Consider the following 108,453-nt stretch of genomic DNA (forward strand, 5'->3'; position numbering starts at 1 on the left):
AACTTACCCCAACAGCATTCAACTTGCTGTTGACTGTTGTTGAGTCAACAAAAGTTGAATGATATTGGATAGTATGGGCAGGGTTTTAGAATGCTATAATATCCACAATTTCTGTCCGGAGATTCGAACCCGAAATTCCCTATAGTTTTGTCAAAAAATGACGGCGATATTAACAGGAAGGGCACGAGGAAATCACAGGTACACGTTATTGCCACAGCCCCATTTCCGCTTATTTGGTGGTATTTGCTCTTCAGAACAACAGCAATATACCTGTTGATGGCAATAGCACCTGTACTCAGCACTGACGACCCCAGAAGCCAGTTCGTGATGAAGCCAATGGCCCAGCAGGCATCTGAGGCTGGCGGATGTCCGGTGAAGTATGTATAGATGTGAACAGGAACGGGTATACTGAGAAACAAGAAGTAGCAAACACTCAGACTTAAGACGAGGAAATTGGGAGCGCTTCTTAGCTCTTTCTTCATGATGACTGAAGCAATGACTAGAAGATTTCCAGGAATCCCGACAAGCATTATAACACAACTCAAACCAACCATAACTGCGAACACCATGTCTCCTTCAGTCAGAACTTCTGTTAAATTAAAACCAGTATTGTTGTTTTCAGGACCACTGAGGACTTCAAAAGCCAGGTTTTCCATGTTTGTTGTGATCGAGTGCTACACTGTACATCCCTTAATCACCATTATGCATCTCTCTTTTATAGACTGGCAGTGGAAATCACTGGTTGTCGCTGGTGCATCTCGCTAGCATGCATTGTCTCGGATCGTCTAATGGATTAATGCTATACATGGCGTGCTTTCCACGTGTGACAACGTAACCGTATGGCCTTTCCACATTATATTTAAAAAAAATCATATGTAAGTACAGTTTGATTCAGATGACGATCGAGGACATTGTCATAAATTTAATATATCCTCAGTTATTATAATTATTCCTCTCAAATATTACTTAATCATTCCGAAATGAATTTACAGTTGGATTATCCATAATAGCACATTCTAAGTTTACAATATTATAAGGTAGTGAATATGTGTCCCCCTACTGAGGCTCTATCTTTTTGATATTTCAGTAACGTCAGAGTTAATGTTTCAAGGGGATAACTCGTATCTACAGTCTATGAGCAGGTATGTACTATGACGCATACTTTCTGCATGTTGGATGCTGTAATAGTTACAGTCCTTGGCTGAGGCGCTATTTTTTTTCTGTATTTCTGTAACGTCAGAGTTAATATTTCAGTGGGGATGCTGTAATAGTTACAGTCCTTGCCGAGGTGCTATTTTTTCTGTTTTTCTGTAACGTCAGAGTTAATATTTCAATGGGGATGCTGTAATAGTTAGAATATTGTAATACTATCAACCCTCTACACCAAAACAACGTGGCATTGTACCGGGCATTTTTAAACGCTAGGTCAGAAATGCGGATAAATGCCCAGTGGGTAGTCCAGCCTGAAAGAAACATACATAAAAATAGCCATATATACATCAATTAATTTCCAGTGATGCATGACAGTTAAAACAGTCAATATTCCAAGCATGGTCTCTAAACCAAATTACGAAATTGTAGTGCGTGAATAATTTCCAGGTTGGTTACAGATATCACAGTCGCGCTTTGTTCCAGGTTGGTTACAGATATCACAGTCGCGCTTTGTTCCAGGTTGGTTACAGATATCACAGTCGCGCTTTGTTTGCAATTTTCATAAAGGCAACATGTTGATGTAATAAACACGAATGGCTATACAGCCCTGAGCCACGGTTTGGTCGAAATTAGATATAACTATGACGACTATGAAACAAATGACCGGAGACCCTATAATACACCCAGTCCATATTCGCCAACAATAGTGCCAGGTCCCTGGACTTTGTTTTCATTTTATCGTTTTTTTTTGCATGTTACGACAACAAAGTATAATAAGTAATTCTAGACCAGTGACTTTAATAAATTGCTTTTTACATCACTGCATCTATTGACATATTTCTGCTTAAGATATGGGGTTTGAGGCGTCCAAGTGGCTAATATTTAAGAATTTACATGAACAAATGGAATATTAAAGTCCTAACCCAGGTAAATTGAATAGAGGCTGGATTTCACCCGTGCGGTTACGTGTAACCATTTACTATTGCTTTGGGACCTGTTCTACACTCCAAGCATCGTGTCCGACATTCGTATGCCACTCGTAAACCGTAAAGGGGCGTCGGAAATCAATATTCGGACCTAACATTATGCTAAGTACATTTACCATTGTGAAATATCTATTCACTGCATGTTGCCACGAAAATATTTTGCGACTGCAACGGGCCGTTGTTTTACTCTCCATATATGTGCTCTTCCATTGTATGCCTACATCAACTGAGATTCTGGTGGGATCTGGCCTCTAAATATTGTTTTGGTGGTATTGTCCGTTATATATGACGACAACACAACATTCTGCATAATTCTATACCAATGACGTCTGATCACTGGTGACGTATGAGCTGCTGCTATGTAAGTATTAAGTTCAACAGTTAGAAGAAAACTCTGAACCGAGATAAATTGACAAGAGGTCCAAATATCACCGGTTAAGTGTGACCATTTGCCAACTATCAAAGTGTCGTCTCTGCTCTAGTTTTACCCCCTGTGCTGGAATCATTTTAAATATGTGTTTAGGGCTATATCCTTGACACAGTAGTTTTGAATAAATAACTTGTGACGTAGATTTATACAAACAAATCTTACAATGCGAGATATGTACACGCCATTGGCAGGATAACAATAATTAAGGATAAGCTTTCTTGAAGAGAGTAGATAAAAGTTTGGTGGTACAACTTTTAACCCAACAACAAATGGAGCTTTGATTGCAGCTGTTTATATATCCAACGTGGCGATCCAACTCTACATGATGAATATATAGTCTCTAAACCCGGGTTAAAAGGAAATAAACACAACCACAAAGCAGAGTGCCACAGATTGTGGACGCTCTGTCAGTTTTTTCTTACAAGAGAATTATATTCACTGTAAAACTTAGCAAACTTAGTGTGAAGACGTTTGATGGAATAAACTTGACCAACCAGTTTTTGCAGTAATAACTTGTGACGTTGGCACAATTCGTACCCATCGGACTGCCTATACACTGTTAATATGTGGGTTCCCCAACTTTCCCGTAGATGTTATTAATGAGAAATTCAAGCAACTCAATGAAAAACGAAACATCTCATGAACTGAAGATGTCTTTGTTGCCTGAAATAATTAGTGATGAAATTCTATGAATTAAATCCTTGTGAACTAAATCCTTGTGAGGAATAGTAGTATAAACAGTAGTAAGAGTACCTCGCAGTACGTGGCGCTGGGGTGGGCTCTGGAGAAGGATGCGTGGAAGAGCACTTAGGACAAAGATGTAGTGTCCTGGACAATGGAAGCAACATTTGGGACAGGAATTTGGTCTGTGGGAAAATGGAATCAGCTTGTGGGTCAGAGATGTCTCTGGTCTGTAGGACAATGGAAGCAACATTTGGGACAGGGATTTGGTCTATGGGAAAATGGAATCAGCTTGTGGGTCAGAGAATTCTCTGGTCTGTAGGACAATGGAAGCAACATTTGGGACAGGAATTTGGTCTATGGGAAAATGGAATCAGCTTGTGGGTCAGAGATTTCTCTGGTCTGTAGGACAATGGAAGCAACATTTGGGACAGGGATTTGGTCTGTGGGAAAATGGAATCAGCTTGTGGGTCAGAGATTTCTCTGGTCTGTAGGACAATGGAAGCAACATTTGGGACAGGAATTTGGTCTATGGGAAAATGGAATCAGCTTGTGGGTCAGAGATTTCTCTGGTCTGTAGGACAATGGAAGCAACATTTGGGACAGGGATTTGGTCTATGGGAAAATGGAATCAGCTTGTGGGTCAGAGAATTCTCTGGTCTGTAGGACAATGGAAGCAACATTTGGGACAGGGATTTGGTCTGTGGGAAAATAGAATCAGCTTGTGGGTCAGAGATTTCTCTGGTCTGTAGGACAATGGAAGCAACATTTGGGACAGGGATTTGGTCTGTGGGATAATAGAAGCAGCATTTGGGACAGGGATTTATCTGGTATGTGGAACAATAGAAGTAACATTTGGAATAGAGATTTCTCTGGTCTGTAGGATAACAGAAACAACATTTTTTTATAAGGATTTGGTACGTGAGACAGTAAAAGCAGCGTTTTGGACAGGGATTTATCTGGTTTGGGACAACAGAAGTAGCATTTGGGACAGACATTTGGTGCGTAGGACAATATAAGCAGCATTTGGGAAAGGGTTTTGGTCTGTGGGACAATACAAGCAGCATTTGGTACACGGGTGGGGTCTCTAGGACAACGGAAGCAACACGTGATAGGACATGGATTTGGTCTATAGGAGAAAAACGGAACCAACACTGAACTAATTTGTTTTTTTTATTTATAAACCTGAATTCAGAAGGATGTGGTGTAAATTCTTTTATGTTTAAAATGAGTAAATAAAATTAATCTCGAGGTCTTGTATGAAAATAAGCAAAATTAAACTCAACACGATATGCTGTCACACAACATGGAATTTTATGACTCACAGTAAGAACTTATGTCCATCCCGCCTCTTCTTTGTGATAAATGCCTTCCATGGCGTAGGAAATACGCTTCTGTGACGAATCTTGATCAATCTGTATGGTCTGTCATCGATAATGTTGGGGTTCCTTTAAATCTAGTTCTGAACTCCATTAGTATCTTTGTGCAATCCATTTCTTTGTGCATATTTATAATTTGTCACAATTATGATTAATTCACGTTATCATCTCAGTGCTGTGAGTGGACCATTAGCCTGTGTGCATCTGTACAAGAGGCCGATTACATACTGACGTCGGCTTGTCCCCGAGCAATGCATCACGGGATTGTTTACTGTGGTGTAAGAGTTACGTGAGAAGTTTACAATTACAACCGTCAGACCCAGTGACATAGCGAGGAAAAGGAAATGTGGGAGGTGGGGGGTGGTGGGTGGTGGTGGTATTGAAACACTTTGAATAGTAGATGAATAGCATTAAAGTTAGCAACTTTGTCCAGGACTTTGTTCGAGTCGAACTTGAACTCACAGAAACCGCATTTGCGAGAGGCTCATTGCACCTCACTGGCACACTAACTATAGAGAAGTAGAATATAGGACTATAGAAAGTATATTTATTTATTCATCAACAAATTTATATTTGTTGTTTATCGCCATATTCAAGAATTTTTCACATACGGTGACGGTCGAACATTCTTTTGGCTCCATTGGGTAAACCATGGACCTTTGGGAAGTTACTGACAAACTTTTCTACGTGACGAACAGATAAGCCGCCATATGTTGGTGGAGGACAAGTCGTCTTCAACTAACGTTAGATTGTGCGAGCGGCGACGCGAGCGGACCCACGAGCTTCGCCGATTGATAAGGCGCTACAGGCAGTGCGCTACAGGCAGTGAAAGCCAGGAGAATCCATAAATGCCATGTCCAACGCTGGGTTTGATCCCGCACTTCGTGTCCTAACGATTGAAAGGCAGGTACCTCTAACCACCAGACCATGACTCCCCCCCCCCCCCCCCCCCATTTAGTTTAGGCAACACAAGATGCCAAATTCCAGGCAAGTGATGCGCATGTATGTGCACCCTCGGATTGTACTGTGGTTAGGGGGGTCAGTTTCATTAAGCATCCTTAGTGTTTAGTAGCCCTTAGCTGAGTTCAGTTTATATATCTACATCATAGGTTGCCATGGTAATTAAAGGTTTACTTATATTTGTTCAACAACCAAAACGGTTTATTCTCTCACAGAATTTACGATAACAGGGATAATTTTCATTTTGACATTGTAAATTATCCTTGCTTGGACAGCAATATACCGAAGGGTTCTGCATATAGTGTGTACATATCTCGCCTTGTAGCATTTGTGAGATCCTGTGTGTCGTGTGACGATTTCAATGAAAGTGTCACGGTTATTCCATCAAACACCCTCAATGAACGTTTCTCAAGATTTGCAATGAGTACAATTCTCTTGTAAGTAAATATGGACAGTGTCCAGAATCTCAGGCGCTCTGCTTCATGATTTTGTCTAATTGCGCTTAACTCGGCTCTAGGGGCTTTGTATTCTTCGTGATCAATGAGATCGCCAGGCTGGATATACTGATTTGAATACTGATTTCACTCAGTCGCCTAAAACGTACTTTGCGTCTTTCCAACATCATTGAAAACGGATGACTGCTTCTCTTTGCGTGATTCCGTTCTATTTTCGTACTTTATATACTTTCCCAATTCTTTGATGGTTTGTGTTATACGTCGTTTTGGGAAGTGACCTCGCATTTATTGACATGGGGCCTGCTTATTGGTTGACGGCTGGTATACGAATGTCTGTTTCGACGGATATAGTATGCAGAAGTGATTTATCCATGGTGGACCCCGTTCAGACTTGTCCACAACTGGTACGAAATTCGTGTTTGTACATAAGCATTCTTTTGCCAAATTGAATTAACATTATTTTGAAGCTTGTATAAGGTTTCCTGTTTGTTATAATCTAAATGTGTATACAACCTGCCTGTTTGTGCCGGATATTAACATAAATATAAGTGACAGATACAAAAACAACCAAGCATACACAAAAATAAGGGACCCCCCCACCCTTGGTCCGATCTTTGTTTGTTTTCAAGATCGGCAACCAAGATACTGCTTTCAAAAACTGTGGTCGATGATGAAAGAACACGGGCCTTTGTCGATGCTAAGACAATATGTATTCAGAATGCACCAAACAATATCGTGCTTGTAAGGCACCACTGACTGTAAATATAATATAAACTGAAAAATTCGATGACTGTCTCCTTTGCTGGATCACTGGTTTGGGCACTTATTCTTCCAAACGGCCGGGAACGTTTTGTGTGGGCCTTAAGAGTGGATTGCTGTTGGTTACTAATTGGTAACTAAAGTGCACTTAATAGCTCGGGATGTACAAGAAACCATCCAATATGTTTTATGAGGAACCATTCCCGTGTTCGTAATTGTTCGTTGTTCAAGATTCATTAGCAGAGTGGCTTTTGGTTCTGATAGGAGATATTTAACTAGCAGTAGAGTATACCATAGTTTCAATGACTGAATGAAAACATGCACTCTACTGTTAGGGATCGGAATAGTATCAGTCTAACAGGATTGTCTTACCGGCAAATCCTGCCTAAATAGGATGTAAATCTCTACTACGGCGTCGAATGGGACACTTATGCGATGTTTCAATTAGGAGGTTGGTCCATGTTGAAGACAAAGCGATATTCTGAATAATACTGATCTATATGTGGACTAGACATTATAATGTAATAGCACCACGATTCTATACAAAGATCATTCTCCTGAACTACAATGGTGAAAAGAACAAATCTTAATAATTGATGACGCTTTCATATTACTTCAGCTATCCTAAAGTGCAAAAAGGATATGAAGCAAATAAGCTAATTTGAGAGTTTGTATAAAGTGGTTTTATGCTGATCCTGTTGCAGTCTAGTATGCACTGAGCTGATATGGTTCCAACTTCGACATGTTGTTATAGAGCATGTTGGACTGATTGTTCTTAAGTGTGGTTAGCAGTTTGCAACCCCAGGTCTGTCTTTTTTCTTGTTTATTGGGGTTTTTTGCAATTGTTTTGCTTATTTTGAGTACAAAATAGACCAAGTTATATAAAATTGCCAACACTTTTCAAACGAAGCCTACTTTTTACGAAAATACCTATTCAGGGTGGGCGGCCTATGTGGCTCAGTTGGTTAACGCTCTAGCGCAGCGTAAAGACCCAGGAGCCTCTCACCAACGCGGTTGCTGTGAGTTCAAATCCAGCTCATGTTGGCTTCCTCTTCGGCCGTACGTGGGAAGGCCTGCCAACAGATTCCCCGGGCTCTGCGCTCTTTCCTCCCACCATAATGCTAGCTGCCGTCGTATAAGTGAAATATTCTTGAGTACGGCGTAAAACACTTATCAAATAAATAAGATAAGTAAATAAACCTTTCAGGTTTGGGGGGTTGATTTTTTTCTCAGCTCAGCAAACTAAAACTGAATGTCTATAAGATTTAACATCCGACGTTCAAACCCAGATATTAGAACGACATTTGCTTCAGGAAAATAACATGTCTTCAAAGGCTCGCATAAACCATATATTTTGCCAACTATTCTTTTATGCTATACTCATTTTTGTAACAGTATTGTACAATACTCGGACGAGTTCATGAAAGCTGAGACTGGTTTATATATATATATATATATATATATATATATATATATATATATATATATATATATATATATATATATATATATATATATTTTGTTTGATAAGTATGACGTAAGACACGTAATAAATTGAATTAGAATAATGATTCATTTTGTATCCATGGGATTTTTAGTCGGATAAATTGCTCCTTTCATCGACTGCCGGGTTTCAAAAGAGGCGAGTTGGTAGACAACAGATTGGATTTGCTGAAACTGAAAGTCACTTCACATTGCTGTTTGAAAGTCTAAAATATGGGACAATATATAATTGTGAAGTTTCGTGCAGTTTTGCAGATAAATTGCCTGGATCAGGTTTCTTGTGCACAGGGACTACAAAATAAATTCAGATGAAGTCATGCTTGAGAATGAGCTGGCTTTGATGAAAGATTCCATACCTTGGAATGGGTATTCCAGACCTCCTGCTGATCACCTGCGATTGGCGACAAGACCACGACCCCTGGATCAAGCTACCAACGCAACTAAGCAACGTAACATCAGGATTAGCCTCCACTGCCTTGGAAAACAAGGACAAATTATTGATATAAAATCTACTGAGAGACTGAAAAGACTGACAGAGAAATTAATAATTTATTTCTACAATGGCAAACCACTAAAGATAGTTTTCTTAACCAAAAGCAAGGAATCCGTCCATCAAAAACACCACAGCTATATATACTCGTTTACAAGTCCAGAGTGTAATCATGCAAGGATATGTTATCAAAACACAATGCAATATCGAAACAAGAACATACAACTAATATTAACCACAATGAAATATTTACTTATGTAATTGCAGTGGATTTAAACACATACATGATCTATCAAACCTATACCAGATAATGTGATTAGAAACCTCCCCATTACAACGTTGAATGTGTTCCTGCCAACGCATCAGTTTATGACACAGTATGCTATATGCAGATGTAAACCATGGCTTTAAAGCAAGCGGAGGATTAATATTGTTTGGGTAATATCTGACTGTTAAAACAGTTTGCTATTTTACTCTTCAATACTAATATCTATATCGTAGTCTGCATTGTGAAGTTTTGTCTCTATCCCTGAATACATACTTGTAATTATGAAAATTGAAATTTAATTGATACGATGTGCCTAAATATCGAGTAATATTCCTTTTCGGAATTACACTTCTGGGGCATTACAGCAAATATGTATACAGCCTGAAAACCCAAAAGGCAGAGTTGGATTTGATTTTCGAAAGAATACATAGTAAACAAAATGTTAGTGAAATTCCAATTTGTTCATACTCTCGATAAATGCGAGACCCCCCTCCCCTTCCTCCATCCCCCCTTCCCCCGGGCTCTGCATCTTTCCCTCTTTTCCTAACGTTCATCTACTTTTCTATCACGGAAGGTTATTCTCCCCAAGTACCAGCTCTCTGCCCATGAGACTGTATTAACGTGTGGGTTATTTGCTGATCTATGTGCTCTATAATGCCTGGATGAGTTATGCCCCTTGGAACCCTTACGTTATCTGATTCATTAAGTACAATTGGGCTTTAAGTATGTTTGGGGTTTAACCTCGTATATAACAATTTTTCATTGAAACCTAATTTTGTCATTATGTATGTGTACATAGAATGTGTCTTCTTGTGGCAGGCCGTCAAAGTGCGGCCGCCACTGAAGTATCATGCCGAAAACACCAAACAAGACACCCCACCCACTCACATTACACTGACACCGGGCCAAAGAGTGATGTTTCCGTGCTCTAACCTCTCAGGGTTGAGCGCCAAGCGAGGCAGCAGCAAGTCTGAAGGAAGGATGGATCATACTAGGTCGTTTGTTTTCGGTTGTTGGCTCTCATGTGTGATTGCTAACCTTTTCCGGAGATATTACACCATTTTTACCTTCCATGCTTTCATTTTGCCATCCAGAGTAACAAACGTTAAATAGTTTAATGAGTTTGTCTGACGCTTCGTAGTGTTTTTGACTCTGCATAAAACAAAAAGCAAGGTGCATGCTTTTCTAGTACATGGAAAATTTCTGGTAACATCTCGGAAATTCGGACGATTTTTTTTTGCGTTTTTGCGACCAACTTAATTTGAATTAGGGCTTTTTTCTTCTTAGCGCAGTTGTGGAGCACATCAAGCTCGCTTGGAGCTGCAAAACAACAAAAATCAAACCTACACTACCTATACTTTTTCTACTAACATGGAAAAAATTACTTCCCTCCAGCGTAATGAAGCAATAGACATGTATACTGCATTTCAATGCATTTCGGGTAGGGCCATTAAAGTGAGGAAATAAGCCAATCAGTCATTAAATGGAACATACCTTTTCTGGCACTGGGAATGATTCCCATCTGAATACAAGAATTTTCAAATTCTTAACAAAACGTCTAGTTACTATCGGTAAAATTACTGTCGTTGTATTGCAAACAGATTCCAAGACCCTATAAGACTTATACATGGTGTGTGTAAGCTATAATGAGCTCAATTAAAGTTCTGGCCCTTTTTAAAAACAGTTTGTAAACACAGATGGCGGGTGATGAGTTCACAGCGATCAAAACCCAGAACTTCATACATTAATGGTTTTCCCTTGAGGCCAAAATCGAAATGCGGATGTTTAAAAACGCCCATATTTTCGTTCATATTACTAAAAAAACGCTCACCAATTTCTTTACAAATATTTGTACTGACAATGTTTTCATTAATGGTGGTGGAAAATCCTTCTCCGGACTCGTTAGGCGCCCTAAATACCATAAATATAAAAACAGTTACGACAAAAACAGATGATTACGGCGCCATACAAAACATTTTGCTTCAACAAAAATAAGGTTAAACATAAAAGGTAATGTTTTTCGAGATAATTAAAAAAAAAATGTTTCCTGAACCTTAACATAAAAGGTGCCAAAGAGTTGAAAATAGACGTTAGGCGTTAACATCAATAATAAAGCATGCGGAAACAACATCAATGTTCGTTCAAACACAAATAAAATTTACTTCACAACTTTGTAAAAGATTAAAGAGACAATACTGAAAGATATTCGCCATATTTGGCAATTGTGAAATCAAACAAGATTGACCTTAGGCAACCATATACTTCACGAGAGTCGTTTCGCCATTTTTGAAAAACACATTTTAGAATCATGTGAATCACTGTTCCCAGCCAAAAAATGAGAAACTCCCAGCAAATGTGACAGAGTTTGTGAACAAAATGTAAAACAAGCGCCTAGTCATATGTGTACAGTACTGCACACCTAGTCATATGTGTACAGTGCTAAATATCCAGTCATATGTGTACAATGTTACATAACTAGTCATATGTGTACAGTGCTACATAGCCAGTCATATGTGAGCAATGCTACACACCTAGTCATATGTGTAGAGTGCTACATAACCAATCACATGTGTACAGTGCTACATACTCAATCATATAGGTACAATACAACATGCTCAATCATATGTGTACAGTGCCACATAACCAATCATATGTGTACAGTGCTACATAGCCAATTATATGAGCACAGTGATACATAACCAGTCATATATGTACAGTGCTACACAATCGGTGTTACGTATACAGTGCTACATAACCTGCAATGTATACAGTCATATATACAGTCAGTGTCGCTATCATATGTGTACAGTGCTACATAACCAGCTATCTGCTGACCAGTGTACCTATCATATGTGTACAATGCTGCAAAACCAGCTATCTACTGAGCAGTGTACCTGTTATATGTGTACAATGCTGCAAAACCAGCTAGCTGCTGCAGCACTGTACCGCTGCATAACCAGCTAGCTGCTGAGCACTGTACCTATCACATGTGTACAATGCTGCCTAAACAACTATCTGCTGAGCAGTGTACCTATCACATGGGTACAATGCTGCATAACCAGTTATTTGCTGAGCAGTGTAACTATCACATCTGTACAATGCTACATAACCAGCTATTTGCTGAGCAGTGTACCTATCACATGGGTACAATGCTACATAACCAGCTAGCTGCTGAGCAGTGTACCTATCACATGGGTACAATGCTGCATAACCAGTTATCTGCTGAGCAGTGTACCTATCACATTTGTACAATGCTACATAACCAGCTATTTGCTGAGCAGTGTACCCATCACATCTGTACAATGCTACATAACCAGCTAGCTGCTGAGCAGTGTACCTATCACGAGGGTACAATGCTACATAACCAGTTAGCTACTGATACATTATACCTATCACACTTCCATTATTTGGCAAAATAAGATTAAATAATAATTCCTACACCAACACGTGGCATAATGAAAGACATAAAGTCCAGTTAATTTCCGTTCTATGTATGCCATGATATGGTGTCGGTGGTATTCATCTCACCAAACAGCGCGTCACTAAGGATATGGTCGGGCTTTGCCAATAAAACCTAACATAGCAATGGTTCCGTCGGTTTTGCGGTCAATATATTCGTTACATCTCCGCTGATATCAGAGGATACCACTAACGCATTAAAATTACACATTATCTATGTGTTTGTATCCAAACTTGCACTTTCCGTTCGTCTTATGGTGAAGCTGTTGATTTTCCTTGCCACATTCTTGTAGGCGTCCCTGTATTTCTTGTTGACGAGCCCGTATACAACAGGGTTAGCTGCGGACGACATCCAGACAAAGGTAAAAGATATTACGTGAACCCAGTCCGGCATGAACATTCCGGCCTGTCCAATGCCGTTGACCAGAAGTGCCGGTAAAGTCGTGACAAGATACACGATATACACCATGGCCAACATCAAGGTCATTCGGGTCTCTGTGTTCCGAGCCGCCCTGGAGGTGGTCGCTTGTCCTATGACGCCCACTCTCTTCCTGCTTGCGATCACATACAGAACAATCCGAATGTAACACAGAGTCATGAAAACCAAAGGGAATATGGACACAACACCTATGATAACGGGTCTCAGTATACCATTTCCGGTCCATCCGCAGTTCCTGTCCCAAGATTCGAACCCGAAATTTCCCAAAGAATCGTCAAACAATGTCGGTGATAAAATCAGAAAGGGGACTAGGAAAACACATGTACATATTACAGCCACTGCTCGTTGGCCACTTATCTGATGGTATTTGCTCTTCAGAACAATAGCTATATACCTGTTGATGGCTATAGCACCTGTACTTAGCACTGACGACCCCAGAAGCCAGTTGGTGACGAAGCCAATGGCCCAGCAGGCCTCTGAGGCTGGTGGATGTCCGGTAAAGTATGTATAGGTGTGAACAGGAACAGGCATGCTTAGAAATAGAAAGTCACAAACACTCAGACTTAAGACTAGGAAGTTTGGGGCGCTTCTCAGCTCTTTGTTGATGATGACTGCTGCAATTACTAAAAGGTTACCTGGAATCCCGATCAGCATTATAACGCCACTTAACCCAGCCAAAACTATGAACATCGAGTCTCCTTCCGCTGGAATGTCTCCTGTTGAATTCAAATTAGTATCGTTGCCTCCAGAACCGTTGAGGGCTTCAAGAAGCAGACTTTCCATGTCTGTTGTGATCGGTGCCTAGGCCGTACATCCTTTAATCAGCGTCGCGCATCCCGCTTTTATCGACTTGCAACTAACTAGACATAAGCGGTCGTTAGCGGTTGTCATGTGTGCAGCTCAACAGCTTCCTTTGTCTCACAGCGTCAGTGTGCATGTCCGCCATGCCCGTGGTCTTTTTCACAAATATTTTAAAGCCAGTCTGAAGGCAATTTGATACAAATGTCTATGACGACCTTATTTAGTATCACAAGGTTTCATATTTCTTCACTGACAACACTACAAAAGACCATGAAGGGCGTTCCAAGTCTATAATTACAATACTCACTTTACTTATTGTTTAGGCTTCTTATCAAGGAAGTCCGTTATTCTAGGCATGACATGCAAGTCATTACATGCACTTTGAATGCAACTGTTCACGAAAGCACCGTGTTGGAGTAAAAAACATGGACGTCTATACAGCCCCAGCGACGGGTTAAGTTTAATTAGATACAGCTATGACACAGGTCTCCAGAGATCCTAAGCAGACGAGGTCAGAGGAGATCTTGGCCATTACTGTATAGATGCAGGTCCAAATAAGATGTGCCATCTCTTGTCTTCTTCAAATGAAACAAAGATGGATAAATCTCTGTCACTGCCTTGGCAATATGGGCATTATGTATTGCTAAAAGGCATTCAGTATACTGTCTGCTGAATGAAAAGAATCGAACTTTACATTTAGATTACTTTCAATTTATACATCAAGTATTCATAATTAAACGGGTACAGGTATGCCAGTAGAGGGGCGCAACTGGTATCCACCGGAATACCTGTGCACCGTTGGAAACTTGGATCACCGAATTTCACATAGATATTATTCTTGAAAAATTCCAGCAATTCAATGAACTAATATTCAATAAATGATAACAGCTAAACTTTTTGCAATGGCACAACAGTGTCTATTCCAAACTGAATCTACTTTCTGCAAAGCTCATGTCAATAGGATCGACAAAAGCTTGCTAGTACGATCACTTGAACCCGTAATAAACCGAGCTTTGAACGGGGACTTGTGCGTTTCAGGAATCCACAATAGTTGTGCTATATACCCGTGTGACAAAGGCATATTTATGTGTCTCTGTAGGAATAAAATAATGTTTATTAAACCGTTCCTCCGGATTGCATGAAGTGGCGGGAATCGTAGATGTTGCGGTAGACGTATTGCACTCCTGTGCAATTTGACAATAACAGTTCTTGCGAATAAGGATGACATTATAATGCACTTCCCTAAAGTTCAATAAGAACCTTTTGCACATTTTGATCTTTTGGACATCTACCATCTATCGGACATTCGGGCACAGCATTAATGTTTGTGACAAGCTTGAGCCAATCGTACTAAAGGATCTACATTCTCTTGTGTAAACAATTTTTAAACAAAATCTCAAGGGCTGAAAAAACGATTCTTTTTGTTTGATTTCATTTTTTATTCTTTGGGTCATGATTGTAAATAATGTCTATATCATAATTCAGAGCATGATTGCATTTGTTATATCAGGGAGGCAAGAAGCAAATAAAAAGGGGCGGAGTGGGTGGGGGGTGGAGGTGGTGGGGTTGCCATTGTCCCAAACAATAAAGCTCTTGGACTTTATATAGCCGTACCCGCGTTTGAACGTGTTTTAAGAGAAGAAAATATCCATCGTCAAGGTTGTGATGAAGAAGGCCTATACTGCACATTTTGACACAAACTTAGTTTTCGGATCGCTTCCTTACTTTACATTGTATACTTACTTTCCGTTGAAGTACCAATACGATCTATGTAAGTTGTGAAATATTTACTGTAATAGCGCATGGGGATAAACTGAACAATGTTAATTATACATACACCAGAGTAATCAGGCCTGTAACCAATAAGGTGGTGGGGTCATACATAGGCAAGCGGAACGACTATCCCAGCCATTTATAGTCCGAGATTCCAGCTGTCCGGAGACATGTTCTAAATGCCTTTTCGACCAATTAAGGTAAATACAAAAGATGTACGGAGCCTTTTAGTTGAAACTGTTTAAAATTTGTGTGCTAGGATGGAGATCATCTGAAAGGGGAGCTAGAAACTTGCACAAAATCGCAAAAAGGAAATCCTATCGCTCGTTATGATAAAAACCTAGGGAAACTCCATGTTTATGTTCTTACTTTCTTTGTGATAGGAAACATGCAGACATGGCTTAATAAAACATTAGTATCGTTGTGTAAATATTATCACCTTGGTACAAATATGCCATAAAATAGGGCAAATACTGAGCTGAGTTTTCCTGGGTGCTGGAGGATAAGAGACCTTCCGGACGAATTAATAGATATAATTTTTCACGTCGTTTGAGTGCTGAGTTACCATACCGTGACAACATGACGACATTGACGTTTTTTCCCCGAGGTTAAAAAATCTGACCAATGAAACTGAACAAAATAGTTTTATTTATTTATCTGATTGGTGTTTTACGCCGTAATCAAAAATATTTCACTTATACGACGGCGGCCAGCATTATAGTGGGAGGAAACCGGGCAGAGCCCGGGGGTAACCCAGGAACATTAACAGTATTACCTTTCTAAATCGGAAAACTCACTGAAAAGATTTTTAAAATTCATTTGCTAAAAAAGGGAAAAGCTATAGTTAGTGTAGGTAGCAGCAAAAGGGCGCAGCAACTTGTAAGAGACACACTAGCGTTTACTTGCAAACTAACACTGACCGGTGTACAAAGTACAATTAAATCCACGTCACTAACATAACCACAAAGACAATTAGTGGATCCCATGCAGATAAGAGGATTTTATCCAGAGAAAACGTCCACAAAGCTCTCTCAGTTACCATGTTCATTATCAATCTCCAAAAGCTCACAGTTCCGTCCTCTGCTGACTCAGACATCAACCTGCTTCATTTCTTATCTTTGATCATTTATTCGCTTATTAATTCTCTAATTCTTTAACTCTATTCACTCTTCTCTTTTCTCTCTAAATAACTTGATTCACATCGTTCGACCGTTATATATATGCTCAACATGTACACCGAATCCTTGACTATATGAAACAAATGAAGCGTCTACACCGAAACGTTGGCCATATGGAACTAACAAAGCTGATATCAATTAAACTTCCTTTTTGCCAGCATCACAACCTCTAAATGCCTCTCAAACAAGTGAACTCTATTAGCTTATTTGCAAAATTTATTTCTTCACTGCTCTTTGTTGTGTATTTGTGATATTGTTGCAATTATTCTCCCCTGGAACCACACCAGTGATGTGAGTGCGCCATTGGCCTGTGGGAATCTGGAATAAAACACTGTTATTCAGTGTGGCATTTTAACTCAAATGTTGAAACCATCTCTAGACAATGTTTTAGATTGCATGACAAAGAAATTATATCTGTGTTCAATGTTTTTTTTAAATATCTCACCTACTGGTTTTACATAAACCCTGATTACCCGCGGCCAGGAGCAGGACATGGAACACGCTAAACTAAGGCTATCAGCGAAACGCCACTCTGAGTATTATAACATCCCTCGCAACTTCTTATAACTAGTTCTTACATTCAAACGCTTTTCTTGGTAACCATTTTCTTCTATAAAATATGACCTCTAAATTGAATTTGTGATTAATTTTTCATTTATATCGTCCTGAAAATTGATTTTCGTCTTGTTATCGCTTAACCTTAATGCATCGCAATTATCATATCTGTATAAGTTGTTTATTATAAAGCCAAAATACTAATATCATGCATGACAACCTATAAGTGACACAAGGTATAGCCTTGACTCCTGGTACAGAGAGGGATTGACCTCCTCTGCCTGAAGTAGACACAATCTCTGTCCCCAAATGTCGCGAAACAATCCGATGGCAAGTCTTCCTGATATACTACAGTTACACGTACAGTATAACATGCATAAGGTTCTTTGCGTGATTTGTAAAATACATTTCTTGATTAGCTTTGTTGTATATTTGTCATTGTCGCAATCCCATGTTACTGTACATCAGTGGTCTCAGTGGGCCATTAGTCTATGTGGATCTGAAGTAAAACTTCAGCGCGTCATTGCAGCACCAATTCCAAAAACAGTTATTCACAACACTCTGTATTGCCATGCGGGATTTTAGTTGAAGATTGACGATGAATTTACAGTACGGCCCTGATGACTTCTATTGCTTGTATTTGCACGCAGGAAAATATCACATGGCAACGTGTCACCCATCACCCAGCTTGGGTCCGATCTGCCACTTTGTGTTTAAGGTTATTCTGGCCAGTCTGGCTTGTACTCTATACATGTCTGCGCAAGAAATATCAACCTACCATTTGTGCTCAGTCAGAATGTGAAAATCAAGCGACCATATCGGCGGGATGAATATGTTCAATCAATTAAACCATCACTATACCATGTCAAAAAATAACGACCTTATACTTTTCTCAGGAACACAGGACTTTACAAAATTCAACTTCTCAATTTTCTCCGTCGTTCGTTTACGCTGGGATTAACATCCCAAATCTGCCCAAAATAGCTTTTCTTACGAATATTTTTTCAGAGCCCAGTGTTATTGCAAATGTGGCCAAAAGTAGCTATGGAGAAAAACATACGTGTGAAATGTTGCACATGATCTAATTAACAATAATCACCAGCTTAAGACAAGATTAGGTGGTAGACAGGTCTTTTGAGAAAAGGTCAAATGTCAATTTACACCGAATAACCTTTGATTAAAACAGGGGTAATTACAGATTTATGTTATATAAAAGTTACAATACTGAAACAACATGTAAAATGTTGAACAAGGGCTAAATAACAAGAATCACTTTGCACGAAATGTCCTTCGTTCCTATTTTAATTAACAAACCCCCTGCAAAAGTGAAATTGGTGGAGAATGAAAAGTTTGATCTCTTCATCAGTAATCACCAGCTTAAAACCAGCTTGTCGGATGGAAAGGCCACATAAGGCGAACACTATCTGGTAATAAGATATTTATTTCATATAAAACCTACAACAATGAATACCAACTAAAGATAACATTATGTGACATAAAGGTCACTTCAGGCAAGGTCAGATTTCAATTTGCACAAAAAACTTTGATTCTACTTTAATTAGCATAGACCCTGCAGAACTAAGAATTGACTAGAGGTGTGAAATGTATAGAGTTTGGTCACTTTATAAATAACCGTCAACATAAGATCAGCTTTTGTGGTAAAAAGATCAACTGAGGCAATGTCAAAGGTCGGTTTTCTCTGAACGACTTACTAATCTAGTAGACATAGAACTTACCTACAGCCAGGCTGTCCAATGTAAATACAGAATGTAACACAAATCCAATTCTGATCCGCCACATGTGGATAAGAAAGTTGTCCAAAGCCCCGACTGGGATTGGAGTTAAAATGTTGATTCATAATGACAATAATACAGAGATTAACCGCACGGGTAAGGGAAAAATGGATTCACTTCTTCAGTGGCATTTAAAGGTTGCGTTGATGGGCTGGAGGTGCTGTTAGAGAAACACAATAGATAAAAACATATTCTACGTAGATATGAAAATGTACATATACCCTTGTTAGGCATAACGACCATACAGCATGGGGAAAGGAGGGGAAGCTGAGTTACTGGTATCAGTAGAATTAAAACAATGAATAAAGCATTAGAGAATCACAAGGATAAGAAATAAGAAATAAAGCAGCTTGAGCTAGTTGTGTGTCCTGAGAAAGAAGTACCAAATCTTCATAGGCCCCACGATGAGATTGAGGTGATCGCAATCCGCTCATTTGGTAAGCCCTTGGCTTCCCTTTTTTTATCTGTACAGCTTCAATTAGCTTTCTGGCTATTGTTGCGGTGATGCTGACTTACTTGGGGTTTAGCTTATGATCCGTGTTAATGACCTTTAGGTAAATGTTGGGGTGTCTCTTCCATCCACACTGGAGCGTATTTCCGCCAGTGCGTACACTGCAAGTCGGACATATACGCAGCAGATGATCTCCATTCATGCTACGGCTGGCATAAGAAATGTTCCAGTTGTCCAGAAGAGTTGCTTTTCACTCACGATGCCAGTTCACATTCTCTACAATTCTGACATGATCGGGAACTGTTACACACGAAACAACTGCAGCTCTCACTTGGGCGTTAAGACGTACTCACGAAGCAGTTGCCTACACTGAGGTTGCCAAGTCTATCTTGCCTACAATTCTCAATATGGCGGGAAGAATTACCAGAAGTGTTGATAAAGTCGTGACAAGATACACGATGCACACCAGGGCACACATCAGAATGAGTCTAATCTCCGTGCGCCGACCACTTCCAAAGGCGGCCGATTGGCCCATGACACCAACCCTCTTCCTGCTTGCCAACACATACAGAACAATCCCAATGTAACAAAGAGTCATGAAAAACAAAGGAAACACCCACGGAATGCCTTTGAGGACGAGATTTAGTATACCCTCTCGGGTTCATCCGCAGATTATTTGTCAAGATTCAAACCCGAAATTTCCGAAAGAATCGTCAAAATATGTCATTTTAAAAAAGTCAGAAAAGGGAATAGGAAAACAAGGCACATAATTTATTACAGCCACTGCCCGCTTGTCACTTATCTGGTGGTATTTGCTCTTCAGAACAATAGCAATGTTGATGGCAATAGCACAAGCGCTCAGCACTGACGGCCCCAGAAGCCAGCTAGTGACGGAGGCTTTCGCTCAGCAGGCCTTTGGGTGGATGACCGGTAAAGTATGTATAGGTGTGAGCAGGAACAAGTATATTTAGCAGCAACAGGTCGCAAACACTCGGAATTAAAACAAGGAAATTTGGGGCGCTTTCAGTTCTTTGTTGGTGATTACTGAAGCAATTACTAAAAAAAAGTTAACCGGAATCCCGATCAGTATCACAACGCTACGCAATCCAGCCAAAATATCAACACCGAGTCTCCTTCATCCGGAGCGTCTGTTGTTGAAACCAACATAGCTGCTTTCAGAACCGTTGAAAGGTTCTGAAAGCAGCTATGTCACATTGTTGTGACTGGTGCCTACAACGTACGTCATTTGATTGACCTCTTCCACTTCTCTTTTATCATATCTGGCACTAAAGTGTCAGCCTAGATCGTTACCGGTTGTCATGTGCTCATCTCACCAGCTTCCTTTGACTTCCTTTGATCGTTAGGATGATTATGTACCATAAATGACATGCCTTCGATATGTGTTCCCCACACGCTTTCAAAACAGACTGGGAAAAGAATTTGTGAGAGCAATTTGCTGGAAATGCCCATGACATTATCATTATTCTGACTTTATTTATTGCGGTTTCATTTTATAATTTTGTACTTATCCTCATCATTCCTGATAAATTCATTCTACTGAAATCAGTCTTTGCTACTCATAAATATAAAACGACCTTGGTTAGTGCAGAAGATCAAAGCTATTTGAGGATGCTTTGTATGGAAAGTTACAATGTTCAGTAAAAGATAACTACTATGACAATTCGATTACTCCCATCACATGTTTATAACCAAAGGCGTGCAGTTCCTTTTTTATGAGATGTAGAGAAAACCATGTATGTCACACTAACGTTAAAACATCGAGACACGGGAACAACCTCGTGCGTTATTAAAACTGATGATTTTTGCTTAGTAAGATCAAAGAACGATTATTCGTTCTTTGATTCACTTTCTGATGAGAATTTTCAGTAAAAGAGAAAACATGCTCGTTAAAAAGGAAACGGTAGGAAAGCCCTACAGATTGTACTATACAAGTAGTTCAACTTTGGACATGAACCAGCATGATGATTCAAAATTCTGAACGTAATCCATATATGAACGACATGGATGATGGCGACAAAGGCTTTGTATTCAGTCAGTTAATTTCATTCATTCCAGTAGATAAGCTACACATCAGCAAAATGTGTTTGGCTAAAACTCGATATCTGAAGGCCGAACACTCTCACTTTTTTCACCGTGTTTGCATGGAGGCTTCCAGTCTGCATTCGCCATAGCATTTGATCGCCACTCCCTTGTAGGCGTCCCTGTATTTTTGTTGACGAGCCCACAGACAATAGGATCAGCTACAGAGGACATCCATACAAAGGTAAAGCACGCCACAAGAAGACACTCCGGCACAAACACTCCGGTGTGTTGAATGCGTTGACAAAAGGTGCCTGCAAAGTCATGAAAAGATACACGATGTATGCCATGGTTAATATCAGAGAGAGTCTGGCCTCGGGGGTTCGAGTTGTTACGATAGCGGTCTTGCCTCCGGAGACGGTGGCTTGTCCAGAGACACCTACTCTCTTCCTACTTGCAATAACATACAGAACAATCAGAACGTAACAAAGAGTCATGAAACCAAAGCGAAAATGGATACCACACCAATGAATACCATCTCCGATCCATACACATCCTCGGTCCCATGATTCGAGCCCGAAATTTCCTAGAGAATTGTCCAAAAATTTGGGGAGTAACATTAGACAAGGCACTAGTAAAACACATGTACATATTACAGCCACTGCCATATCACTGGCCAGTTATCTGATGGTACAGAACAACAGCTATGTATCTGTTAATGGCAATAGCACCTGTACTCAGCACTAATGACCAAGGAGCCAGTTCGTGATGAAGCCATTGGTAGGTAGGCCTTTGGGACTGGCAGGTGCACGGTAAAGTATGTATAGGTGTGAGCAGGAAGAGGTATACTTAGAAACAGAAAGTCACAAATGCTCTTAAAACGAAGAAATTTAGGGCCCTTCTCAGATTTTGTCAATGATTACTGACGCAATGACTAGAAGATTTCAAGGAATCCCGATCAGCATTATAACACAACACACGACAGTCCACATAAGATATCGAAACTTCAGCTGCTGAACTGAAATTAGTATCGTTGCCTTCAGAACCGTTACGAACTTTATGGGAAGAGCCTTACGTGTCTGTCTGTTCCCATCCTTAGTCAGGAAATGTGCACTCTTTAACCAGTGTTGTACATGCGCCTGTCGGCTGTATGCATCTCGCCTCCTTCATCCGCATGCTGCCCCCATATCTTGATATGGATTTCCGTTAGGTTGGTAAAGGGCTGACCAGATCCCATACTAACACTGAGCTATAATTCCTATTATTTTGTAATTAATCAACTTGGATATACATGACCCACCCCCACCCAACACCCCCACCCCCACACCACCCTCCACCAAGACTATCTGTGATTAAAAAAGGTCTTTAACCAACATATTTCCATCAAAGGCAATACGTTCAGAAGGTTCCGAATTCCAAATGTTCCAGTGGGAAAAATCAGTGAAAATTAAAAGAAATTTAACCCTTTTGTTTAACCATGTGGGTCAAGGCATACATGATATAAGATATAATGACATTCATTTCCTTTTGCAGAACCCATTACTAATATATCTTCTTTATATATGTTTTTCACGACAAAAAAACAGTATAATGATGTCACCGGAACATTTGTCCATTGTATTCAATGTGAGACGAAGCAAAGAAAAAAAACATCAGGATGTAACATACAGTGCAAGTATCTCGTGCTCTATTGGGCGCTACATATCAGCTTTGCTGAGTAAGCCATTAATATTCAGAGAAGACTTTCACCGGTTGCCATAGTTAATCATGGTTAATATCCAAACCTGGCCGAGGGCAAAGCGGGATCATGTGCAATCAGTGAGAGAGTATAGAAGAAGGTAATATTGCTGCATGTGGTTGTAAACGTAGTTCAAGGCCGCGTTTGAAATTGGAGCTAAAATTCTACATTAAATGACGTTTTTTTTTTAATTCCAGTTTTACCACAGGCCTCACAACACATGCATGAACGGGTTTTATGGGCAATAATACATGCAATTACTACAATATCACAAGTATACAGATAATGGACAAATAGAGTTCACTTGTTTGAGTTACATTTAGAACTTGAGTTGATGGGCATGAAGTACTGTCAGAAAATTCAGTGGATAACAGCTTCTTTTGTTCTAAATTGATATGTGGATGACATTTTTACGTAGACATTAACACTGTTGCATAGACAAATATTGATCATATAAAAATGAACATGGTAATTTATATATGCATAAAGACAAAGAAAGAAAAGGGAGTAACTGGTGTACACTAAAAAAATAATCCGTTACATTTAACAGAAAATCTGTTGTCTCAGTGATGCCAGAATGCATTCTACTATTGCAGCAGATTATAACAGACATATTCTGTTAATTCAACATAAAGATTCTATTAGACTAACATAATATATTCTGTTGAATATCACAGATTATTGCGTTATAATAGCAGAATACATCTTAGCATCACTCAGACAACAGACTTTAATACATTAATTTTTGGATTGTCTGCAATAAATGCTAAATAAACAATTAAACAATCAACAAGGATAAGAAAGGAAGCTGCTCGAGGTCTACAGTTTGAGCTTCTGAGTTTGAGGGTCGTATTCTTTACACTGGGTATATTATACTTGTTTGAATAACATTTTATATATGACAGGATTTTTACATGCTATTAAAGAGAGGTGGTGAGATTGTTTCCATATAAAATCAGCCTAAGTATATAGGCTGATGCAAAACTGCTTTTGTGGCCAGCACCCCAGTTGTATTCCTTGTGGTCAAGATCATGTCATGCATAGGACCATGTATCTGGTGGGCATAAAAACATAAAAAATTGGCCGCACTTTGATGCTGCATTGCTCCATTATCCTTTGCTCAAACACTTTTAAAGTTTAGACATTCAAATGATTTTGTTAATATACTGACCAATATTCAAGGCCATAGTTTGAGTAGTCTGTACACAGGGTTAAAATGAAAACATAGCCACAAAAACGCACGTTCCGGTGACCCACACTGCATCACCTGTCAGGTGTCATGAGTAGAGCGCGCGTTGCATCTGTGTGACACGCGTCAATCAAGTGTCGTCTGGAAAAATTGTCTCGCTCATTTTGAAAAGTCCGGAACATGCATTTTTGACTCTATTTTGATTTTGGTCCCATGAACAGAAATCTTAAAGGATGAAATTGAAATTTGGTCTGTATACTTAGGACATAATGGCTTTTGAGTGCAGAAATTTTTAGAAGCTGACGTTAGAGGGTTTCAGAAATATTGAGTGTCAAAGTACGGCCCATTTTTTTATGCCCACCCGAGATATACATTAGCCGAAATAATCGACTGTTGACAAATTTCAGTGTGTACCTAGCTGTCCTTCCCCCTTGATAAATATTGCTCGATCCCCAATGTTGATATTTATTTAACTGGTTTTTTTACTCCGTACTAAAGAGCATTTCACTTATACGACGGCGGCCAGCATTATATGGTTGGATTATACCGGAAAAAAAAGCCAGGGGGAAACGCATATATATATATACATGTCAACATATACTTGCATGAATGCGTTTCATGTAAGTTCCACCTTGCATGTTTGTATGTGTAAGAAAAAAATTCCTCTTAGCAGGCATGGACATACGTTGTCCAAGCTAAATGAGACAAAAAATGACATCATAATGTGTCGAATCAGTATCAACAAACATACCTCTCCTCAACATACACTCAAAAAAAAAGGTAAAAAAAAAATTATTAACTCAGGTATGAAATCCTGCAGCCGGATGTCTTTCTATTTTTATCTAGTTTATATATATATATATATATTGATATATTTTTCTATATTTATACATATACTTTAGCCATTCTCAGGAGCCGCCAACAGGTGTACGTCTAGGCCTACATGTGAGCTTACTAGGTGTTGTTACTTTATGAACTGAAAATACATAAGTAATTGTATTATACAGGTAATTCGTCCTGCCCAGTTGAGCTTTGTATATGCAAAGTGAGCTGGCACCAGCCATGGGTGAAAGGTCACTCTGCGCTGAAACATTTGCGCAACCTGCAGGCCTATTTACTGAAGAAAAAAAACAACAAGTTCATGTCCAAACATAAAAGTGTGATGTTAGTGGATAGATCTGGTTTATGATTTTGTTATTTTTTTTAATTAATGCATTGTTTTAGCCACTAAAACAATACAGCTAGGGCAAGCATGCATAGATTAAGGATACAGTACTAGAGCCTTTCATTAATGAAATTTTGGCATAATTTTTTAATTCACATTTTGAGTCTACGTTTTCTTGTCTTTTCTCTCATTTAAAGATGACAAATTCGAGTTGTGAATGTACCTTCAATTTGATAGAATGTATAACTTAATTGTGAACCAAACGAGTCGTATAATCTTATAGTTATTTCCCGCTTATTTTTAAACAATTTGGCACACATCAGGTAGCTCAGTATTTAAACTTAAAACGGTCCAGTTTTAAAAGTGTTAATAATAAACCAATATCTAAGCGTCCAAAACTTCTGAATGTTTTTAAAGATTTAACTTTAGATGATCATTCAGAAAAATGTAAGATGAAAGTTAAAAAGTATGTGCGTTGTTTAGTTTAAATAGTAGGTCTACCAGTAGCCTAAACGATTGTACATCGCATCATCCTACACACCATAGCAATAAAATTTTGAAAATGTTGAAAATTGGCAAACAGCTTTCATTTTGATGAATCAACAATTTTCTCTTTATTTTCGCTTATAGGGGCCTATGTAAGTTTGATAAATTTAAAAAAAACTGAAGTTGGCTTAAGAGGGTTCCATTAGGCCTAAAACTAAACGACCAATATCCTGGAGAAAAATATCATTCACCATGCAACACAACATGTTTCAAGTTTACATCCATAGTGTTCAATCCACGACAAATTTTTGCTGTACAAACTTCGATCATTTTACCACAGGCTACGAAGTTGCGCATTGTTTTGGAAATAAATATCCGAAGAAGGGAGGCTACTCCATGCCTTAATGGCCGTACTTCGCCGGAAACTATCGATCTTCGGAGAGTTTATAAAAAGCGGACATCGATTGGTGGGCTGTCACTTCGGGTTAGTGTCGGCTGGTATGCGGGAGTGTGTGGCGGGTCGCAGAAACGTCAGAGAACGCAAAAAGCTCTCGCACTCAGTGATAAAACTAGAATCACAGGTTGACAGATGGAGGGTAAGTTTGAGACATCTGATTAGTGGAACCGGTTTCTGTTCTTCGTGTTTTCAAAGTTAGCTGTTTGACAGAAATTATTCCAAGAAGGCTTGATTCTAGTTTCATCAGTGAAATTCCATTTCACAGCTGGGTCGTTGTTGTTGCATCTTGGCATGTCATTGACAGCATGTACAACACAACGACTCCATCTCCAAACTTTTTGTCAGCTGGATTGAACATTTTAGACAAAACCAGTTGATTTCGTTGTGGGAATTTGGCATGTGTTTTAACGTGAGGTTTTGTTTTACACACGTGCAAATATATTGATGAAAGGTCTAGGTTTTGACATGGTGAAATAAACTGATAGACAAAACGTCAGAAGTAGGTTAGCCTCAAGTGGCTACTTCATCTCCTCTCTTTATACTGGGCTGGCGGCGGGAACCAATGGTAAACCATACACCAATTCACACCATGTCCGAAAAGTCCTTTTTACACAATGGCTACATTCCAAAAGTGGTGTCAACTTTGGCTCTTACCTCTCAGCCGTCTCGCAAAGAGTGGAGTTGAAGTAGCTAACTGGGGCTAGAAGTAAGTGAGACAAACTGTTATTTTTTTCACTGTAAATATGTGAAAAGTAGTTGAATAAATTAATGTTGAGTTGGAAATGCTGTCATATATTATGGTTTGTATCCTTAAATACTGGTATTGTACAGCCACATGGTATGGCAGTAAAATTTTTAGCATGACTTTCACATCGAAAAAGCAACCAACTGTTTCATTTGGTAAATTTAAAATTATGACATTGAGCACGCTATGGTCACTGATTGGTTCAGTTTGACCACTCTTACTGAACAGTGGTAGTTAGTGGTTGACATCACTGGTTTGGCTGCGTATGCAGTTTAACTTTCATTTAAGACAACATACATGTACTTGTATAAATTTGAACCCTGTTCAAGGATAAATTCCAAAGTGTAGCACCCAGTGCTGTTTGTTTTCATTGTCTTTGACAGTGCAAAATGTACCCCAGTCATTAAATCTGGCCTAAATATCATACTGCGTCATCTGCGTTTATTCGTGCTACTGATGCAAGGGACTTACAGTGACCATGATTGGCAAGAACTGACGATCTATATAATAGCCTCTGACATTGTTATTCGTCACTCATATTCCAGTTCTGAGTGTTCTGCTATATATTGTTTTCTTTTCATTGGTATTTTATTTCATTTACATAAATAAAATCACATACAGATAATCTCTTGATGATGAATTTTGTAGCTCCCACCTTGTAACACTGCAGACGAACTGATTTGAGCTTAATTCAAGAATTGTGTAGAATTTCACTTCTTAGGGAAGGCACTTTTCATACATGTGTTTATGTTATGAAATTGTTTCTTGAAATACCTAGTAGAAATAACACATGTACATACTTGGAAGTGTTTAAGGATGTTCTGCATACAGGTATTATCATGACTCTTCCATGTACACATGCAAAGCAGTGAGCGTTTTTTTAACTCAGTGAACTTTAATTTTTTTTAAACATTAATGTTTATTTTATATTTGATAATATATATTTAAGGTTAAATAATGAATTATGGACAAAAGTTTAACATTGGGAGTAACCACACTCTAAATGTTGAACTGCTTTATTGTGTCACAATAATATGAATTGAATATTGTGTTAGTTATTAGATATTCAGAGTGTTTTGTTTTTTAAGACATAATTTAAATGACCTCAAATTCCATCCATTTTTCCCGATTTCCCGAGGAATGTGCTTTTATAGGTGCTTTGAAGGTTGGATGACATCCAACTGGGAACATGTACATTTTAGCAACAGAAGTAATGTCTGATGACATTTATTTGCCTCCAATAATGCTCTTTTGTGGTCAGTTTTCTTGGTTTTAGTGTACTTTTGTATCTCTTTGTCAAGATTTCTTATTCTTTTCTAATGCATCCAGAGGAATTAGGGCTTGATGTACTTTTGTTTGAACTCCCTGTGAATGGTGCCTTCTGGTAGTTCACTCTCATTATTTTCTGTCTATTGTAGGTAATTTGCCTCGTCCTCCTCCCCCAGTTGTGGGCAAAGTGACCCACCATAACATAGAGCTGTACTGGGAAGAAGCCCTGTCCAAACTCAACCAGAACATCAAGAAGGGGGACAGACGTGTGCGTGTCTGTATACAGGAACAAGACACTCACAACCAATGGGGAAATGTGTACACGTAAGTAGATAGCAAACAGTGATGATGGCGCTCCATTTTTCACAGGCCCCTTTGCCCACAAATCGGATGACTTTTCTCTGTACAGCTATGAGTTCTCTAGATAGAGAGCATACATGTAATGGGGGCAAATTTAGTGAAGTCAAGTAGATCTTCTTATTTATTAACTTGTGGGCTAAATTCTGAACTCACTTTGTGATATTAATATCTTTATTTAATCCTAACGGGCAGTTATGTAAGGCGTTGTTCCCAGCTAGAGTAGATTTTGTATTTTTGTACAGTGACATTCGGCAAAATGTACATACTAATCAGTCGATCCTGCATAAAAGCATTATCAAGTACCGGTACCAAAACTGACCTTCAGTACTAACTGCTCTGAGCGAGCACATGTAGGGACAAGCCGGTGTTATAATCTGTTATCAGGATATAATTCGTTTTACATGCATAAGCAAAACAGCACCATCATTTTAATATTGCTTTTTGGTCACAATATTTAATAATATATGTACATGTATATATCAGTATGCATGTATTATTGATATTCTTCATGTTTCACAAATGCAGTTTTAGATGGTGTCTACTTGTTGTATGTTGCTATTATTTTATAGAGCTTTTCTGAGAAGAAAAAATTGAGCCTTTTCACAGAGCTGCATTCTTGAAATCATTTAACATACGTGTAAGTCAGATTTTCATTAACAATGACAAAATTTCTGGACATTGCATTGCCTGATCTGCACTGATCTGTAAATTTGGATAATCCTTCTTAGGATGTTTGTCTCCAATCACCTGAAACATGAGAGTATGGACTGGGTAGGGGTGGGGGACAGGGCTGGAAACAAAACCACATTTGCTTTGTGCAGCCAACAGCTTTCGGAGTGGCTATTGATATGTATGGCAGTGTTAGTTACCCCATTGATATGGCTATTGAACTGCTTACCTGTGTGCATAGAGTTGTCTTAAGTAAGTTAGTGAGTATAATCTTGTTTTCTGAGGTTTGACAGTTCAGACTGTAGGGGTAATTCCTCTACTTTATTAAGGACTGTTTGTTATGCTTGAGTTCTTATTGTTAAGACCCATGCGTAACACTACACTGCTAACTGAACAAACTTACATCAGATGTGAACAGTATTACACCTACTTGTAGTCCAAACAATAACTGTATTATAGGCAGAATATCGGCGCAGCCTGGCCAAGCCATTTAACAGATTCTACCTAGTAATTGTAGAGTTTCAGTGATAAGGTCATTTATTCACATGCAGCTCTCGCTTGTTTACACAGGTACAGCTTTGTTTTGTGTGCAGGTGACCAGTTGCTGGTTATTATAAAGTTAATACTATGAGGTATGGTATAAAACACATGGCAATTAGTATATATAGAATATTCTATTACCCTTCGATTCCTTTTATTACATACATCGCACTGCTTGGCATTGTGCCAAGTGGACATCGTATGAGTCGTTAGATACCCCGATCACGTGACAGAAGCGTTTGACTTCTGGACAGGTTTGTTGTAGTTCTATGGGTGGATAGAGGTTGTTGTTTACACTGAATGAAGCAGACAAATATGAACAAAGAAACAAAATGGCTATTTTTTCTGTCAGAGCGAACGTTTATTTTAAAGGAGAAAATTATCAGGCTGCAGATAATTTAAAGCCTATAGGGACGTTTGAATACTACACAATAAAGGATAGTAATGGTTTCACGAAAAATTTTTTTTTTTTTTACATACGCACCTGATAATTCTTCCTGCAAGTCTTTCCTTGAGCGGCCTCTCCTAAGCGTCCCCAGTTGACCACAAACCGTGGTATGGCAATCAGCATGAATCCAGTGTACGGAGTTATGTCACCAAACTGTGTGTTTCAAAACGACGTGAAATCAGCAATATCCTACATGCTTTGTGTGTTATCAGAAAATGCTGAAAGTGAAAATACCGTTTAGTGAAAATACTCCCATGTCAGTCACGCCACTCCCAGTGCAAATGCCCGGTGCTGTCGACTGTAATGTTACACGTAACAGTAGCAGTACCATCCAAATGGCAAAATTCCAGTTTTCAGTCACACCTCAAAGTTTTGGAGGGCTGTTCAACAATGCAACAATAAATAACAGCACAGCTCACATCAACTTCACATCCTCAGGATAGCGGACTGGCTGCAGATAGTCATTTTCAACTCCCAATCCTTGTTTGATGTATATCCGTGTTAAACTGTTGTTTTTTTTTTTTCACAATTTTCAGTCCGTTTACTCATGCTTTCTCTCCGCCAACGCTGTTGTCTGACTGCTGTCAGTATATTGCCCTTGACCCAGATCTTCAAATTCGGTACATCTTGTGCCCTTTATGAATGAGAGTGACGCATATATTTTACGAAACAATCTGGTACGGCGCACTGAGTGAAACATGTGCATAGCTTGAACATATAAATTATAAAATATTTATTTGCTTACTTATAATAAGCATAAACACATATCTATGATGCTGTTATTGTTTCATTATTTATCAACATATGTTTAGAAATTAACATTGAATTAAAAATGTGAATTGAAGTGTTCCATTATTTCAACATTCGTTACCCAGTGTTTATGAATTTGATACAGAATACAACATGACCACAAAGCATTTACACAAGCAAACCAAATAAAATTCAGTATCAAACTATTGTTAACCTAATTTTGTGTGTTTCAATTATTTTTTTTTTCATACGTAAGTCAAACTTTAATTACATATTTTTTTTATTATTCTGTTCTATTCGTGAAGCACGTCCGTAATATTTAGCATCGCATTTTAACACCCCCTGTAAAACACATCATGGTTTGGTCCAGAATTAGGTCACGCCCCTTTAGAACGTTCAGTTGGGCTAAAACAACATCAGGGAAAGTGGGGGCATTTTTTGCTGTTAATCTATACCGCAATGGCAGTTTTGTTATAATTACGAAAACATTTTGCTGCTACCAAGGTAATAGAATAGAAATAATGTCTGCGTCAGGATAGTCTAATGGTAGTTTTAAATCAAATCGATGTGGAAGAGTTTACAAATTTTAGGTCGAAGGCTTCTTCTACATCGATTTGATGTAAAACTACCGTTAGACTACCCAGACGCGAACATTATTTCTGAAATAGGCCTGTTTCCTTGTAATGTATGTATGTATGCTTGGGGTTTAAGGTTGTACTTGACAATTTTTCAGTCATATAACAATGAGGAGTCATTATGGGAGTGTGAACATATATTGTCTTCTTGTGGCAGGGTGAATCAATGCTGTCAAAGTGCTGCCGCCACTCAAGTATCATGCAAAAGATACGACATGCCATAACACTTAGTCACAATATACTGACACTGGGCCAACCAGTCCTGTTTCCTTTGCTCAAGCTTGGCAATGCAGCAACAAGTACTATTTTTACAATCTTTGATGTGATCCGACCAAGGTTTGATCTCAGGCCTCTGACTTCGAGATGGATGCTTGTAGTGATTTAGCACTCTGAAAACATTCAGGAAAATTTTAATACATACATTCTGCACAACGTGTACTTTCCATTTTTTTTTTGAGCATTCAGTGATTAAGCATGTGCATCTTTTAAGTGTAGATAATATTCTTCAAATACATGACTTTACAACATGTTACAAAACTGTGTTTAAGGTATCAGACAGAATATAGTCAGGTATTTTCATTGCCTTTTAACACAACTACTTATAAATTATGCCATCTATGAAATGAATAAGCATAATGTAGTAAAATGTCACGTGATATTTGCAATGCTTTTGGAGATGGGATTATTTAAGAGCTTTAATAACCATCATGCTTTAATATCCCAATTGAATTTTCTGTAAGTGTTATATCTGCTATAGTATAAATGTAATATTTCAAATTTTTATTTAATGTAGAAACGGAGATTTTAATACTGCAACTCTCAGAACATAATGTGTTATTCACTTGAAAAAAAAAAAAATGGAAGGAAAAGGCAAAGCACCTTCTGTGTTCTTAAGAAGTTAATAGAAGTTAATTTAAAGCTCAAACTGTATTTTCTGGCATTTTAAGTCTGTTGTAGGGTATTTATTTTGGTGAACATGATAGGATTTGTTTGTGCAGGTATAAACATGATGCAAATGTATGTGCTTTGAAAAGCTGCCCATGTCAGCTAAGTCTTGTCAGGTCAGCTACATGCAGATAATGACCCAGTGTCCAGAGTGGCAATTGAAAAGTGATATACCCTTTCAGTGACCTGACCCGCTCACCACATTATATCCCCTGTATCTCATTTTTCTCTCAATGGGTCAGCCTTTTCAGAGATCAAATTCTAGACCCTTCTTTCATCTTTGAATGCACATGTATGGCATTTAGTGACACATGACCCCAGTATGTTGTCATTCGCTGTGTTTGCAGAAAAGTGACCTTAGCTCAAAAGCTTTTTATGGAAGTAATATTTTTTTTTTGGCTATATTAATTCTTTGTATCTCTTAAATTATGTAACTTGCACATGTGTGGACATGTGTCACGGTTTTCAGATACATGTATAGGCACATATGCAGGTGTAACCTTCATTAGAAAGGATAAATGTATTTTTTGAGGATTGAGCCATTGTCAGATGATAATTAACTGATCGACTACACATTCTAATTTCGTCATTTTTATTTAATATTTGTCAGTTGCTAAAAAAGGTTGTGAATAATTCTGGGCACTCAAGTTTCCTTCACCCATGATACTGACACACATCATCACGTGTATGTATGAGAGAGTGTATGTATGAGTATATTGCCTAAATTCACAACCAAATAAATATTTACCTATAAATATAAGGCCTCTTAACCATCAAGTCAGTGCTATCAAAAACTTGTCGTCATTTGATATTTTGTTCAAGTTTGTAATGAGGAGGGTTCAGTAAATATGAACTTCGAACATGATAACATGCATGTGTACATTTACTAACATGTAGCTTATTCAGTATATATTCCTTCCATTTGAAGGATGATCTGAATTTTCAGTCATACAACTATGACCTGTATAGTATATACAAGTGAGGATCAAAGGCCTGGTTATAAACATGTATGGTGTGCTCGTGAATGAATACATGTATCAAGCATCTGACATCAGATTAAACCTGGCCTTGTTGTTTCCATGGGAGGGACTACGTTATTGTTGAGGAATGCGTCAGGGTGTATGTATACATATGTGTGTCTGTTGTGTACCGCTTTACTAGAAACTACTAGGTATTTGGGACCAAGCTGTCAGTTATAATGTACTATAACTACATGTATTCACAAGTGGTGTTGTACTTAGTACAAAACAGGCTTTACATGCCCACACTTACCAGTAAGTAGTGTAATACACCATACCGACACTAGTACTCAGATAAAGATGAACTCAAACAGGAGTTGTGAGAAAATATATGTATATAATTGAACTCTATATGTGTTTAATAAAGTACAAGAAATTATACATGCATATGCAGTACTTAACTATAAAAAGAATAGTGTATTAATAAACTCTTGTGTTCAGGTAAATGACTTAAAATTTCTCACATAATACATGTAGTGCATTTTTACAAAGAGACAATTATGTTTATTTATTTCATTGGTGTTTTACACCATACTCAAGAATATTTCACTTACACGCTGGTGGCCAGCATTATGGTGGGAGGAAACTGTGCAGAGCACGGGGGAAACCCAGGACCATCCCACGTATGAGACCATTATAAATGTCAGAAAGTGTTAGTTTAGAAACTGAGTGTTTCAGTACAATCATTGGAAATCAGCAGAATTCACACAATAGGGTAATATGTGCAACTAAGCCATGAGCAGTATTTATGGTCATCTACCATTTGCAATTAAACCATTTATTGATTATCATTGACTGCTTAACAATTGTGTAATTTTATATACATGTTGTTCTGATGTCATCATAGTTCAACATGATTTGTGTTTTTTAGTTTTATTAGATGATGTTACCATTGTAATCACTTCTGGATTAGGTCTCTGCTTGTATGAAAGTTTCTGTGGCCTACCATATTATACCAGTACATTATGATTACGCTCTAAGATTTCTTTGCACACCAGTTCGTTTAGTGTATAGGCTGCTCAGACAGTTTGTGACACAGTCTGGTAAATTTTTGCCTACATGTACATGTAGCAGCTAGTTTCTGTCAGAAAGCTTACAGGTGATGGTGGCATTATAGTCACTATATGATGATAGGTCATTCAGCTTTAGATATGTGTATGCAAACAGTACACTGCATGTGAATGGCGTTGATGACAGAGTGCACCAGGTCAGCCATGAAAACCTACTTTGCATTGTACCCTGTCATTGTAGTTGGGTCTGAAAGTTGACATTTACAGGTAACGTTTGAATGATCTTGACCATGTGACTTAATCACAGCTGTCAACTTTTGGTCAGAAATACAATTTCCATTTCATTAACCTGCATGACATTTAGCAGCTCTGGTTGCTAATCCTCACAACATGGGGTGGGTCAACTCAGAGGGTGAGGTGTGCAGTTTGCAGATACATGTCCATCTCTGAATATACCTATGAATGAAATCGAAGAAAGTACATGTATCAACACAGGCAATGTCTATTACACACCTTTAAATTCCAAATGCTGTCTCAAAGCATGACCATGTCAACAAGGAATGTACATGCGCCAATGTACACTGCAGACAAACCGATTATTCGGGTAAGGACTATGTGGAAGTCACCTCACACCTTTATATGGTGAACAGTTGCCTCTTAAGAGCCCTCATTATGCAAGGAATGTGTGTACAAATGCATTTCAGCTAAAAATGAATTTCACTGTTCCAGAAGAGATTCTCTTCCCATATGTTTATATCGGGTACCTCCCATTAAAGACAGAATACATAATCCATGCCAGTTTTCCTAAGACAACCACAGTTTACTTTTACACTGTTTCGGCAGCACTGCGTGGGAGTCAGGCATACCGGGGACAGGATTTGTTATCAAATTTGGAGTTTGCACAACACCATCACTGGCTTTATATCAAAATAAAATGCATGTTTTATGATATCCTGATCACAGTTTGCCCAGACGTGATTTACATGTCACCAACAACAGATAAGATTATTGTTTTTCGTTTCATCAGCAAAAACCATGTGATCGAACGGTAGATACGTGGAAATTTGAGTCCTGTGATTGTAAGTGGTATGTATCCACATGTCAATAAAATCAATATGTATGACGAAAATTTCATCTGAGTGGACTCAATTATTAAGTATTCCTATGTACGAAATATGGGAAAAAGTTGACAGTCTTTCATATCACACCAGAATGAACAAGAAATGTTTGGCTGCACAGTGCACATGTCGCTTTAATCACAGTTTAACATCTTCATCTCATCTGTTGCTGTAGGCCTAGTTTGCAAATGTGGATTCACCGTGTGCTAAATTCTACTACAGATTTGTATATGGAGAGCCCTGCCGTTTAAAAACTGATATTTGACACAACACTCCACATCGGTAAAGGTACTGGGTAGTCACACTTAATCTTCAAAGAGTTTTCTCCCAAATTCCCATTTATCACAACCAACCTGTTGCGAAGGGCATGTACTAAAATCAGTATAATTAAATGTCAGGAAAACATGAATAGTTAGAATGACTAACTACTCAGTGAAGCGTGAGCTTGTTGATTGTCTGAACTCTCAGCAAAAACTTTTACAGTACAGTACAGTCATTTACAGTACATCTTCATTGTAAATCCTTTAAGGTTGTATCTGAAAAACTGGATCCATTTTCACATTATTTATTTGATTGGTTTTTAACACACACCCACAAATTTTTCACTTATGTGACATCAATCTATGTGACAAACCTCCTGACTTAAGGCCATAGCCAAATTGACTACATCTGGATTTGATCATTTGACCTCATCAGAGAGAGTCATAGTCACCCAGCGCTGTAACTGTCAGTGCCAACTATGGCCACTTTTCACATTCTTAGCTGTATGTGTATATAAATGTATCAGAGACATACATGGCAGTAAAGAAAACCTATTCATGTGTACATGGAAAAGGTATGTCTTTGAGATTATACGAGATACAGTAGAATGTACATCATGCATTATACATTTAGCATTTATACTGTGCAGCACTGGCAAGGATAGGGGGAGCAAAGTAAATGTTGAATATATGTATTGATTGGTGAATATTATTGACTGATTATTGAACACCTGAATTTTGATCACGTAAATATGTTAAATTACTAGTAAAACCATGTAATTGACTTAAGTACAGTTGGCAGAGAGAATTACATAAAAGCAATTACAGAAGATATGACCGGTAACTAGTTTAACAGATTAAATAGATTTTTCTTTATCTTATATCATGTAATGTGTAAAAGTAGCGTCGCTTGGGCCTAATCCAAACAGAACAATAAATCAGTCATATCTGACCGTGTTTGACTCAAATGAGATCATTGAGAGACCAGAAATGAGATACAAGAGTGATAAACGAACTGGCACAGGTTTACATATTGGGCAATCAAATGATAATAGTGTAATTTGTCTGAAAAGAATGCCTCTTGTTCCCAGGTACGCTGGTATTCTACACTGCACATGTATGTGTTCATTCTTAGTATAAATGTTGATGGCGTTCGTGGTAGGATTGAGTGGATACATGCATAACACCAATTGTTCCATGTGTCCATGCACATGTATGTACTTTTACTGTTTGATAGGGAAGGGGGCCTCCATAGCCGAGGTTCCAGTGCAGTGCAATAGCCCAGGAACCTCTCATTAATGCAGTAGTTTTGAGTTTAAATCCAGCTGATGCTGACTTTCTCTGTTTAAGAATAGATTTTTATTCATCCTTGTATACTTAATCCAGTTTGAGCGTGATTACTGAACTATAGGTAGTAGGGATGAGTTCATATGCGTATGTACACCCGTCCAAACTTTATTTCTAACCCTGAAAGTAAATTTGAGTCCTGGCAAAATAATACATTGTGTGATAATGGAAATGAAAGTGATGTCTTCAGCTTCATTATAATATGTACAGCTGATTACTGTCATGTATAAGGATTTTGTTGAGATTGACAGACAAAGTAAGTTTCATTTCCTGTACACATGGTAAATGAAAGTAATCCAATCTAATTAATAAATTTTCCTGTTATTAATACATTGGTGGTAAGGACTTATATGTATTGATTTCAGTTTTCTTCTTTATAATCCCAGAACCATGTACTCCTTGATGATTATTCTGATTTATGTTACATTGATAACTAGTGCATATTGAAATCCGGTGTGTGACAATTTAATTACACTCATTTTAATCAGTGCCAACAACTACAAGTCATATCCCCTGGCCTGGGTTAAATGAGCATACAACATAATATCCAGGTTCTGCTTTCCCATTGTTTTCAGTACTCACCTTTGAACTCACCTAAGTACATGTATAGTATGTGTGCTTTGGCATTCTTAAGGCAAAGGAAAAGAGAGATTGGTAATGTACACAGTGAAAAAAACAAGACTTTGACATTTGTTTGCAACTTTTTTTTGTAAAAAAATCTCATGATTACCACAATTAAGTCTCCAAAAACAGGAAAAAAAGCCAAAGCTGTACATCTCCTTGGGTCACCTATAATAAGATCTGTCATTAGCTCATGGGAACGCAGAGCACTAGCTATACTTTACATAAGTGATTTGGCTGAGCTTACAAAGCGTCCCCAGTTTACCAAAATATATGGCAGCTGACACCAAGGGGGGACACAAAGAAAATAATTACGTTCATTATGTGATAAGTTTTTAAATCAAATCATGACTTTTTGTATAAACAACAAAGTCATATTTTTCTTATGTGATCGTCCATTTTCAACAATGTGAGTTAAGTTTTGTATCAGACATTTGGTAATTGGTATTTTGGAGTATTGTTCTTAAGGCATGTAGAGAGTTTACAAGATCAAGTTTAGCTATTGTAAAACATTTTCAACCACTAAAGTATTTTTTTCAGTAGAATTTATACATATGAGTATTATGGAAATGATGCTAAAAATGATTTATTTGTGTCACTGTAGACACAAGCTTCATAAAACTGTGCAAATTATGTCTCTACACCCAATTATCGTATTGGTTGCGGAGGTCGTTGAAAAGGTTGATGAATTAGGAAATTCCAAAATGCATTTTTGGTTCCATGAATTTAATTATTTGTTTGTGTGTAAAAACATGTTAGCTGTAAAACTTTGCCTTTTGCGTAGTTTGAAATTTTAGTTTTTTTCTCAATGAAGACAAATATTTATAATAGTTAAGGAAAGTTGTCTGGGACAAACTCAGGACATGTTTTATATCTTAAATAGCAGAGCTTATGTAACAAATAGGATTTTCTTCCTGGCCGTACAGACTGCATGTGTAATGTTTGTGAACATTTGTTTTGGCACTGTGTGTGCATTTCTCTTAGAGAGCACATGCTATTCTGTCATAGAGTATGTACTTCTCTGATGAAACACCAAACCCAAACAAATGCTGTTTCTTTCATATGTTGTGTTGTATACATGTAGCTGCTATTGTGTAATAGAGGCAGGTGTTTCACTGTATGTGCAAAGTATCAACTTTGTACAGAATATGTGTAATTAAATCTTTGGTTACTGGCACCATTAGTATTGTATAGTCGTCTGTCACCTAGTACACAGCTACATGTACCTAGCTGGTAAAAGTTGGACATTGCAGATAAGGCATTCTGTTGACGGTAGAAATAAAGAAAGCATTCCTTTAAATAATTAATTTAAAAAAAATGTCATCTCCATGGATGTGGATATACAAGGTCCTACAAGATTAAGAAACATCTTAAATATTTCATTCTTTCCTTCCTATGTTTTAATTTGGCATGGATCACTTTTTTTGATTTGTATGAAAGGTGGCTGGTGTCTCTTGCATTTAGTACATTCTTGCAGCTTTTGGTCTGTTTATACTAAGGTTTAAAACTTAGTTTTAACATAGCACTGAAGGTCAAGATAACTGGATTCTAATTATGTTGACTGTAATAGCAGTGTTGGTCTACACTGGCATGTCAGTCTGCCGTATTGGCTTTCACTTTCTAAAAATACCAGTTTAAATGTGTTGGGACACCAAAGCAAGGACTCATGAAAACCTGATATGTGCATAAAATAGCCTAACAGGTTATCTGCAGGCACATGTATAAATGTACCATTTGCACTTAATAAATGTAATGATTGATATTGTTGTAGTACATGAACTGTGTGTTTGATTTTGAGATCTGTACTATTTATAGGGTGTCCCCTCACTTCTGGCAGATTAAGTGTTGTTAGATCAAAATATAACGGTCAGCAACATTCAAAAAAAGAATTTGAAAGCTTAACTTGGCGAACAAGAAATAAAATAAGTAAATAAAAACAAACAGAATGAATATTCTAATTATTTACATTTATTACATTTAAGAGTTTGTATCATATTTTTAATGGCTGAGGGGGATAGCATACGAGTGCGGCGGAATGACCTTGGAGCCTTTCACCAATGCGATCGTTGTGAATTCAAGCCCAGCCGGTTGTACATGGGAGCATGAATTAATGGAGAAATTCCTAGAAAACATGAATCCATGTGTAGGTGCATTTTGGATATGTGAGATCACAAATACAATATGATCAAAACCTATCCTGTATTAGTTTACATAAGGTTTATGTATTTTATGAAGAAGGCATCAATACAGTTTGCCTCCCATGCTCGGATGAATTCAGTATGAATGTCTGAATTCGGATGAATTCAGTATAAATGCCTGAGCTCAGAAGGGTTTGGCCATGCAGGCATGCATGTGGAATGATGCTGATGTTGGATTTAATTTTCTCCGTCAAGATCCTGCTGATCGGGTGTATGGTCACGGCAGGCTCTAAGAGCTAAGCTAACGCTCTTAGTGCAATAACGGAAGCTGTAAAGTACCTGGCATAATTCTCCCACCTGTGAAAATGACGGCTGGCTCAGTCCTGCCGTAACCATGGGAGATCAAGTCTTTCACGTGGCTATAAACATGAGATGATCTGTATCAGCTAGGTGTAAGACTTTGTTCAAACATTAAGACTGCCCCTTTTATTTGATCTTTTTGGTATTACATGCACATGCATATAAATAAATCTAATATACTTACTCAAACTTTCATTTAATAGTTCGTCCGAACATGAGCATTAACAGTGATTGTCGTCATTACATTCAAGTATGTTTGATCTTCAAAGGCAAAAGCTGTGGGTTGTATTGATTTGCAGGCACATGTTGTAGTGACATTTTGTTTCCTCTTTGACAGACCATTTATAACAATGACAACTAGGTGTAGAGAGAGTAAGATTTATCACAATTATACCTGTAATCTGCAATGCTGCATTTAGAATTTACAAAGCCAGTTTAGTGTAAACTTTGCTATCACTAAATCATCAATCATGAATACATATGCAGGCCTACATCGATAGGCCTTAGTCCAGAAAATGTTAATACCAGTCTCTGGTCTGTTTAATTGAACTCATTTGCATATCAAAACTAGATGTATTCATGCAGTTAGTGGGAAGGTACACTTAATACATGTACATGTAAGTATTGCCGAGATACTAAATTTAGCATACCTGTATAAACCTCTCCCTCATTCCACCACTCTATGCATTTATTCATTGACTAGATTGGTGGTTTTTGCCACCTATATGACACTTGTGTATGAATATTCCACTTATATGTCGGCGGCCAGCATTATGGTGGGAGGAAACCGAGCAGAGACCCATTGCCATCCGCATATTGCTGGCAGACCTTCCCACATGCATCCAAAGACAAAACCAGCATGAGCTGGACTTGAACAGCGACCACCTTGGTGAGAGGCTCCTGTATCATTGTGCAGTGCTGACATTCTAACCTCCACGGCTGCTCAGGCCCCTTAGCACACTATTCAATACCGCACTGTTACAAATATGTTTCCCACCAAGTTGGTGTAGCTTGAGGTTATACCTATACTGGTGCCATACACAACTACATGTGTGGGGAAGTAGTACATGTAGCTTAATTTGTTTCAGTAAAGGAATCATTTAGATTTTGTTCATTGTGTTAGACATGCAGAGACTTTGTGAGGTATTCATTGTTTGAAACCCATGGTATGATACTAGTAATTTGGCTTACCATGAACATCCACTCATGTCACTGTGTCTGTAGCTATGTAATTCATATATATGTACGTATACATATATAGGTATTTGTCACATGTAGTGTCAATTGCCCATAGCCATCATACATGTATCATAAAACAGCAGGCTGATTTGTCTTCCACCAAAAACCTGATAACATGAAGGAGTTGTGTAAATGGGCATAACCTGGTATTAGTGTGGTCTTTGGAGATACGAGTTTTGTTGAATAACACAAACAGTATTGGTTTGGTAAACTGCCAGTTTTCGTTCTGGTATTCCTTTGCTCGCATTATTTATTTTTCAGGAAAGTCAAAACATGTTTTTGGCAAAAGTTACTCATGAATGTTTGATTAAGTTTTTGTGGTGGAACTGGTAAATAGGGTCTCTGTAAAACAAGATAGTATAATCAACATATTTTTACTGATGTACATAAATGAATTATATAGTCTGTATGTATATTTTTCCATTTTGTTTTTAAAAACATAAATTGTGTCATTAATGATTTGTCCTGTACATAAGAATACATGACAACACTGTCAATATAATTAATGGGCACTAAAAGCCCATCAACATCATGGGTATTACCTCATCCTCTCCTGACATACCTTGACATCTACAACTGTCTTAGGACAGAGGGTGTGGGGCTGTTGTCCCTCAGTACATGGACCTGACACACCTATAAAGCCATAACTGTCATAGGACTGCTGGTGTCTAGTGTAAGACTTTGTACACTCAGCCAGCTAGCCCCTCCGTACATGCACCCGACACACCTGTAAAGCCACAGCTGCCATAGGGCTGATGGTGTCTAGCGTAACACTTTGTACCACTCAGCCAGATAGAGTCCCTCTATAGTTGTAGTTGATATCTTACCCTGTAGACTTTATTGCATTTATGTTTTTTTAATACAAGTATAAAGGTGAACAAATTCCTACCAGTATGTATGAAAAAATGGGATTGGGTTTATCCTGATATTATTTTGGCTGTATATGTTTCATATGGAAGCCTGTTGATGCCACTGTAAATTGAAAAAAAATGTGTCCAGCTAATTCGTTAAAACAGATTACTGTTCCATTTTAGTAAATTACTAAATCATTATAGGGAATTAGCAAATCGTTTTTACAGATTGGCAATCTGTTATAATGATTTCCTAATTTGATGTAACAGATTACTATTTACTAATTTGTTTTCATGGCATAGCAATAGGATTTGCTGATTCGTTGTAACAGATTACTATTCCGCTTTAGTGACTTAATATATCGTTTTAATGGGTTACTTTTTAGTTTGAAGAGTTGCTGTAATCATTGCTATTCTGTAGAACAACTACATGTAAGTGGCTACAGGTTTAACAGAGATGATTGTGTAAAGATGTAAGCTTCTCATTTTGAGGATAGACGGCAGCATAACGACTTGTGTGCCTTTTACTTTCATCGTTGTTTATGCTATGCTGTTGTCCCTCGTTTCTGTCCATAACGATTACTGATTCGATTTATCGAAATAGGAAATCGTTATAATGATTTCATAATTTGTTACATTATTTTGTTACAGAGGTTATGGCAAGCGGACGATCATCAACAGTTTGGAGCCTAGTACAGAGTACAAATACAGGATGAGGTTCATGAATGACGCTGGGAACAGCGAGTGGAGTGCTCATGTGACCGTCTCTACCACCAGTAAGTCAAACATGTGGTACGAGCTGTTACAGAAGACTTCGTACACGGCCATATAGGCCATATACATGTGTTCTGAAATCATTTCTCTTGTGCGCATGAACTGTGATATGTACATCAAGGGCAGTTAGAGGTAACTAAGAAGTAGTTTATAAGTAAAAGTTAATATTTTAATTTCGTTAAAGTATATGTGTAAGATTCAGGGTTGAAGATTACCCTTTTCATTAACATGTACTCGTGAATTTTGGTAAGTTCACATGCTGTTTGTTTATAGAGGAGCCTCTGACTGGGGAACATCTTCACAGAGCTATAATGAGACTGGACTTGGAGGAGTTAGAGAGGATTCTGGAAACAGGGTTTGTAGGAGTGTTTTTCTTTCATTGATAAATAACTAGATGTGTCACTGACCTCACTACCACATTGTTATTATATAGCCCAGTAAGAGTGAAAGTATATTTCACTCTGTCAGTTGGTCAGAGATAAGTTTCTCTGTCAAGATAACTACAGTCACTTAACCCATAATTTTCAAGGAATTTCTCACCATCTGATTACCCTGCTGTAGAAACTGTAGCTCAGAATAGTGATTGGTTTGTAAAAAAATAAGGTGAAGATTTATTGTAAATCACTTAAAATTTTAGTTCAGTAGGATGATTAGTTTGATGGAAAATTGTATGCAATTGTCAGCAGCCTGAATTTAGTTTGCCGACAGACATCTCTCCGGGAAAGAAACATTTTTTAGGAGGGATGTGGAGAGCACATAAATTTCTTTCATACCAAATTTACCTGATTTGAATCCTTCTGCTGTTGTACAGTGTGGGACTCAAGGTTAAGATGTAGTGATGTGAAACCATGCCATGACTCTTTGGCAAGGATGTTATTAACAGTATTCTTGTTTAGTGGAAGTGGAAGATAGGAAGGAAATCACGAATTATTTGTATCCTTAGTCTGATTTACACAATGTGCAATCAACATGTCACTTTCTTTGATAATCAAGTCTCGGATTATTGGTTTCTTACAGAGATGTATACATTGATACTCCAGATAAGCTAGGGTTCTCTCCCTTGATGCAGGCTGCGCAGAAGGGATACCTTGAGTAAGTAAATGGCTTTTGTCACTTTGCCCACACTAGAGCACAATCAGCAGTAAAAGATATGAATTCTTTGTGTATGGTGTGATGCATTAGTTCGGCAGCACTTGATATCACAGTTAGATGTTGTGACCAGAAAAATGTCAAAATCTAATGCTTAAGTATTAAGTAATTCTTGATAAGAGAACATTTTGTGACAGGTGAGGTTTTGTTTCATATCGTTCATATGTAAAAGGTCAACTTTTTTTCTTCTGTAGAATTCTTGAGAAGTTGCTATCCTTCGGGGCAGATGTTCATCTGAAGAATGATGCTGGTAAAACAAGGTAAAATATGTTAAGGGTCAAACCAGGTGCATGTAATGAGATGTGAGAACATGTTAATAAAAGACTAGGTAAGGCCATGGACAGTAAATGATCATTTCATGGATTTTTCACCAGTGAAACACCCTACTGTACTACATGAAAAACCAGGTAAAATTTGATGTAATGAACGGTGTATATCACGCGTACTATAACTTCACATATTTTTTCAGCGTGCCACTCTGATACAGAAGGGGAGATTATTTGACGCAAAATTCCATGAATTTCCCCTGAGGAAGACAGTTGCTCTTTTGGAGCATATCGATAAAATATAGGTTAGGCCAAAATTAAACTATTATATGTTTGATGTTATGCCGCCGACCCTTCATAAAGGCCTTGGCCAAAATTCTTTTTTCGTGTTTTCCCAAATGTCATATTTTTATATTTTTCACTCAGTATTACTTGTTTAATTTTTGCCCATGATTTGAAATGTCACTGTGTTCACAGGTGACTTGCGCTCTTTCAGGATACAAAATTTCCTCTCTCGCTGTTCAGCAAAGCCGGCTAAAAAAAACAAATTAACAACTTAATTTGTGAGATTATTATTTTAAAATGTTTGAGGAAATCTTGCCATCAGCCTCTTACAAAGACAAAATATAGAATTCTCTGTGATTTAATTCTTTTCGCTATGCTATACCTTAAAAAACACATCTAATCTCGCGAAATTGAATTGCTAAGAATAGTGTTATAACCGGCATGAGATGTTTACAAACACCAAGGAAAGGTGGACACAGGCCTCTACCTCCAGGGTCATGTCGGTCAAGCTATACATGAGGTTCTACGTTTAGCCCACTTACGCCGGCCCTCCAGTTTTTTTTTATGTGAATCAAATGAATTCAGTCATGGACTGTTATAACCACTGTGACAAATTGACACCATACATCATAATATCTGCTGTAACATGATCACAATGGAAGGTGTTTGTTTTAAACCTACGTTGTCAAAGAATCCTGAAAAGCACCCCTTTTATTTTGGCATCCACCATTGTGTTACTCTCATTTCACACCTATGAGTGGCCCCACATGAGGCGCTTCTGTTGGCATGGAATAGTACCATTGGAGAGATACCGAAATTTAAGAAAAAGGTTGGTCCGGTGTGTGGATACATTTTCTCCCATCAAAGCTCTATGCTAGGGAGCATGGAGCTGGGAATATATTTTCTGAACTGACATTGATGTCACCACTGCAAAATGTATCTGTTTACTGATACATTGTTGTGAAGTGGAAACAATGGTAGTGACACTAGAATGGGCAGGTGCATGTCTTAATGGATACAGGGAATTTCACATACTGAGACAAAGCTGATATGCTCCATCCTTTAATCTTCCTTCATGTAACACCGCATGATTTTAGCTCTCATCTTCCTCATGTATAAATGGTTTGGACAGTGTAAATTAGGTCAAAGCTGGTGTTCTGAGCTGAGGCTCACTTAGGTGCTTACACTCTTCATACTTTTAGACAAGCTTGTACATTGAATGAGGTATCCAGGACAATAAATGTTTGATCCTTCATATTTAGGAAGAATCCCGAAAATTAAAATTAGGAAAATGGAAATAGATTTCTCAGTATAGATTTTATTTTATTAGGTCATAAGGTTCAGCTTCACTCCATCAAAAGTATCAGCTAGACAGGATTTTAATTATATTTTTACATGCTGGCCCCTCTGTACAGGACCTGAAATGCTAACACAAACTTTGACTTAAATTGCCGCGTTGTTTTCATCAAAATGTTTAACAAATGGTTACTTGTTCATTTTATTTTAAAGATCTAAGGATATTCATTTTGAGAATTGTCTAATATTGGGTGACATAATTTGGTACTGCGTTCTGATTAGTGTTGAGGAAGTTTAATTGTAATCAGTCATTTGAACAGGATTCTGCTATTGTTCTTTGCTTACATGAAAAAAAAAATACCTACCTACCTGTTTTTGTTATAAAGGACTTGTAACATCAAGCAAACAGGGGCCTCCATGGCTCAGTTGGTTAGCGCGCTAACACAGCATAGTGACCCAGGAGCCTCTCACCAATGCGGTTGCTATGAGTTCAAGTCCAGCTCATGCTGGCTTCCTCTCTGTCTGTATGTGGGATGGTTGTGCGTTTCCCCCTGGCTCTGCTTGGTTTCCACCCACCATAATGCTGACCGTCGTCATATAAGTGAAATATTCTTGAGTACGACATTAAACACCAATCAAATAAATAAATAAATTAAGCAAACAGTATTTTAATTTTGGCCTTATGATGAAACTCACACAACTTTGAGACTACCTATAGATGCTTTATTAACGGTCCCCTGAAAGTGAGGTGCACTGTGGTTATCTCCCCTTGGGTGTTCCTAATGTGTCAGTTTCCAGCAAGAGATGAGTTGACTTCTTCATCACATGGTTTTAATGTATTGCTAAAAGCATAAAGGAAGGGGCATTAGCTACCTACACCTATCCAAATACGTTTCACCCAAAGTGTAACATCACTACGTATGACACTGCAGTATACGCACTGATGCTCAGTGCATGTTGAATTTAATGTGCCCCTTTCTTAATGATGTTCGACAAAATGTCTGGTGTTTTGTTGTTGTTCAAAATTCAGTCAGTTGTGTAAATGATTATTTTTTTTTATTATGTTAACAACAACATGTTTGTAACACAATTGAAAAAGCAGAATATCAGGCCAGACTGAAAAAATTGTTTGTTTTGGGTAACCAATTCAGAAAAGTAGGCTAGATCAGTAGATAATTATTTTTTTTTTCTTTTTTATCATTCTGGCTAAACAAAAAGATAGGAATTTTAAAGAAATAAGCATTGTGAGAAAATGATAAAATAAACGAAACCAAGGAAAAAAACCCTGATATTCGAACAGCAGCCTAATAAAAACATTAGAGTATGCCCCTTTTTGAAGGGTCGGGTGGGTTGCCTCCGGTGATCATGCTTTTAATGTCCTTAGCGATAATCTAGTATTTTCGTGATGGAAGATAAGTGGAAGGTGAGTTTTTGTTTTAATTTAAGAATTTCTTCTGAGGGTTAGTATACACACAGTAGAACGCAAGTTGGTGTACCTTGACTGGATCTTCAGTACAGCACAATGATCCAGGAGCCTTCCTCCAATCTGGTCACTGCGAGTTCAAAGCCAGCTCATGCTGGCTTGCTCTCCAGCCGTGCGTTGGCCGTGCGCCTGTCAGCTACCTGTGGATGGTTCCCTCCCACCATAATACTGGCCCCGTCGTATAAATGAAATACTCTAGAGTATGGCATAAACATCAATCAAATAAAGAAAGAAATTGACGGGATCTTTGTTGGAGATTGATGTTTGCTTTGTGATCGCGAGTAATGTCATATCCAATACCTGCCTTTCAGTTTAATGCTGGCCTGTTTTGCTGGCCAGCTGGACTCAGTGAAGATACTACGTTCTAATGGGGCAAACTATGAGGACTTTGACCGCGGGGGCTCTGCGCCTCTCCACTGGGCAGTTGATGGACAGAACGATAAACTGGTGGAGTGGATGATTAAAGATGGTGCAGAGGTGGATATCAGGGACCAGAACTCTGGCTGGACTCCGCTGTTACGATGTGGTAAATGCAGAAACATTTGCAGATACCCCATTTTTATTCAGACTCTAATCTGATCTGCTCTTTTTAGCAAATATACATGTAACTGTAGCAGGAATATTTAGTTTCATTTTTCTCGCATGGTTAGGCCATCTAATATCTCAACTACAAGTGAGCTCTTTGGTAGCAAGTGAGATATTTCAGCCTTCTTATTTTGAATACTTTTACTGGGCCCATTTTGTGTTTGTGTTGTTGTTTTTTTACTATGTTGTAGAAATGATAATAAATCTTAATATGCATTATATGATTGGTTTGCAGCCTCAGTGACGGGTAACTACGACGTGGCATCAGTCCTTCTGATGTACGGAGCTGACATCAACGCTCAAGACAATGACCGGAAAACACCACTCATGATTGCAATCCTCAACGGCCACTTCCCCCTGGTGGAACTTCTGTTGAAGAGGAATGCCGACATAAGTCGCACTAATGAGGTCAGATGATAGAATACTCTAGAAACTGTCAGTGTTTCTCTTGTCATTTGTCTCATGTTTCAGATCTTGGTATTAGCCTAGGGCACATGTGGGATGAATGGCCTTACGCTGAAAATTTCTACTGGAAGTTAAAAAGTTATTGTTTGATTTACAATGCATATGGGTACTAAACAATTCGAAGAAATTCACCGAAAAAATATACCGTACTTGAATTTGTCAGTGTGGGGTCTCGGTGACCTATAAGCGGTCGCCGATGATCTTATGATCATTTACGAAGTCTAACTTCTGTTGACAGCCCTTCTTGTCTTGCACTAATACGGTGTGCAGTTTTATGCATTACACACGGGAATATTAGTTATTAACTTACCAAAGGTCGGTGGTTTACTCTGGCTTACTCTGGTTTCCTCCACCCTTAAAACTGACTGCCATCATGTAAATGTAAAATTCTTGTGCATGGCGTTAAACAAGATTCCAATAAATAAGTAACTACAATAGCCGAGGAAGTTCAGTTCTCAAGAAATTCATTATCAGGGGAGATTATTTATTCCACATGGTCTCAGAGTTACTTCCCATATTTTTAAACCTCAACACAAAATAAATCTGTACGTAGTTAATGTCATGCAGGATGAAGTAAAAACGATTGGCATGATAAAGGATATTTCATTTAACAGTTTTAAAAAGTTATTACTTGTAGACTGCACATATATGTGTTATGTTCATTGTTGTACTTGTGTTGTAGTTTGGCAAGACTGCCTTTGAAATGGCCCTGACAATGGATAAGCGTGTAAGTGACTGTCTGTTTTGTTGCTTGATCAATACATTTTTTTTAACATAAATATTAATTTGTTAATGTATTACTGATCTACATGTTGTCCAGTAAAACTGTGTAATTAAATCACTGTAAAATATATTTTGTACTCATGGTGTACAGTTGAAAAAAGATACGCCGGAGGAAAAAAGAGGTACATAAAAACATTGCCTTTAGTTTTACTACAGAATGTAAACCTTGTTTGCAGGCTGCAGGTGTAATGATATTTTGTGTTACAATTCCTGAAGCATTACTACAGAATGTAAACCCTATTTGCAGGCTGCAGGTGTAATGATATTTTGTGTTACAATTCCTGAAGCATTACTACAGAATGTAAACCCTGGTGGCAGGCTGCAAGTGTAATGATATTTTGTGTTACAATTCCTGAAGCATTACTACAGAATGTAAACCCTGTTTGCAGGCTGCATGTGTAATGATATTTTGTGTTACAATTCCTGAAGCATTATTACAGAATGTAAACCTTGTTTGCAGGCTGCAGGTGTAATGATATTTTGTGTTACAATTCCTGAAGCATTACTACAGAATGTAAACCCTGGTGGCAGGCTGCAGGTGTAATGATATTTTGCACTACAATTCCTGAAGCATCAGGGGATAATTCCACAAAGTTTAAAGCCCAAGAAGTTTTGTACATATTTGACATTATATTACGAAACTTATATGTTCATAGTTTTTAACACAAAGGATTGGACAATAAGCATTAATATCAAATTTAAAGTTTGCCAAAAGTCAAATTGGCCTGTTAGAATCAACCCCTGTATTTTTGCCACTCATGAAGAGGCACTTTGTATAGGATCCAGTCATTGTGTTATTATTGTGGTATTTTTCTTTTCATTTATTCACAGAGGATCATCAAAACAATAGAGGAGCATTGTGACAGAAAAGGAATCAAGATCCCTATCCATTGATTATGTGAGGAGATGGGCAGGTTTGTTGTTTCATGCCACTGTTGAGAAAGGTGTCTCTTGGCATTTGACAACACTGGTGTCAGGAGAGTCCGAAATTCAGCTTCTCCTTTATATTTATGTATTAAGGTCAGGTTTTCAAAATTCTTAGGCGATCGAAATGTAAATAAAGAAACCACTTTTTAGGTCAGATGTGGCTGGAAAATTACCAATCAAGGAAGTGTACGAACACATTCATTTCTTTGTTGGAAAAATACTTGAAAGGCTAAAACTGAAATGCCAATGTGTTGAGGATAGAAACCAAAGTACAGTATTTGTCCTTGGAGGATGAAATGTTGTTGATAGAATGTAAATTTGTTGTATGTAATTTATTCATTCAGGATTTCAGAGCACTGTAACTAAGGCACTGCTACTTGTGTCTACCTGTAACTAAGGCACTACCACTCGTGTCTGCCTGTGTCCTCTTAATTTCTCTGACCATTGCAGGTAGACATAATTGCATAGTTTGATGTATTTTGTATTTGTGTACATGATTCATACACATACCTTTAGGAGAGAAGGAAGGAAGAACAGGAGAGCATGTCTTCTCTACCTCAGAGAATTTTTGCCATTCGACTAGAACAGCCATTTTTTATGCCATGTGTGTGGTGGGTCGGGGGGTGATAGTAGGGGCAGAAACTAGTGCAGAAAGAGAAGTATTTACATTTATATACACTGCAAGTCAGAAAACTTAACATTCTTCTCCATTTAACACTGGGCAGTTTTCAGTGGGATATTTTGTCTTGTTATGCAGCTATGGTCTGTGATGATTATTTTTTATGCATGCCTTGGTTACTTAATTTTTATATGTTTGTGTTGTTTTTTTCTTCTTCATGTGCCATTATATTTTCATTCTTGTTTACTTTTTCTGAGTACATTCCTGATATGTTTCACGTCAGGATGCGTTTTTGAGACAAATATAACATTATGTGTGTCCTTTAGAAATTATTTTAGTAGTACCATTTTTTACTCTCTGTATGTGATTTGTCTTTTTGAATGATGGGTGTTCCACTACAGGAGTGTTGTCCATATCACAACACAGTAATGTATAACATATACCAAATCCCATTCAGTGCTCACCACTGAAGGCTGTAAATTCTGCTGCAGTGTGTAATTCCCTTGACGAGCTGCTGTCTAACTATTAACATAAAAGTTTAGAATGATAATATTTGGATCTAGTTTTGACAGTATTTCCATTGCTAGAGATTCAAGGTATTTGTGTGTGTAAAATTCTGTGGAAATCAGTGTAAGTCTGGGATGACAATAACACTGACAAGCAAAGTAAGACTTACACTGTAGTATACCACTGTTACCATAGTCTTGACTACGACTGTATTTTGAAAGTTTGGGGCTCGCAGGTTGCTGAAAGGCCTATCATTTTACACTGTACTCACCAGTTTCTAACAGTTATCAGAAGATAAATCATTCTCCCTCCTTTCGTTTGTGTCAGCAAAACACACAGTGAAATTTTATGATGGGTTGTGACGTTAAATATGCATCCAAAATAAATATTAATCAAATAATAATCACTGTTGTCCATACTAATCAAGTGTAAATTGACAGGTCTTCCCGCGATCTGTTACCCTTAATGCCACCAACTTGTGAAATCCACCAAGCCCTTCAGTAGGGCTTTACAGATGAGATCATTTCAAAATGTGTAAAACTGTTAAATCACAATTTAAGGTTTGCACAGCTCACGTCAGAAAACTTCAGTTTTAGAAGGATATGTTGGAAATGGTACATGTATTGCTGTTCACATTAGTACTGGGACGAAAGTACCTCCATGTTTCAATTCCAGAGTGTACACACATGTACGACCTGAATTTACTGTGCATAGTGTATTTTTCCTGACACAGTGTACGTTTGTTACAGTGATCGGTACAAGCTGATAATCCATCTGTTGTTGTTGTTGTTGTTTACGGTCTTTGATACTGAAACTCTTAGATGACAGAATGTTTGCTGAAATTTCAAGTTGTAGGTGCAATAAAGATTTCCGTCCATACATAAACATCAGTCGTGACTTATTGTTCATGCCACTGAGCTGTAACTTGAGTCATATCATGTAGATTCATGTGTCATATTGATTTTACAAGGTTTGTGAGAAGATGAATCAGGACAAGAGAAAACCTGTAGACATCGCTGTACATGTAGGAGTATTGGACAAACATCCTGACAGTTACATCTGCAATTTAGAAACCTCTTGTAAGTTAACATGTTATTTATTTTATGCCACAGCTGTTATAAGGTGAACTTAGCGTACTGATGTGTACATGTACTACAAAATCATGAAATCGTAAATGTGTGTTTATATTAGATGGACTACATTTTGCGGATCCACTGTGTATTAGCACACGTAAGTTTCTCTACACATTGTCTATTGGTCCGGTTTAGAGGGTGAGAAAACCAGTCTGTAGACACTGGGCAAACTTCCTGGCCTGATATGAAGACATAGTACATGCCAGCAACAACTTGATTTGCTGCACGTCATGAGTCAGTGGATTAGAAGCTGGACCTATGTGGAAGTCGGACACATGTAGAAATCAATGCCTTCTGTACATCCTTGGTACAGAATTTGCTGAAAAATTCCCAGAGTGAACTTAACCAAAAATCGTTTCTTCAGGAAATATGCTACTTGTGCTTTAATTTGTTTTTAGTATACTTGAGTATTTGATATCAGTGAACTACCTCTACCTGTACAGTGGTAATTCTGGGGCCCAAGCCAGCATTGACACTCTCTTGTAATACACTAACATGTTACCAGTTTGCCCATATTATCATCCTTCCAAAACCAGGAATCATTGGACAGACTTAGCCTGGATTACTTCGGCAGGAAAGCTTCCCCATTAGTTGAACACTGAGATTTAATTTTTCATTGACAGTATCGTGGTCAAAGATGTTTACCACCTTAACTTGGTCTGTTACTCACAAACTTTCCTACATGTGACATTCAGATTGTCATGCGTTAGCGGAGCTGATGTCATGCGTTTGAGCGATTCAGAGTGACAAGAGGCTGGATTTCACAGGTTACATGCTACTATTTGCCAACAATCCATAGTCAGTTCTCTAGCTTTACTCTCTATACTGCAGTCTTTTTTTTTTTATCACATATTAACTGGTCCCAAGAATGATTAATTAGTTAATGTATGACTCCACACAAGAATTCCTTTATTCATAATACAGTGGGTGTCAATGTAATTGATGGAGGAAACCAGAGTGTCTGCCGTATAAAACCACTGGCCCCTTTGGCAAGTTACTAATGCACTTCCTAACATGGGACTTTATACAGATATGTGCACCGTATCAGCCACACAAGCACTGTCGACTGCATATTGTCGTCAAGGGCCCAAATATATAAATTCCCTGTCTTAAGGCCATGATTGAACTCGCACCTGGTGTAGGGTGGAGGTTAAAGGACGCCCCAATGATGATTACGATGTATGGTTAGTAGTAGCAGGACTTAAATAACATTCAGGTAAGGCAACAAAGAAGTAATGAGGAATTGCATATCACCGTAAAAATGTATTGACACAAAATCCAGGATTAGAGTTGAGAATAAAAGTTTAATTTCCACATAAGCCTATTACTGGCAATGGCAGTAAAATAACAATGAGGCAGTAAACCTATTGGACCAGCTCCTGCAGCTTCTCACATGGTTCCATAATGAACAGATAAAAGGAAAAGGCAAATGTGGATTCTTTGCCGAGTTAGTTAAGACAGCCCTTGTCAGTCCCAAACAAGAAGAATTCAACAGAAAAAACATACAAAATACATAAAAATATAAAAATAAAAGCAGAGTTAGCGAAAAGTAGCTTGAGGAATTACAATGCCCTAAGTAATTCCCAAAATGTTACAAGTTTGCCTTCTATAAAACCAAGACATTTCCAGCAAACAGCAATCACAACAAAGATTAGTGTAAGCTTTGTTCTAAAAATGTGATTCTGATCCTCCTGTCACCACCTTCCTGACACAAGCACATTTTTGTCATAAATCACATAATTTCACCTTCAAAAATATAAACATGGAACCTGTTCCAAAGTTAGAAATTGGCAAGAAATCAGAAAATGGCTTTATTTAGATTTTCCTGCAAATGGCCATGTGGCCATGTCAAACAGTTACTAGTAGCCAGGAAAAGATGTTCAACATTACAATTAGCTATCACATCATGCACATTTATCTGTCCTAAGGGATTTTTTTTAAACATAACAAATTTATTGTTATTCAAAGTTGCTCTTTGTAAAGACTTACTAAAACGAATTTATACAATTGTGTAAGGCGAGGAAGACGGCCTGAGTTGAGTATAAGGAATATGCTCTAAAAATCATAGTATACCAGCAAATTGTAGAACACTAAAGTTAATCCGTACGCATAGATAATCTGGTAACTTGATTCCACTACCACAACATGTATCTTTCTAGTTCCTTCATGGTTCAATTCCACTACATGTACAGAAGCTTAGCTGGATTGTTAACGGGAGTTAAAAATGGCAACAAGTACAAAGCAGCAGCGATTAAAACAACTGAAATAAAATCTACTCTATGTCTGGAGTACTGTGCTAGAGGTGTGTGTCTAGTAGCAGAGATTTAGACTTTGTATTCAAGCAGTGTGCTATAACTACTCTTGTCTCCTCCGTAGTTAGCGTTGAGGGTCACGCGGGTGCCTTTGCCACTGTACTTCTGCAGGGGGACATCCGCTTCCCAGATACCCTTCTCCACCTGTTCCAGGTGCGTCCACTCCTGGTCAGCTACGACTGCCACAGCCTCGGCTCTCGGGATGCACACGCGGAACTTCGCAGACGATACGGGGACCTCAGGGCTCAGTACAGTGGGGCTCCACATGTAGCAGCCTTCCTTCCACTGGGCGTACTGCTTGGGGAACGGGTAAGCCTTGCTCTCGGCCGCCTCACAGTTGATCAGGTAGTTGTAGACACCTGGTAGCTGCTGGCTTGTGTCACGTGCAGGGATGGCATACAGCTGCAGCTTGTAGAAGCCAACACTGGGCATTCCCACACAGAATGTGACCACGGAGCCTTGCGTCTGTGTGAAGACGTTGTCCGGGAACTCCTGCTCGTTTTCCACGCTGATCAGGTTAGACGTCATTCTCATCTCCTGCGCTGTGGAAAACTGGATCTCAACGTAGTTATTTTTTAAGTGGATGACAGGGTCAGGGTGACTGAGAGTGCACAGGCCAAATTCATTGAACTTGGGCTGAGCCCCCAGGTAACCTGTAGGTAACTTGGGTAAGGGTACGGCTTGTACATCCTCGTGGCACTCAATCAAGTACTGAGCTGCATGGAACAGCGTAGTGCCTTCTGTGGCTGGGTCATTGGCATAGATCTCCAGCCCATACTCCCCACGGCCAGGAAGTGTGACATTGAAGTATGCAGTGTTGCCAACCACCCTGTGCATGACATAACCCTCAAGCTCTGCATCAGAGCGCTCATTGTGCTTCAGCTTGGCCATGAACTGTATGGGTTTCTCCATTCTGAACTGCAGCTCAGCCTTCCCCTGACGGCTGATGACTGTGGCTGTCTGCTGGTAGGTCGCTAAGCCATACCTGAAGAAGGTTGACCCTGGCCCCCAGCTCAGATACGCGCACGGCGGGAACGGAGCGGGCTCGGGAGATGTCACATCCTCTTGTACAATCTTGTACTCGCAGACTTGTGCGTAGACATTCTCCTTGTTCTCAGGCGTGTCCTCTTTAGCGTAGATGTAAAGGATGTAAGAGCCTTTGACGGGCAGACGAAGACGGAATGATGAAATGCCTCCAACGCTCTCCTGCATACCATACCTGTTCAGCTTGCTCCCTTTGTAATCCTCATCTCCGTTCTCAAACTGAATGCTGAAGTTGAAGGCGACAGAGCACCTGTGCGCTGGGTAGCGCAGGCGCACGTTTGTCTCACCTCGTGCGTAGATCACGGCCGTTCTGTTGGAAACCAACTCCAGACCGAATTTGAAGAACTGTGGTTTCATGTGTGGCATGTTCTCAAACTCCTCCAAGGAGACGGGGCGCTCTAACAGCTGCCAGTTGGGATCTTCTGGGAAATGCGTGTAGATCAACTGATGGGGATCTGGCAAGAAGAAGTACTCGTCCAGCTGATAGTGGAACTCCTCTGATGAGCTCTGTTTGCCGATGATTCTCCTGGCTGCCCAATGGGCATCTACCAGACACCATGTACCAAAGATGTAAACAGCGTTCCACGAATGCTGGTTCTGACCAGGTGTGAACTTTTGCCCTGGCCTGTAGTCAGCCCCCTTAGCGTAACCACTCAGAATCTTGCTATGGACTCCAACATAACTGTAACCCAACAACACAACATACATAAATTAAAACAAAATACAACATACTTCAATTACAACAAAATACACATACTCCAATTACAACAAATACAACAAATACTGGAACTTAAATTACTGTACATCAAAATACAAGTTAGATTTTTTTTTTTTTTTTGCCTCTTGGACACTTTCACGAACTGAATTTGGATTAATTCTTTGTTCCTTTCATTGTAAGTCACATGACCTAATCATGCTAAGGCCATAGCAACAACATTTACAAATAAATTTGGTCCTACAAATTTGGAAGTGGTCCTACATATAGGTTTCAATTTCATGTCTAGACTTGTATAAAACCATATTAATCCATTCTATAGCTATTAAACAATGACCTACAAGAAAAGGTGTGGCTACCATCCTGAGGTCTAGTCTACATGTACTTGCTTCAGACAAACAATTACATAAGTTTCCAGAGAGATTAATACCTTGGAATTTTAGAAAGTCTGTAAGACATAAAACAAAGTCTGGTATCTTGAGGTAAAAGCGGTGCTTGAAAACTAAGCAGCTCTTTCTTGTATCACGGAAGTTTCCAAAGAGTCCAGCACCGTTTCATATTGTTAATTCTTCAGCTACATGAATTCATGCAGAGCCGAGAAGATTTTGTTTGGTGGTCAGCTAATGCATTTCCTGATCACATGGACTTACTTGCACATTGTGTCAAAGACCATTGCATATGTAGTTTTCCCTGTCTTCAGTCCCATCAACACCTCTTCAGGACTTCCCTTCTCCACTTTGTCAAAATTCATCTCCTTCAAATTTTTACTGGCCAGCCAGCGGAAGATGATTCTGAAGAAAGACAAAATACAGAAATACCTCAATTTCTTTCCATCAAATACCACTAAAAAGGATTTTTCAGGTGGTTTTAACTCTAATAAAGATAACTGTTGACTTCAGTACTTGAAACGCTTCCCTCTATTAGCCACAGGTAATGTAGTGAGAGGCAGGCTTAAACACAATGATTTGTGGTAGGCATTTTCCTGACAAGATTATCAACATGGCTCCCAATGCTTTGGCTTTAGGCATGTATCAGCTACAGGACCTGGACAGCTTGTTTTATTTCCATAAGCACCATAAGCTTATTGGCATCAGGTTTCCTGATTTCTCTATAGTTGACTGGAATGATATAAACACGTTGCAAAGCAACTACAGCTTCCAGATACAGCTAACAACAAAAATTTGCAGTATGGGACAGCTGAGAATGTAAGTGAAGATTATTTAAAAAACACACGTGTATGAAGAAAAGAAATGGGAATGCTAATCCAATAAAATACATTTTGGCAGCTTCATTCCTTAAATAAGCAATTTTTGTCTCAGTGACAAAAGACAGCAGAATACATTTGAATGTTTCCTAATGCCCTGAAGATTCTACGTTTTGAAGATGTACATAAACAAATATACGAGTAACCCAGTCTATATGTACTATTAACTGTTCTGCTCACCTCACTTTCTCCATGTCATTTGTGATATTCTTGGAGAAGATCAAATCCCAGGCCAAATCCCGGAAGCTTGTGTGCTCACTCTTGGATACCTGGTGATAAAAACAGCATCAAATCAGACATCTACATACAGACTTGTGCACGTTCATGCCATAAAACAGACAAATTTTTGTACATTTGCTCATTCAAATAATCATGTCTGAAGATTGTATTACTTTATATTTTGGGGGGGGGGGGAGAGAAGTCAAAATGCCATTCCTGCTATATTCTATACAACAGCGGCCAGCATTATGGTGGGAGGAAACCCCAACTAAGCACACGTTGCTGACAGGCCTTCCCAGATGCGGCCGGACAAGCGATTCCTGTTTCCAAACAATGCAGAACTTGGACAAACTCCCGCTACTTTAATCTCTTGTACACATGCAACCTACATTTGGACTTCCTCTGGTATGTTGCTTTTTTGTCATGTCATAGTATGTTTTGTGAAAAATAATATGATTAATAAATAACTGATCCCAGATTAAATTGTTTCATTTTCATACATATATATTTATAAAAGCGAATGTATATGTATTGATTCACTCGATGGAACACTGTAATCTTAAAAAATACACTTTTAAGGTGAATTACCTGAGTGTTTCAAAAAGCAGCTTTACCATGTGATATGACTGAATAATTGCAACATAATTGCAACATTCATACATACTTATATATACATGTATACGTAAAAAGGTGTTGCAACTCTATAATATACACTGTTATAATTGCATGTAACTACACAGTTGATGCATCATAAGACTGCTGCATACCATGAGGTTTTTGTGCACAGCTGATCTCTGCCACCCACAAACCACTCATCTCACTCTGGCATATCCAGATATAATTTCCATAGTGTGAACCATTCTAACTAATGTCTCTGCCAAACAACTGGCGCTACATGTACATGGAAGTGACACATCCAGATCCAAACTCCCCACAGTGATGGAGTGACAGGGCTGACAGCCTAACATCTCTGCCACACCCCTCTCCCATGTTTACCATCATGTACATGTACCTGACCTTCTCCACAAGCTTCTCTCATATAAAACCATTTACATTCAATTAGGAATCTGATATTTCACAGGCCCCCTGTTACAGCTGCTGGGTCAAACCCATCTGACAGTTTATCTCTACATTACATTCCGGGGTTACAAGGGAAACTTTGTCTGTGACCTGCAGAAACTCCCCATCCTGGACAGTTCTGCCTGAAGCCAAGGACTAGGAGATAAACAGCCATACACTGACTGTTATTATCCTACCATAAATACCACAAAAAATATTCTCTTATATTTCTTTTCCTCAGCCCGGTAGCAGAAAGTTTTCATCTGGTTCTTGGGATAGTAGAAAAATCTACATGTTCCAACACGCACAAGTAAAAAACTGATAATAAACTCATAACAGTTCTTGAAATCTGCTATATTTATTTACTTATCTGATTGGTGTTTATGAACACTGTACTCTTGAAGTTTTCACTTGAAGGATGAAAGGTGGATTATCTGGAGTAAACCACCAATCTTTGGCAAGTAACTGATAAACTTTCCAACATGGGGGACACACATTTCCACTAGAAGAGTATGGCCAATGTGAATGGCATACTGGTGAAAAATAAGCGATGTCCCATGGAAAATGACGGTCACTCACATATTACCACTAATAAAAGTGGCAGAAGGGGAATTTACCAATTATTTCCTTTAAGAGATCTGGGATAGAAAACCAGTGTGTTACGGCTAGAGCTGTATATGTATGCTATGATCAGAAATGAATGTTCGATGTGTGAAAAGTTTGGAAACCCATCTATACAAGTTCTCTAATTCTTGCATTTTGTCACTACAAAGTCAATTTTGTAATCCGCACTTACAGCAAAGACATAATGGTAGGTCCAGGTATACAAGTCCAGGTGGCTTGTAAAGTAGATCAAACAAAACCTATGAAATCACCACTTTTTTCCAAGTACCTCTTGCTGTTTTATTGAAGTCCACCTGTTTTCTATTAATATTTTGTATGTTAATTTGAGAGTGAAGGTCATTGGTTTACCACAGGGCCTCCAGTTTCCTCCATCCATGAAAAAACTGACAGCCACTGTACATGTATTAGTGAAAAATTCTTGAGCAATCAACACGCAACACGAAAAATATGTATATGTAACTGTTAAATATCAAAATATAAACATTTTGCTTCCACAGCAGCTTGTGGGAACTGGGCTTGAACCAGCTACCCCTTAAAGGGCAGATGGGTTAATAGTCAAAGGTGTAGTAATTTTGACCCATCAACCTGCATCTTCTTTAACCATTTAAATTCTACATATACAGGTTGATGGTTCAACACCTTTGACTCAGCAGGACAAATCGACTCCTCAACACAACAAACACAAAGGTATCATACTTTTTTGTTATAAAAATTGTGAAGTGTACGGCTGAAGACTACAGAGATGGATGTGCTGTGCTTGAATGACAAAGTACTTGGATACTTTTGTGTCAGGCTTGTTGTTATGTTCTTCATACGACATCATCAATATTACAACACTTTTTATCTATTTTCTAAATAAACATGGCAGCCAAAGTCACATGTAACTTGTCTACTATTCCTGTTTTTCATATCAAAGGAATAATGAACTCTGTGAGAGCTAAGGGGAGATCTCTGAGGTACAGTATTGAATATGTGCACACGTGTAGAGTTTTGGCAGAGTGTAATGCGAAAACACAGCATCTTGTCTACTGGGACTCGGATTTTCATGTACCAGCTGCTAGTGTGGTATATTGCACAATAAATCACTGCTGAGGTGGTCCCAGAGTGCTCCTTTGGCACTTTTCCACTTTGGCTGATAGGTGTGTGTTAATTAGTGCTAGAGGGAAGACTTTAGATATTCATACTGCAATAATTCCAGGCAGATTATCACAATATACAGTTACCAACAGTAAAAAGAGGATAATTATACCAACATGTCTGTACCTGCTCAACAACATCATTTATACTTTTACTTTCATCAAAGCCTTTGTTGGTTAACTCGTTCATATTTGTCAGCCAATCAACGCTACCCATTCTAAACCACAATATATCTGTAAACCAATCTGTCCAACATGTCTGGCAAGTTTACAGGGCTCTAAAAACAGCTGTAGTATCTTTCTTTCGTTTGGCATCTGTAAACAATGACTTATTTGTCAGAACACAAAATCACTGGTGTAGATTTCCTCAGTTCAGTGCACTAGCCCTTCACCAATGAGGTCATGTGTTCAAATCCGGCTCTTGGTAGCTCCTCTACAGCCTTATGTCATAAAACTAGGGGCCTCCGTGGCTCAGTCTGCCAGCAACCTGCATATGGTTTCCTCCAACCATAATGCTGGCCGCTGTCGCATAACTGAAATATTCTTGAGTATGGCGTAAAACACCAATCAAATAAATAAATAAATCATAAAACTAACTCTCAAAAGATATATGAAATATTTTTAACTGTGGCCTATGCACCTATAAAATAAATTAATTAATCGTTTGTGTTATAAGAAAGGAAGCTGTGATGCAAAAAATAAAACAAAAGCTGTAAAACTACTTCTTTACACCTCTCTAATACTGTTGATAGATTTCAAGTTATAAATTCACTTCCTGCAACAATAAGATACAGTTACATTCAAGCAAGACTTTCATACACTATCCATCACTCTGCCACTCACCTGTATGGCGTGGTCATCAACACTCTGCAGGACATCTTTATCCATGTGCATCCAATGTAGGTTTGGGCTGGGAGCGGGGTGCTGGGGCAGGTTCGGGCGTCTGCTCATTCTCGACCCTTACAGGGATCAGCGTGAACGAGTTTGGGGGCCTGGGGAGGGCTCTGTCCATCGTTCTCTTCTCCCACCTGAATAGGCTTGCTCGGGGGTATGTTAGAATCTGGGCCTGTTGCGCCTGGGGCACAGTTGCCTCCCCTTTTCCTGTAGGAACACTGTGGTGCCCTGCCCGCGTGACGGGGCGATATTTCCAAGGTAGCCTGCTGCCGACTGTCGGGGACATTACCATACAGGTACTGCTGCTGAAGTAACTCTGGGGGCGGGGGAGGGAGGTTCTCTCAGGTCCTCATATCTCTGGCCAGGTTTAGGAGCCACTGCAGGAGGTGCCCGACCCAGATTGATGCTGGCCACACCTGTGGTCACCTGCAAATATAACAACAACGACGACATTACTATTATGTACATATTTAAATGATGTTTATTAAGAGACCATACTGGATAATTTCACTCATCCCAAAGTAATACTGCTTGAAAGAGACAGGAACCAGGCAAATTCACACTTCTTGGCAGAAACTATGCAAACTTCCTGACCTAAAGTCCCATGAAGTCACCATTCAAAGTTCATTCTCCTTCCCTATACCATTTAGTTTATACAGGACATATTTATGGACCTGATACAGAAATTAATATTTGTCATACTTTCTACCGAGAGGCTTTCACGACAATAAGCAACTCAGCCATGCCCAATACTCAAAATACTATATTTCCCCTACAGTTTGGTGTGTAAAAAGGCACTTTCAGAAGCACTTAAACGTCTTGAAATAATACCCCTGATGGCAACACTTAAATTTTTTTCATAGAAATTAATCAAACATAAAACTGAAGAGGCCCTATAAGGTGGCTGAATCAATCAAAATCAAACAAAATGCACCAATTCAAAAATACTAAACTTTAGGTGAAACACACAAGTTGACAACTGAGACTTTATTTTGTGACACAAATGTGTAGAGTGCCTACCAATGATAAAATTTCCTGTCTGGAAGAGTAAGCAAATAAAAATATCTGAAGTGCTAACATGGCCGTGTGTATAGCATATGCATGTACATATATACGAGTAAATTCGCCAGTTCTTGTACAAGGAGATGTGAACTTCAGAAGTCTAATACACTCTGAAGAAGACAGCAAATAAAACAGAGACGATCATGTCAGGCTTCTGGAAATCTACAGTTAATGCTTTTCTGCTCTGAACATCTGACAGACTGACATTCCAAAGGCATGTGTATTCTGCTACATACAGTTGCCTACTTCTGTTACAAACCTACAGCTGCTAAAATAATCTGTTCACTGAACTGGAATTCATTTTGGCTGCAAAACATCAACCTTTTGACTGTAGAAGATGCTTGCAAAACAATGGCTGCCTCTTGATGCCTACAGCATAAGACTTCCTGTATAATATGCCTTAAAATATACATGAAGAGTTTGAGCAGTGACTGAAAACTCTTTCTTTCTAGCACAATACAGAGGTACAGTATTCAAATGTACACATATCATTATGTAAAACAAAAATACAGGTAAGACGTGCAGAAAAATAGCACCATTCTCTTCCCAAGCCCTGGCACTTTCATATTATGAATCAATCATAATGGTGAACTGTATTTCATCAATTAAGTATGAAAAACTCTTGGAGAAAAATGCTCAACATCACAGGAAAACTGATGAACAACACCCAAATAAGTCACACAACAGCTGACAAACTCTGATCACATCCTGAAATGAAGCTGTTAATAACTTATCCAACACATGCCAGCATCAACCTACAGTAGTCTTTGTTTCCTCTTTCTCCCAGAATAGCATGTTGGCCATACAATCTTGGTAAGGTGTCACCATAGTCTCGTAAATTCCACACACGTGAAAGCAAACAATTGTGTATCACAAAAACAATATATATAAATAAATCCCCACTGGAATAGTTCAAAGCCTTGGCATGTTGCAATGAAAGCGTTCCCTGCACCGGTTACTCTAATCCACTACAGCATCAGCACCAGAATCATAGTCTTGCCGTTTTTTTCTCATGCTACACCTCCGCATGCTGCTATATGCATGGTAAGATGGGACCTGTGCTCTTCTCACTTCTTCCTGAGATTATTACTGGCTAGCTTGTGGGCTGGTTACATCTGCCATATATAGAGCAAGCGTTTTATCCAACGGTTCCCACAGAACACTAGGAAACTCACATCATTTGCATATATAATGAATGACATGACATCCTGCATCAAGAAGATGCTACTAAACTGGAGATCCAAAAAGGAGGCACACAACCCTAATATTTTTTTCAGCCGTTCAAAACTTACAACTGAAAGTAGCAAAATAATTAAAATGGGAACAAGAAGAAGTTTGTTTTGGCACAAAATACCACTATTCTGTCAAGAAGCTATTTATCACTTTAATCTTATCGTGGAGTTGCAGGCAGAGAAACAAACAAGATAACTGGTTTATTTTGCCAACTTCCATTTTGCCTCAAGGTCTCCCAGGGTTACAGAGGGTAGCCTCTGGAGCCCCAACTCCCATCCTTTCCAGTTTTTAGAGCAACCTACTGTCACCAAGCCACACTCAAGGTACCCAGGGTAAAACTTATATTTTTTGCTAGATTGCAAATAAATAGCTTCCTTCCATGAGGCTCCATAGGGTATGGGATGTGCCAGCTTCAAAACCAGTCCATCTGTTTTCAACATTCTTGCAGAAGTTTAATATGACGGTCAATTAAGACAAAAACAATCAGAATAATTTAACTGGCACGTGAAACGTCCTTTGTTTTAAAAATAGAACAAATTCAAGTTTTCTGCTAAAATACTGAATATCGAAAGCTCTTATTTGCATAGACCAGACTCTACAACCTCCTTTCAATCCTTACCCTCTATAATGTTTCAGGACAACTATGTCTCTTTCCCACAAAGCGTCTGTCAGGACTGATCTGCCAATATGTCAGCCTCTGTCAGTTTGACACCTAAAGTTCCCATCAAGATGCTATCGGCATCATGACTCAAATTTACCAACAAAACTGTTAGGATTTGTAACCTGGTATATCACTTCATCATATTTCTTAATCGGCCTAAAGACAGACACAAGTGCAAGCCAAATTGTCAGATCTACTTTGGAGGAGTATGTTTGGTACTTGTAATATTCCATGTGAAATCTTATCTCTCTGTCCATGTACAAGGTATTTGTGCATAAACATCTACACATACATGGGACGCTGGATGTGCAGGCAGCACTGGCAATGCCTAGAAGTATCCAGCAAGCTATACAGTTGCATGTCAAGGGAATTCTTTTATCTTCTACAGTGTTTAGTGTAAAATATTATTCACAAATGAGACAAAAGAAATCAACATTTTGACACTTATTGGAGGTGCCATGACAGAACACCATAATAGCTATTATGAGGAAAATTGGTGAAATCATAGAGATGAATGTATTGTATTTGACTTAAAATTTCATTGATGACTCAAGTCGCACATTTTGATTGGATTCTGAGTGTTCTACTGATCATAGAAAGGCGTTTTGAGGTTTGTTTGGAAAGTAGGGTGATATCCTGCTGGGAAAATGTAAGTTTCAGCACCAAACGTAATATTTTATATACCATTTATTTCCGTTTGAAAATGAACATTTTTGGGCGAAATTTGAGGTCAGTTACAATATGTCCTGCACATAACTTTCTGTTGAGAACTGTGTGACTCAGAAAGTAATGTTGTTTAAACTAAATAAGGGTTCAAAACTTTCCAAACCAAAAAGTGAATGCACTGTATAATGTTGTACATGTAGGTTTTGTCTAGAAGACCAGAACTGGAAACTAGAACAAGAGAACCTTAGGACTTGCCTCTGCACAGACACTGAAGCCAGTGAAGCAGAGCTAGCCAAGCATAGGCATGCAGTATTCTGACACCGGTCGTTCAATTCAATGATGTGAACCACAAATTCTGATAGTCAATTTCTGTTCAATTTTAGACTATTTGTCAAACAACAAAACTGTATAGGACACTCCTCACAAGAGTAAAAATATGAAATAAGCAAAATGGTTAGGAATGAGAAATGCATGCATCATCCTTGAACAAAAATGTCCTTGCAGTGAATTGCATTTCAGCAGGATCTGGGTGCATTCTCACTATTGCAGGAATGAAGTTACCAAAATTGGAAAGGATAGAACATGTATTTCCTTAGCCAAAAATCCTAGGAACCTGGGAGTAACATCAGTGATATCCCGGTAAACTGAGAGAGAATTGGGACTTGTTGTTGTAAGTGTAGCTATCAAGTCTATATGAATAATAAGGGAGGGAGGGGGGGGGGGGTGGTAAGGGAAAAAAAGTAACCCAGTACGATCATGCTTCAAATGTTATCAACCATGCAGCTGTTATAGGGCAGTGTATCCGAAGTATACCAGCCATGCTTTGCTGTCTATGGTCTGCAGCAAATATCATAATGGGCTGTCATATCCTACATGTAGTTCTAAAGTGGAAGGTAAAAACCACATGCAAAGGCTGTGTGGAAGCCATGAAACTGCAAATAGTTTCTTTTTTTCTTTCTTTCACAACTATAAATCTGGTATTTAATGCATCTATTAATTTTACTTTAATCTTGCATCTATACTTTTAACAGGTAATATGATACTCTCCTGCAGCTTTTGTAAGCAGTAAGACTCTTTTCAAAACAGGACTTGAAAAGGAATTAGGCCAAACTGTTTACTGGGCTAGATCATAGCATATCAAAGCACGTACATCTTGCTGTACATAACAAAATGCAACAAAATACATGAAAATCCACTGAAGAAAACTAAGTGGAGATACCTGTTAGTGTATTCTCATCAATCCACCACATCTAACTTATTAACTATACTACAAACTACAAATGTTGGCATCCTTCAACGTATCAACTCATCTTCCATGTATATCTGGCGAAAAATCCTGTATAAAGTTGACACCAAACTCAAACTTTCAAACAGTTGTTGTCCTTTCAAACACAAACTGTTTTTTTTTTTCACTGTACCTTACGAGCAGTGTATATCCCAGAAGGTCCTCTTGCACTGGACATGTTTGCAGACAATAACGTTGCTAGATAAACCCCATGGTAATTGTGACAGCTACATTACACTAGTCACCACATTAAAACCTAACTACACTCCTATCAGCCCACATACATTTTCATGAGCTTTCAGCTTAATTTACTAACAATTTCCTCCACACACAGTCAAATCCTCCGACTTCCTGAATAATGGAGAGGAAGTGTTTCAAGTGCACTGACGGGCCGGCCAGCCAGACACTTGGGTTGGTCAAAACTTTGAGCTGTTATAAAATGCTTATTTGTCTGGGGATTCATCAGTGTAAATCAAGTGCCCCTATGCTTGTGAGCTACCACCGACTAACTATTTGTCAAAGGACCCTGCCGATGTTATTTATTACTGTATCTATGTGTGTCATCACATGTGTATGTGTCAGCAGGGATCACAACACGAGCTGTTGACTGAATGTCAGAGTAACAATTGACTGTATTGATTCTTGCTCAATCTCATCCAGAGGCTCCATAAGGCTCTCCTCAATCCGACTCGGCCCCTGGATGCCCCGGTGAAACCTCTGTCACAAACTGGTTATACCAATGGCATGTTTGAGTATATAAAGGCTAAGTATAAATAGGCTTTAAAGAAGAGAAGACTCCATCCACATTTCATTCTATTAACCAAGTTAGCTCAATGCATAACTCTCATGTAGTGCAACTTTTGAAGAAAAAATGTCTGGATGTTAATTTCACCAAATAGAATATTTTTTAAAACGAAGACTAAAAATAGGAAGTGCATATTCAGCAGTACTAGTACACAGCTCATTTCTCCATCTGCACACTGCCATGATTCCATATAGACTCATGTACACAAAAGTCAAGCACGAAGAATAAGATAAAAAGCACTGAACAAGTCTTGCAGAAGCCAACGATACCTACTTAGCACCACAAAATATACAGGAAAGACTTATTTCTTCAGCTATAAATATGAGGAAATAATCTGCTAGGGTAAAAAAGCATGGGATTCTCTTCCTCAAACAACTGCTGTGACAAACAGGATCTTTGCCACATGGAACCCGCCAGCATCCATGTGTTATTCCAAGGCTGAATTATTGGGACTGGTCACACAAAAAAAGGCAAAACAGAGGGAGGAAAATAGGGAAAGAAAAAAAAACAACAAATCCTTTTTAAAAAACCTAATAAGATTAACAACAATACAAAAAAAACTGAATTACTTACAGAAGTACCATCGGGGAGCCCTCTGTTCAGGAGCGGCCCTGTAGAAGGCGCGGTTCTGTTTCCTGGGGATCAGCAAGTGGATGAAGTACTGGCAGATATGGGTGTAAGTGTCACCATCCTTCGCCGGGTCATTGCCGTAGATCTCCAGCCCATACTCTCCCCTGGCAGGAAGCGCTGCCTCCACCACCAGAGTGTCTCCCGATTCGTGGTCAGTTACGCAGTTCTCCAGGGCATCCTCACTCATGTCATTCTTGCGCAGTTTCGCAAGAATGTTGGCTGGTCTTGTCTTCTGGAACTCCACCTGCACCTGTCCATCATTAGTGGCAATGACGGCATCTTTGTGACTTGCTTCTAGACCCAACTGGTGTACGGGAGCAGATGGACCCCAGTTACTGTCGGAGCAGTTGGGAATGGGGTAGGCATCAGGCGATGGCTGATCAGCAATGACCTTGTACTCGGCAGAAGCAGTAAAGACGTTCTTCCACACCTATGTCGCCAGTGAGCAGTTGAGCGAAGATGGTGAAGTAGTAAGCGCCAGGTTTGGGAGCACGGAAGCAGAAGATGGCGGCATTGTCCCACGTCTCTTGCAGTCCGTAGTTCTTCAGTTTCTGGCCCTGATACAGCTCCTCGTTGGTTTCTGCAAACACGATCTTGTACGTGAAAGCTGCTGGTTTCATGAATCCGATGCTCAGGCCTAGGCTGCCCTTGTTGGTCTTAATAACGCCTTTCTGATGAGAGCGGAAATACATGCGCACTTGAAAAAATAGGACTTGACCAATGGGAGGTCTTCAAAACTCTTGAAGGGTCAAATGTCGTGCCAGAAGCTGCCACTCGGCTTTCTGGCTCCAGTGACTGTAGATGAGCTTGCTCGGGGTCGGGCAGGAAGTAGAAGTCATCATACTCGTACACCTGGTGGAGAAAATCACAAGGGGAGGCAACTGTCATATGTCCGCCAAAATATCAAAATCTCTCCTGACTCCACAAACAATGGGGGCAGGGGAGGTAAAAAAGTAGGACATACGTGTATCATGAAGAAAAGCAAAGTTTGTCTTTCTTGATGCATCTTCAGGCAGGAAATTTGTTCTTGTTAGAAAACTGGATACTAATTACCTGTATACATGTATGGTTTCAATGGAATTAAACAAAAGCCATATTCATGCACTGAATATGGATCAAACATACTTGGATACAGACTGTGTAAAGAGTCTCTTCCACCAAACTTTATTCAATAGATTTAAAAGAAGTTCTGCTTACCAAATTCTCAGGCACGTTCTTGTCTGAGACAAGGTATCGTGTGGCCCAGTGGGAGTCCACAAGGTACCAGTTGTCATCAATGTAGACAGCATTCCAGCTGTGGTTGAACTCTGTCCCCTTAAACTTGTCGCCAGGGCGATAATCCAGGCCTTTAGCAAATCCAGTCAGCACAACACAAGGTACTCCAGCATAGCTGCAAACAAGGGAATTAACTCACTGTAATATGGCATTACATTGTTAAGACTATCAAGAATAAACCAACAATATGGGTAACTTTTAAGTTATAAGCAGTAAAAATTACTTATAACTTATTCACTGATTTGTGTTTTGTTATATATTTATTGGTGGTGAAATTGTGCATAGTACAGAACAGACTAAATCAGACCAAGTGAAATTACAAACGGTGGGCAAAAAGAAAGTTATTGCCTAAATAAATGGCAGCTCATTAGGATTGATCTGATGGCACAATAGTTCAAAAGATAAGAAGAACTATACCTAGGAATCACTAGTGTGGTTCAAATAGATAGGTATGTTATTAAAACTAAAAAACACAACAACCTCTATCACTATCTGCAGCTATCCAAATCCTATCTTCAAATTTCTGCATGTGGTTACAAAGTCACACCTACATGCAGCTGTTACATCTGTGCACAGGGTTCTGTAATCTTAATCCACAGCTCTTTACTGGCAAAAGTGACAGCCTTGTCTTTATCATTACAAGAGAGAAGTTTGAGTGTTTGGCTAGCTTGTAATGCACAATGGATTCTGGGTGTGATGGTGCAATCTGGGAGACTGATGCAGTGACAACTTTTCTGAATACGAACATCAGATGTGCGCCTAAGATTCTTACTCTGAACATGGAGACCATCAACCAGTTAATCAGTCAGGGCAACTATGTACCTGTTACTTCTGCTGGACGAAGCTAAGGTAAAGAGAAAGCCTCACAATCTGGACAAACAGCAACATGTATATGAATCAAATCTAAGTTATGTGAATACACTGTAGGTTCTGAGGTAATAGTCAGTCAGGAGATTATGTGTTTCAAATGATACATCCAGTAGATGTCTGACCACTACATCATGTACAGCAAAAGTTATGAATTAAGACAGAAGCCCATTAAACATGTGACCAATATAGAATTGGAAGTCTACATATAAAAAAGGGAGATGAGAGATTGTGTACATGCCATCTCAGCCAGACTTGTATCTGACTTGACATGTACATGTAGTTGTTGATGCTATAAACTGATGTTCACAACAAGCAGACAGACAGACAGACAGACAGACATTAAACAAGCAGCCTCCAGAATTTGAAGTCAGCAAAAGAGTTCAGAGATTATGTAAATGCTATGTTTAGCTGACTTGTGCCTGGCCAGTATTTGTGAATGTTCAAGTAGCAGAACAGTACAATGTCCTGGAGGGAAAGTGAGATGCCAGCTGGCCAGATGTTCCATGTTATGTACATGTATAAACCAATGAGAGCACATGTGCAATCTGGTCAGGGCTGGAAATGTTCCCTGTAACCAGCTTAGTTGAACCTGTCTCCCTCACTCCCACCCCACAACCAACCTGTCTCACATACTAATACATGAACAGGAACTGATGCACTTGCACCATAAACCAGTCACAGGGTTCTCACTAGAAAAGCATTATGAGTAAAAAAAAATTATATATACATAAATAGAATAACCTCCTTTCTTTTTCATATCAAGTAATAAATATTCAACACTACTTTTATGAGGACTGCTTAAAAAAAAATCAAGGAAATGGTTTAATTTGAAACATGGTAACATGGTGCCTTGTTTAAAAGTTCGACTGATCAGCAATATAGTGCCTATGCATGCCCTCCACCCTCCCACACATCCCTACTTACCATCCCTAAATGTTCATATTAGTCCATCAGTCAAACAGTAGTGCGCAGAATCCAAAACAAACCAGTCATATTTTCACCATTACATTTAGAAATAAAATGTTTTCCAAAATAAAGCAATTTGATATCATTTCTCATTACACATGTGATACATCGGGATATTTTAAGTGGGAATAGGGAAGCCAGGATTCAGTCCATAAATGTGGTAAACACCCTCCATGTTTTGATCTTGATACTTAACTACAGCTGCACAGGGCATGAAACATCTTCACTGGACTCCCACTTCCATTGGGGGGAGGGAGGGAGGTGGGGGGAGGCTATTTTATGTCTGTATCCTGCCTATATCAGCACTCCCACAACAGCATAAACCGAGGTTTCAGGCAGGATATATTAATACTGAGAAATGGTTACACTATAACCTGCAAAATGTAGAGTATATCATATAGCTCACTTCACAAAGACCAGCATGCCAGATAAAATATGTACAAATACATGTACCCTTACACAGTCTTAGAGCTCAAATGTAGCATAAAACCCTAGTCACCATATTTATAACCGACATCTACCAATATGTGATCACAAAGACAAGTATATATATTTAAATCAGAAACACGCTAGTAAACATAAATAAAAACATAAAATAAAACTAAATAACTAGCAGCATGGTCTCTGTGAGTAATTCTAATGTTATATAGTCTTATTTTGAGGCTTCATCTACATCGACAGACATAGAACGTACATATTTAAATTAGATTAAAAACGCTAGTTATATTTTAAAAACGGGAAAATTAAACTGAATAACAGCATGGTTCCTGTGAGTAATTCTAATGCTATAGCTTTATTATATCTATACATGAAGATTGTTCTGCCACGGATAGAGCTACACAGTCTACAGTACACATACACACCACAAACTTGGTTTCTTCTAAGCATTCAACCGCATATTTCAAAGAAAAAAAGTTCACATCATAAAAAAAATTGCTTTCTATAAATACAGTTTCTCAGGAATGCATCTTTGCGTGGATGATTTGTGTCTGTCAACATGGATGCTTGACAACGACAACAGCAGATGTGAAAGGGTAACAGCGAATCCAAACTGTTTGGCTGAATTTACTTGTCAACACCCACAGCAAATGTCAAAGGTAAAGGATCCCACATGGGCACAGCTAAAACAGTTAACATAGAGGCCTGCTGGGGAGCCAATTCAGTCAAATAATATAGAGTAATATATAAAAGGCTGAAACAGCCATTACACTAATTTGGTGTCATTCTGTTCTGCCCTTTTCAATCATAAACACCCATTACAGCAGTGCACACTTTCGCCTTTAAATGTCACTAAAATAAAACTTTAAATGTGAATTTTGCATGAGTAATGTATTCTGTTGTAAAGTATGTAAAAATGAGAAATGCAGCTTCAAAATAGACAATACCATTGTAAATTCCATGTACTGTTTTCAGTTCAATTCCATAGATGTATCCGTCTACTTATTTTCTTCAACTTATAGAATGAACAAACCATTTTTCCATGCAGTGATATGGTATCCAACCTCAACTGTTCAGGCTATAACGCATCCATAACATGATTCTGCTGGGCTTTATCAACTCAGACCACGCCTCACACTCCTTTAAAACATGCTAATAGACCTCATGAGGCCCACAACACTCAAAAAAAATATCCAACACATATTAAATCAATAGATGAACAGTGTAAAGGTAGGAGACAAATAAACTAGGGTGAGGGGAGAGAAATCTCAGCCGAGACAAGATGGCATATCAGATAAACAGATGTTGAGTCAGTGAACACAGAAAATGTGTACTCTGTAAAAGTAAAACATTACTCCTGATAACAACCATACAGAATATCTAACCATCCTCACCCTTTCCTCCCAATCCTTGCCCCACACCGGAGTCAATACGGTCACGTTATGCAAAAACAATATCACTTCAATCCTGAATAGTTTTCAACTGGTTCTTCAATGATGCCATATGGAAACCTAAAGCTGTTTTATTACACATATAAATTTAATACTATTCAAAGTGTACTTATATTTAAATGTGATATAAAACTCAGGCCAACTGAAAAAGGCTGCTTGCATTTGTCCCTTCTTCTTATGCAGCCAACAAGTATGTATTTAGTTACTGATAAGTGGTACTAACACTAGGGTGAAGGTCATTGTTGCTGAGCAGGGGAGGGGGAAAGGCTGTACTGTATTTATGGCCATTTACAAGGTATTATATACTGATTACATGTCAAGTCATTTTAGTGCACAGGGGGTGTAAAACTGTGTTATCAGACAAGGAAAGAGTCAAGTATAGAAAATTCGCTAAAACTAATCATACCTAAGATGTAAAAGTGATACTTTTAATGCCAAACATTTCAGACAAGAATTTAATCCGACTTCACAAAAAAAGCCCTCTTAAGGTGGTTGAATCACTAAGAATCAAACAAAATGTAAACTTGAAAAAGTTTAGGTGAAATACAGATATTTTTATTTGTTGGCGCTTTAAAATGTTTGCCAGTTATCACTTCCGTAACAGTCTATACCTAACATACCATTTTTTATCAATGTCTATTTACAAAACGTTTTCCCAGTTATCACTGTCTATTTACATAATGTTTTTGCCAGTTATCACTGTCCATTTACATAACCCTTTTGCAGTTATCACTGTCTATTTACATAACCCTTTGCCAGTTATCACTGTCTATTTACATAACCTTTTTGCCAGTTATCACTGTCTATTTACATAATGTTTGGCCAGTCATCACTGACTATTTACATAACATTTTGGCCACTTATCACTATCTATTTACATAACCTTTTGGCCACTTATCACTGTTCAATACAGCTGACGTACACTACCCCTCAACTGTGGAAAACATATTCCTCCGTAAACATCTTGTATATCAACTTGTACTTTGGTAGATTCTCCATGTAAAACATACTGAAACGCCAGGAGCGTTGAGATGAAAGATAAGCCTTATTTTAGTCCATATCATGACATCGTGCCCCTGTCTGACTTATCACAGTACAGAAGAGTCCTCCCAGACTCTGTGTGTGTGTATATATAGGGCCCTAAAGCCATTTATCTGCTCTGTCTGCAGCCAGATTAAAACTCTGTCTTCTGTATACCTTGGCTCCAAATCTTTGCTTTCCTTTTAACAAATCCCCGGAAACGGGACCCACATCCTATCACTGTAGTACAGTTATGTATATCTAGCACAAAAACTTTAAAAATTCTCACAGGTTCTACACTGCATTTCTACATTACAGCTGGATACATGTAGCTATAAAGCATCCTTCTAGAATCAGATCTTCATAAACCTAACCTGCACTTTGTACCTTTCCACTGGTCTCATTCGGTTTTTTCACCCATACACATGCAGCACTTTTGAACCAATTAGTTCGTGACATAAGTGTAACAGATACTCTTGTAATAATGATGAAAGTCAACTGCTTGTCTGGCTATATAAAGCAGCAATTTTTGAAATAGTACCACTTACTAAGATGTAAGTTAATCCGTAACTTGTCACAGGTCTGTGGGTTTACCCTTGGCACTCCAGCTTCCTCCACCCAAAAAAAGTGCTGCCATTGTTTAAGTGAAAAATTCTTGTGTATGGCTTTAACCAACAATGAAATAAATAAATAAACAGACACTAAGGTTTAAGAGCATAATTGTACACATATAACACATTGCACTTCTTATCAAAACCTGAAATGATTTATAGCATTATGTCAAAAAATTGAAGGCGAACTTCTGTACATCACAGAAAAATTCTTTATTGTGATAACCATTTTTTTTTTAGGACAACTCTTTACTCATTAGACAACAATTTTGTTGCTCAGACATTCATCTTTAATTCATTCACTACAATGTTTTCTTCTAAAACTGCTGTTAAATCGACATCCAAAACAACATAGCTGAACTTTACTAAAGATATGCACAAGTATAAAGATTGCATAAGATGCTGGCACTCATGTGTTATGTATTTCCAAGTAGTTTCTTTTTAATGACAATCTTAGTTCAAGCAGTTTGAATTCCTTTGCCTTTTCTCCCTAAAGGAAGAAAGTTGCAGTGACCAATGCAGGGTAGCTGACATGGGGTGTGATTTTAACCTTCTTGGAGTCTTGGGAGTTCCAGAAGGGTGACATGTATAGCTTTTCACAATGTCTTCGCTACACATCATCTTGAAGTGCTGGAGACATGGATATCTCTAGTAGGTCTGTGCACATTGTTTACTGTCTGATTCATCACTCAGACTGTTTGTTTTAGTCAGCCTGCTTTTGGCGTTTCAGTAACCAGTCAGAAAAACATACACCTTACACACCCAAAACCAAACCACGCACGTGAGATGTATCAGTTTCACAATTTGAATGCATCCTACACAGTGAAATGTTTTATGTTATAATCTTCTCACATGAAAGTTTTGTACCAGATTATTATATACCTGACAATAATTCTAAGTCTGAGGCAACTTGGTCAAAATTAAAGTACTTACGACTCACACACAAGGGGAATAACTCCTGACAGCTAAATAACTACTGAGGAAAACTAGCTTGGTACTATTATGAGATCACCAAAAAAAGGAATCCCTCTCCTTTTGAGTAACTAACTTTGTGTACAACCATACAATCCTGACAAATCCTAGAAAATTTTTTTAGTCCATGGTAACATTTATATATATAAGGAATTCAAAAGAATAAAACACAATTAATCAATTTTAGTGACTTTTCTACCATTTTGGAAACATGCCTTTTATACATTTATGTTCAGTTATGTCTTCCAACACAGTTGCATATTTACATTGATCTGAAGGGACTTGAATTAAGACTAGATGAGCCCTAGATGTTTGCATGTAATTACAGTCACATTTACACAGATAAAAATGAAATCATAATAATTCTTTGACAGAAAATCAGACACCGTAGCTGGGATTTGTGACAATTGCTCTGAATAAAGCCAACAGGTTTCCTTAGGTAGAAAATGCAGACAGACAAGACAAATGTAAGCTTCACTGGGCAGCACAATATTATCTCCTGACAGAATCATACCAATCAAGGGAAGTAACTCTAACATGCTTTCTTCCAGATGCTTTTCATGACTGGCTTGTTATCCTATGGCTGGGTGCATGTGAAACCATCAGCATAATTAACTCCACTACTGTAACTCCTATACTGTAACTCCAATACTGTAACTCCAATACTGTAATCCTAGATACATTTGTATGTCAACCATAATAATTTCACACAACACAGCTTCTGGAGAGTTAGGCTGAATATCACTGACACTGCAGCTCTGTCCAGAACGAAAAGCCTTGTACACATCACACAATCGTGGAACCTTTGTCCCTTGCCTAATTATAGAGCTACAATTTCATTCAACATAGCCCAAGTATAAAAAAGCCAGTTTTTTTCTTACACAGTCCTGGAACCCTTGTTCCTGATTTTTCTTTATTGTTGTATGTATGTTTACCTTTCTCTGAAGTATATATAATACTGTTTTTTGTATGACGGTCTTAGAGGGAAAAACAGATTCTTTGCTAACTGACTGAATTAGCTTCAAGAAATAAACATATTATTACTATTGTTATTATTATTAATATTATTCAAATAATACTGCAACATACTACGTACCATTATTGGTGGTAAAAAACTTCAAGACACTTCACAGTTATAAAACTCACGAATTTATAAAGGATGCATTCTACTTTCAGTTCACCATGAATATCTGATTTGTTTGAAAATACATGTAGTATTTTTCCTGACACAAACAACCCCTTTAAATGACATTTCACATCCCATGGCTGAGGTTACCTGTCAAGTTCTCACATTGTAAACTGCATGATTTCTTATAGGCTTCATTGAAACCTGTTAGTCCAACATCACCTATTAAAATGAAATCCTGGGCGATCTGGCTCTCTTACCAGTATACTAAGCAGTTTGAGAGGCTACCACTCCTGTGATTACATTACATTTAGTCCTGAACATCTTGCCTTACATAGCCAGTCACTGTAGTCAGCTTTGTGTAATGCTGCAGGGTGATCTAGCTGGGGAATTCCTCAGGGATCTGTTCAATCTCCATCTTGTCAGCCAACACATTTACAGGGGGTTTGAAGTTCATGTGGTCCCTGGCTCTTTACAACCAAGATGACTCAGCATGTGTTTGTAATGGGACTAGAGTTCCCTACACATCAGTCCATGGGCTATAGCCAGCATCTATAAACCAGTGTTGCATAATCCCATGCTGCCACATTATTAGCAGGAGCAGTTCTGAGATTTCACATACCTAAGACAAAATTCGCACTCTAGGTAAGTTTGGGGTTCGTGCTTAACATACAGGAAGAGACCAAGTACAAGAGGATGAATATACAGTATACCTTAATAAGTATCCTTCTTCACCAGGTAATTTGCATCTGGCTCAAACGAAGCCCTATACCATCTGCTCTTTTCCGCATGAATATTTACAATATCTCCTCAAAATAATCATTCCTCTGACAGGTAGATATGTTTAACGAGGAAAACTGAAATATACACCTCGACCTCCCAGTTAGAGTATGACCTATAGCCTTGAAACAAGGCCAAGGTTTGTTAGCTCAGTACTACTGTAACATAAAATGATCTTATTACCATCCTGTCTAGTCAGAGCTATTTCAACTGTAGGCACATTGCCAGAATACACAAAAATGCTTCTTACCACAAAGATTCAACATACGCCGAAACAGCTTGATGTGCGAAAAAAAAAACCCCAGAAATATTTCAAAACTTTTTGCTGAATTCTGAAAACCCTTTGAGAAGAACTTTTATCTACAGTTCAGAATGAACATATAGTTTTTGTTAACATATTTATGATTTCCATGTATTACTTAATCTCAGTAAATTATTCTATACATTCTGGGCCATCCAAAAGTAGTCGACAATGGTTAAAACTGATGAACATTTCATGTTCTACACTCAAAAAACTTTTTTCTTTTTGCTGCTTTCCTGGTAAATCACACTGATTTATTGCAACAGCTATTACCCAAATATCATCTAATCAAAAAAAATACAAAAAATGTATTTACAAGTTCAGATAACAAGGCACTTTACCTCAACCTATATGTTGTTGCAAACAGTTTATATCCTTAGTATTAACAAGTAAGTAAAAAACATTAATGTTTAGTTGTCTTACATCTATGGTGGCATAAGGAACAGCATAACAAGATGCACTTTTTTGTCCAAACATCCTATCCCAACCTGTGGAGTACGGCATGTTCTCAGCCAATACCGGCTAGATAGACCAGCTTTCTCAGACTCTGAGCTATGTCTCATATCTAACAGATACAGAGCTATAAGGACGTTTTCACTTCACTTGCACCCAGAGAGAGTGGGTAAATAACGTTCAGTCTTGCTACAGTAAACACATCAATTTATCTTTCTCTTTCACAGTTCTATTTTTGAAAGAAATTGTTTAGGAAGAGAACAGTATATTTTGAGCAGTGGTTGATGGTTAGTTGCCGAAGAGAGCTACCTAAATAGTGTCTGTTTACAGCTGGCATGCACCCATGACTAAGCCACATCTACTTTATGTGATAAGAACCCAAGAACTTACATCTTCACAGGAAACATGCCATGTCATCATTTACCAACAGGCTTTGTGCTGAGTAAGCACCAGCTATCTGCAATCGTACAGTCTTCTACAGCTTCCACTCTTAAAATGTACACACACATGTACATTTGCAATGACCACCATTGAAACCATTAACTTCATACATCCCGTTCTTGCACATTATGAATGACTAGATTGTGTTGAAAACCTTTATCACATCAGATTCTTGATGGTATGATTTTATATAATCAGATTCCTTTGTCTTCACTACAAAATGACCCTGAAAATAAATAAAACTTGAATTTGCCAAGATGTAGAATTCTCATCTCAACAATTATATCACAATATTAATTTAATAGTGTCAATGGCAGAAGTATAGATTTGCACTATAGATATCTCTTTCCAATAGGTACACGTGTATGTAGCTACTCACACACGGTTAATTCTAAATATGTTCTTGTCACACATAAACAAAAAAAAGAACCCCCCCCCCCCCCCAAAAAAAAAGAAAAACTCAGCAAATACTTCAAACATGTAAGTGACCAGCATCTGTGTTATTTACAGCCTGAAGCATTTCTTTGGCCATGAGTTCTTACTTCTGGCATGCACACCATGTCAGTCTGTCTACATGTTCTCTAGCAGAATGTCAAAACTAACACCGCCTTATCTGAAAGAACATTAATGAAGTCTAACGTGTTTGACTGTGAAGGGCAGAGGTCATCTTAGTGATATAGGGCACTCAGCACTGTCTGACTGACAAACAGCCACAGTCTATTTTTAATTAAACTTTTTTTCCAGACAGCCAGAGATGATTAGTTAATGGCAGGTATTAAGAAAGATGATGGTAGCAAATTGCTTGTGTTTTTTTTTCTTTTTTCTAAAATACATGTACATCTGTAGAAGGCTATGCCAGACGTTTACTGTTGCAAGATGGCATTCTTTTATTTTATGACAAAATGAAGTTCAGCTCTGTGTGCAGTCTTGTAAAGGACAGCACTATGTTCATGGTTACACATGTGCAATTTGTGCAATTAGGTCTAACATTTGCCTCCAAACTGAAGAGTGAAGGAGCATTGACTGGGGTAATACTGCCATACAGATATTTTAGGTTATTGATGCACTATAAATCTCTGCACTGTGAGTTTGAACCTAATTAAAGTATATCAGAATTTTGTCTTTTTCAGATAGAACTGAAAACTTTTTAGCCAGTGACACTTTCCACCCACTGGACGTTACCAAAGTAATCAAATTCCATGACTTCACTTCCACCAACCACATCCAAAACAAATGATGGTCATGCTAGGTTGATTTTTTGATATGTTGTAGAGAAATGTGCAAGTGGTATGGCATGGTACCATATGTAATTTAGTTATATATTTTTGATGTTTAAGTTGACAAATTTACTGCATATATAGTCAGGAAAATCAATGCGTTCATGCAACCTATGAACTGCTCGCTTTCTTCTTGGTATTGGATTTGATTAGGCAGCACGTTTTCAAAAGCTTCTACATACCAATAAAAAAAAGTGTTGTCCTTGTTTTAATTAACATGAGCTTAAACACGGACATGAAAAACTTGAATTGGATCATATGACAAACATTACATACACAAAATTCTGATTGGAACTCTGTTTGTTACTAACACCAAGCCTGCGTGACCTCAAAACTTACGGATTAAAATGCTTTATAATGAAAATAACACTGTTCCAGTTTTGCTCCAGTTTGATTTATGATGCACTGATTCTTCTGGTAAACATCAAACACTTTGACCTCCCAGAAAATCACGCTTCTCTTCCTCAGCAAATTGAGCCAGGAAGCTTCATGGTCATGTTGACGGTCAGTTGAAGACATTTGGTGGAGAGAATGAAACTGAATTACTCACACTAAAGATTAATTCCAGAGGCTCCACCAGTCAATCAATGTCCGACAAGAAGCAACCCAAAATTTAGATGTTCACTTAGACCATGAGCAGGGCCTCCCAAATCTGCCACAAAGTCAGCCCTAATCAAATAAAAGCCTGTTTATTTTGACCTCCACAGATTTATCTACCGTCCAGCAGGCTCATTATGACTTGTAATTGGTAGTCAATGAGCTCGTCCTTTTCTAATGAATTTGTCAAGGTGATCAAGTAGCTAGGTTTATCTGTCCAGCAGGAAGTGAAATACTATACGACTTGATAATCTGTCACAAGCTAATCAACACCAGTGATGAATGGACTGTGCATAACAAAACTGTCGCCAGAGAATGAATTCCAGACATAAAGGTTGTCAACTGAGACAATGGAATGATAACAACACAAGGAGGCAAAAAATAGTTGCTATTAGTCGCATAGTTGCAATGTATAAAAGTATAAAATTTGCTTCATGTGAAAAAAAAAAGTGCACAATTTATTAAATAAAGTTCCGATGTAGATTTCTGACCTTTACAATTCACACTGTCAGGATTATCTGCCATTTCCACAGCTTTGAAACGCTTCAAAAGTTAGCAACATGTGTGTATTGCAAAATCCCATCAATTATGCAGCCCTTGCTAACGAGAGAGGTCAGTAGAATACCATGACAGATTTAATGGCAAGCCAAGTCTCCAAATCCCTCATTATCTCCCCTTTCGACCCAGATAATCACAGTTCTCTCCTCTCCAGGAAAACAGTGATTTGTCCGCAATACTTGAACAGAATCAATAAATATCATGCTCTGGCCTGCTAAACTTGACCAAGTGTGTAATTTCCCATCAATAAAGAGCCTGTAATAAAACTACCGTTTTTGACTGAGCTCAGCCAAATCTGTAAGACCATAAAAACATACAAGCGCCGACGCCAGAATATTACACAACATTAGCGACTCTAATCCATCAAAAGTTGATCCGTCTTTTTCTCATTTCAGGGGATTAATGATGCATCCCCTCAATTTTGGATAGGACAAAATCAATAGAAGTTCTGATACATTGAATAATTTGATTCAAATATGCAGAAATTATTGATGACAACTTGTTATCAAGACAGCAGTTCTTGTACACATCTATGGCATTATGATGAAATTATTCATAGCGTTTTTCTCATCTACTTGAACAATGAGAAACATCTTCAATGCAAACAGCTATAGTACTTCAAGGAAATCAAATAATGGCAAACTGGTGCATATACTACGTCTGTCCTTCACACTTTCCCTCAATGACTATAATGATCTTGGTTAATATTGTACTTCACCAAAAGGACAGCGTCTAATCTGGCATGAGAAATTAGGTCACGTCAAGAGAGACAAAAACTGCATTCAGGGAAATGGGGAGATTTTCCTCCAATCCAAATCACAAATCTGTTCTCAGCTGGATTAAGGCTTGTTACCCACTGCAACAGGAGCATATTCATGACTTGAGTCTGCAACTTTCATCTACTTGATCAATGACAGCCTTATCTGCCACAGCCAACAGTGCTCAGTAACCACCACCTGGAGGACATCTGCTCCAATATGGTGTCCTAAATCCAAATTGTTAACAATGTTTGCACTGCCTTACTCAAGTCCTTCAACCTCGGCATAAAATGTCTTTGGCAAAATAGGTGTTGAGATGTTAACTATAAATTTCTTTTCCACAGATGAAATCTTGCCATTAAAAAGGTGCTAAATGCCTCGTCCATAACAGCCGTGTATAAAACATCAATCATTCTGCAGAAAAAGCATATCATATAGATCCGCTGTTGAAAATGAGATTTCCTTTGACAACAAGTTCTACTCACCCACAAAGAGTTTCAAAAATCCTTGCGTAGGTTCCTTTCTTGTTCTTGAAGGAGAGAAGCACTTCTTCTGGTGAACCCTGCTGGACGTTCTTGAAGTTAATTGTATACATGTTCTTGGAAGTCATCCAACGGAAAATGGCCCTACAATGGCAAAATATTTCATTTGAAAAGAAGAGAGCATTATGACATCAAACAACATTTTCGCTTGCACACTATTTTTCAGGTTTGACAGTGACAAGTACTATTTATAGTCCTCAAAAAAGCAAAAAGAGTCATTCAATTTAAAAATGGTTCCATAACCAGTATTAGTTAACCAAAATGGTTAACTATAAATACTTGAAAAACCTTTACAATATCACATACATATATACACGTACTACAATTTTGATTTCTTTCCACATATTTACTTTCTACTTTACATTTAGTCATACCTTGAAGGCTTTCCCTATGGAAATTATTTCCAAGTTAACTACAGAAGACACTGAAAATGATTCAAAGACATTCTTATACATGTATCAAATAAAACAGCAGATGGAGGAGCGCATCACCTTGTCTTGTCCAGGTCAGACTGGAGTCGTGGGGCATACACCAGGTGGTAAATCAGGTCATTGAAGGTGTCATGTTCAGCACGAGCAACCTACATGAAATCAACACCTCCATTACATGTAAAACAAAATTTCAACAAAATGTCAACATCATTATCTAGCATACATAAACATAAATGTACTACAAATTACATCTGAATTAATCGTTATCAAATTTTCATTTTAATATCACTATAATCTCATCATGACACATACATTGTAACTATCAGCTTACAGACGACTTCATTCAATTATTTACTTGAATGAATGGGGTGATGCTGATCTGATGCTGTAACTATTAATGCATACATGTATTTCTGTTATGCAGTATAACAGACTTTTCTTGCAAGGAATAGGTACCAGTTTAGATCCCAGAGGAAACCTCCATCCCTCATTCTGCTGGCACTTTACCCGACCAGAAGTCACGGATGTACCATGCTCCAGGAATTGCAGCAGGCAACCACATTAGTCATGCTTGGATCTGCTGTATCCACTCAAGGGTATCCAAGACATTCGAAAAAACAGGGTACATGTTCCTGTAGCTTGGTAGGAAGTTCTTGTCTTTTTTTTTTTTAATTTCGGTTTGTCAAGAAGATAGAGATTTTAAAGAAACCCAACAATGAAAGAGAGAAAAAACAATGCCATTAAAAGCCTCAAAAAGATATTTGCTGATGCCCAACAAACAAAACGATGGTCAAATTAAGGTTCTAGAGAAAGAATACATACCTGAATGGCATGATCATCTACGAATCGGAAGTGACTGGCATCCCTGTACAAGTCAAACTTCCTGTAACGCGGGATAGAGGGCGCCGGCGGTTGTTGCTGTCGCAGAATGTTGACAGGCTGGAAATTTGACGGTGCCTGCATCCTGGAAACTTTACCTTAGCACACCAATAAATCTGAAACAAGCAAAACCAAAGATTTTCTTCAAACTTGTATTAATTAACACTCACATTTCACATGATGCTACCCTTGAATATTCACCTAGGTCTGATTCATTCCTGTATGTTCAAACTAGCTAGTTTATATACACAGCTCATGTCATCATAATTTCTTTTTTTTTTGTATATTATCATCTCATTTGCCATTTGAAAAATGTTACAACTACATGTACATTATTAGTACAGTTCACAAAAAGTGGTTCACACATGTGAATTATTAAGTAGATGCCTTGATTGAGACAGTTCGAAAACAATACATGAATTGATGAACTAGGATATAAATACTGTTACAGCAGAACATGTACATGTACACGTACAGGTACACGTACATAAAATGTTTTAACTTATCATGTATACAGGACATGTACTTGACAAACACAACTCATACATTAGCCAGAATTCAGTTGTTACATGGGTAAGCAGCACTTTCCTGGTCTGTTTTTATACCTCAAAGTGTAGCTTACATGAACTTGTATGTCTTCAATAAGGGAAGTCTGAGTACATCTGTTTATAGATGCACATGTACATCCCGGTTCATACATCCAGTACACTCCTGTTTCATCACATGTAGACCCTCATTATGAATATTCATCAGTCTATATAAGTACATTTTGACTGGCCAGCTTTTGTGGCTACTGAGGTCAGAAGAGCCTGACATTCCTTGAGTCCAGTGAGACAGTATACAGGCGTCCTTCAAAAGGTCTACTTCACCATCTGTCTGCGAACGGATCAGTTCACGTTTTTCATGTACCTGATCACTTTTGCTGATCATACACGATCACATGGCAAGTGACCATGTAGGACTCAGTAAATCCCATCAGCATATCATGCAAAGCAAATAATCACTATTAACACTTTACAGTGTATAGCAGATATTTAATCAAGGGAGTATTTAATATGATGATAAGTCAACAAAGCAATATAATTAGCAGAGGCTGTGTAAACAAAATGATCGATTTCATTCATGAAAAAATCTAAAGCGTTCTCGTTAGAACTTAGACGTTACATGTACTCAAACATGTCTGTCTTTATTCGCTATGAACTGACTTGATATATGCATGAAAACTATATAATGGCGTAAGACCATTATGAACCTGAAGAAACTTAAAGAAAGGTGATCATGTAAGTGTACATAACTACCTTATGTGGTATTACTTGATAACACATGTAATTAACTTTCAGAGAAATGCTTTCAGTCCAGATTGCACAAGGTTTTACTACCTTATACATGTACATATTATAAAATAATGTCTGTGTTTTATATGCATGAATGCAACAAAATGTTCCCTTATGTTTACACTCTAATAATCATAAACAGTTGAAATTTTTCGGAATGTATATGGACACATTATTACACCCGGTAACATTCCCTGAACATTTTCAGAATCTTAAAATTGAGGGAATGTTGCTCTTGTATTTTTTATTTGCACTAAATATCACAAAAATGTTTTCAGGCAGACTTGTGTTCAGTCGTCATACTTACAGGTAATTCCAGTCAGTACTAAGTACATGCATACTTGTGTAGAACTGGTAGCTGGAGGGTCCTGGATGGGCTTAGCACCACAATACAGCAAAACTAGCCTCCAGCCAAATCCTGTTCACTATTCATTGATTTGTTAACACCATCCCAGTTATTTTCATCATTCCTTCAGACAACATGAAAGAGGTCTACCTGCAGACAGTAAGGTGGAGTGTGCGGCACTGGCCATGCACCACAGGACTGAAGGTCACAGCGAAGTTCAAGTCAGGTTTACATCCCTATTGATACAAAATTACTGAACTGTTAAATCAAGATTTCCATAAGTGGCTCATCCAGAGTGAAATATTAATGTCATTGGTGGAAAGAGTCAGTGAAAGATGGAACTATTAAATGGATGACAAAATGTAGCCTACACGTTCATCAAGTACTTCATGTGTACTTAAACAATATTAATTACGCATTTCAACATGTCATAAGTGGTGATGCCTTCATGGTAACATCTTTACAAAATTAAAAAAATTGAAAATTGAGAAATTAAATCATTAAATGAATTATACAAACAGCACTAAGGCTTCGAAGTGTTTTGGATGCTTACTAATATGTACAAATAACATGCACCAATAGCATGTACAAAAGTAAATTAAAACACAATTTCTTGTTAATTCTTGCATGCCTTTAAAGCTTGAATAGTTACAAACATGTCATTAGCAAAAAGCACTCTGAAGTCTTATCAAATCTGTCACTTTCCTGAATGGTCTATATTTCCAAGTTGGGAAAAAATTATGTACACTCCACAAAAGTATGCACTTATAACATAAGGGGCTAAAAAAATATTAATGGCAACCAAAGCATACTGCTGCTGGCAAAGTTGAATTACAACAGATTTACTGCAGTCAGCATATTTTGCAACATACGAAACTGCATGATGGATGTACCTGTATATAAAAAACGTACAATACATGCAAACTACATGAATGGTCTATACATTTATATAGGTAAACACCAACAGCTAGAGGCTTAGTTTACACCTGCGTAAGACTGCACAACAGCCAGGTAGATGTGACGATTATCCAGCAGCTGTATCTGGGCTACCCTACTCCCTCTGCATCTGCACAGGGCATACAGTATCTCCAGCAGACTGAGGTGCTATACAGTGACCTGCTTACAGTAGTGCTGGGTTACAGATAGAGGGCCGTGAGGTGTGTCAGGTTAAGCCATGTCAGTGGGAGGATGTCAGAGTGATCCCAGTAAAACAGGATAAGGCTGTGGCTTTCACACTGAGTCAAACACATACACAAAACACTGAGCCAAACACATACATAAAACACTGGCCCAAATCTCCATTACTCATGGTCAGAAGCATTTCATGGTTTGTGAACTATGCTATCAACATTTTTAGAAAGTTTACCAGTAAATCCCTTAAAACATGACTCATGTATTTGCAGCCTAACAAAACCCTAGTGGTCTAGAGGTGAAATATCTCTGACATTAATTTCCAACGGCCCAAGTCCTCATGTGACACGATATTAATGGCAAGGATTTTTTCACACTTGTAAATACAGTGGAAATACATCTGCATTTAAGCGAGACAAAGCATTTTATAACAACCCAAATATATAAAACATCAACCTTAACACTGATGTTAGTACATGTGCAAACCAGGCCCAAAAATTTAGAATTTTTGGTAATTAATAAATATGTACACAGGCCTTCAGTGATGGAACATCCATCTTTGAATGTATTCAAAACCTAACCTCAATACATGTACTTCCATCAATTTTAAAGACAGCACCTTACCATTTACCTTCACATTTCTATTACTGTTAACAGATCTATTACCCACACTCAGGGTATGACATTAGCGGTGCCTGTACTTTGTACAGTTGGGCTGAAAATGTGACTTATCAAATGCCATTGTCAGTCATAACATTTCCACTATGCAATACGAAAAACAATTTACACCCACACTTTGTAACCATAATTGTCTGAAATTCTATTCCATAACATTTTTGGGAAATTCACCAAGCCATGCATTTCCAAAACAAATCCAATTCTAGACAAAGTTAATGTTAAAATGCAGATGATGACAATGGCCATCAATAATAGCCGTTTTTTGACAAGTCTGGTCATATCATACCTATCGGACCTGCAGTACTGAAACATTAAATATTTACCCAGCTTGTCAACACCATGATCAGACTGGCCATACACATGTGTGCCTACACCATGTTTTCCTTCACCCCTTTATATCAGTGTCTGGATAATGACAACAGCGAGGCAAACAAGTCAATAACTGGCTTCTGAACAAGTCTGAACAGAAATGACTATCCTTACATACAGTTCCACAACAGTGAATTATAGTGGTTAACTTGAAGTTTGTCAATGATCTGTAAAAACACACCTTCTGCAGCATGTAAAACTCTTAAAGTGAAAATATTTCGATGCCATCATTTAATTTCTTCTGATAAGAAACTGTTCAAACTGCAAAAAAAACTAGACTTATTAGGTATATTAATTGATCAGAATGATAGCAAAATGTGTCACTTGAAAAAGAACTACCAAAGACCTGATTCCTCGACTTTTTCACATATGAAAGAGCAAGGTTCTGAGCAATTTATGTACATGTTTAATTTGATTTTGGAGACAAATTTACATTGGTTAGATTGGCCAGTTTCGGGGCTCCATAGAAGACATCATTTCATCAGCCAACACTGAAATCTCCTTCAGAATATGCCTGAATTAACATCTTATAATTGGTTCGTGAATTACAGTAAACTTTGGGTGATCTTGGGTCTACAAACATCACAAATAGACACATTATAGTACTCACACCATATACTTTCGAAAATATAATTGGAGGGGGGTGGGGGGGAACAGTAATGGTAAGACTGAGCTACCATAGAAGTCAGGATAAAAATGAATGTGTGAGTGTTTATTCTCACAGCTGATAGCATCCTGTGACCTTTAAAAAGGCAGAGATCTGGACATCCATCCTATTTGCTGCTGACAGCCATCAACTTATCTCTAACTGTGCTACCAACAGTTTACTAAAGGGGTCCTGGAAAAAGCTGTTAGAATGCCACATCAATTAACAAATCAGACTGGCTGCAAATGAAAAGCCCCAGCAAATGTGTCCATGGATGGTGAGAAACTGTGATTTGGCAGTTTATAAGGGTCTCCCAGATACAAGCAAGTTACTGGCTGAAAGTGCACCCCCTCCTCTCTCCCCCCCCCCCCCCCCCCCGTAAAAGAAAAAAAAAAATGTCATCATTAACAGAGATATGTAATACATGTACATCCACTTTAAGTCTGAAGGTATACATGAACCAAATGGAGGCACATATTATCTTCTGGTAAAGAATGAAACAGCTGAACCCAGACACTGTACCTGTACATAAAATTACATAATCAATGTGTGTTCTCTAAATGAGAACTTCTTTGTCTATCACACACCATACCTCTGTCAAACATGGGCAAAATACATAGCATAAATCCCACGTATGCATTACTAAAGCCAGTGCATTATTTTACAGTACTACATGAAAATTGTAAGATCTTACAGTAAAGGCAGTGCACATGTATGCATGTATAACCAATCATGTAAAACTGGCCACGTATAACTGATCATGTATAACTGATCTCTACAGGTATCTACCATATATACGTGTACTACACAATCCAGTTAAAATATGTTCACTGGATTCGGTGTACTATGTTTACCAGAATTTTGATATAAAATTGTTGTATGAATTTTAAGGCTGTTATGCAAAGTGGTGATGATGACATGCAGATACACATGTTGTTATGCAAGGAATACAGCTGAAATGATTTTAATCATTTTATGAATCATTACGATTAAGAGCAGCCAATGGCCAACAGCACAGGTATTTCATCCCCATATACATATTTACATGTATGTACATATAATCTAAAGCTTAATATTCACTCTGATTTATTTCCGTCACAAACTGGAGCAATAACATGTAGTTCTGATGAGTATTGTATACATCACAAAACGCACAAACCTGATTTCTGTTGCAAGCTATGCAAATTAATTCTCTAATACTCAACGCTACATGCACATGTAGGTATACCATATCAGAAAGTGCTGCGTTCTAGGCCAAACAACCTGTCTACAGAAGATAGAACATTCGCCCTTCTGGAAATCAATGATAACACGGCCAAATTTGAAATGCTTTATGACTATCAAACCGTTTTTATAACCATATAGCATATATAACAATATATCCTATTAGATTGATTTCACATCAGACATATATGCAATGCAATCATTCCTAGCCAAAATTACTTTTTGATTGTACTCAGGCATTCTCCCGATACAAAGCATGCACTGCCACTTTTCCACGCTGCCAAAGGGCTTGGTCTGGCCACCATGCATGTGGTAACGCCAATGGCATAAACACACACAACGCAACTGTAACTGTAAATTAATGAGAACAGATGTAAGCACTGACAGAGAACATACCCCACTGCTTTAGCTGCTAGTTAGCCACAGTCTAAATGTAGCTACCTGCTTGAATACCCCCAGGGGTAGTCCAGATGGGAATAGAGCTTTGCAAAGGCAAGCACCACACCAGTCTGCACAACTACTGCAGAGTCAGCCACGCACTGATCTCAGCCTGTAAAACCTCGACCTGTAAGACGTAGGCGTCGTTGTCGTTGAAACACCAGGTCTGTCTGCCCTCATTCACCAAAGATCAGACATCCCGCCAACAAAGAAAACCATGCTGAATACATCGACCCACATCAACAGAATGATTGGGCTGAAAGTGAGACACTGATAGGGATGGTTTGTCTGGAGACAGATTTGTGTAAATCCCTATTTACTGCTCACAAATTGGTAAACCTCTCGCTCATCCTTTTCATTCCTCAAACAAATGACCGTTAAATTTTATTGCAAGTCAAGAACTCTTCAAGACCCGACATACATGTACTGTACAGGAATGCTGGGTTACAGGATTGTAAATTTGGCAAATTTGTTTTCAAAAGTGATGTGTAGATATAAAAGACATGTACATGTATAGCCATGCATAAAAAAAACTTCAGCAATTACTTTAAATCATTAATTACTTTTTATATTTATTTTCAATTAAATGATTTTATTATTTATCTACATGTAGAATCCATGGAATAGGTCTACAGGTAGCTGTAGTCACACGTATGTAACCTACTGATCACTTCATTTTCTCACTCAGCTGCAATACTGCACGTGCTTATCAAAAACTTTTTGGCAAAAAATGATCTTTTTCTCTCCTTTTTACCCACTTGTTTTATTTGTCTGGAACCACATGGATTAACTGCATATATGTACCCTGAACATGAAAATGCATGCAGATGATGACAAGCCTGTTGATGAGCCTTTTCATAATTAAAAGCAGGATGCAAGTTCTGGTGAACTTCATAAGCTAAAGAAGTTCCAAAGAATCACTGAAGTTTCCATAACAGCCCTATTTATGTGTAAAAGACCATTTAAGCTTTGTTATATGATATGCTTGTATCCTAAACATTTTACAGGTACTAGTACGCAAAATACAAAACTGAAACAAATCTTAAATCAGGCCACCTGGGCAACAACAACAGTACTATTCGGGAAATTTGGGGAAAACAAGATCTGCATTACACAAACTTTATGCACATAGACCGTTCAGTCAGGGTCTGTTGCAATAAAAGGATCCCTTTATTGAAATCCCGCAGCTGCCACCATTCTTCAAAGCCTGCGTTAACTGATGCATGTAATGTTATAGCATTCACATCATCACACAGATTGTCAGCCTAAGCAGGCCCAGCTTACTCCCTACAGTTAAACATTAGTACACGAAGTACCAACCAAGTCTGTCTGATTCCGTAACAAGCTCTGAGGGCCATGTCATGTAATCTAGCAGAGGGTTATTAAGGTTAAGTGGTTCAAGTAGAGCAAAGTTTCAGGCCATCATGACCAGGACTTGTTTCTCTACCCGTGGTCTGGTATAGATGTATGTGTAGTATCGTGTGATACAGGGTATGGTGCTTACTTTGTACATATCTAGTATGTACATGTACATGTACTTGAAGGGGCTGTCTTGCATCTTCATCAACAGATGCGCAACTGACATAATTACAAATGCACGTGTATTTTAAATTTAACCTTAACACACATCTGATTTGGATTCCAGTGTGAACATATTCTATACATTTATTGGATACACTATTCAAATCCAATGAAATCCTGTCATATTCTGAATAATACCCGTATTATTTCACACGGTCACCATTTTTATAAATGCAAATTGAATTATGAGGACTAACTGACCAGTGTAAATGTGTGTATGTATGTAAAACTGGTCTTTAAACGCTGGATTTCTGTTGTTGGTTGACAAGCGGTACTCATGAACACAATATCCCTGCATAATAACATCCTCAGTATAATGCTAACTGTAAGTCGACTCCATAATGCATACTAAAAATTTTTAATGATCAGTGAAAACTTTACAACACTTCTTCAGATTTTGGAAAACAACCAAATGTGTCAATAGTTCAACAACTCCTAGGATCTAATTAATATATTCAAAACAAGATGATTGTTCTTAGCAGAAGACAAAATGGTCAAACCTTTCCCAATACATTTCAAAACAGCCTTCCAACTACTCTTTTATCTCATGGGTGTTTTATGCCGTACTCAAGAATATTTCACTTACAAGACTGCAGCCAGCATTATGCTGGGAGAAAGCAGGGAAGAGCCCAACGAAAATCCATGACCATCCACAGGTTGCTGGAAGCTCTTGCCAATTTCTGACAGGAGCGTCAGAAATTTGGATTGGTGTGGGGGCTACTTAGTCATTAAGATGTATGTATGCTCGGACTATGCTCACATGCCAAAGACATCAGATATGACACCACACCCAGTCACATTACACTGACACCAGGCTAAACAGTCATGTTTCCTTCCTCTAACCTCTCACTGCTCAGCACCAAGCGAGGGAGCAGCAAGTACCATTTTTAAAGTCTGGTATGACCCAACCCAGGTCACAACTTTGATGTGCTAGGAGGCTATAACCACTCGGCCATGAAGGTCGCCATGCAACTTAGAAGCGTAGTTGAACATTCATACATAAATTTACTTAGTAGATCTGTTGTTAACACAGAAACCTGATTAAATACATTATACTTATACGGACTGTTTCATGAAACACCCAAATGTACATCTACATTATACATGTTAGCATACTGCAGGAGCAAAATTGTAGGTGAATTTGAACCATGCGGAATGGACACCTCACACCTGGAATGTGCCCAGGAACTAAATTCCTACATGTGCAGGTATAAATTACCTCTAACTTTATCAGCACATGTATGTGTAACTCTTAAAAAAGCTAAAACTATGCAATCAGCTCCTGAAGTGACCTTAAAAGGGATGTTTTTATAGTCCCTAAGCTTAGCCTATCCTACCATTTATAGTGTGTACCTAACCCTATTAAGCTCCTAGGTTCTGACCCACCTTTTCAATGTTACACCCACATGAAGGATGAGTACTTGTACCTGACCGACAGGTAATAAACAATTCACAATTACCATGCAAAATGATGAATAACCATGATAAGAGCCAGGTAAATTTTTCTTCTAGGTCAAGTGGTATTAATAAACAATGGCAAGTCAATCGCTGTCTTAAAGCTTTCAAAATGTTTAACACATGCTTTCTATATGTCTTCAAAGAAGTGTGAACTCCATCAGGTTTTTTGGTGCTGCGAGGACATGATTCCATTGTCACCTATAAAAGTTGTGGAATGTCAACACAAATGTGTTCAAAGTAATGTATAATGCTATTCTGGCTTTTAATACTTTCACAAAATACCAATTCTCCATTGAACTTACATGTTGTTCATGCCTGTGTCAGCTACATCAAAAGGAGTTAATTTTTACAGTTTTACTTACAATGTTGTTTCAGTGTCATGACAGAACCTACATCATAAGACTGACGTGAATTATAAAACTTAATTCATTCATCAACATCAGCCAAAGGAAATATCACTAGCTTTTGCATCCTACATGTAGACAAAGTTACAAAACACAAATCTTAAAGAAAAAAATAAACTGTGTGGAAACTAAATGAAGTGGTATAGACTACAATTTGTCATCTAATACTTCACACTTTCATAAGAAATTTGTAAATGCACCGGAACCTATTAGAATGAGCCGTTAAAGAAAGCTGTAATGCTGCATTTTACTTCCAGTCTCAGAACTGATTTACTTAAGATGCTTTGTAAACCTATGCCATGGCCAGGTATTTCTGGGGAATCCAAAAAAGCAAAGCAAAGCAAAGGTTGTGCAAACATATATGTATCTGTAGATGGAATTAATAAAATACAACATATTGAACAACAGTAACAAGCAAATGACACAATGATGTCTTGGCTAGTGTTTCTGCAGCATGATATTTTAGATATGCCTGAGTAACCGACCCTACCTGCTAGTGCGACCGGATGGCCAGCCCTGGGTATGTATGTGTACTACAATAGGCGCCCTGAGGTATGTCAGAGTATGAAGTGTTAGTAAATCCGGGATAGATATAACCTTAGTGAGTCAGAGAGAGCTGGGGTCAGAGAGGGGGTGGTTAAACAACGCCGCAACCTGTTTGCCACACAGGGGCATTCAAAAGGAGGCGAATGCCTGGCCAGACAACACATAACACACACCCAGTTAAGGCTTCCACCCTGCCATACAGCCATTTCAAAGGCAGGGTTAATCATTCACTGTGGCTCAAACATGCTGAGTTGACAGGTGGTTGGTTTATGAACTGCTTACAGGACCAAACATTTACTCTGTAGGTAGTACATCTGGGAAATGAGTGAAGACATCGGGAACACCAATGTGATTTCATTACTTGTGGGCACTCATCAGATGTGGCATCCTACAGGTGTTTCACTTATACAGGAACAAATACTCTGTAAAGTCATTCAAATGATCACACATGCAATTCTCCCCATTTGATCACAGACACCGTCCCCCTGATAGGCAGCCAGGCCTTGAGTCTGCTATACTAAGGGGTTAGTAATACAAACATGTAGTGTTACTTGCCCATAACAACTATCATCGCTGCCAGTCTTAGAGGTTGAAGACACAAATCTTTCCCATCAAATTCTATATTTAAAGTCATCATTTCAAGCTGTTTCAAAATTTTTTTCACTTTTGCCTTTTCTGTTTCTGGTGTTTCAAAAGTTTTATGCAATTTTCATGTGACAATACTTGCTGCTTTCACTTTGACTTAAAGTGATCTCTAACAAGAAGATCAACACTTAAAATTCAGAGAAATGCTTTAAATCAATCAGGTCTTATCATGTTTTTATCAATCCCAATGTTTACACAGCCATATGAGGCAACACTTCAGCCTGATATCTCTTTAGCAAGTATTTACATAAACTTGGGTTTCCATGGAGACAGAAATGATGTGATGCGATTTTCATGTTGTCGTTGTATTGTATTTGTTCTGGAGACTCTCGCAAAGCAGTTACGCTTTAGTTTCGGATATCAAGAAGCCTGAGCTAGCATCATTCCCTTCATGCTGTGAGCTAAAATAGCCGGACTATTTTTGCATTTTATTAATAACACTCTTTCCACAGGGAGCTACACCTGCTTTTTTTACAAAACACCTGTAAACAATTTTGTAATAAAATCTTGTATTACCTTCCAAGATCTAGTACTGATTACAAGTGCAAAGGTCAGAATGTATTGTACTGGGTTATTCTTAAACTAATTGCAGATGGTTAAGTGTGTATGCCACTTAACAGAATACAGGCGGTATACATGTACCTGTAGGTTCTGTATACAAGCACTCTTTCAGAACAGAAAGTTCCCTTGTTTAACTCACAACAACTTAAAAAGAGAGTAATGCAGAAATTTCAAGAATACATAAATTCTAAAAACAGTTGAGCATGTACTCCACAAAAGACACCATGAATTTCAATTTATATCTACATGCACTATCAACACATTAGAATGTATCAAAAGTTACTTTTTACAACTGGTGCATGATAGCAAGTTCCAAGGACTTAGAACACAACATTTGTGATATCCGTACACTTTGCTGCATACTGCTTAAAAACGTCTAATGTTAAATTGCTAAGGGGAGTTTATACATGTACTTATCATAGGCAGAATTCCCTTCATTTCCGTTCATAAGCATTTCCCTTCACCAGAGATTTGCCACTCCTAATTCACCAATTCACCACTTCCTGTCTGGCGTAAAACTGATAAATCCAGCCACATTTCGCTACAGATCCACACGTGCTATTTGGGGCTAGCAAGCTTCAGTTCACACTAAATTTCTGAGGAGTAATAAAACCTTTGTGACATATTACACTTATTCTGTACAACTTTTCCTGTTATGAATTTATACATACTTTAAACTGTTCACAAAAGCAAAGCTCTCCTGTAGAGTACAGTACTGGTACTGGAACATGTGGAAATGTGAGAAATACACTAGCAAGAAAACAATAGCCCTGCCATCCACATGTAAATGTGCATAAATACACTAGCAAGAAAACAATAGCCCTGTCATCCACATGTAAATGTGCATAAATACGCTAGCAAGAAAACCATAGTCCCATCATCCACATTTAAATGTGCATAAATACACTGCCAAGAAAACAACAGTCCTGTCATCCACATGTAAATGTGCATAAATACACTGCCAAGAAAACCATAGTTCTCTCGTCCACATGTAAATGTGCATAAATACACTGTCCAGAAAACAATAGTCCTGTCATCCACATGTAAATGTGCATAAATACACTGCCAAGAAAACCATAGTCCCATTATCCACATGTAAATGTGCATAAATACACTGTCCAGAAAACAATAGTCCTTTGATCCACATGTAAATGTGCATAAATACATTGCTAAGAAAACAACAGTCCTGTCATCCACATGTAAATGTGCATAAATACACTGCCAAGAAAACAACCGTCCTGTCATCCACATGTAAATGTGCATAAATACACTGCCAAGAAAACCACAGTCCTGTCGTCCACATGTAAATGTGCATAAATACACTGCCAAGAAAACCATAGTCCCGTTATCCACATGTAAATGTGCATAAATACACTGCCAAGAAAACCATAGTCCCGTTATCCACATGTAAATGTGCATAAATACACTGTCCAGAAAACAATAGTCCTTTGATCCACATGTAAATGTGCATAAATACATTGCTAAGAAAACAACAGTCCTGTCATCCACATGTAAATGTGCATAAATACACTGCCAAGAAAACCATAGTTCTCTCGTCCACATGTAAATGTGCATAAATACACTGCCAAGAAAACCATAGTCCCGTTATCCACATGTAAATGTGCATAAATACACTGTCCAGAAAACAATAGTCCTGTCATCCACATGTAAATATGCATAAATACACTGCCAAGAAAACAATAGTCCTGTCATCCACATGTAAATGTGCATAAATACACTGTCCAGAAAACAATAGTCCTGTCATCCACATGTAAATGTGCATACATGTCCATACAAGTACCCTAATTCTTCAACCTTTTTAACCACCACTATGCAGTGTTCACTAAAAGGACAATGATATTTTGTATAAAACTCCACATAGTGGATGATTACTTTCCCCATCACACAGACTGTACATGTGTGTGCTCTAGGAGTTGTACCAGCTGTGGTGGTGTAGTGGATGTGTCTTGCCATTGGAAGCAGTACAGCCATGGTTGAACCACTTTTCATCCAAAAACAAAAGAAAACTGTAAAAACCCAGTTAAAAAAAATTCAATAAATCGAAAGTCAAACCAATTTAATGGTGATCAACAAAATGAAGGCCCATGCACATATATGCACTGTGGACTGTTCAGCACATAAAACTACAATTGATCTATATGAAGAAGAAAGACCCTGTAAAACGATTTCAGGGCATCTCCAGCCGTCTAGCATCCCAAAGATTCTGGAGCCTAGACGGGCCCCTGGACCCTTGCCTTTAGTGCGATGGTCGCAGCACTTTCAAATTGTTTCTGCCGTGCTTGATATGCATAGTAACCTGTAGATCCGAGGTTCAATACCCAGTCAAGTCAAAAGTGTCAAGATATCGTGACAGGGGGCATGCCTAGCGTCCACAGCAGAGCATTACATTGAGGCAGCACTATATAAATACAAGTATGTTGCAAAATAGGAATGAACTGCTACAATGTACATGGAGACCTCATCACCATATGTTGTGAAAAACTGACGTTAGACCCTAACCAACCAACCAACCAAATAAAACTAGGACTAAACTGACGGGTCCATACAGATACAATCATGAACTGGCACATGAAGCATGCTACATCACACAATGAGTTTATACATTTTCAGATGTGCAATTTAAAGAATGGAGGTTGTCATATAGATACAGGTGTGCGTGCTGAGTGTGCTAAACACTGGAAATCCACACCGAAAACTACATGTTGAACCTCATTTACAGGAAGCCAACCAAGGCAAGCATATGTTCTATCTATTTAACAGCCATCAGAACCAGGGATGTGGTGTCTTAACTAGCTGTGCTTGAGGGTTCAGGGGTGGAGGTGAGAGGTGTACACAGGGGGAGCTGGGATGTGAGAAAAAATTCCCAAGAGGGGAGAGTGGATTTGAGGGAGGGTTCCATGGGTGCTGTCTGAGGCAACAGGTGAAAGCAGGAATCAAAGAACTTATCATTTGAACAACTAAACCATTGTTCCCGAATAACTAAAAGAGCTACATGTGGTCAGGAGTTAATATGAAGTTGATATCTTATTATACATTTATCATTGATATGTACATGTAACAGAAACAAAACACTAGATGCAATACACTATACAGCTGTAGTTGTATCACAAACTAACTGCAAATAAACACATTTTATAACAATGTTTGGTTCAAAGTAACATTTCAATACATACAAACAGTTAATGGGTCTGTAACCATTTCATTTTTAAGAAACACAAGGCCATCCTGAATTCAGAACACTTTCAAACAATTATCATATGTATGCTGCTTCCCTCTTTGTCACCCCATGTACTAATCAGTTCCATCAGAAGTGGGATATTTTTAACACTGTTTATTTATTTTATGTAGCCCAGGCACAACTGTATAAACTCTGGCAACATCAGACATGAACCAACCAGACTAGGAGAGCATGTATGTGTGTGTGTATGGATGCACAGGAGGGCTACACCCTGGATATATCTACATGTACCCTGGTACAGCTTACAGAAATCATTGTACATGGAGTTACTGTACATATAAGTGTAGTTTAATAAAATGGATTTTTCTGTTCTGTCCAGCCAGTCGAAGCAGACTAAATGTTCCTAATGTACCTTGCATGTACAATTGTACAATAGGAACATTTGGTCTATTTCGACTGATGAACTACACAATAACTAGTGCAACTTACAATTAAAACTGTGAAATTAGCGCTTTATCTTGGATGATCACTGTAACTTTCACTCCAGAATCAAAACGAATCCTACAAAATGTTCTTTGTTGGAACTGAATGTTGCATCAAAAGTAGTGAATGGTAACAAGGGAACAGTACAACAAGCTGACAAATCTCCTGACTGTGATATTATGCCACAGCTTCACCAGCAGAAGTTGGATTCAAGCCTGCAGCCTCATTGGTCTGAGGCGTGTTTCACAAAGCAATTTCAGGACTTCAGCCTAAAAATTTCAGCACTTCAGCCTAAAAATTTCAGTACTTCAGCCTAAAATTTTAATCCAAATTCACCTCTTAACTACATGCATGCATGCATTAAATCGATAAAATTGTGGTTTAATCGTGGTTTCAGTATCGAACATTAAATATCTTGTTTTATGAGGAAGGTTCTTGGGGCTACATTACTGTGGCTTATAAAAACAACTCTTTATCAAATGAGCCGTGGGTCACACTGAATATTAAAATTAGAAATTACTATTCATCTGCAATGGTAACTGCCACTTTTGTTCATTGCTGCATTTTACTTAAGAGACTCATTAACAGCATTCCCAACATACATGTAACCTTAGTATGTGCAACTCCGTACATATGTGCATCAGTTGTACTCAAACTGACACAAATATATATTACTGGAAGGGGAAAAGAGTGGAAGCTATTGTTACCATCAACTGGGCAGCAAAACTTTCACACATACATACATGCAAATATAATGAATGCATGTGCATTGTCTTCCAAACCCCAGTGAGCAGAACACCCATCCAGCAAACAACACACAGCACGCAGCCGTAACGCCTGCAGGGAAAACACCGCTGTAATTTTCTCCAATAATAATAATAGCCCTGCATATGAACAATAATGATATTCAGTACAAGCCAGGACAATGCAGTCATTACGAATGAGGCTTTTCCCTCTTCAATGGCTAGGTCAGGCATATTTGAGCTAATTCTCATTCTAACATAGCCAACATTATTCATGAAGTAATCCATTCCTGGCAGAAGCAAGACACATATGTTAACACGCTGCTCACATGTGTAATATCAGAAGTTTCTTAACTGCTATACACCAGTGAAGAATTGTAGACCTTAATGGCATGCCCTGGTCTGTACAATCATATCACATTAATAAATTTTGACAGATCGATGTATATGTATACATACATGTAAGTAAATTGCTGAAATAAGGTCATGATGAAATTCAAGACGTATATTAGAAGACAGCTACTAATATACTCAGAATAACTTTCGCCTGATTACCTGACTTACTCTATGAATTGCCAATTGCAAATAAAAATAACACTGACTGGAATAAGAAGCCCTCACTGACTCTGCCATCCACAGGGCTCTGCCATCTGATGGGTGCTCCCAGTAGTTATATTGGAAAGCTATCACTGACTCTGCCATCCACAGGGCTCTGCCATCTGATGGGTGCGCCCAGTAGTTATATTGGAAAGCTCTCACTGGCTCTGCCATCCACAGGGCTCTGTCATCTGATGGGTGCTCCCAGTAGTTATATTGTGAAGTCCTCACTGTTGGCTCTGCCATCTGATGGTTTTTTCCAGAAGTTATATTGGAAAGTCCTCACTAAAAGCTATGCCATCTGATGGGTTCTCCCTAAAGTTATATTGGGAAGTCATAACTGGTGGCTCTGCCATCTGATGGGTTCCCCAGAAGTCATACTGAGAAGCCTTCACTAGCTGTTCTCTGATGGGTCCTCCCCGTCATTACATTGGGAAGATCTCACTGGCAGCTCTGCCGTCTGATGGGTTCCCCAGAAGTTATACTGAGAAGCCTTAACTAGCTGTTCTCTGATGGGTCCTCCCCGTCATTACAATGGGAAGCCCTCACTGGCAGCTCTGCCATCTGATGGGTTCCCCAGAAGTTATACTGAGAAGCCTTAACTAGCTGTTCTCTGATGGGTCCTCCCCGTCATTACTTTGGAAAGATCTCACTGGCAGCTCTGCCATCTGATGGGTCCTCCCCGTCATTACATTGTGAAGTCCCCACTGGCAGCTCTGCCATCTGATGGGCTCTCATACACATTACATTGGGAAGATCTAACTGGCTATGTCATGGAAAGGTTCTCTTGAAAGTTATAGTGAAGATATCATTTGCTCTACCAACTCATGGGCTCTCCCAGAAGTTATATTGAAACACATCTCTGGGAAAATTTTTCTCAGCAACACCAGGAGCAACTGACATATATATCTAAATCTATCTGTATTTAGTGATGAACAAGTTTACTTATAATAGATCGAAGTCAATAAAATTTCAATTCCCTGACAAACCCCATGAATGAATCTTGAGAAGGAAATCCTGGAACATAACCCTGGGTACAGAGTTAAAACTTCTATGACTGAAAACTTTTTTACATTAGCAGCCAAAAAGTGTAAATAGGCATTCAACACATTGTCTTACCGAGACAGATGGCCATCGCTTATGTATCTTTGAAAATATTTTAGAAACACTTTCCACAGATTTCCCAATTGGCCCAATAAAAGGCCTCCAAAACATCAGCTAAATTGATTTCCTGTCCACTGGAGATGTAGGGGGCGCCGTCAGACAAGCTGATGAGAAAATGATAATAGATGTAGTCATCTAAAGTGGAGCCTTTCTGGTGGTCCCTGATAGAACCTCGGTGATAACAGGGGTGAAAATATGAGCAGCTGTCAAAGAGTGACTCTCCCTAAACTGAAATTAATCAAGGCGTACATGTATAAAGCTAGGGGCAGGGACAGACCAAAGGTGTCAAAACTTTGGGCAATACACTTTCACAAATTAAGGAAGTTGCAAAGTCATCAATTTCAAAGTATCACACCTGTCAAGGTCAAATGGTTTTAATTCTAGAACTAAAGTTAGTTTTAACCTTATTTCTTTTAATAATAAGCAATTATTTTAACTTTGACTTTTTAAGTTGACACAGAAATTGCAATTTGCCTTTCCAACAATATAACACAAATGATTTACATGAATGTCAGTGGACATAACAATGCTATTTTCATCTTTGCAATCAATTTTTGCAACAGCCACACAAAAATTGACGTTCCTTTCCCATATAATACTGCTGAACATCTTTCGTTGTTTGAAATCCCATGCATGTATATGTATCAGGAAGACAATTACAAATACTCTCCCCTACTCTGTACATCTTCTACAGCACACACATCAGGATCATATAATATTGTGTAATTTTTCTTCACCCTTATCTTTCTTTCCATTCATCATTTTTATTCATCAAAATTCAGAAAGCACTTTAACATTTCATATGTAACAAATATCCAGTAATGAGCTGTGCATTCTCCTGCCATGTGTAAATATTTCTTAAGTGGTAGTCAGAATACACAATATTCAGAGATGCTCCCCATTTTGGAGAATAATTTAGTCCAGGCCAATGTAGGATGTACAGTACCCCATGTAGGGCCAAGTATGATTTCTATAAACCACTATCCCAGTTCTATCTGTATGGACAAGCACTGGTAGATATTCACATAATTACTCTGATAAATCTGTAATAAGAATGATCACTCATGCCGTACCCGTCTATCCTGCTACCAGTATAGACACTACATACAGAGTACACTGTACCTTCAAGTATAGCTTTATACCTATGTCTACTGCCAGTTCTCATTAGAGGTCACCCTGACATCATGTCTGTATTCACTCTCCTAATAAGCTAATTACATATGCATGGTCATATGCCCAGCGGCAGTTTCATTTTTTTCTATTATAGTATTTCAGATATCCATTGTTTTGTTCTTTACAAGGTTTGCAAATAAGATTTACATCCTTTCATTATAATTTAAAACATTTTAATGCTTTATCTGATATTGAATAACATTTTTTCATAGACACTGACACTCTGTGAACACCTCACAGCCAGTTATAGCAAGAAAAGGTTCTATAATCTACAAATCACTGTATATTGACACAAATCAGGACTATAATCTTTGATGTGAACCAGACTATGGATTCGGAATTTCTGGTTAATAATACACGTCCTGCATGTATATTTACAGTATTATATATGTATGTTCTGGAAAACAAAGATTGACACATTGCATTGGCAGAAATGAAAAGTTCTGGCTTGCACCAATATACCTTATGCACATATATATATATATATATATCTGTGCATATCCGACACAATGCTTCCTCACCACTACAACATCATCTTGTATGCCAACACTACAATCACTGGAGACATAATTACATGTAAGCTGATGGGTGGAATGTCATTATACACTCATTGACATAACCACTGCTGACCTGTATTTAACACTGTCACTTGTGCTATCCTATTTAGACAAATGCATTGGTATGCGTGTAAAACACATACACACAGGTCAGTAAAACAATCAAATTCAAAAAGCAATTTTTTTGTGGATCATTAATTTAGGTTTTCTACACTTTATTCTGCCAGCTAAAAGTGAATTATTTGTTAACATACTTTCTCAATCTTACAGAATAACTGTCAGCTTATGTTGAGAGACAAAGAACAAATGAATGATTGAGATTTAACACCACGTAGAAGAACCAGAGACTCAAACTAGAATAATTTGACTGTAACCTACATTTTTCAATTTATTTGTTTCACTGCTGTATTACTCATTACTCCAGAAAATTTCACTTTTACTATGGTTTACGGAAACTAAGCCTGGCCTAGGGAAAAACAAAATCACCTTGTGGTAGGACAGCTACAAATCTACACATAGGGTAAATACAACATGTACATGTATATTAATTGCCCAATGCTGACTGATCAAAACCCTACAGGTAAACACAGATTTCTCCATAGCTTACTCCATGTTTTGCGTCACTTTCAAAATTATTATGGGGTGCTATATTACATTTAGGAGAATGATCTAAACCCTGTTTTACATTTGATGGTGCTCCATGTTTTTCTACTATATTAATGTCACACTGTTCTCAAGACCTTTTCACTCGTGCAATGACTGTCCAGTTTACAGGAATTCCCCAGTTAAACAAAACCTGATAAACCTCATGACCTTGTAACCCAACCAGACTGCAACCTCAATGGTCACTATAGATTAGCTGCCATAAGATTGTTATATCACTTGAATCAGTTACAAATGTCATCATAAATTCAGCTGACAAACTTCACTGGGCCAGAATTAAAACTGATTCAATTGGATGAGGACATACCCTAAATCACCATAAATTTTGTCCATGACTAACTTGCCAATTTTTTCTGATTCTGAGAGTTCTGTTAATTTTAGAAAGACATTTTGAGGTTTGCATGGAACATGGGATGATATTCTGTTAGAAACTTGTAAGTTTCTGCACCAAAAATAACATTTTGTCACATTTATTTGCCTTTAAAAATGCTCTTTTCATGGCACAATTTTAGATCATTCGTGGTATATGAAGTTAAATGAAAAAGGCCAACATAAAAGAACTACAACTGACGAATTGATATATACTTAGTCATAGCCAATTACATCATTTCATGTTAGAATGCGCTAACCCTGGAGTAAATTACAATCAGGCTTTAAGTAGTGTACATGATGTATATGTGTGCTGCATAATTTTAACAAACCTATCCCACTTTTGTACAGAGCGACTTGATCAGCTCTTGAGAATGAGAGATCAATATCACAGTAATCTACCATCAAGTTCAAGGGCAGAATTCCCATCAATAAATTTGAGCTCTGCCTGAAAGAAAAGTTCAAAGGCTTTATACAATGGAGAGGACAATTTGGCTGTCCAACCTTCAGAAGACAGACATGGTATCCTCCAGTATAGACAAGATTTCTGACAAGACGGCATTGATCCACTAGAAGGGGCATGTCCAAATCTTCCATGATTTTCTTGGGCTCTAAGCCTATCTGATAAATCAGAGTAACTTCGCATAGGATAGTATATGCACTGCACACTTTAACATCTATCACGCCCATTGTACTCAGGGAAACTAGGAGAATTTGGCGCCAGACTGTGCTGAATAAAACCCTAATGAATAAAACAAATTGCTCTGATACAACACACCACAAATTCAACCTAACGAACACTAACAAATGAGACAAATTACTGGCCTCTGTACAGCCTCTGTACAACCACACAGTAACCAAGCCAAAATTTTTTAATCTGAAACTTACTTGTTAAAACATGTTTATCAAAGGCATAGATCTGATTGATTAATTTGTAACTCAAAAACATTTTCAGGTCAAGTTCATGGCTAAGGGTAACTGGAGCGTCCAAATTAAACCACTAGCTTTTGGCTTATACCTAACAAACTTTCCCGCATGTTATATAGATTTTCGTCACCCAATTTGATTGCCATATTTTGAGCATGAGAATGATTTTGAGCAACTGAAACAGAAACTGTATATATTTCTAAGAAGACAGTTCAAATGACCACTCCACTTTTCTCCACCTGCACAGTTATCTGTCTTCTGAGGCCCCACTCCCTAACAACTGGACCTTGGAAGTACCACACAGCTGGTCAGATGTGATTATTACCAGCTCTAACTGTATGCCCCTGTATACACCTCTTGCACATAGGCACTCTTTTGGTACCAACCACACATATATACATATGAATGCAAGTTTAAAGTCTTCTTAGTCTATATCATGTAGAAAACTGAAGCACATGTCTGCAAAAATCAACTGCACTTTACCATGAAACAAATTACACAATTGCCCTTCAAGCAGTTGCTTATCATATGTTTGCATACTGTATACCAGACTGCCATGCTCATAGACATACAGGCCTACATGAATGTCCATATTGTTAAATCTACCTAGATTACCCTGTTTGCAAAGTACCAAACACCGGTCAAAAATAGCAGCAGTGTCTCAGTTTAAACAACACAAGAAACATTTAACTGCATTGTTGTCTTTGACTGAACTCGTCACTGGGTGGAAACTGAGTGATTACAGATGTTGACTGCACTGGAATGCACCAGAGTTCAAACGCAATAATACATCTTATGTACGCAGCCATTCTTGAGCAAGTTTGTTCTTATGCCACATCATTATTACCTTGTATATATATATATATATATTGTGAGGATATTATCCAGTATTTCAAAAAGTACAACCAAGAGAGAAAATTCTTAGCTTTCAAAAGCCACATGTTACACTTCAGGCCATGACTGACAGCTTGATCAAATGATGAATGGGTGTATGACGTGTGCATGGCTATGTGGTGAATGTAGACAGCAGGGTCCATTATTGTTCAGGTTCATAAATCATATCTCCAAAACTGTAACCCACTGGAACATCCACTTCTGCACTACGGCTGCTACATACACACGCATGCATTCCAGCTGCAACTTGCATGGACATACACATACATGTAGTCCGTACACACACTTATTCCACATACATATGTATTACAACTAAGAACTGCATACATACTTCCAAGTTCTAGCGCTTTTACTCAACTCCGATCACCGTGTGTCAAAACATAACAGAGAATAGACAACAACAATGCATGATAATTTATTTGATTTAGTCGGGAGTATGGACAATCGTGTCAAAGATGTACCTAATGCATCTTGTCAACATGTGTGTGCCATCGTCCCAAATAAAATCGGGCTGACATGCAGGGTCAAGAAGCTTGAAGTAAGCCAGGCACATCTGAAGCCCACTCGTTCTCAGGAACAGAGTGAAAGGAGACAAACAATTGGGTGTGGGGCTGAGCATTAACCCGAAGTAAAGGCTGCTCCGAACCGAACCGACGCGACGGCGACCTGCAAAGCACACGTTTGAATATCTTTATTTTTTTAACAAGTTGCTTCAGTGATGTACCGGTAAGGCTTAGCTGACAGGGCACCAGGTGAGAGGTAATGGGTAGGGTTAAGTTGTCAAAGTGCAAGATAGTGACTTACCTATGCGGAACCAAACAGAAACTCTCCCCGGCTTTCGGATTTCTCTCTTGATCGTGGAAATCGAAGACACCGGCTAGGGTTCACAGTAGCTTCTTTACTGCGCCTGCGTGATGACCTCAAGGTGCTCGCTGAACTTTGAGGCGCCCAACGGACGGGGAGATGAACACATTTCTTTGCTGTGGCCAACTCAATCAACTACGATGTTTTGGAGTTCGAATCCAGTTGTTGCAGTAGCATTTTTTTCTAAATTTTTTGGTAGAAAACTGAAATGCAGTCATGTATGTAACAACTAACACTTCGTCTTACTTTGAGATTTGCATAGGTTTGTACACATTCGGATTCCATTGCTCACGATGAAGACTGGAAAAAAATTAGCACCAGTGAGATTGGAGAATACATCTCAGATCTCATATTTTTTTAAAAGAAGTTAAGTATGTCTCTATCACATGTGTTCATTTGGTTGATATGTCTCCTGACATTGTGTCTGCTAAAATACCATTCCATTTACATATAGTGGTACCTAACTCACTGAAGGAGCTGAGTTTAATCAGAGAGACCAGATGGAAGTATGAGTGAGTCCTCGAAGCTTGGGAGAGGCCCAGGTTTTAATTGGGCAGGGGGGGGGGGATAGGAGGACTCCTTTACACAATTCAGTTAGCAATGGTTCATGGAGCAGGTTATATAAGTGGGTGAGTGAGTGCTTGGGGTTTAACCTCGTACTTAACAATTTTTCAGTCATATGACAATGAAGGAATCCTTAGTGTGCATGCGATGTGCCTCCTTCTTGCAGGACGGATTTCCACCGCTCTTTTATCTTGTGCTGTTTCACTGAAACGACTTACTAAAGGCAAGTAAGCCACACCATCCAAGGCCATTATACTGACTCGGGTCATCCAGTCGTTGCACTATCCCCTTCATGCTGAACGCCAAGCGAGGAAGTTACAACTTCCTCTTTTAAGGTCTTAGGTGTGACTCGACCCA

The 108,453-nt window shown here is 38.3% G+C and overlaps 3 protein-coding genes across 3 annotated transcripts; 1 reads left to right on the plus strand and 2 right to left on the minus strand.

The window, feature by feature from the left end:
* Positions 1-12,736: 12,736 nt before the first annotated feature.
* On the minus strand, positions 12,737-13,744 carry LOC135467519 (melatonin receptor type 1B-like). The gene has a single exon (XM_064745291.1). The coding sequence runs from the start codon at positions 13,742-13,744 to the stop codon at positions 12,737-12,739; it is 1,008 nt and encodes a 335-aa protein (XP_064601361.1).
* A 12,876-nt stretch (positions 13,745-26,620) lies between these two features.
* Positions 26,621-52,931, plus strand: LOC135468060 (fibronectin type 3 and ankyrin repeat domains 1 protein-like). The gene is made up of 10 exons (XM_064746088.1): positions 26,621-26,726; positions 28,751-28,925; positions 43,563-43,687; positions 43,959-44,040; positions 44,703-44,777; positions 45,029-45,094; positions 48,476-48,690; positions 48,985-49,157; positions 49,897-49,941; positions 50,829-52,931. Exons 1-10 carry the CDS (start codon positions 26,720-26,722, stop codon positions 50,889-50,891), a joined length of 1,026 nt encoding a protein of 341 aa, XP_064602158.1. The 5' UTR covers positions 26,621-26,719; the 3' UTR covers positions 50,892-52,931.
* Positions 52,932-54,467: 1,536 nt separating this feature from the next.
* Positions 54,468-107,569, minus strand: LOC135467520 (uncharacterized). Its single transcript, XM_064745292.1, is given in 17 exon segments — positions 54,468-57,221; positions 57,905-58,045; positions 58,699-58,787; positions 62,400-62,447; positions 62,449-62,538; positions 62,540-62,790; positions 65,504-65,562; positions 68,732-69,216; positions 69,218-69,486; positions 69,489-69,528; positions 69,530-69,598; positions 69,600-69,644; positions 69,990-70,182; positions 83,172-83,312; positions 83,720-83,808; positions 84,482-84,654; positions 107,473-107,569. Coding segments are annotated over 16 exon segments (3,864 nt in total). The 5' UTR covers positions 84,623-84,654; positions 107,473-107,569; the 3' UTR covers positions 54,468-55,507.
* Positions 107,570-108,453: the final 884 nt, after the last annotated feature.

The sequence above is a fragment of the Liolophura sinensis genome, chromosome 6 (genome assembly GCF_032854445.1).
Source record: "Liolophura sinensis isolate JHLJ2023 chromosome 6, CUHK_Ljap_v2, whole genome shotgun sequence".
In the NCBI taxonomy this organism is placed as follows: Eukaryota; Metazoa; Mollusca; class Polyplacophora; order Chitonida; family Chitonidae; genus Liolophura; species Liolophura sinensis.

Excerpts from the sequence above, each read along its gene's own strand:
- LOC135467519 (XM_064745291.1), bottom strand. The coding sequence starts at position 13,744 with ATGGAAAGTCTGCTTCTTGAAGCCCTCAACGGTTCTGGAGGCAACGAT.
- LOC135468060 (XM_064746088.1), top strand. Across the intron at positions 43,688-43,958 it reads TGTGACCGTCTCTACCACCA|AGGAGCCTCTGACTGGGGAA; the intron begins GTAAGTCAAACA and ends GTTTGTTTATAG. Across the intron at positions 49,942-50,828 it reads CCCTGACAATGGATAAGCGT|AGGATCATCAAAACAATAGA; the intron begins GTAAGTGACTGT and ends ATTTATTCACAG.